The sequence below is a fragment of the Schistocerca nitens genome, chromosome 2, assembly GCF_023898315.1.
Source record: "Schistocerca nitens isolate TAMUIC-IGC-003100 chromosome 2, iqSchNite1.1, whole genome shotgun sequence".
NCBI classification, from domain to species: Eukaryota; Metazoa; Arthropoda; class Insecta; order Orthoptera; family Acrididae; genus Schistocerca; species Schistocerca nitens.
This window is the reverse complement of record NC_064615.1, coordinates 338,140,201-338,274,449: the sequence shown is the minus strand read 5'-3', so window position 1 is coordinate 338,274,449 and position 134,249 is coordinate 338,140,201. Positions and strand designations below refer to the sequence as shown.

The 134,249-nt window shown below is 43.9% G+C and overlaps 1 protein-coding gene across 3 annotated transcripts; it reads left to right on the top strand.

Annotated features, from left to right (window-relative positions):
* The first annotated feature begins 12,632 nt into the window (after nucleotides 1-12,632).
* On the top strand, nucleotides 12,633-128,003 carry LOC126236131 (acyl-CoA Delta-9 desaturase-like). Of its 3 annotated transcripts, none has more exons than XM_049945209.1 (6): nucleotides 12,633-12,664; nucleotides 102,397-102,694; nucleotides 108,912-109,042; nucleotides 115,410-115,615; nucleotides 120,595-120,780; nucleotides 124,843-128,003. In XM_049945209.1, the coding sequence occupies exons 2-6, from the start codon at nucleotides 102,415-102,417 to the stop codon at nucleotides 125,195-125,197; spliced, it is 1,158 nt and encodes a 385-aa protein (XP_049801166.1). In that variant the 5' UTR covers nucleotides 12,633-12,664; nucleotides 102,397-102,414; the 3' UTR covers nucleotides 125,198-128,003. The 3 variants fall into 3 exon arrangements, with proteins under 3 accessions (XP_049801166.1, XP_049801169.1, XP_049801168.1); XM_049945212.1 differs by having other exon boundaries at nucleotides 12,644-12,664; nucleotides 102,402-102,694; XM_049945211.1 differs by lacking the exon at nucleotides 12,633-12,664 and adding an exon at nucleotides 44,126-44,179.
* Nucleotides 128,004-134,249: the final 6,246 nt, after the last annotated feature.

The following is a 134,249-nucleotide window of genomic DNA, read 5'->3' as shown; positions in this document are numbered from 1 at the left end:
GTTTAAGGGTTTGGCTACGGGATAGACTCTGGCAATGGTTCCACATCTGAACTCTGCCCTGATGCCTTGCTGTACCCGTGAGGCCCACATACACAAAATAGTCCAGTGTTTGCAATAGGATAAGTCAGTTCCTCGAACATTATTTCCATGTTATACACATCTTAGTTCTTTAGAATATACACACATACCAAAAAAAGTTTTGCATCACCCCGGTTTCCAGAACTCCTGAAAATTGACGTTGACTGTGGATATTGTATCACAGACACAGTCACTTTGACTGTTCAGAGATGTCACTAAACCCGCCTAAAGATGTAAGCAACCATTCATGAACAGCGCCTAATTAGATGGAGGGGTCCGACAGCCGACCAGTCATTCCACCAGAAAGGAGGTACATGGATCGTGTTGTCTGTAGTTCTATCATGCCTAGACGGTCAATACCGCGGTTCGATCGCGTCCACATTGTTACTTTGTGCCAGGAAGGGCTCTCAACAAGGGAAATGTCCAGGCGTCACGGAGTGAACCAAAGCGATGGTGTTAGAAAATAGAGGAGATACAGAGAGACAGGAGCTGTCGATGACATGCCTCGCTCATTCCGCGCAAGCGTTACTACTCAAGTGGATGACCGCTACCAACGGATTATGGCTCGGAGGAACCCTGACAGCAACGTCACCATGTTGGATAATGCTTTTCGTGCAGCCGCAGGACGTCGTGTTATGACTCAAACTGTGCGCAATATTGGCTGCGTGATGCGCAGCTTCACTCCCGACGTCCATGGCGAGGTCCATCTTTGCAACCACGACACCATGCAGCGCGGTACAGATGGGCCCAACAACAAGCCGAATGAACCGTTCAGGATTGGCATCACGTTCTCTTCACCGATGAGTGTCGCATATGCCGTCAACCAGACAATCGTCGAAGACGTGTTTGGAGGCAACGCGATCAGGCTGAACGCCTTAGACACACTGTCTAGCGAGTGCACCAAGGTGGAGGTTCTCTGATGTTTTTGGGTGGCATTATGTGGGGCCGACGTACGCCACCGGTGGTCATGGAAGGTGCCGTAACGGCTGTACGATACGTGAGACCATCCTCCGACCGATAGTGCAACCTTATCGGCAGCATATTGGCCAGGCATTCGTCTTCATGGAGGACAATTCGCGCACCCATAGTGCATATCTTGTGAATGGTTTTCTTCAGGATAACGACCTCGCTCGACTAGAGTGGCCAGCATTTTCTCAAGACATGAACCCTATCGAACATGTCTGGGATAAATTGAAAAGGGCTGTTTATGGATGACGTGGCCCACCAACCACTCCGAGGGATTACGCCGAATCACTGTTGAGGAGCGGGACAATCTGGACCAACAGTGTCCTGATGAACTTGTGGATAATATGGCACGACGAATACAGGCATGCATCAGTGCAAGAGGACATGCTACTGGGTATTAGAGGTACCGGTGTGTACAGAAATCTGGACCATCACCTCTGAACGTCTCGCTGTATGGTGGTACAACATGCAATATGTGGTTTTCATGAGCAATAAAAAGGGCGGAAATGATGTTTATGCTGATCTCTATTTCAATTTTCTGTACACGTTCCGGAGCTCTCGGAACCGAGGTGATGCAAAACTTTTTTGATGTGTGTAGAAAGCGTCGACAGCTGCAGTTAGTCAGTCACTTGCGACGACATCCTGCCGTACACCACAACATCATCAACAAACAGCCGCAGATTTCTGCTCACCCTGTGCGACAGATCATTAATCAACACAGAAAGTAGCAGCGGTCCTGTCACACTCCTTTGGGCGCTGCTGACAATACCCGCTCCTGATAAACACTTGCCGTCGAGGACAACGTCGTGGATTCTGTTACTTAAGAAGTCTTCAAGACACCCCCACATCTGGAAATCTATCCCTTATTCTAGTGCCTTCTTTAACAGTTTGCATTGGGGTACGGTGTTAAATGCTTTTTGGAAATGTAGCAGTTAGGAATCTGCCAGCAGCCCTTCATCCATGATTCGCAGGATATCATGTGAGAAAAAGGTAAGCTGAGTTTCGCACGTGCGATGCTGTCTAATACATGGCTGCCTCGTGGGCAAAAGATTTTCTTCTCAAGGGCTTTCATTGCATTCGAACTGACGTTATGTTCAAGAATTCTGCAACAAACCGATGTTCAGAATATTAGCTGGTAGCTATGTGGGTCCGTTCTTTTACTCTTCTTACATACACGAGTCACCTGCGCCTTTATCCAGTCGCTTGGGACCATGGGGTGGGCGGAAGATTCGCGATAAATGCTAGCTAAATGTGGGGCCTGTACCGCAGAGTAATCTTTTTAAGACCCAACTACGATACTTGTCAAACTGTGACATCTGGTTTCCTATGCCCATCCCTGAGCGATATGATTTTGTCGCGTCTCTGTTGACCTTGGCGTCAACGGAATGTGAAACGCTATAAACTTCATTTTTTTCTTCGGAAACACTCTATATTTCTGTATATTTTAACGTTACATTGAATAATAATGAAAACACGTTTTGGGTTCGTTGATGACTGCAGCACACAGTTTATGTTTACTTTTATTTAACGTTTATACTTCTCTATGGAAAGAAAAATCATTTGTGAAAAACAAATTTATTAACATGTTTAGAATTTGGGATGTCTTTTCGGAAGGTATTTTTCCTCAATGTAGTCGTGTACAGCAGTGAAACATGAACGGAAAACAGTTCAGACAAGAAAAGGATAGACCCTTTAGAAATGTGGTGCTATGGAAGAATGCTGAAGATTATGTGGGTAGATCGGATAAATAATGAGGAGATATTAAACCAAAATCGGGACAAAAAGAAATTTATGGCAGAACTTGACTAAAAAAAGGAATCTGTTAATGGGATACACCTTTTGGCATCAAGGAATTGTCAATTTGGCAATGGAGCAAAGTGTGGGTGGTAAAACCCGTAGAGGGAAGCTAAGTCTTGCCTATAGTCGTCACATTCAAATAGATGTATGTTGCAGTATTGCAGTACTTATGCAGAGATGAAGAGGCTTGAACGGTATAGACTAACGTGGAGAGTGGCACCAGACCAGTTTTCGGAATGAGGACGACAACAATATAACTTTTTTTTCTCTTTCCTCTTTATCAAAGAAACATGTCAAATTCATCAAAACAAATGTTTTTTTAGGCTATGAAGCTGAACAACCCAAAAATGTCTGAAACACAAGACAATTAAAGACGATCCAGTAGCAGTGGGTCATTGATTTTTTGCATGTCTGTACTCATAACCGTTCCTCCACGAGATCCGATTGGAGAACTTGCTCCGGATGCTAACTTCGCCATGAGCATAGCCATGGACATGCCATAATGCCTTTAATGTCGTCCATTCACATGCCGTTCACCGTCTTCGTGGTTTCTCCGCCTTTAGAGCCAGTTTTCCACCTCTAGTGCAAGAAATAGCGCTAACCTCAATCTGCTGATGACCGGATGTCATTCGGTCGCCAGAGCTTCGTCAGTCTAAAGAAGGGTGCACCACGTTCAGATGAGGATGGCATTTGAAGGTATCTTCTCCTTACACCCCAGTCTACCCCTTACAGTCTAAGGACAAAAATCAGACTTTTCCACTGCTATGTATATTTTGTTCCCCTATATAGGGTAGAGACATGGACTTTAAATAAAAACAAGGAGAAGACGACGGAGGCCTTTGAATTGTGATTTTATAGACGGATACTGAGAATACATTGGACCCAGAGAGTGAAAAACGCAGAAGTTTTGAGATAAAGAACACAACAACTATATTAATCAAGATAGTGCCGAAAGTTGCAATATCTAGGACATATCGTGCATAATACAAATAGATATGATTTGCTACAAAAAATACTTCAAGGGAAAATCAGCAGAAAAAGAGGTCCTGGAAGAAGACGAATATGTTTGACAACCTTAGATGCTGGTTGATTATGTCTTCAACAGAACTGTTCCATGTTGCTAGCAACAAGAGATGAACAGCCATCATGATCGCCAACATCCGAACCGGATAGGCACCGAAAGAAGAAGAAGAAACTGTGGGACATGGGTGTTCGGAAAACCGGTTTGTTCGGATAATCGAGTTGTATACTTTTATTTACCTATAAAAACTACGTTTATTTAAAATAACATGAATATCTTTTATTAGTATTACGTAGGCAAGTACAGTAGAAATGTATGCGTACAGCCTAACAAACCAAAAAAACATGTAATATATGTGCATTTTGTATGAACAGTACATATGTGTAGAAATAAACGGTTAGCCTAAAAGAAACTTAATTTTGGTCTGTCCTAGCACGTCTACCCGCTTACGAGCATGTAGGTCACGCCCTTTTTTCGGAACAGGTAATGTGATAACGGTCGCCTTCATCTTGAACTTCAAACCGTCATAGGGCAGTAGCTAAACATGTAAATGCTTCATAAGCACCAGTAGGCCCAGAAGAAGGCCGCTGCAACCGTGGCCAAAACGTTGGTCTTCTCCAGCAGTAGTTTTGTACAATATGATGCTGTGCCATACCCAGAAAACTTTTATATCGGCTTCAGAAGCAGCTGGTATATTTTCATCTTCATTTTTCTGGAGCACTAGTTGATGAGATGCTGGTGGCGTCAGCTTTATCAGTGACGAGGCATACAGTTTCACATTTGTCGTGTCAGTTCTTTCAGACATGTCTGAAAGAATAGACACCACTTTGATCCTGTAACCACTATGAATCAAGACACAAAGGAACCGGGCACATTAGCTGCCAGTGGCATCGATCTAAATCAATCAGGAAAGCTGAAAATTTGTTCCAGGCCGAGATTCGACCCCGTGTCTCCCAGTTACTTAGCAGGTGTGCTGACAACTGCACCTTTTGGACGCAGTGGTCATCGCAAGTGCGTGGACTGCCTTGGTACGCCTCCTGCAGGCCCAAATTCTCAATTTATCCGTACACTACTAATACAGTGCGTCTTGCCCATTACCCTCATTACTCGCGCCATCTCGCCGATTCCCGTAAGAGCTCGAGCTTGATGAGCATCCGTCCTGAAGGAATCATTGGCCGTCCTCGCCTGACTTACGTATGTGGTATCTGTTCTTTCGGACATGCGAGATGCCACGAGTAAATGAGGCTAATGGGCAAGGGGCATTATATTAGTAGTGCTTGGGTAAGGTGAGAAATTGGACCTTATGGGTAGAGCTCTAGTGTATTCCGTACAGTTGTCATGCCCACTGTGTCCGAATGGCGTCAGTCGTGTTCAGGCACTCGGCCAGTGCACATCGCGCGGTGACGGGCGGTAGCGCGGGCCAGTGTTTACGTCGCGAGCAGTGCTGAGGTGGAGAGTTGAGCAGCGTGTGCGAGCGCTGTTAACGTTTGTTTCTGTACCACTGTTGTAAGTACGATGTCGACAATTAACAGAGCGAACAGCGTTCAGTGTGTTTTCGATCGCGCTGCCTTGCGACCGACGGCGTTTGAAATTCATGAGTGGATTTTTGAGGATTTGAAATTGCCTGAAGATATAGTCGACACGTTCCAGTTGGACTTTGTGCAGTACTCGTTATTTATCAAATTTATTTCGAGTGACACTTATGAGAAATTCGTTGAGGAGCATGCTGGTGTGAGACCATTTCGTCATAATGATGGCAGTATTAGTAATGTCCAAATCGTGCCTTCGGGATACGGAGTGAGAACCGTCAGGGTATTTAATGTGCCACCTGAGTGCCCTAATGACCTGATTGCACGTTCTCTGTCGCTGTACGGCGCTGTTTTGTCAGTTACAAATGAAAAATGGTCGAGTGCATATCGCTACCAAGTTAACAGCGGGGTGCGAAGTGTACGTGTAGACTTAAAAAAGCATATACCTTCGTATGTTACCATTGGCGGCTGTCGCGCACAGGTAATTTACATTGGACAACCCTCTACCTGTTCGATCTGCCATTCAACAGAACATCTGCGGATGAACTGCACACGTCGACGTCCATTTTAACTTCCAGGGGAACGTCCTGCAGACGGTAGTGAAAAGCTTGTTCCGCTATTGAGTGCGGTAGTCGCGGGGACTGTTAGCGAGGCGGATATGCCAGTTCAGGTGGAATGCAGTGTCAAAGACATTCGCGGTAGGACGGACGTCGATTTGGCACCGTCATCGTCACCGGGGCAGTTACCGCTGGATACCAACGTTGCGCCACCTCTGGCACTAAGCCGTGTGAAATACAGGAGCGGGTGCAGATCAGATTGCCTGAACCGCCCCTATCGGTAGAGACTGCAGCAGAAACGAAAAAAGGCCGCCGAAGGAGAAGCAAAGAGGAAAAGTCGGATGATTTGAGACCCGTACACATGTCAGAAAGTGGCAGCGAGATTGAACCTCAATCATCTTGCTCCGTGCGCTGCGAGGACACCGCGAGGCAAGAATGCATTCGTGAACAAACCAAAAACCTGAAGGCACTACTGAGCGCTGAGAGGGAACAGAGCACCGTAACGGCTAAGAGGAAGAGCGAGCAGAGCATCTACATCTACATCTACATCTACATTTATACTCCGCAAGCCACCCAACGGTGTGTGGCGGAGGGCACTTTACGTGCCACTGTCATTACCTCCCTTTCATGTTCCAGTCGCGTATGGTTCGCGGGAAGAATGACTGTCTGAAAGCCTCCGTGCGCGCTCTAATCTCTCTAATTTTACATTCGTGATCTCCTCGGGAGGTATAAGTAGGGGGAAGCAATATATTCGATACCTCATCCAGAAACGCACCCTCTCGAAACCTGGCGAGCAAGCTACACCGCGATGCAGAGCGCTTCTCTTGCAGAGTCTGCCACTTGAGTTTGTTAAACATCTCCGTAACGCTATCACGGTTACCAAATAACACTGTGACGAAACGCGCCGCTCTTCTTTGGATCTTCTCTATCTCCTCCGTCAACCCGATCTGGTACGGATCCCACACTGATGAGCAGCGAGCAGCTGCAGCAGCGCTCCCGCAGGAACTCGCTGACGTCAGTCGCAGCCCCGTGTGGTGGCCAGGCGGATGCGGCCACGCTGACAAGACTCAGCCGGCGGCGGCGGGCAGGGCGGCGCGCGCACCGCGCAGCACCCCGACAGCAATGGGCCGTGGTGGCGGCAGGACGAGGAGATGCAGCAGTAGCTGCTCTCGCGCATGACCATCGCGCTGCGACATTTCCACTCCCTGACCCTTTATTGGTTTTGACATTTCGATTCGTATTCCAGACGTTACCAACGAATTTGGTTCAAAGCCGTCGAGAAGGACGATCCAACACTCAGAGCTCATTGTCCTCTGAACCATCATGTGCGACAGCCAAACCTACAACATTACCACACTTAACGTCAATAGAATTCAAAGTTCGGTGAAACTGTTCGCTAACTGATTTCTTGTATGGTACCAGCGTTGACATTGCCCTCCTACAGGAGGTAGTCACAGTCTGAGAAGTGCCCGGTTACGTTCTTATTGATAACATCAATCTCCAGCATGCTGTAGGCACTGCCATACTTCTGCGCGACGGTATACCCTTTACGGATGTGCAGCGGCTGCCCAGTGGTCGTGGCATTTCTCTTCGAGTGAATGGTGTGCAGATTGTTAACGTGTACGCCCCCTCATGTAGCACTCATAAGAGAGATCGTTCAAAATTTTATAAAAACGAGGTTCCCATTCTTCTTAGCGCTTATCGTGCACATCTCATCCTTGGTGGTGACTTCAATTGTGTGCTTAACGACAGAGACCAAACTCCTAACACGAACAGATGTATCGCACTTGAACATTTAATTCGTGGCATGCGTCTTCACGATACTTGGGAACAACTGCACGGTGAACGGGTAGCGTACACCTTCGTAACCAGTCATTCTGCCAGTCGGCTGGATAGGATCTATGTGTCCGATGCCCTCCAGCGACACACTGTGAACTGTGACATAGCTCCTGTCAACATCTCCGACCATTGTGCATATCAGTGTTACCTTAACCTACAACGCCAGCAAATTTACCGCGGGAAAGGCTACTGGAAATAGAATGTCAGCCTTCTGCAGGATGCCCAGCTTGAAGAGGAGGTGAACATAACGTGGCAACAGCTCCAGCGGCACCGACGTCGTTACGTTAGCGTTCTACAGTGGTGGATTCAGTGTGCTAAGCCTAAATTACGCCTCACCCTCATGAGCTACGCCCGACAAAAAAGCTTCTGGCAGAAACGGACTATTGAATTTTATTATCGCTGTTTGAGAGAACTGTACAGTCGCACTAACAATCCTTCTCGTGATATCGACGTAAAGATCAAACGATATAAAGCGAAAATCACGGCGATACAACGCCAACGAATGCAAGGCATCAACGTGCGAGCCCACCCCAAGGACGTTGCCGCCGAAGAACAGGCCTCTCTCTACCACATCCTGAGAACGACGAAACGGTGTAAAGCCATGTTGATTGAAGCCGTCGTTGATGACGCTGAGAATGCCATCACGAAGCAACGTGACATCATCTCGCACGTCTACGACTATTATAGTCAACTTTACAAGAAGAAGCATGCGGAAGAGTCGATACGCTTATTCATAGGTTCACGTGCTGACATGCAGAAGAAATTACTACATTTCTTCGTCAACGATTGTCGGTGATAGACCGTACGACGCCCAGTGGTGTAGACCTTTTAGACATCATTCAGCCACAAAAACTGAGATATCCACGAGCAAAAAACAACGCTGCAACGTGGATCATGGGCCACACAGCATCGTTTATTATGCAGGATAGGCATGCTACGTTCCTAGACTATTATTCTTACATAGAAATTGAACACTTTAAAATGAGCCAGCATTGTGACTACAGGAGGATATTTGGAAATATGCTGAAAATCATAATTAACGGTTAAATGCTTCAAATACAATATTTCGGATAGCAGAGGTTGCCAGTGACCTGTATGTATGAATCCTATTTGCTTCCTGGGACTTTAGTTCTTGTCGGAATTTTAGGATACTATTCAGATGCTCACCAATGCAGAAGGCATTTTTTTCTGTCCCATTTTCGTTTTAACATTTTCCTTCTCTCGCAGAGCAGCGGAGCAACTTTCCTTCAACAATGAAGTGATAGTCTTTTGTTGCACCATAAAATTGCTGTTTACTACTTGCACAAAAAAAAAAAAAAAAACTGAAGAAGAAGACATTTCATTTCTTATATTGCTCAACGGCAGCCTAGAAATGATATATCTTTGTCCATTCTATTCTTATTACAAATTGGAGCAAATGTTTACTTTCCCTTCCTTATCAAAAATAAAATGAAAAAAAATGTAGCCCGGTGGCACCGCCCGTGTCTCGTGTCAGAACGGCTCAGTCATCAGTTATAACTGTGGTAGGGACCAGCGTGTGCGAGCTTTTTTTTCTGATTATATTTTATGGAGCTGCGAATTTCCAGAAAAAATTCTGTATCGAAATGGAAGAAAACCTTTACACATCAAGTCCTCTTGGTAGCTCGACTCAGTAAGTTGTGTTAAAAAAAAAAAAAAAAAAGAAAAATGGCGCAGTGGTCAGTGCACCTGCCTAGTAAGTGGCAGACATAGGTTCGAATCCTGGTCTGGCACAAATTTTCAACCTTCCCCATTGATTTAAATCAATGATCACTGGCATCTAATGTCTTTAATTCCTTTGAGACTAAGTCTACAGTTTCGCTATTCTGCATGATTGGATTCCTTCGATCTGCATCGTCGACACTGATACATTCTTTAATGTGTTCTTCATCACATTCAAGGCAATTGAGTTTTTTCTGCATATAGAGCTTTTCGGACATATCACTATGTGAACTTTCCACCATACCCACCATTTTATTCCATGTTTATTTATTTATTTATTCTGTACCTTTACATTATCTCATGCTGCTCCGATTACGTAGGACGCTTCTATTAAATCAGTATTTTTTTATTTATTAACAAACTATCGCCACTTCTCTTTTTAACAATAAAGTATATAACAATTCTTTCCTGTAATGCCTTGATCCGTGGGCTGTAATAAGGAGGTTACGGTAGGTGGGAGAACTCGTAATTTTTTTGTAGGGTATCACATGATAGTTGAGTTGTGCGTTGTCAAGGAACGATAACGTTTTTTTTCCCTTTTGCCATTTTTTAAGCTGTGAGCTTTTATAGAACGTATGACAACTTCCATAAAACATACCGTGAGAAGCGCAGAATCCATTCAGGCGAGCATAGGAAATTGGTGGCTACCAGTACCATCAACGCAAGCTAAAGCAGTAGCACGATCCTTACTTATTTAAGAACCAGGTGCTGCTGATTCACCACTTGAAACGGGAGTTTTTTTGACAAAACGTTTCAACTGAGGTCAGTTTCGTCAGCATTATAAACGTTTTCGAGAGTGTGATCTTCTTCCACGATAAGTCCCTTAGTTTTTTTCTCCTGTATTAGAAACTCACGAATGCAGTATTTTGACTTAAAACGCTGTAATCCGGCCGAGACTGCCTTGAAATTCGACGGGCCTCCAAGATTTTCATGAAATTTAACTGCCTTTTTACATAGAATAGGACAAGTGGTTGTGATCTTCTTTGTGTAGGCAACTTGTAAGCACCATCACCTAGATCCTTGTTTGTGACAAGCTTCATAGTTTCACGTTGCCGACCGTTGTGGCCGTGCGGTTCTGGGCGCTACAGTCTGGAGCCGAGCGACCGCTACGGTCGCAGGTTCGAATCCTGCCTCGGGCATGGATGTGTGTGATGTCCTTAGGTTAGTTAGGCTTAATTAGTTCTAAGTTCTAGGCGACTGATGACCTAAGAAGTTAAGTCGCGTAGTGCTCAGAGCCATTTGAACCTTCATAGTTTCACGAGTTTTCGAGTGATGCACATCTTTTATATACATCGACTTACTACCGTTGTACTCATTAGATAACTTGCAGATTCACCTCTCGTATTTATCTCTCACAGAAGGTATAGGATGACCAGATTTCAAAGAGAAAAAACCGGGACACTTCTGTTTACACTTTGTACCTAACTTCATTAGTACATTTACGGTTACATTCATTGTCAGTTATAGTGTTATTTTGAAATCGTTAATAGGCCTATGACGATGCAGCAGCTGCAAAACCCATGGCAAGAATGTGTCTTCAATTTGTGTATTGGAATGGAACATGCAGGTACATTACATACAAAAAAAAAAAAAAAATTCTTTTCTTTAGAAATAAATGAAGACTGATATATACTTTTTATTGTAATAGCGCAGATATATTTTCTGCCATGTTTATTCACTTGTTAGGTATTTAGGTACAATCTGTTAATCCTAAAAAGTGTACCACATTACTAATGAGTAATTATATAGAAAATTTCAGATGTAGTTTGACTATCAACCAATATTCGGTAAGCACTTCTAACACACGCCGCATCACTCACATTCTTCACAATATTAACTTCCATATGGCTGCAGTCCCGTTAGGAGAAATGGTCCTTTATATATCCTTGGATTTTGTTTTTACTTGTCTCGAGACCATGAAGTGGAACGTCGGCAAGTTAGAGGCGGAGGTAGGTAATACCTGCTTTTCTTTTCAACATATCCCTAACTTTTTCTTTAGGCATGAGATGAGTTGAACCGAATGTGGTCAGCCTATAGTGGGTATTATGAAAATATATATTTCTATTACGTTTTACTTCTAGGATACTTGTTTTTCGCAAATATTTAATTAAATGTGGAATATTATTGTCCGCATTTTGTTTCTTGATTAAAAACAGGGACACTTATGTGTCCCGAATGATTTTCTCAGGACACCAGGACATTTGTGTGAAAAACTGGGCCGGTCGGGGTGGCCGAGCGGTTCTAGGCGCTTCAGTCTGGAATCGCGCCACCGCTACTGTCGCAGGTTCGATTCCTGCCTCGGGCATCGATGTGTGTGATGTCCTTAGGTTAGTTAGGTTTAAGTAGTTGTAAGTTATAGGGGACTGATGACCTCAGAAGTTAAGTCCTACAGTGCTCAGAGCCATTTGAACCATTTTTTTAAAATCTGGACTGCCCCGACAACACTGGGACGTCTGGTCAACCTTAGAAAGGACAACACATTTATGTTTATGCACTTTATATCGCAAGTTTACTTGACGCAGAGAAGTTGACACAAGTGATCGTAACAGAGCACAAACCATTACTATTGTCGGCAACTCCGCATTGGTGCGCAGGAGGGGGAGTGGAGAGAGGGGTGAGGGGGAGCAAGACGATAGTTTGGGGAGGACGGTACGCATGAGCGGTTAACAATCGGTTAAACAATCATTCGGTTGACCGACGTTCGGATAATCGACACTGCACTGCACTTTTTTTTCCCAAAAGAAAATTGCAACAAAGTGTAGAATCCCGGTTCCATCATTAGTGGAATAACGTATCGCCAAATGATATAGGGTCAAACTCTTCTTTTCCACTGGAGTCCACCGGCAGGAAAAACATCTCAATGCAAACCGAGCTATGCATCGTTAGGTAACTCTGCCCCAGCTCTGACCGGAAGCGTTCTTGATGCGGCCGATAAGCGCGAAAGCGACGGCCTATTATTTCTGCTCGCCGCTGCAGAGGTGTCACTGTGGGAAAGAGCTCTCGCTACTTGCTGATAATCGGCGACCCGCGACTTGCGCCACGGAGCAGACGACCGGCGCATATAAGGGCGAACGAGCACCAGCTGCCGCTATTGGCTGCGGCATCGGCAACGAGAACGGACTTGGAGCCACGTGCAGGTGGGTTCGCTCAAAACGCGATCTTTCCTTAAGGCTGTGTTGGCCCTCTCACAGGCGCATCGATACGGCGTTGGCCGCTTTTTTAGCCTGGTCTACACGCAACGTTTTGTCGTCAGTTTTGCATTGTCAAGCCAGATTTCTCAAATAGAACGTTACGTGTGGACGTAAGTTTGACAGTCTCGCATGAAATGAATGAAGCTTGACAAAGTCGCAAAACACTCATGTGCTGGAGTTTTGTGTGTATGCGAGATTGCCAACAAGTCAGTGCATTAAGACGCTCAAACTTCAGCTCAGCTACCAGTTTACTCTCACTGACGCTAGAGTGTCCAAATGTTATTTTAGTGCGAAAGAAAATGTCACACTTACGACACTTGAATCATGAAATATTCATTTTCCTTGCCTCTGACATGTAAAATCTTAAGTTTACCATAACCGAATCAAGAAAAACAAGTCATACGCCGCTTTTGTTAATAACTAAGAGGAAGTGGATCCTAAAGAACAAAAGAAGTGGTTCATTAAAAGATCAACTCATCTGGAACATTTGATTGCAAAGAGAGTGCGAAAATAGAAGCGATCCTTCTTTGTGATAATTTTATTTGCTCTCCTATTTGATTGTCGAAGACCAGCATTCGAGAAAATCTTGGTCAAACATAGAACGCCGTTCGTTCTAACGATGAATTTGATGCTTGCGGGAAATATATAGTGCATAAATTAAGTGATATTATAGGGAACCAACATATACTTGTGTGTTGTATGTTAACTGGGGACCTAGATACGACGGAGAGGCTTCATCCCCGCCGCAGCTGCAGTGGTCCTAAACCACACGACGACTACCGCAGTACACCCCTCCGCCGCCCCACACCGAACCCAGGGTTATTGTACGGTTCGGCCCCCGGTGGAAACCTCCCGCCCCCCCCAGAGAACGTCTCACACCAGACGAGTGTAACCCCTATGTTTGTGTGGTAGAGTAATGGTGGTGTACGCGTACGCAGAGAACTTGTTAGGGCAGCAATCACCGACGTAGTGTAGCTGAGGCGGAATAAGGGGAACCAGCCTGCATTCGCCGAGGCAGTTGGAAAACCGCCTAAAAACCATCCACAGACTGGCCGGTTCACCGGACCTCGACACAAGTCCGCCGGGCGGATTCCCGGCGGATTCGTGCCTGGGACCAGGCGCTACTTCCCACTCCGGAAAGCCGTGCGTTAGACCGATCGGCTAACCAGGCGGGCTAACATATACTTGCACGAAAGTTCGTTAGTGATGTAATGTTCTTAAGCTGAACAACTGGAAGCATTAAGGAAAGACTTTACAGTTGTTAAGCGTGTTGGTTGTTCCGGAAGACAGAGTTTAATGCAACAGCTAACAGTCAGAAGCGCCATTACAACACTCGGCATTTCCTTGCATGAACACATCTCATGATTAATGACCATATTCTGATATCCCATCTAAAGCCTATTGCTAACGGCGCATTTTTGAAACTGCTCAGTTTTCTTGTGGCACTAACCTCGGCTATAACATGTACGTTTACTGAAGCTAGAGGATGAACGAGACGCTGACCTCTTGAGATGCATCTTTTTGATTTCTCGGTCAGAATTCCTGTTTGTGCTCTATCTAATGGATCCTGTAGACCATGGGTTGTCAGACGGTTGTAAGTGTACCACTGGCCGTACGCAGGGTCATTTCTAGTATTCCGTGTCCAAGTAAACAAAACACCATTATAAGTAAAATTGTTCTCTTGCGTTACTGTATTTTCAAAGTAACTTAATAGTGAGAAAACTCATTGATGAAAGTATCATTCGTATATTGTTGTGGGTAGATTAGGTGGGTAGATCACGTAACTAATGAGGAGGTATTGAATAGGATTGGGGAGAAGAGAAGTTTGTGGCACAACTTGACTAGAAGAAGGGATCGGTTGGTAGGACATGTCCTGAGGCATCAAGAGATCACAAATTTAGCATTGGAGGGTAGCGTGGAGGGTAAAAATCGTAGAGGGAGACCAAGAGATGAATACACTAAGCGGATTCAGAAGGATGTAGGTTGCGGTAAGTACTGGGAGATGAAGGAGCTTGCACAGGATAGATTAGCATGGAGAGCTGCATCAAACCAGTCTTAGGACTGAAGACCACAACAACAACATTGTTGTTTACCACAGAATGATTACTTTTGACTCTACGGAGGACATAAGAGGGTCGGATTGTACCAACCCAACCCCTGCCTTCATTAGTCGTCGTTGCAATGGCCAGGAACGATTGATCTCGTTTTGACGTTGGCGACATTTTGATCTAGTCTTGTCGTTGGTTACAGTAAAATTTTCGTGCCGCTTTGCAACTGCTGTCAACTTATTTGTTGTTCCGATGAGTGGCGATGCAATAGTCATTATGCAGTGAACAGTTTATTGTTGTTACTGTCACCCTCTTTGGCGTTGCATTAAATGGCGTCGTGAAACGAAGAAAGGTTGCGTCTGGAACCGGAGTGAGCGTATTACAGCGAGCTGATTCTTGACTACAAAAAATGCGACGCGGAGTTTCACTTGAGTGCTTGACTTATACGTGATAGTGTTCTAAGTTAACCGTAAAGTGATTTTTAAGCCTCACACTTCCAGGGATGCAGTTAAAAAACCTAACCCAACACCAAACCGCAAGTATGATGAAATCTACTACAATTTAGCTTTACAGTAAAGACCGGTAAAGAAACCAGTGATACCCAGTTCTCCAATGGACTGTATGCTTATAGACGCCATCAAAGATGTAACCAAACTGAGGTAGTGGCCTTTTCTCATACGAAATCTGCGTTTTGTAACAAATAATCCAAATCAATGGCAAATTTTGTTAACGCTGAAATTAACTTGATAAAAACCTCATACGCGTACATGGCTATTTTTAGAACTGCAGAGGAACGAAAACTTCACACCTACACCTCGAGGTTTGTTCAAAATTGAACAAATAGTAGTGGTACGCCCAACTTTTCAAAAATTTCAAGTGGCACGCAGCAACAGAAAGCCTGGGAACACCTGCTGTAGACCACTTCATTTTCCTTGCTTTATAAATGGCACAGCTAGCAAGGTCATCTCGCTCAATTGTTCTTTTAATTGCAGCCAGACATTGTAGCTTCTTTATTTCTAGTCACTGCAAGGTCGTCCGTATATACCTTCCGAAATTATGTAAGATGTGTTGAAACATTCGGCCATGCTTCATTGTGGAATGCATACCGACGCAGTAGTTATCGTCAAACTACGTAAAACAGAATTCAGTTATCACATCGTGAATGCATAATTATATTGGGACAATCAGATAAACGTCTGGTTTCATTTGGAATAAAGTGCAACACAGTCCTGAAAAGCTTGCAACTCGTAATTTTTCCGCTGAGCTTCAATAGTCAGTAGTCCGTAATGGATCCAGAACGTTACATTTGTCACATTTAAGGGCGTGCGTAACGTACCATGAAACACGCACCAGGCCCATGTCTATTACTCATAAACCAAAGATTAAAAACAATAATTATATTCCTGAACGACAATAAATTCTCTGTGTGTGACCTGTCAAAAAAAAAAAATAATAATAATAATTCAAATGTGTGTGAAATCTTATGGGACTTAACTGCTAAGGTTATCAGTCCCTAAACTTACACACACCCATGCCCGAGGGAGGACTCGAACCTCCGGCGGGACCAGCCGCACAGTCCATGACTGCAGCGCCTGAGACCGCTCGGCTAATCCCGTGCGGCAATGTGACCTGTCAAACCAAAATATTTAGAGATGAAGTTCTCAAACATCCTCGATCCACGACTTAGTCGACAGCGCACAAACTCTTTCATGATGTTTGAACTTTACTCAGCTTCTTTTACGAGGCGCTGGAAACGTAACAAAACGTTATTTACTACGGAAAGGCCTGCGCGTGCACACACTCACACACGACGCATTGGCCACGTCACGGGCTATGCAAAGTGCTTTTTACTTCTTGGAAGCAAATGTATACGTTTGGGAGTCGTAAAGCGTTACGATAGCGGACGGGATGTTTGCCTGTCGGAGCCGGTACAGACCGCAGTTTGAAATGTGGGAGGAACCGCGAAGCTCTTACTGAGTCTTCGCGCGTTGGTTGTAGACAACTGGCAGCAGATATTTACAAATTGACAGAAATTTTTTGTTTGGTAACGAGCCCTTATTGAAATATGCGTCTCTGGTAAATAGGTTTTAAATGCGATGTGGTACACTAGTGCTCGACGGTGGTAAGATAGCGGACTCTCTGAAGTGAGAACGCTAACACCTTGCCCGCCATCCAAATTTAGGTTGTCCGTAATTTCTCTAAATAACGTAATAGCTTTGTCAATGAAGACCAGAGAAGTTCGATTAGGAGAAAGAAGTCGTATAGTCGCAAATTTTTGCACATTGATAGGACGTAGTGCCATGAGTAACATGCTAAAAGTCCTGACCAGTCGGGTGTGAGCGTTGGAGTGGGAAGGGGCCAAGGCGTTTAAAGGTCACAGTGTTATGTTTTTCTTGAAAAACTCGAACATCGCGGCTTCTAGTGAAATTGTTTCCTAGCATAAAATTTAACTACATTAAATACCCTACAGAAACATTCTATTCATTTTTTCTCGAGGAATCAGACAGTGAAGTGCCATAGAAACTGGTACAGGCATGCGCATCCAAATACGCAGATGTGTAAACAGGCCGAATACGGCGCTGCGGTCGGCAACGCCTATATAAGACAACAAAAATCTGGCGCAGTTGTTAGGTACGTTACTGCTGCTACAATGGGAGCTTATCAAGATTTAAGTGAGTTTGAACGTGGTATTATAGTCGACGCACGAGCGGTGGGACACAGCATCTCCGAGGCAGCGATGAAGTGCGGATTTTCTCGTACGGACCATTTCACGAGTGTACAGTGAATATCAGGAATCCGGTAAAACATCAAATCTCCGACACCGCTGCGACAGGAAAAAATTCTGCAAGACCGGGATCAACGACGACTGAAGAGAATCGTTCAACGTGACAGAAGTGCAACCTTCCCCAAAATTGCTGCAGATTTCAATGGTGGTCCACTAACAAATGTCAGCGTTCAAACAATTCAACGAAACATCATCGACATGGGCTTTCGGAGCCGAATGCCCAATCGTGTAGCATTGATGACTGCACGACACAAAGCTTTACGCCTCGCCTGGGCCCGACTACACCGACATGGGACTCTTGGTGACGGGAAACATGTTACCTTGTCAGACAAGTACCGCTCCAAATCCTGTCGAGCAGATGGAAGTGCACGGGTATGGAGCCAACCTCATGAATACATGGACCCTGTATGTCAGCAGGGAACTGTTGAAGCTCGTGGAAGCTCTGTAATGGCGTGGGACGCGTGCAGTTGGAGTGATATGGGACCACTGATGCATCTACATACGACTCTGACAGGTGACACGTACGTAAGTATCCTGTCTCATCATCTGCATCCATTCATGTCCATCGCATTCCGACGGACTTTGGCAATTCCAGCAGGACAATGCGACACTCCACACTTCCAGAGTTGCTACAGAGTGGCTTCAGGAACATTCTTCTTAGTTCAAACACTTCCGCTGGCCGCCAGACTCCCCAGACATGTACATTATTTAGCATATCTGGGATGCCTTGCAACGTGCTGTTCAGAAGAGATCTCTGCCCCTCGTACTTTTGCGGATTTATGGACAGCCCTGTACGATTCATGGTGTCAGTTCCCCCCAGGCCTATTCAGACATTAGTCGAGTTCATTCCATGCCATGTTGAGGCACGTCTGCGTGGTCGCGGGGGCTCTACGCGTTATTAGGCAGGTGTACTAATTTCTTTGGTTCTTCAGTGTAGTTTCCGCATTGCAGGGGATGGAAAAATCACGGATTATTGAAAATATTGTTTCAACGTATTAAATCAATATTTATTTTTTAATGAAGTTGATTAAAGAGCCATATTAAAGGCTATGTTGTGTTGTGCAACTGAGTACAGGTTTGAGGGGCGGGGGGCAGTGGATGGTGGAGGAGCGAGGAAATGTAGGTCACAGGATTACGGTCAGCGCTTTTCTCCTCCATACGTGAACATACACACCCCTTCTGTTAGGAATTTTAATGTGTTGTTCGTGGCATTCCCTCCTACGACCGTACAAAAATTTGTGAGTACTCGATTTCTTCCCCTGATTTTCCTTAGTTGACTGGACTATAAGGTGAACGCCGGGATGCTTCCTTTGAAAGTGCCCGGCTGACTTACATCAGCTGCTACAATGAATTGTAGGCAGCCGAATCTGATACGATAATTGGTGATGTACCTCTGACCACCAGGTGACAGCTATCTAATGGCGCTACGTAAATCTTCTCCCAGTGCCTTCTAAGCAAGACAGTCCATTCGTAAGACGGGACAATTGTGCAGATAGTCCGACGCGTTCGAGTCGAGCCATGATTCATGATCATCATTCGGCAATTCTGGGAGACTGTTAAGCCTAGATGGATTGACCCCGATCCCCCAACGAGTTAACGGAGAACAGTTCATAATAAAAGAACATCATGCCCAGTGGAAACTGAAATTGTTAGGCACACATAATAACGAGTTCTATCTGGGACAGATATGGGGACCTCGGTGGCCACGGGGGTAATTCATCATCACACAGACAGTTCATAGAGACACGTGTCGTTTGTGGATGAAAGTTCGCTTGTCGAAAAACGGTATTTTCGTATGAAAGGCGTTACACTATGCATCGCTGTACACAATGCGACGCCATTCAGATGGTTCAAATGGCTCTGAGCACTATGGGACTTAACATCTGTGGTCATCAGTCCCCTAGAACGTAGAACTACTTAAACCTGACTAACCTAAGGACATCACACACATCCATGCCCGAGGCAGGATTCGAACCTGCGACCGCAGCGGTCACGCGGTTCCAGACTGAAGCGCCTAGTACCGCACGGCCACACCGGCGGCCGACGCCATTCATCAGCATTAAATGCTTCCTGGTCGCGGCATCAGTTCGAAAGAGGCGTTTGAGTTATGATGAACATGGAAACCTATGCGTGGGAAAGTAACTCTTCAGTCCGGCTACTGTTATTCTCCGATAAATGTTGCGGGATGACACAGAATGTTGCAGGGAGTCCACTACTTGTTGTCGGATGACAGGCGCAGATGTGAATGGTTTACAAAGTGCTTGGTGAAAAATACAGCGATCCTCTCTCGTGGTTGTCAGACGTGTCGAAAGAAATCTCGACGACGTTTATGCCTGCACTTACCTTCCCATGCAGTAGATCTAAGACATTGGGGCACTGTGACATCCAAATGCCCCACAAATCTGGATATTACAGATATTATACGACTCGACCAGCTGGCCAAATGGAGGCCCACAATGAAGCTCCATTTCGAATTTTCTAAGGTGCTGATAACGCTGTCTCACACGGGTGAGTCGTATCTCCACGTCGTTCGTGTTGACCACTCAGCGTCTCACACTATGCATGTCCCTTATATACTCTGCCAGGCCTAGTAACACAATAAACCACAACAACATTAATATCCTTTGGTGGCCGTTCTGTGTGACACAGAGGACTGAAACTTTAATCACTTACATAATCGTCGAAGTTACGTTGACATGCGAACATGTCTTCTGCACAGATTACTTTTATTGTTATGCTGTGTATTTGCCACTTCGTGGCGTTTAGGGTAACGAACTATAAAAGCAGAGGTTCTGTGGTTGATGTCTTGCCCCTACTGAGATTTTTTCCTCTCAGCATTTGCGGCTCTATGTTAAATTGTAGCTTCATTTCCATCAGGTCACTTGAGCAGGTTCAGAGATTGGGGGAAGGTTCCAGGTTTGTCATCAAGCATCGTGAAATCATGCGATTTTCAAAGCAACCATTGAGTCAATGGTAACACTTTTTCTGTAAAATGTAAGTCGACAAATATTAATTATTACTAGGTGTCGTAATTTATTACAAAAAATTAAGCTACAGCGTAAAGTTGTTGGGCTTCTAACTTACAAAAGTAGGTCTTGAAAACAAGTTTTAGTATAGATTATGAATGCTTGTGCCTAAAGTAAAGATCATTGGTTTGTAGCAAGCGAGGAAGCCGCATATTCAATCCTAGTTTTCCCATATGCAGGGAAGTGGCTTCAGTGAGCAGAGAATTACGTACATTGCCGGCAACAACTCGTGCAACTGTACCGTTAACCTATTTCTGGTAAGCGGAATGATACACACGCCACACGCGCTTCCACGTGATGTCGAGCACGTCATACTACCGTGGCAATACGCCGAAAACTGCAACACCGTGGTATCGATATGTTTAAGAAGGATGTGAACACTATTGTTGATCTCCACGAAGTTATTCTGAAACATTACTTGCCTACTTTTATATAAGATCCCTTTGTCTCGTTAAATAGGAGTTTGGTGTTGACGTGTTAAACACGTGATGTCGCTGAGGCCATGAGAGATGTGTTTGTCCATGAAAAAATGTCAGTCAACGACTCAATTTGTTCTTACAATTTTAATATCATTTCTAGACAAACAGGCGACCAAAACTTGCAAAACATATGAGCAATGAAGGATCCCCATTAAAAACCGTTATATTTTTATTGCGGGTACTGTTCAAGATCTGATACAATTTTGGTTTTTCAAAATAGCCGTTCGACATATTATTCATACAACTTCACCAGACGAAGAATCGTTACAGTAAAATCTGTGCTACTAGCAAGTGGAATCTCACGAACTGAGGCACTGAGATCGACCCAAAAGATTAAAAAGTTGTTGTTGTGGCCTTCAGTCCGAAGACTGGTTTTATGGAGCTCTCCACGCCAGACTACCTTACACAAGTCTGCCCATGTTTTCATAACTACTTTTAGCTACATACTTTTGAACCTGCGTACAGGTTCATGCCGTGGAATTCCTTTACAATTTTAATCCCCTCCTTCCTTCCCCCCCCCCCCCCCCCCCACACACACACACTTACACACACTTTCCTCCATCATCAAATTAACTATTCGTTGAAAGATTACAGTTGGTAGAGAATAAGACTGGATAATAACACAATAAATCGGGGTGCACATGCAGACGATTTTATTATAATACGTCATAGCACAGAGGATTTGTCAGTTTATGATAAGTTTTTACAGAAATATTCCAAGGAAGATTCTAGATTTTGGTTTGATTTTGTTGTTACGGGGTTTTGAGGTACTCCGATTTACCTCCATGCACACTTCTGTGGTCTCCCCAGAATCCGAATGGACCACTTGCGGTTTTTCAACCGTGGAATTTGACCCAGTGGGGTAATTTGTCTTTGAAGGTGCTGTATCCATGTTGATTTAATTGGACTGGGTTTGTGACTGTAATTGAGGTTTCAGTCTGGTTAAGCTCAGAGTTCCACTTCTGAGTTTTATAGATCAGTCGCCACTAGCATGTGGAACAGACGCTGTTACATACTATTTTCAGTTCAACTTCCGTCTGTGTATTATATATTTACTTCATGAGAATGAGACAGATGGGAAGAGGTAAGTTACTTATATCAACTCTAATCGCCATAACTGTTATTACTTCAATCCCTCTATGAGACGAGACGGTCAGCGCCTCCAAAGTACCGGGGGAGTCTCTTCAACCGAAGCAAATCAACGGCCCGGAATGCCTTTCTTTAGGGCTCCAGAAGTATGGAAATCGCATGGGGAGAAACTGGAACTGTATGGAGGATGTGTAAGGAATTTCCAGCGAAACTTCCGCGCAGTAGTAGAAACATGTCGCTGGGCGCATACGTTACAAGGTTGTCTCGACTACGCTGCAGAAGTTTCGCTGGAAAACCCTTACACATCTCCTGTCTTTTCCCAGGTTATTTCTGTATTTTCGGAGTTCTGAAGAAAGGCATTCGAGCAGGCGATTTGCTTCGGACCAAGAGGTGCATGCCTGGGTACAATCGTGGTTCCGTAGACCACCGCAAAAATTCTACCGTTTTGTCTCCTGCCCGTTCTCATTTGATTTCCCTTACAATACCGTGCAGGAATGTTAAAGGTCACTGGTTGGTCAGATGAACTAGCGTATTCGTACCTACTGCCTATCCGTCTCCTACTAGATGCCTCAAGGAAGTAGTGTCACTACGGCCCCGTCTGTTACATGCTGTCACTGTGTACAGAATCGTAACAATTTATCTCTTTTTCTAGCTTAGTTGCGCCAAGTCCTTATCGAGCCGGCGCTTTTCGGAGGATCTATAACTACGAGTACGGTGCACGAGAATTGTCACCTGACACCAAATCAGGATATTTGAAAGTGGCTACATCTGGAGGGCTCCATTCCAGCCGACAATTCTAGCTTCAAAAAACGATTACGCCTATGGTTTTTATGCAAACAGTTTCCAGTTTCCTAATTTTGTAATTATCACTGAGACCGACTGCCATAGATTGCGTCTTTGGTGACATTCACGGAATTCGTATTCAAGCACAGCAGAGTTCAAATCCCATTCCGACCAGCCTGAGCCGGCCGCTGTGGAGGAGTGGTTCTAGGCACTTCAGTCCGGAACCGCGCTGCTGCTGCGGTCGCAGGTTCGAATCCTGCCTCGGGCATGGATGTGTGTGATGTCGTTATGTTAGTTAGGTTTAAGTAGTTCTAAGTCCAGAGGACTGATGACCTCAGATGTTAAGTACCATAGCGCTTAGAGCCATTTGAAACATTTTGAACCAGCCTGATTCAATTTGTCTGGATATTTCCACAGACGTTTAAGGCAAACGCCTGGAGATTCCTTCCACTTCCATGGCCATTTCGACAACACAGAACGAGAGAGAGAGAGAGAGAGAGAGAGAGAGAGAGACGGAACACTTCTGCTTCCCTTGAGTGCGGTGTTGGACTGGGATGCAGTCTCTACTCCCTTGGCAAATTAAGTGAGCGCATTAACGACCACGATGGAAAGGGGCGAATTAAAATCTCGCCTCGTGTTGGAAATAAAACGCAGAGTACGACTCTCCACAAAATATTTGTGAAATAAATTTCCTGTCTCAAGTATAACAGAGATACCATCATTAGGGGCGTTCAATAAGTAATGGAACTCATTCCTGGTTGAAAAAATGTGGAATTTGTTGCGGGACTTTGTGAAATATTCCCGCTTCAGACCCTGTAGTTTCATGAAGTTCAGATTGGTGGCGATGCTATATGTAGCCCAGAAAATGGCGTCTGTAACGGAGGTGCGTTAAAGCAGAGAGCTGTCAGTAAGTTTCTTTTAGTGGAAGACCAGAGCACCGCAGACATTCATAGGCGCGCAAACGTGTCCGATCTTCCGCGTGCAGGCCGGCCGTACACATCTGTGACTCCTGCAGTGTTGGAACGAGCGGATTCTGACATTTGAGGCGATCGACGAATCACAATCAGAAAGATCCCGCTGCTCAGCTAGAAGTATCTGTTGGCAGTGCTGACATACTCATCCACCTCGTGGAGTACTCAAAGATGTGTGTCCAATGTGTTCCTCGCCACCTAACAGAAGACCATAAAGGGCAACGTAGGACCATCTGTGCGAAATCACTTGTGCGTTTCGACACTGTTCGTGACAAGTTTTCGTCGAACGTCGTTACAGTCGACGGAACATGGTGTTATCCCTCTGAACCGGAAACGAAACAGCATTCCATGGGAATTGCATCACACCACCTATAGTACAAAGAAAAGATCGTTGCTGCACTCTCATCTGCTAAAGTCATGGTAACAGACTTCTGGGACTCTTAAGGGCTTACTCGGTTTGAAATATTCCCTCATGGTGCAATGGTCAACTCTGAAATACACTCCTGGAAATGGAAAAAAGAACACGTTGACACCGGTGTGTCAGACCCACCATACTTGCTCCGGACACTGCGAGAGGGCTGTACAAGCAATGATCACACGCACGGCACAGCGGACACACCAGGAACCGCGGTGTTGGCCGTCGAATGGCGCTAGCTGCGCAGCATTAGTGCACCGCCGCCGTCAGTGTCAGCCAGTTTGCCGTGGCATACGGAGCTCCATCGCAGTCTTTAACACTGGTAGCATGCCGCGACAGCGTGGACGTGAACCGTATGTGCAGTTGACGGACTTTGAGCGAGGGCGTATAGTGGGCATGCGGGAGGCCGGGTGGACGTACCGCCGAATTGCTCAACACGTGGGGCGTGAGGTCTCCACAGTACATCGATGTTGTCGCCAGTGGTCGGCGGAAGGTGCACGTGCCCGTCGACCTGGGACCGGACCGCAGCAACGCACGGATGCACGCCAAGACCGTAGGATCCTACGCAGTGCCGTAGGAGACCGCACCGCCACTTCCCAGCAAATTAGGGACTCTGTTGCTCCTGGGGTATCGGCGAGGACCATTCGCAACCGTCTCCATGAAGCTGGGCTACGGTCCCGCACACCGTTAGGCCGTCTTCCGCTCACGCCCCAACATCGTGCAGCCCGCCTCCAGTGGTGTCGCGACAGGCGTGAATGGAGGGACGAATGGAGACGTGTCGTCTTCAGCGATGAGAGTCGCTTCTGCCTTGGTGCCAATGATGGTCGTATGCGTGTTTGGCGCCGTGCAGGTGAGCGCCACAATCAGGACTGCATACGACCGAGGCACACAGGGCCAACACCCGGCATCATGGTGTGGGGAGCGATCTCCTACACTGGCCGTACACCACTGGTGATCGTCGAGGGGACACTGAATAGTGCACGGTACATCCAAACCGTCATCGAACCCATCGTTCTACCATTCCTAGACCGGCAAGGGAACTTGCTGTTCCAACAGGACAATGCACGTCCGCATGTATCCCGTGCCACCCAACGTGCTCTAGAAGGTGTAAGTCAACTACCCTGGCCAGCAAGATCTCCGGATCTTTCCCCCATTGAGCATGTTTGGGACTGGATGAAGCGTCGTCTCACGCGGTCTGCACGTCCAGCACGAACGCTGGTCCAACTGAGGCGCCAGGTGGAAATGGCATGGCAAGCCGTTCCACAGGACTACATCCAGTATCTCTACGATCGTCTCCATGGGAGAATAGCAGCCTGTATTGCTGCGAAAGGTGGATATACACTGTACTAGTGCCGACATTGTGCATGCTGTGTTGCCTGTGTCTATGTGCCTGTGGTTCTGTCAGTGTGATCATGTGATGTATCTGACCCCAGGAATGTGTCAATAAAGTTTCCCCTTCCTGGGACAATGAATTCACGGTGTTCTTATTTCAATTTCCAGGAGTGTATATTGTGCTACCCTCAGAAAATTAAAGAAACTACTTCAGCGTGTTCATCGCCACAAAAATGCAAACCAGCTTCTCCTTCTCCAGGACAACGCAAGGCTTCACACAAGTCTACTCACGAGACAGGAGCTCACAAAACTTCACTGGACCGTTCTTCCTCGTCCCGGATCTCGCGCCTTCGGATTTCCATCTATTTGGCCCAATGAAGGATGCACTTCGCCGTAAGCAGTGCATGGATGACAGGGAGGTTACTGATGCAGCAAGACGTTGGCTCCGACGTCGACCAGTAGGCTGGTACCACGCGGGCATACTGGCCCTCTTAGTGAGGTAGAATTGGCTGTCGCATTGAACGGAGATTATGTTGAAAATTAGAGTGAGGAATGATATGGTGCCAGAATTATATTTTCACTCTGCAGTGGAGTGTGCGTTGATATGAAACTTCCAGGCAGATTAAAACTGTGTGCTGGACCGAGACTCGAACTCGGGACCTTTGCCTTTCGCGGGCAAGTCCTCTACCATCTGAGCTACCCAATCACGACTCACGTCCCGTCCTCACAGCTTCACTTCTGCCAGTACCTAGTCCCCTACCTTCCAAACCTTACAGAAGCACTTGCCCGCGAAAGGCAAAGGCCCCGAGTTCGAGTCTCGGTCCAACACTCAGTTTTAATCTCCCACGAAGTTTAATAATATGGATAATTGGAGTCTTGAATAAAACCAACTTGCTCTCAGAAAAAATATGTTGCATCTCTTATTGGACCCCCCATGTATCTTTGTAAACACAGTGTGTAAATTCTGAAACTATTGTAAAGGCGCATTGGCAGCCTTGTTACCAGCCAAAAATAAACTACGACTTTTCTACGCAAGTAGATGGGTTCTTAAACGCGCAGCTGTGGCGCACAGACTCACGTTGAAGTGTTACTTTACGCTTTATAGTGGCTATTTTGGCGAAACAAAGACAGTGAAATAAATGGAAAACTTGAAAAATATAATCTGTCTTCGTCTTTTCATAGCACTTCTATTACGTCAGTGTACATTTCGAAATCACAGGGTCGTTATGAAATGATTTTTCTGTACTATTTCAGTAGGCAGGAAATGCGTTATTGTGCTCACTGAATTGCAATTTACCAAGTTGTGGTGGATTATACAAGGAATTACAAAAAATATCTATATATTTTGTTAAAATTCGCGAGAATACTATAAATTATTACAAAAGTCCTTCTGCGATTCTGCTTATATTCCACCACAATTGAAATTCCACTTAACTGCCACAGATACTGGTTTTTGGCAGGTTGACATCACAGTGAAGATGCTTACATAACGTTTAAAGTCCTGATGATGAAGCTGTGAGTTCCGAGACGCCCGTAGACATAGTAAAAGCGCTGTGAAAAGACAATAAATGATTTCGTAAATAAATTTTCCACTGGTATTCTAAGATTTCCCGTTTACCACAACTTACTGTTGCGCAAAACGAATGCTGAAAAAGAACAGAATTCCTATCGGCAAATTACTTTTCGTTGTGGGGACAGAGTGATATGAGTAGCGCCGCTCACACAACACTGAGCACGACGACAGCTTCCTCAATGGCGCGGCCTTGAAGTCACGGGGCAGTACAGGAGCAGCTCATTTAGCGCTACTCTCTCCACTAATGTAGCAAACAGTGCCTGTAATTCCCGTTGCGAGCTAATGAGGTTTCCCCTGTCACCCTTCCTCTGTCACCGCTTGAAATTAACAAAGGAATGTTACATGTATGATTTCTGGTGTGAATCATAGACGATATGTTTCCGGTTGTCCATTCGCTGGGAGACGCCATTTTTATACGTAGTATTTCGATGAACTTTACAGGCTCTCAAGTAAAAGTTTGCAATAACAGAAATAAATGTATTTTTTTCCTTGCACCATACTAAACATTACCCTAACCACTGTATACGATTGTCAAACAACAATTGCACGTTGTGTACATTTGCAACTTTCATCAAAAAAGTTCCAAATTGCACATTTGCTAACACCGTTAATCAAATCTGCTCTTTCAAAGAATTATAAATTATTTATCAATCTGATGCCGTGTAGAAGGGCAATTGTAAACAGAAATACCAGGAGAATCAGCATGCTATCTCAATACCAGGATCACCGAGTTACATCTCGTTCTTACTTGTAGGTTCCAATGTTGAGATTTGAGATCGCTCCTCATATTCGTAAAATATAGACGACCGTAGTACATGGAAGAGCAGTTGTAAATTGAAAACTCTCAAAATCATGAAGAATAAATGGACGTAACATGAACTGTAGAGTAGCACTTGACACGGTAGTTTTTATTACAATGATACTGAGGTGCGGAGGGTTACCAGTAATTACGAAGGTGACAATGGGGCAAGTGGGTAATATGTTCATACTTATGACTGGCACTGAAACGTATGTAGAGGGCTGCACAGCTGTAACTTAGCTAAATCATATTCCGAGTGATCTAACACTAGTGCATATTTCTTTTGGTTGTAGATTTCTGAGTGTTTCACGATTGCTCTACCCAAAAATCTTCCTGCAGGCTCCTGTTCGCTTTTATACATCAGACAGTAGACATTCACCTGTTGTAAAAAACTTTTCCTCTGTGTTGCTTGTCTTCTTCTTCATTCATATTTTTTTAAGAGCTACTGATACAACCTAAGACTATTCGTTCTATTAACGTGTTTAGTCCTTTGTCTTTCCTAAGCTAGGTATGCTCAGTTCGTTCCTAATACACTGCTAGCCACCCAAAATGCAACACCCTGAAGGAAGTGTACAAATCACACGAAATTTTCAGCATGCATTTTCGACAACGAGAGGTGTATATGATTAGCATTTCAGCGCATCACGAGCGCCAGTAGCATCACCTGCAAGTGCTATATAAAGGAGAAACAGAGGGCTGTGTGGACGTACTGGAATAGTTCTTTCGTGGGTTTGTTTTGCGAAGCCTCTTAGAAGACAGCGAGCGTCTTCCGAGCACGTTCCGGAGTTCGACCAAGGAAAAATATTTGCCTCTAACGACTGCGGATTACCCTTCAGAGAAATTGGTGAAAGTGTCGGATGGAACCAAGCACTGTGAATGTGACCTGTAATCGCTGGATGCAGAAGGGAACGACGGGCAGACGAGACCGATTACAGCCACCTCGTTGCACCACAACACCTGATGACAGGCTTATTGTGCGCATGACAGTGATGCTCTGCTGCATCATGGACCGTATCAGAACAAATTCGTTCTGCTGTGCAACAAGCAGTGTCCGCCCGTACCCTTTGACGTCGTTTGCAGCATAGTGGACTGTCCGCAAGACGTCCGTCCATAGCTGCCTTTTAACGCCATAGGCGTTTGTGCCGGCAGTGGTACAATGAACAATGATCATGGACAACGGGATGGAACATTGTTTATACCGTTGTCTCCCGACTCTACCTGAGCCACCACGACGGTCGGATTAGAGTGTGGAGATCCCGTGATAAAAGACTGTTGAACTGTTGCTTTATTCATCTCCATACTGGTCCTGGACCCAGTGTTATGGTTTGGGATGGTGCTGGACCGCCCTAGTACGCACTGCCGGTACACTAACTAGCCAGCGTTACATCTCTGAAGTATTGTAGCCCGTTGTCCTCCCATACTCTGGAGAGTGCCGAAGGTCACATTACAACAGGGTATGCGCGACCATGCGTGGCACGCAACGTTCGTTGCCCATAGGATAGCATTGCCGCCTTGGCCTCCCTATTCTCCCGATCTCTCGCCTACTGAAAACGTCTCGTCGATGACTGCGGAACGACTCGTCAAAATGGTTCAAATGGCGCTAAATATTATGGGACTTAATATCTGAGGTCATCAGTCCCCTAGACGTAGAACTACTTAAACCTATAAACCTAACTAACCTAAGGACATCACACACATCCATGCCCGAGGTAGGATTCGAACCTGCGACCGTAGCAGCGGTGCGGTTCCGGACTGAAGCGCCGAGAACCGCTCGGTCACAGCGGCCGGCACGCCTGGTCAGGGATACAACTGATCAATTGTGTGATCTTTGTATAACGTGCTATCTCCGAGACCAATTTGGCTGTGTTACCTCCGGTCTATCTTGGTGTAGCATTTTGGAATGGTCAGCAGTGTGCCTCCGCTCTGATAAACCTCATTTCTCTGCCTGAGTTCTACTCTCTCATCTTTTCTTTACGAACCGTTACTCAGTTCCACATATTAATGTAGAAACAGCCATGATCTTTGTTTTTGATTCTCCTATTTATTGTCCCACATGCGCTTGGGAATTCCCCTAGTCTGTTATTTACATTTTTGTGCCCAATCATATGTAATGTCACAATTTAACTTGTTCTAATATTTTAATTTCAACTGCAATTTTTTTATTCTTATGGGAAAACGTTCATTATTATACACCATCATTAATAAAACTGCTGCTAATAAATCTGGAGGGAAGAGGAAATACTGCATCAGAGAGGATCTACGAGAAATAATGTACGAAAGACACGCACAACCATCGGAAGTATTCGTGGATTCATCTTTGAGGGACAAACTGTTTATTGGGAACACAATACCCTACCCATTTGCAAGTGTTGATTGAATCGATCTTCCTCTACAAATACTCCTGCTAATGGCTTCCTCTTCTTATATGTTGTATTGCATAAGTGGGAATTTTATACCAAAATGCAATATGAATGCAGAGAATAAAATGATGTACAGCGCGGAATGTATTAGTCATCATGTATGCGATACATGTAGCATTCTCACAGCATACCATGTAGCAGTAAATGCTATCTAATAATTTCTCTAAGCCCACGGAAAATATTTCTCCGACAGCCCTTAAATATAAGGGCTTTAATAACAACATTAAAGGAGTTTGGAGGTATAGTCAGCCATTTTCAGTCACTCTTCAGTCGTTGATAAGTGAGACTTATATCAATAAAATGTATGGCAAGTAATCTAAATAGTAGTCCCCTGCAGTCGTAAGTTGTTGAATATGTAGTTGTGTTGATTACTGCCTTCAGTTTCGCCTTAATCTCTAGACCATCAGCGCAGCTCACAGTAAACGAGGCCTGTCAATAAGGGAACAACTGACAGCCAATCTAAGCTGGAAAGGAGATCTGCTTAGTCTCGTGATGTGAAAACTCGACCTAACAGTCACTCTGAAACTGAGAGCTCGCTGTATTCCCACAATGCATACGTGAGGGGCGTAGAATGTCGATTCCCGAACCTTACATCCAAGTGTCAGGGTAGCTGAATGCCTTTTAGATAAGAGAACAGGAATATTAGAGCAAATGAAAGATCTAGGGTACAGTCTAGTCGTACTCTGGAAGTTCCACGGGTATTTAAAACTGCGTCGAAGACTTGCAATTATTTGATGCAGTCTCATCACAAATTCGAGTGATAACATTGGCGATCCGACAGTGACTGTGTGAACGAGGTCTTGTCTTTCACCTGGTGTCGACAAACCTCGTAATGGCAGCGTGTAAGTCTAATTATAAAAATTTGTGAACTTGGAGAATTTTACATCCTTGTATTGTAATTAATGATAATTTCCGGTATGGGCTAATTTCGGCTTTTATGCTGTTTTCGAGCAGTAATTATTGCCTGGCTGGGTAATAAATCAATGATTTCTGGTGGTGTCGCGATCCATAAGCATGTACCACTGATGAATGGCGTCACATTGTGCTTAGCGGTAAATCGCGTTTATCTACACTACCCGGATGACCACTGCAGGCGACTATGACGGCGACTTGGAGAGAAGTTCCATTCTTCCAATGTTTTGGTGAGGCACAGCGCTGTTACTCCTGGCATCATTGTGACGCGAGCCATCAGTTATGAATTCAGGTCACGTCTAGCAGTGATTGAGGGAGCTCTGACAGCATAACGGGGCGTCACGGACATCCTGCGAACTGACTTGTTACTCCTCATGTGACAGTATCGTGGTGCCATTTTCCAGGCAGGCAATGGTTGTCCACACAAGGCACATATCTCTGTGAAATGTCTGCATGATATTCGGGTGCTCCAGACACTAGCAAGATCCCTGAATATGTCCCTCATTGGACACGTATGGGACCGGTTTGGACGTCAGTCCCTTCCAAGTGCCAGTATCCCGGAACAGTACTTCCGGGTCGGCTTGCCTCAGGAGTGGATGCAGCCGAGTCAGTGCATGCATCCAGGACACAGGACAGATATGGTTCAAGGTCATACCGATAAGTGGACTCATACAGCCCATTTCCTTGTAGATTGGACTCGATATTGTAGTCTCTGAAATAACATCACAGACGCCGGCGACCCGAGAAGTTTCATTTCCTTTCTCCCTAGCCTTCTTCAACTATACATGAAAAGAGAGACAGCATTGGTCGTATATTTTTACTATCGCAAAATCGATTTTCTGTCACTGAGTGACCATCTTCAGTGCTGTATTATATAACAAATTAGTAAGCACTGGTGTCAATAAGCTTACGGCAATCACATAGACTCCTTTCCAGTCTATGTGATTGCCGTAAGCTTATTGACACCAGTGCTTACTAATTTGTTATATAATACAGCACTGAAGATGGTCACTCAGTGACAGAAAATCGATTTTGCGATACTAAAAATATGCTGTCTCTCTTTTCAAGTATACCCATTATCTGGTCGTAGTGCACAGGACACTATGGAGTCGCCAATCAATTCTTCAACTATGGTACTTGCCCGAAATCGTCCGAACGAGAGAATTATCTTCCTTTCACTATAGACCCACACTAATTATTATTTATTTTCCGCATATATTTATAAGATAGGAAATAATTTGAAAATAATTACATTCGATGCTGAAAACTTAATCCAAAAATTTATAAGACCTGTGGAATCTGTCCGAAGACAAGTACATATTAAAATTCGATAATTATACAATCTAGCAAAGGTTGTTCACCATATCTGCGATGTTATGACAACGGAGGTCATCAAAATGTTTCGATTCCTCTTGTTAATCGTTTATTATATATGGTAGAAGAAGCAGAAATATCGGCGAAATTCAAGTAACTGCTTCGTACATAGCCTCCGTTGAGAGCTATCTTGCATTGAGGCATGCCTGTATGCGTCGTGGCATACTATCCACAACTTCAGCAAGGCACAGTTGGTCCAGGTTGTCCCACTCCTCAACGGCGATTCGCCGTAGATCCCTCAGAGCGATTGGCGGGTCACATCATCCATAAACAGCCCTTTCCAATCAATCCCAGGCATGTTCGATAGGGTTCATGTCTGGAGAACATGCTGGCCACTCTAGCCGAGCGATGTCGTTATCCTGAAGGAAGTCATTCACAAGATGTGCACGATGGGGGCGCGAATTTTCGTCCATGAATGCCTCGCCAATATGCTGCCGATGTGGTTGCACTATTGGTCGGAGGATGGCATTCACGTATCGTGCAGCTGTTACAGCCCTTCCCATGACCACCGCGGCCCCACATAATGCCACCCCAAAACATCAGGCAATTTCCACCTTCTGCACCCCCTGTATAGTGGGGTTGCCTCCAAACACGTCTCTGACGATTGTCTGGTTGAAGGCATATGCGACACTCATCGGTGAAAAGAACGTGATGCCAATCCTGAGCAGTCCATTCGGCACGTTGTTGGGCCCAGCTGACATACTGTGCTGCAGGCCCTGTGGAGCATACGCTTTCACAGCAGTGATAAGCCAGTAATATGCTATCACCAAAACGTACATCTCTGTGTTTTACAGAGTTACGCGGAAACCCTCATATGATTGCAAAAGTACTGTAACTCCGTTTCCACCGATGCGGGAACAGCTCAACATAGCGCTACTGTGCCACTCTGCCATCGCATTCAGTGAACTCCTCACACGAGATGCAGATCGGCCAACTCTTCTGACCTCTTCATACTGCTGTGTATCACTACTGTATCGTAGAACTACTACTGCCAGCAAAACTATCCCGAGGCAGCACGCAGCAGTACTGAATGCAAGCTTGAGGGCGAAGAGTAAAGTGAGCAAATGTATTTCCAAACAAGACAAACAGCGTATACCAAAGACATTTACAGCGATACACTGATAATTTCAGTGCAATACAGATACAAAGTTGAACGGAATAAGAAATCAAGCAGAATCCAATGATTCTGTAACGAGACACCAGAGACCATTCTTCCCGTAGACTCAGAAAATTTCCCCGAACAAACTTCTAAATTTTGTTCGTGGTGTTCAGTTTCAGCTTTCATATTGGCTTCAGTGCACTGTCCTGGAAAGAGTAGATGCGTTGCTGATATCTGCAATGACTAAAGTTGGTACCATGATTTTATTCCTGATTTACCGCACTGTACACGGACATCCTGTTTCCGTTCTACCAACAGCTGCCTTACGGCTCAGTCATCCCTGTTTCGTTTGCGGTAACAGAGCTCACTTATGAATTAACCGCAAGCATGCACAAAGATACCTGAAGACTCCAGTCACTGGAATCTTCGTTGGTGGTTTGTCCCATTCACGACGCAAATGATGTTCGGTTTGGAATTAGTGAATATAGCAACGTTCCTCTTAAATGTACATTGAAGCGCCAAAGAGACTGGTCTAGGCATGCGTATTCAAATACAGAGATATGCAAACAGGCAGAATACGGCGCTGCCGTCGGCAACGCCTATATAAGACAACAAATGTCTCGAACAGTTGTTAGGTCGGTTACTGATGCTACAATTGCAGGCTATCAACATTTAAGTGAGTTCGAACATGGCGTTATAGTCCATGGACGAGCGATGGGACACAGCATCTCCGAGGTAGCGATGATCTGGGGATTTTCCCGTACGACCATTTCACGAGTGTACCGTAAATATCAGGAATCCGGTAAAACATAAAATCTCCGACATCGGTGCGACAGGAAAAAAAAAAAATTCTGCAAGACCGGGATCAACGACGACTGAAGAGAATCGTTGAGCGTGACATAAGTGCAACCCGTTCTCAAATTACTGCAGATTTCAATGCTGGGCCATCAACAAGTGTCAGCGTGAGAACCATTCAACGAGATATCATCGACATGGGCTTTCGGAGCCGAAGGCCCACTCGTGTACCATTGATGACTACACGAAACAAAGCTTTACGGCTCGCCTGGGTTCATCAACACCGACATTGGACTGTTAATTACTGGAAACACGTTGCCAGGTCGGACGAGTCTCGTTTCAAATTGTATAGAGCGGATGGATGTGTTCGGGTGTGAATCCATGGAGCCTGCATGTCAGCAAGGGACTGTTCCAGCTGGTTTAGGCTCTGTAATGGTGTGGGGGGTGTGCAGTTGGAGTGATACGGGACCCCTAATACGTCTAGGTACGACTCTGACAGGTGTCACGTACGTAAGCATCGTGTCTGATCACGTGCATCCATTCATGTCCATTGTGTATTCCGAAAGACTTGGGCAATTCCTGCAGGACAATGCGACACTCCACACGTCCAGAATTGCTACGGAGTGGCTCCAGGAACACTCTTCTGAGTTTAAATACTTCCGCTGTCCACCGAACTTCCCATACATGAGGATCTTTCAGCATATCTGGGTTGCCTTGCAACGTGCTATCCAGAAGAGATCTCCACTCCCTCGTATTGCCGGCCGGAGTGGCCTGCGGGTTCTGGGCGCTACAGTCTGGAGCCGAGCGACCGCTACGGTCGCAGGTTCGAATCCTGCCTCGGGCATGGATGTGTGTGATGTCCTTAGGTTAGTTAGGTCTAAGTAGTTCTAAGTTCGAGGCGACTGATGACCTCAGAGGTTAAGTCGCATAGTGCTCAGAGCCATTTGAACCATTTTGAACTCCCTCGTATTGTTACGGATTTATGGACAGCCCTGCAGGATTCATGGTGTTAGTTCCCTCCAGCGCTATTCAGACATTAGTCGAGTCCATGCCACGTCGTGTTGCGGCACATCTGCGTGCTCGCAGGGACCTACACGATATTAGGCAGGTTTACCAGTTTCTTTGGCTCTTCAGTGTATTTATAAATGTTTAGTGCAACGCTGAGAATCGTAGCTCATTGACGTGGTTCAACGGCATAGTGAATTAATTTATATCTGAGAAATGAATTATATGACTAATCGGTACTGTAAGCATTACGCGACGATGACTTGTAGCAATACTTAATTTGGTGTTCCAGTAGAGTCAACATGTTCCACAGAATATTTCACAATCACATTTTATTTTATTACTACAGAAAGGTGTAACGTGCGGTACTTATCAAGCATGTGGTATTAAAATGTTGTCCTGAATGGCATCTACGATTTTAATCAGTGGAACGTAAATCACGAGCTCCGACGTCAGTAGACAAAAATTTAGGCCAAGGACAGTGCTATCGCCATAGCTTTCGTGAAGTGAATAGATTGAGATGATTCACAAAATTTAAATAGGCGTCGATTCGGATGTGAATCAGAGTTTTGCGGATGCCGATGCGGGTAAGGGAATCGCGGATTCGGATCTCATTTATCTTAGCTGCACAGATTTCTTATAATAGGAATAAACTCAAGCGGAATATTACGAAACGATATGAAATGGCGCTAGTAACTGAAATCAGAACTAGTCAATGCAAGGCTTAAGATTTATTGAGAGGGTTCTGGGAAAACGCTCTGCTTCTCTGGTAACCTCATAGAAGCAGCGAGTGTGACCATTTGCGGAGTATTGCTCCAAAGTCTGTTCTCCTCATCGTTTTTACTTGATCACAGATATCTGGCTAATTCAGAGAAGTGTTGGTAGGAACACAATAGGTTCGTACATTTCATACGAATGTCTAACAGTGATATTCAAAAAGAAGATTGTGGGCAACGTTGTTCGCATGCTATCCTGTTGCGTAAATTTCGAGAAATTAGGATAAATACAAGAATTTTATTGTCTCTGTCATATCTATGTCGGTAGAAATTACGAAAATAATATGACAGAGTACCAATGTCGCAACTGACTGACCCGTAGGAACTGTGTTCTTTTTTATTATAATAAATAAACAAAAACCGTCTGAATCACTTCTTTGTTACCGACTACTGGTTTCAGTCTGCGCTACCAGAGCATCTTCAGGAATATTACGAAATTAACTATTCCTTAAGGCTCCAGTGTGCGTCCGATCAACCTCTCCATTAATTAATCGAGTAGTGCGATACTTTTATCTTATCTCCGATTCAGTTCAGTACCTCTCCATTAGTTTTCCGATCTGCCCATCTATTCTTCAGTATTCTTCTGCGGCATTAACTTTTGAAAGCTTCTGTTTTCTTCTTGGTCATGCTGTTCATCGTTTCACTTCCGCATGCGCTACGGTCGCAGGTTCGAATCCTGCCTCGGGCATGGATGTGTGTGATGTTCTTAGGTTAGTTAGGCTTAACTAGTTCTAAGTTCTAGGGGACTAATGACCTCAGCAGTTGAGTCCCATAGTGCTCAGAGCCATTTGAACCATTTGAACTTCCGCATGAGGCTACATTCTAGACAAATATATCCTAACATTTAAATTTATATTAGATGGTAACATATGTCCTTTTTCAGTACAAGTCCTACCGGTCTGTATTTTAAATCCTCTTTGCTTCTGGCGTCTTCAGTTATTTTGTGTGCATATAATTAACAAGTCTCGTGTTCTACTTTTAGTGTCTCACTTCATAATATAATTCCCTACGTATCATCTGGTTTAATGCGAGTACATTCCATTACCCTTATTTTGCTTTCGTTTATGTTCATCTCATAATCTCTTTTTAAGAAAGTATTGATGCTGCTCAACTGAACTTCCAGGTCCTTCGGCACGTCTGGCAGGATTACACTGTCACGATAAACCTTTCACATTCTTCATTCCTTTTGCAATTTCATTAATTATTCATGGTTTGAAAAGTGTAATCTTCTTACTAGAGAAATTTTACTTGCCCAGATCGCAATACACACATACATACACAACTAGTTTCGACAATTTAAATTCCGTCTTTAGATAGCCTACATACATCAGCCATTGTGTCCCTCTAGTAAGAAGATTACGTTTTTCATACTCAGAGACCGCTCTACTGCTGACAATATCAGGAAACAATTTTAGGTTTTCTTAAAATGAACAAATATGAAGAAGCTGCAGCACGCTCCGACAATGTTTCATCTCTTGATGTTTCTCAAATTGGAAACATGTTCCACACAAGAGCGCCATTGACTGAAACCTTCTTGAAACTCACCAAGATGTTCTTAAGTATTACTTTCTGAAACTCTTTGAAGAAGCTCTTGTATGGAATTTGTACTAGTGATATGCCTCTATAGTTATCGATATTTTTATTTTTTGTGTAGTGGAAGGATCAGTGATGGTATCTAACCAGTTCTCCAAATTCATGAGGTATTGCTTTGGGATGTTTATTTTTAGTTCTTCATTAGGGGTAGGTAAGCTCACTGAATAATACAGGGTGTTTAAACTTCATGCTACGCACTTCTAGAGGTTGTAGAGCGGACCTAGCAGATCAGGTTTTACATAGGAATCCATGTCTGGAAACGTCATCCAATGACGCTACAGAGTGTCAAATTTATAGGTGCCGGCGCCTGTAAATGCATGTATATACAGAGCTATTCCGTGGTGATGTTACAAACTTTCTAGGATGATGGAGAAGGATAAATGTATCAATTTGAGTTAAAGGTATCTGTACCGGAAACCAACGTGTCTAAAGTTGTAAGCGAAAACCGTTTTGATACCTCTGACAGTGGAATACATATACCTTTCTTGCTGTGACTGTAGGGTGGGAAACATTCAGAGGCAGTAGTACGGATCAAAACAAGTAAAAATGTCTGGTAAACATGGGCTCTAAAGCGCATAACTCGAGAGTTACGAGCTCTTGTTTAATAGAGGAGATGTGTTTCACAGTAACGAAGAAGACAAAGTGATCATAGATCCTCAGTATGCATTTTGGAGCCCACGTTTACTCGAATTTTTTCTTGTTTTGGCCCATACTACCACCTATAAACGTGGGCCACCCTACAGTATTAGCAGCAACAGTACCAGTACATGTATTCCGCTGAGGTACCAGAACGATTATTTTCGCATACAACTTTTCCTCAAGTTGTACATCATCCTTCTCCATCATCCTAGAAAGTTTTTAACGACATCACGGAATGACCCTGTTTATAAATACATTTACAGGCACCGGCTCCTGTAACTTGGGCGCTCTGTAGCGTTGTTGGATGACGTATCAGGACATGGGTTCCTGTGTAAAACTTGATCTATTAATGCCTCTCTACAACATGTGGAAGTGTGTAACATGATTTGTGAAACACCTTCTATGTTAGTCACTCCTTTAAAAGAGCAGGCTAGTCACTTTGGAGTGCTGTAGATGGTTCAGAGCTGGTACCAGGTGATCATGTGACCATGCACCACAGACGTAAGTCATGGCAGTGAAGTGGTAAGTGCCCAGAGATCGAGATGCCATACAAGTCGGCAACGCGAACCGATAACACAGACATTAGCCATCCGCAACAACTAATGTGAGGCACTCCAGAAGACCACGCCTCCCTCTCAGCACGGCAGCGCCCTCGCATTGAGGTCACTGTAGAGTCGAGCGTAGAGGTGCTCTGCCCCAGTTCGTGACCTCATCTGAAGGAGTCAACATCATAGCGTAGGGCCAGCGAGTAGTTTAAGTTTCTGATGAACTCGTACTTCAGAACATGTTGAACATTGCTCCTCAAGAGAACAGTTTGTTAATTAGAGCATCAAGTGAGGCTTTGCTAGTCCATGGCAGTTTTAAATTATCCAGTGCTCATGTGGCAAAGAGGTGTGCCAAAGTTAAGCAAATCTTTTATTCTTTTAAGTAATATAGTGAACTAATATTTCATGTGTTTAAGTTTGATGAGCCTTCTTCCAGAGCAATCAAAGACTCCACAGTTATGCCCGGATGAAAGTAGTTTCGTCTAGTCACAACAGTATGTATGGGCCATTCATTTGTGTGAAATCAGAGCAGTGAGACAGGACAACGTGGAGATGCGACGGAATGTTAGAAAGGAGCTGTCATGTAGAAAATAACAAGTAAGGAACATGTGGCATCGGGTATCTAGCAAAGGCTGTCGCTCACAGCCGCATACAAAGTTGCAAATCTTCAAGAGGCCAGATGCCACAGTAACTGGACATTAGCTGACTGGTGTAATATAGTGTGTTAAGCTGTGTCACAGTTGTGCCTCTTGTGAAATGACCCAAGTCATCGAAAGCGCCGACAGCCCAGTGAGGGTGTAGATCAGGAAAGAGGTGGTTCAGTGATGTTTTAGCGCTGGTTTTCGTACCAAGTACTGGGCCCGCGAACAAGAGTAAGGATGTTTATATTTACATTTCCCGTGGTCAGAAGTTTCCTTGAATGTAGTTTGACTCTGCAACAAAGTGTGCGCTAATATGAAATTACCTGGCAGATTAAAACTGTGTGCCGGACCGAGACTAGAACTGAACACCTTGGCCTTTTATGGGCAAGAGCTCTATCAGCTGAACTATCCAAGGGCGACTCGCGATCCGTCGTCACAGCTTCACTTCCGCCAGTGCCTCGCCTCCTACCTTCCAGACTTCACAGAAGTTCTCCAGCGAAACTAGCTGGACTATCACTTCTAGAAGATCTCTGCAATATCCATTCTTGCAGGAGTGCTAGTGCTACAAGTTTCGCAAGAGAACATCTGTGAAGTCTGGAAGATGAGGCACTGGCGGAAGTAAAGCTGTGAGGAGGGGTCGTGCTTGGGTAGCACCTGCCCACGAAAGGCAAAGACCCCGAGTTCGAGTCTCGGTCTGGCACACAGTTTTAATCTGCCAGGCAGTTTCAAGTGTTTCCTTTCTTCCACATCTTCTTCATAAGTACGCTGTGGATACTTCTATCTTCGAAGAAAACAACAGTTGTGTTTTTAGGATTACTGGCAAACACCCAGGCACCGCGTAACATCTTGTAAATAGTGTGAGGCTATTAGTAACAGTGGATAAAACGCAGCAATAAACATCTCCCTTGTTGGCATCTCTACAGGACCTGATATTCAGAAAGTGGATTCTGAAGAATATGACATATCCGAAGAAACCTATAAACCTTCTTCCCCGCGGAACTGATACCATTTTTAAGTGTATAGGCCGTGTTAGACGGTGTTAGCGTGTTGTCTCTTACGAGCGATTAGTTTTTGTAGGGTTTGGTTGTGCAGGGTATATAACAGGACATGGAGGCTGCTGCACTGAAAAGTGTGAGGTAGAGAACTTGGGGTCGGAGAAGTCAGCTTAAGGAGATATGGAAGTAAACTTGTCTGCCACTTTGTCTAGCATTCTTGTTTCCCAGCTTATTTACAGCTAACATGCGTAAAACTTTACACTTACTGTGCTGTTTATTTACATATGCGTTCTTTATTTCATGCAAGGAGGACGAGCCTGATTATCAGGAAGTCATGATGCAGGCTTTGTTTACTTTATTTGTCCATACGGTGCCTCTGTTGTACCGTATTTGCGTTGTCTCACGACAGAACATGCTATAAATCAACGACAGACCCATTCATTACTCAGTGTTATTCAGAGACGTACAGTACAGTACGAAGTAGCAGTGCCGGTACAGTATTTCCTGGTCGCTGGATTACAAGCGGAGGTCCCCTTGATTATTTCCTATGGATATAGCTAAAGCCATTTGTGTGCGAGGCCCCAGTGGATACAGAGATGGAATTAGTTTTCAGAATTGCAGCTGCCTGTGATGTACACTACTGGCCATTAAAATTGCTACATCACGAAGATGACGGGCAACAGACGTGAAATTTAACCGACAGGAAGAAAATGCTGTGATATGCAAATGATTAGCTTTTCAGAGCATTCACACAAGGTTGGCGCCGCTGACGACACCTGCAATGTGCTGACATCAGGAAAGTTTCCAACCGGTTTCTCATACACAAACAGCAGTTGACCGGCGTTGCCTGGTAAAACGTTGTTGTGATGCCTCGTGTAAGGAGGAGAAATGCGTACCATCACGTTTCCGACTTTGATAAAGGTCGGATTGTAGCCTTTCGCGATTGCGGTTTATCATATCGCGACATTGCTGCTCGCGTTGGTCGGGATCCAATGACTGTTAGCAGAATATGGAATCGGTGGGTTCAGGAGGGTAATACGGAACGCCGTGCTGGGTCCCAACGGCCTCGTATCACTACCAGTAGAGATGACAGGCATCTTATCCGCATGACTGTAACGGATCGTGCAGCCAGGTCTCGATCCCTGAGTCAACAGATGGGGACGTTTGCAAGACAACAACATCTGCACGAACAGTTCGACGACGTTTGCAGCACCATGGAGTATCAGCTCGGAGACCATGGCTGCGGTTACCCTTGACGCTGCATTACAGACAATAGCGCCTGCGATGGCATACTCAGCGACGAAACTGGGTCCACGAATGGCAAAACGTCGTATTTTCGGATGAATCCAGGTTCTGTTTACAGCCTCATGATGGTCGCATCCGTGTTTGGCGACATCGCGGTGAAAAAATGGTTCAAATGGCTCTGAGCACTATGCGACTTAACTTCTAAGATCATCAGTCGCCTAGAACTTAGAACTAATTAAACCTAACTAACCTAAGGACATCACACACATCCATGCCCGAGGCAGGATTCGAACCTGCGACCGTAGCGGTCGCTCGGTTCCAGACTGTAGCGCCCAGAACCGCACGGCCACTCCGACCGGCTCGACATCGCGGTGAACGCACATTGGAAGTGTGTATTCGTCATCGCCATACTGGCGTATCACCACGCGTGATGGTACGGGGTGCCATTGGTTACACATCTCGGTCGCCTCTTGTTCGCATTGACGGCACTTTGAACACTGGAAGTTACATATAAGTTGTCTTACGACCCGTGGCTCTACCCTTAATTCGATCCCTACGAAATCCTACATTTCAGCACGATAATGCACAACCGCATGTTGCAGGTCCTGTACGGGCCTTTCTGGATACAGAAAATGTTCAACTGCTGCCCTGGCCAGCACATTCTCCAGATCTCTCACCAATAGAAAACGTCTGGTCAATGGTGGCCGAGAAACTGGTTCGTCACAATTCGCCAGTCACTACTCTTGATGAACTGTGGTATCGTGTTGAAGCTGCATGGGCAGCTGTACCTGTACACGCCATCCAAGCTCTGTTTGACTCAATGCCCAGGCGTATCAAGGCCGTTATTACGGCCAGAGGTGGTTGTTCTGGGTACTGATTTCTCAGTATCTATACACCCAAATTGCGTGCAAATGTAATCACATGTCAGTTCTAGTATAACATATTTGTCCAATGAATACTCGTTTATCATCTGCATTTATTCTTGGTGAAGCAATTTTAATGGCCAGTAGTTTAATTTGAACCACACCAGGGATTTTTTTCATGGTGCGTCTGAATCTTGTTCGCCGAAGTCATGCTTGCATTGAGGTCAGTTTCAGCACATTTTGTAAGATGCAGTACAAATGATTTTATTCCTATTATCTTCTTAAGAAAGAAGTCTCAAGAAGAGACTCATAAAATGTCTTGTATGGATTGTTCTTCTATATGGCGCTGAAACACGGACTTTGAGGAAAAAAGACAGAGAAAGGCTGGAGGCTTTTGAGATCTGGACATGGCGGAAGATGGAATGAATAAGTTGGATGGACAGAGTAAAATATGAAGAGGTACTGAGAAGAGTGGGAGAGAAAAGACAGTTACTAGATGTAATAAAAAGAAGAAAAAGAAATTGGATTGGGCATATATTAAAAAAGAATGACGGACTGATAAAAACAGTTTTAGAAGGTTATGTAGAAGGGAACTGAAGCGAGGAAGGAAGAGATTGCAAAAAAATGGCTCTGAGCACTATGGGACTCAACTGCTGTGGTCATAAGTCCCCTAGAACTTAGAACTACTTAAACCTAACTAACCTAAGGACAGCACACAACACCCAGCCATCACGAGGCAGAGAAAATCCCTAACCCCGCCGGGAATCGAACCCGGGAACCCGGGCGTGGGAAGCGAGAACGCTACCGCACGACCACGAGATGCGGGCGAGGAGATTGCAGATACTGGATGACATGATGGACGGTACAACATACAGCAGCCTTAAGAAGGAAGCAATGGATCGCAGAAAATGGAGAGGCAAAGGACCTGCTAATATAGCAGATAGCTGATGATGATGATGATGATCTTCTTAAGGTTCCCTACCTCAAATAGTTCAGTGGAGCAGTCTCTACGCCGTGTTAAACTTTTGCACGCTCTTACGGAAACACCCTGCATAAAGCCGGCGGCTCTCCTCCTCGTGCGAGGATGCAACTGTAAGGGCGGGTTCCTGCGATCAGCTGTAGCGGCCCTGGTGGGGAGTGGAGGTGGTGGGGGCCGTGGCTGCACCTACTGGCGACCCGGCTCGCCGCCGGCGCCTGCACTGTCTCTTGCAACTTCCCCGCAAGAGGACGGCTGTCACACCGCAGCTGCCCCCGCCAAGGTAAGGACACGCCGAGCCTCGTCTACAGCTACGATTTGGCATCCATTCATTTGCTCAACAGTTCTAGAGTTGTACTGGGATGGTTTCGTGGACTTCTGATCAGGCACCTCAAGTAAATTGTTCCTGACTTTTCACGTCGACATGTCATTATTACTACTGCTACTGAGTGTGTTATCCGTAGCTTTACGATATACTGCTGTTGAATTAAATAGTTTTCTTAATAACTAATGTCAGTTGGAACTATCACATAGATAACCGGAGGGAAAGGCAAAGGAAAAACTACGTTTCATTGAGAGGACACTTAGACGCAACAGTTCTACTAAACAGTCTGCCTACACTATGCTTGTTCGTTCTCTGCTAGAATGTTGCTGTGCTGTATGGGATCCTTACCAGACAGGATCGATAGAGGAAGTCGAAGAAGTTCAAAGAAGGGCAACTCGTTTTGTATTAGTGCGAAATAGGGAAATCAGTGTCACAGATATGATAAGCAAGTTGGGATGCTAATGATTAAAACACAGTCGATTTTCATTGCGGCGAGATCTTTTCAATAAATTTGAATCACCAACTTTCTTTTCTGAATGTGAAAATGTTTTATCGTTGCCAATCTATATAAGGAGAAATGATCATCATAATAAAATAAGAGAAATCAGAGCTCGCATGGAAAGATTTAAGTGCTCATTTTTTCCCACGGGCTATTGTAGAGTGGATGGGTAGAGAAATATTCTGAAGGTAGTTCGAAGAACCTTCTACCAGGCACTTACGTGTGAATTGCAGAATAGTCATGTAGATGTAGATGCAGATGGATATAAACAATCTGCTTAAATTGCTAACAATCATTGAAGGAAATTTTATTAATTAAAGGACCTTATTGTGCTTCCTGGTGTTCAGAAGACGGGTCGATTTCATTTTTATGCACGGTACTTCGAAGATCGACCCGACTTGTTCAGGTGCTTGGAGATGTCCAAACTGTGGAATATTGTTGGTGTCGCACCAGTATCAACAATACTTCACTGTCAGTTTGGAGTGCAGGCAGCGAATGCGTACAGTAACCCAGATCGCAGCGTATGAAGAAGGCGACTGGGTCGGTCATCGAAGAATCGTGCAGAAAAATGCAGTCAACGGCTTGGCCGAACACCCGAAATCTCGTATATTTCTGACAAGGCCTGATCTGGGGCGATCTGCAATGCATGGTAACTGGAAAAATCTCCACAAGTCAAGATCGCCAAAAAACCATTTCATTGGATGACTGGTTTCGACAGCGCAATCTTGTCACCATCGGATCTTCTGCTTTTGAATGTTTACAACATATTACCCATCAGTTTTACAATTCGCTTCAGACTGCATCTGTGCACCTCACTACCATGGAGATCACTACACGTCTGCATGTCAAATGTAGTTATGTTTATGTTTGCACATGCCGATGTGTAGCGATCTTCATGGTAGTGACGTGTACAGATCAAATGTGAAGCGACTTTAGCACTGATGGATAATATATTACGAAAATTCAAAAACACAAGACCCGATGATGACAGCAATGATTTTGCATCGAGCTTGGCTTGTTAGGTTTACTTCAGTTACCTGAAATCTCCTCGTTAACCAATCAAGCTAAGGGAACTTGCCCGATCATATAAATGATTACATGTTGAGAGCAGTTCGTGGTCATGTGGTAACGATGTTGACTCTGGATCACGGGGACCCGAGATCGATTCCCGGCAGAGCTGGGGATTTTCTCCGCCCGAGACTGGGTGTGTGGGTTGCCCTCATCATCATTTCATTATCATCGACGCGTAAGTCGCCGAAGTGGCGTCAAACAAAGAGACTTGCAGCAAGTGGCCGAATCACGGAAGGAGACTCCTGACTAATAATTCCGTACGCTCGTCTGAGATCGAGCGAGGTGGAGCAGTGGTTCGCACACTGGACTCGCATTCGGGAGGACGACGGTTCAAACCCATCTCCGACTGTCCTGATTTAGGTTTTTCCTGGTTTCCCTAAATCGTTTCAGGTAAATGCCGCGATGGTTCCTTTGAAAGGGCACGGCCAATTTCCTTCCCAATCCTTCCCTAATCCGAGCTTGTGCTCCGTCTCTAATGACCTAGTTGTCGACGGGACGTTAAACACTAATCTCCTCCTCTCCGCCCGTTTGATTTCTGAATTTACATTTCGGGGAAATGTGTGAACATATCTGTCTTGTAGCCCCTGTTTCGCAATCTTGTCTTCTACTGCAGGCGAAAATAACTGTTTTAAGAAAATTAGATGGACGATAAATAGCATTAAGAAACTACCTTTTACAAAGGCGGTAGAGATCAAAAAGAGCCAGTGCCTTTTCTTTATGGTACCTAAACGTGTTGTCGAAAAGTTCTTGTAGAGTGGAAATACTTTAGGGTTAAAGGAGACCACTCACCGAAAAGCACAAACGTTGAATTGTCGATAGATCCACACACAACAATGAAACGTTGTTAGCTTTCAGAGTTATCATTCGACGACCTAGAGTAAAATACACTAACACACACGGTGTTGGGGCATAGGCGTCTGTTTGCGTGTGTGTGAGCGTGTATGTGTATGTTCGTGTATGTTACTCTACCTCGTGAAAGGATAACTCCGAAAGCTAGCAAGTTGTCCTTTTGTGTGTGCCTATCGACAGCTCCACGCCTCTGCTAGACATCGAAGTCATAGAAATGACAAGGCGATATATTTCGGATGCTTTTTCCCCTCACACAATTCACCATCTGTTGAAAGGAAATGTATGACATTCGGTCCAAAAAAATTTAAATTACAGGATTCCAGGACTTAAGCTGCCTTTAAGACACCTGACAGCCATGAGGGCGACGTGTAGGTCACACGTGTAAGCATGTAATCCTCCTCTGAAGAGTGGCGAGGGGATGTCTTGAGCAGGGTCCGTTCCAAATATGTTCTTCGCGTTAATTCAGACATCAAAGAAGAGTTCAAACAATCTGGCGCTCAAACTTAGCACAGGCGTTTGTTGTGTGACTCAACGATTTGTAAGCCTGTTTCACCCGGAAGCGCTTACGTGAAACTTGAAGACAACTTAATAGCCGTTCTCATCCAGCTCCCTGGTATTTGCACTCTGTCCGTCGAGTGCTAGAACGTAAGTTCAGAACATACGTACAGTGCATGTCTGCAGTTCAAGTGTCATGTACTGGATAGAAGAAATGAATAATAGTAAAAAAGGGCTGCGAAATTCTGTTTAGCGGTTCAAGCTGTTTAGCATTTGTAACCTAAATAATGTGTGGTAATGAGAGCTACTTCAAGAAATGGTTAATGGAAAGGCGTAGACCAGGTCAACTGTACCAAGTCATGACAAGAAATCGAACATTGGTTTACTCACGGAATCATTTCACAGTCCATACAACAAGAAACAATAGAATATCTAAATCAGTGGGACCAGACGAGAATTTAAGATCGCTCCTCCATGTTAGATGCACTATGTATAGCCACATAAAATATTTCAGTCTATAGTATTTTTATTTACTGAAAGACTAAAGGCAGTTATTACTATGAATTCGCCCAGTAGTTGCTCACTCTATGCCACTGTTATCCGTTTCCTACATGTCACTAGGCAGAGTCTAGCTATTTACCAGCATACTTACCCTGGATCTTTTGTTTTAACCCTTATGTCATCCAGTCCAATTCTGAGTTGATGTATTTTTGTTACTTGTTTTAGGCGCAGTTTCTAGAGCCTCGTGCTCTCCCAATACGTAAGAAGTTATATTTTAAATAATGCAGCATTGACGTTGAGATATATACATAAGAGACGAAAAACCTCGTCCTGATCACGTTTGTTTCTTTTTGCAAATGTAACTGATGATTTCCTAGCTCGACGATCTCTGAATTTCATTGTATGTAGAAAATTTATTTGGTGAATAACTGCTCGAATTATAAACGGGCAATCAGATGCATTTTCCGCCCGTAGGCGATTTACTGTTGAGGTTAAATTACAGATCAATCCCGCTAGGCAGTGTTTGAAAGTTTGTTTCGAGCCACTTCAGCTTTCAGCTGCATGCCTGCACAAATTTTAACGTTCCAAGATAATTACAGAAATTTTCGCGTAAGTACGATGACATTGGAAATAATCTGCAAGGAGTTTTTGTATGGATTCCGATACATTCAAGGTCATTCGAAAATTTAACGGGTTACTTTCTCGCTGTCTATTAGTGTGAACATACCTCAAGGAAAACACTATATCTTCCAAGTAAAGCCAGTTCTAATATGTACATTCACAAACAAGCGACGAACGAAAATTTGTAGTAAGACCGGGATTCGAACTCGGGTCATTTTCTCATTAGGTAGATGGGCAAACCATACGCCATCTTGGTACAGTGGCTTCGTATAATTGCACGAATGACCCTAGTATGATTCCCTCCTTATTCCAAACCCCCGTTCATTCCTCAGACCACTCGAACAGAATTGCAAAGGCTCCCCGATTGTACTGGAATAACACCACAGCGTCGAGCGAAACGAGGGATCCTGCCCGAATCTTAGGATTAGATATCTGAGAAATGAGGTCTCTGGAACCATATACTTTCATTTGAACAATTCCAAGACTTAACTACCGACAGTTCCAATTTCGTGTTTAAAACATTCTTTACTTAATCGTAGATGCAACTAATATTCTCTTGAGTTGCATTCAATAATATTCTTTCTAATGCGAAACGAGTTAAATTTCGGAACCCCCTAATGCGCAGTAATACTTTCAATAGACACAGGAGCTCGTAAGCTAAGACACCAGTTCCAAGAACTATGTCAGTTACTGTAACACGCAATCGGAGATTAAATAAGAAGACAGGACAACTATTTGCCTCCGAAAACACGGTCACCTTTCGCTGCTTCGTGCGATATGCAGTATTTCGGTCGAAGCAGTCTTCTGACGTAAGATTAACGTCTGGCCTGTCTACCGTTAAACGCAACAGCTTCAAGGGTTTCGGTAGCGGATTCTTATCTTCGGCAAACTTATGCAGCAGACAGTGAAACACTTACTGACAATTTTGTTCAAAATGACATTGTGGCTAGAAGAATACGGCAATGAATCTTGTTTAAGCAGCACATTTGTTATCCGTCAGTACCAGAAGTACGGATCTTTACGTCGATTTCTGATTGCAGTTTATCTTCAATAAAATCTTCAGGTCTGCCCTGTATGGATATACCCATTGAATCGTGCTCGATTACTGAACCATCTCGGTCAGAAAAATAAGAAATACCACACGGACATTTAAACAAAACGTTTCTCACGCTCAGCCAATTTATGCGCATAATTGAAGTGACGTAGTCCTCTCGTTACGCAGAACGAGAAATCGTGTATGTAAATCACTGATTGAGCCATGTGTGTGTTGTACACGCGTAAAAATAGTTGCTATTTTAACACTTAAAACACCTTTGTTTTAACACTTAAAACACCTTAATAGAAATCACTGCGTTACACCTGTATGACCTGTAAGCGGGAATGTAGTTTACCCATTTCGTCTATACGGGATCTTTGGAGCCCTCGTCCAGCTGAGCTTCACAAGAGAATTGAAGGGAGAGGCAACAAGTAAGAATTTTTTTCTTTCCGGGGAATACATGCAGTATCCTTTATAGATTACAGAATGAATAGGAAATATTGTAGTCTGCAAAAACAATGCATTATGTTGGGTACTGTTTAGTAATAACGGAATTTCAAAGTTGTATGATACAATTTACGAACGCTACATAAATAACATTTTATTAAAAAAACATATCTCTGAATAACTGCAAAAGCAACAAAGCAATTGCAGTCACTCTGTAGCAAAAAATGTGAAAGAAGTGAGGTATGTTCGCATACAACGTCTCGTTGACATAGATATCTGGGAGGGTAAACTGATCGATCGTGCTTGGCTTCCCCTCGACGCGGCTGGAGATGACGAAGGAAACGCCCACGGATTTGGTGAAGCAACCATCCCGGTGTTTATAAGTTACGTAAATCGGGATGATAGATCTGGGATGGATAACTGGATTAGGTCCAGAAGTCTACCATCCCAGAAAACGAATCAAGCGCCATAATAAACGTTAGCATCCTGGACGGCAGTAGACACAATGCGACGATTATGCATGCTGATAACAGCAGACTGAATACATTCGCTTGGTATTTGTGGATATTATCTTCGGAGCGCACTTAACAACAACGAAAACGTTCGTGATCGGACCAAACAAGTGACGAGACGATAACAGTATCACATAATCTCCTCAGTAAATATATGTCCAGGTATCAACTTTCAGTGTCTTGAGTTCCTCACTAGGTGTGCTGTGTGTTCACACACTGAAGATGTAGAAAGGTTTCTCCTCACTCAAATTACCGCGAAAGTGCAAGGCAAATGTAATTTTTCACAATACAGAGTTGAAATGCTTTCTCGTCCAGCCTCAGATGAAACGTAAAAAGAATACTTCGTGGTTCATTTCTAGGCTGTAGTTAATTTTCCTTTCGATTGTTACGTAACCAATATTCGAGACGTCGCAACACAATACCAACTCCTGCATGAAAACCAGGTGAAACTACCTCTTGAAATGACACATGGCTCTGCCACTGACGCACGACGGACGTGAGAAACCCGGTGTACGAGAGAAGAGATAAGGCCAATTTTTGTAACTGCAGAGATGCCTAACGTTACGGAACGTTGAACGAGCTAGCTAGGAGAACGAGGGAGCTTGGGGGACAACTTGTTTTCGTCTTAGACTTCCTTAATTTAGTTTCACTTAATGTTTCAAAATCATTTTGTTAATCGCTGTAAACAAATACAGGATATAAGAAAACACATGAAATTTTCTCGTTGTAATGGACTGTCAAAGATAAGCATAGAAACATGCTACCAGAACGGAGAAGAGCAACAAAATTGAGGGTCAAAGTTTACCTTATTAAAAGTCGACTCTACAGAAAAGAATATCAGTAGAGCCCTTCGCGGATAAGACAAATTAGACTTGTGTGTGCAAGTCGTTTATTCGAATCCATATGTGTTTTATCCTCATCCTCATCAGAATTGTGTCTGGCCGGAATTTTCGTCTGCTGAAGTCGGACTGCGTAATTTATATCCCATCCCAGAGACAGATCATAACAATATATTAATACAACGTGGCGTGTTGTATGTTGGTTACGCTCCGGTAAGTCGCAGGGTTTTCTGTCGTGATAAATGAAATGAATTTTGGGAATTTTTTTGTGGAAGATACAGGAAACACAGAACTCAAATGACGGCATGTTACCAGTTATCGTCACATATTATATATGTTTCAAAGTTAAGTCATGTAGTTAATTTATCAACCGCATGTTATGTTTACGTACGATGCTTCCCAGTGTAATAAGCTTTACAGTGAGTACTTGTAACTGTATTAAACAAGAACGTTGGGCCAGAATGGAATGCACAGAACAAATGAGAAACCGTCGTCGTTGGATTGGAAGGGGAAGGCATATCCCATGGCCAGCGTGATCGCCCGATCACACACCCTGAGACTCTTTCCTCGGAGCTTCGTCAAGACGTTGGTGTGTAAAAGCCTGTAGAAGCGGATGTAGAGCTGCTTGCGAGGATCCAAGCTGCCAGTCTGCTGATAAGGCAGACACCAGTGATCTTTGAGAGAGTACGGCAGAACATCATGCGCCGTTGTCACGCATGCATTGAGACTGGCGGTCGTCACTTCCAACAATTACTATGAGTTGCGTTGTTATGCGATGTGCGCTGAGCATGCCCACAACTCAATAAATATGCCCATTGGTTCCCTATCTCAATACAATTTGTTGTGGACCCACTACAGCCTGTTTCAATTTGACCCAAAAGGTTTGAAACACCATGTAGAGATGGCTTCTATCTCGCTAACGAACTTCAGTAAGCCGTTGGCAGCAGGGTGGATGACAACTGGCGTTCTCCATATACATATCCTTTGGCGTTTTCTACGGAGCATTGTAAGCAGATTACTTATCGAAACGTTTTTTTTTTTATTTTCCTATATTTCCATACTGGAAGGCGCTCATATGTTGTTAACGCGCCAGTTGTCCTCACCAATTTGGAGGTCATGATGCGATATGTAATAACGTCTGTATTACTGTTGCCGACCGGAAGACTTGTGTCATATTTAGTAATCGTACTACTTTGTAGTTCACATTATTGTATGCAACTAAAATACAACTCTGGATTCATGATAAAATTTCCTTTACCTGTTTGAATATACGATATTGCATGTAACCAAGCAGTTTTTCGCGACGAATTTATTGCATAATACGTTGTCGGTGCACTTGTCACGTTAACTATCTACGAAAATTCGAGCTTTCGGCATTACCCACTGTTGTCGTCATAAGAAAAGTCATTGACTGTTTAAGAAGTCATACAGATATTACGGAAGTACCAATGTCCACTACTTTCAGAGATTACATTGGCGCCAAGGATGAAACGTCACTCACAGCCTCTTTATTTGTATAATACAGTACGTAGCATTATTCAGTCACTCCATGTGAGTTTGCAGATGTGTTTCCCACACTTGTAAAGAGAATACTGGGATCATAATTTCCCCTCAAAAATAAATTCTGTCAAAATAAAACAACTAAAGCTGTTGCTATGATTCTCCCTCTTCTGTGGAGTGGAAAAAAGGGCTTGATTTTCTAGCATCCAGGCTCTGCACAGTTACTAATAAACACTCAAATACACATGGCCTTCTGATGCTTGAGTCGCTGTTGCTTAAAGTGTGGGCCACACCACATCTGCATGATTCATTTACTTCATCGGCAGTTGCGTTCCTGAGGAAGACAATGTGACTGTTACCGAAAGCTCGCGTTTTCATACAGAATTAACGCGGCAAGTGCACCGAGAACGGTCTATGCATATAATACCGCATAACTGCTTTCGATAAGGAGATCTGAAGCCACGAATAAATGCCCTCGGATCGCTATCTGGGCAGTACGGTGCTGAGGCTTTTGTAACAAGTGACGCCGTGGGTTGTGGCTGAGTGTGTTTGCTGACAGTCTGCTTCCAGTGCTCCGTCAGCGACGTGTGACGTACGTTTCAGGGACTCAGACAGCGGCGCAGTTCCAGCAGGCTTACTCTCCCTCGACACCCGCCACACACGTCGATAGTGGAAGTATAGCTTCAAGGCGGAAATTGATAATTTTATTGCAACAGTCGTCATTCCAGCTTATCTTCTTATTGCACTTCTCCTATCGCTCCCTTCAAGGATGCATACATGACTTCATGCCAAGGAGCCCGGGTTCGATTCCCGGCTGGGTCGGCGATTTTCTCCGCTCATTTCATCACCAGTGGAAGGCAACGGGAAACCACCACAGGAATCACTTCCCTAGACGCTCATTCGGTGGACCTCTCTGAGGAGGCTTCCCCAATGACAAGACCTGCCGTAAGGCAGAACACAAAGTTTTTTTTTTACATGACTTCAGTAGTGACTCCATTCCCCGTAGGAAGAAACGTTTTCGAAACGTCTAATTAGCTCTATTAAATTCCATTTAATGGTCTATTAAATACATCGTTTAGAATTTTCTGTATCTGCTTTCCAAGTGTTTCTTCTCCAGTCAGCTCTTTATATGGGAACTAGTTTTTTTTTTTTCATTTTTTCTTTTTTTTATATACACTGTTTCATTTAATTTCAGTTTTCACTGTGTTATGCGTAACAGTGACTTGTAGACTTATGATGCACTACACTTTATGTTCGCCATAGATGGTCCACCACGTTTTGTGTCCAAATAATACAGGACTAGGCATCTAACACTGAACGCTAAATCCACTTGAAAATCTAACATTTACATGTAGAGTATCGCGATTTGTGCAATTAAGATTTGGCATCAACAATAAAACAAAAACATACGTTACCTACGACGTGGTAAAAAAGCTTCGGGCACGCATTGTTCATCGTTCTCAGAACGCTAGAAACGCAAATAACACACCACCGTTTAGTACTATTACGGGTTTAAGTTTTAAAGATGTCTGAAACACCGCATATAGATCATTTTCACCATATATCGTGACACATGATGAAAAGTAACACAACAAAGGTTGTACGAATTGGTATGGCATGCTAGCAAAGCTTTATCATATCAAGAGACGTTCGACAGGTACAGAGGGGAGCTTTGAAAAGACCAGTCTACCAAATCCACTTTTTATTATAATGCTAGCCGAGAAAACTTCTGATTCTGAAGTTTTGAAACTGTATACAAAACATGCTATTGTCTAAATTTTTCGTAAAAATCTGTTTTTTCGCGATAGACTAATAATAATGATCTAAGCAATACCAGAATAAAACGTCCTGGTCATAACACTACCTCTACCTAAGCTTTTTTCGGCCGAACACAGATATTTACCATTCGAAAGAATTTACCATATCCAAACACGTTTACTTGAGTGTCACCTCCTTTGTTTCATGTACCAATATCATACTTATCTGCACTATTCTAGGCGACGTGGTTAGTAACTTGCGGGTTGCAGCACAACCACGAAAACTTCGCTGTCAAGAGATCGTTCTCTCTCTGACGTCAGTACCTGATCCCAAACGCAAGTCCTCCACAGCACTTCACAACGGCATCTTTCGACTGTTTCCTATATTGCGCTTTGGGGTTTCGGCACTCTCCAACAGTTCGAAGACTGTCAGAACGATATCTAGGCTTAGTATCTCTTTGACGTTCTTCTTTCACAGTTTCGTTGTGAACATTGCACCAAGGCGCAGTATACTTCTATAAAGTGTCTGTGACGTAATGAACGAACCTACGGTCTCTTCAAACGCCCTATTTCAATTCATTCATTTCTCTCCTTTGACTCCTAACAGAAAATATAATTGTGGTGCTGACTCATTGCGTTAGAGTGTCAGATACAAAGATTGACAAAAACGTGTGTGTGTGTGCATTCTTAAGGGACCAAACTACTCAGGTCATCGGTGCCTAGACTTAAACACTACTTAAAGTAACGTAAACTAACTTATGCTAAGAACAACACACACACACACACACACACATGCCAGAGGGAGGACCCGAACCTCCGGCGAGAGGAGCCACGCAATCCGTAACATGGCGCCTCAAACGTCGCGGCCACTCCGTGCGCCCAAGGATTGGCGTCACCCACTGAACGTCTATTGCTTTATCAGGAAAACGTTTTTATACATTTCACCTGTCAAATCATATCTTACTTTCTTACTTATGACTGATCGACAGAAACTAATAGAAAAAAGTTACAAACACTGTGATGATTAATGAACCGTTTGATTGAGACCTGAGTTAAACATTTTAAATGTTCAGATAAGTAAGACATTTAACAATATCGTACATTTTCCGTGATGGTGTTGACATATCACCATTGGGTTCATGTCAACATGTGACTGTTAAGGTTCACCTGATGTCGCAGAAGCGGGCGTGTAGCTATACAGGGTGTTACAAAAAGGTACGGCCAAACTTTCAGGAAACATTCCTCACACACAAATAAAGAAAAGATGTTATGTGGACATGTGTCCGGAAACGCTTAATTTCCATGTTAGAGCTCATTTTAGTTTCGTCAGTATGTACTGTACTTCCTCGATTCACCACCATGATTTCATATGAGATACTCTACCTGTGCTGCTAAAACATGTGCCTTTACAAGTACGACACAACATGTGGTTCATGCACGATGGAGCTCCTGCACATTTCAGTCGAAGTGTTCGTACGCTTCTCAACAACAGGTTCGGTGACCGATGGATTGGTAGAGGCGGACCAATTCCATGGCCTCCACGCTCTCCTGACCTCAACCCTCTTGACTTTCATTTATGGGGGCATTTGAAAGCTCTTGTCTACGCAACCCCGATACCAAATGTAGAGACTCTTCGTGCTCGTAATGTGGACGGCTGTGATACAATACGCCATTCTTCAGGACTGCATCAGCGCATCAGGGATTCCATGCGACGGAGGGTGGATGCATGTATCCTCGCTAACGGAGGACATTTTGAACATTTCCCGTAACAAAGTGTTTGAAGTCATGCTGGTACGTTCTGTTGCTGTGTGTTTCCATTCCATGATTAATGTAATTTGAGGAGAAGTAATAAAATGATCTCTAACATGGAAAGTAAGCGTTTCCGGACACATGTCCACATAACATATTTTCTATCTTTGTGTGTGAGGAATGTTTCCTGAAAGTTTGGCCGTACCTTTTTGTAACACCCTGTATATCGCTTGTGAAGTCAGGAAAAACCGCAGTCGACGTCGTGTTTTCCTCTGCGTTCAAAATAACAGCACCTGCTTCAGCAGAGGGCTGGCCCAGTAGCTACGGAAGAGTAACAGATGCACTCGAAGCATTCTCAGAAGCGCCGCTGGCCGTGAAACAGTGCGAGCTGGAAAACAACCTAAAGGCTGACGCACTCACCACATGTGTCAAGTGTCTCGTAGGTCTAGTAACTTCAGCAAGTGGTAGCGTTCGCAACTATTCCTTCGTAATGTCACTACTCAATTTTTGGAGCCTGTATTCACCAACACGCTGTTGCCAGTATCAACTGACAAGATAGCTATCACTCAAGCATCTGACGACGAAAGTCATGCCAGTATTGGAAGATTGAAAAGAAAAAACATTAGACGTCAGGTGAAAATTTTATACGTCGACCACGGCCTCTCAGCCCGGATGTTTCAACTGAAGAGAAAGATTAGAGTTTGAAGTTGTTGCATTAGAACAACTGATGATAAACTATAAACCGTGTTGGCAGAAATTGGTTGCGCCGGTATGACACAGAACAATTTACAACGGAATGTGAAGTTATTCGAATAATAGAATAAGTAAACACGTATCAGTCACTTGTTACACGGGCTGTACAAAGACGATACAGCACTAGAGAGTGGATAGATATGTGGCACGTCTCTATGGATGAATGGAAGACGCGGAATTGAGAAGATTTGACAGTAAAATAACGGAGTGGTCATACAGTAAGCATCACTTCCAGTTTTAAACAGCTCCCTCAGAAAATGTTTCCCTTTTAAAGCAAACTCTGAAAGTGTGTGCTTCTGTTCGCCCCTTGCGAGGAAAAAATGTGCAGTTGTTTGCTGAGAGAAAGTTTATCACAGGAGCTACATTAAATTTCATGAAACCTTTCGTATTTGTGTATTCTTGATCTCTGGTAAACTTAAAGGAGAATAGGAATGTTTGTCAATTAAGGTGGAAGAAAGTGGACACTGGCTTTGTTGTAGGAACTATTTAGAGATTCTCTTCAAATGATAATAGGGAAACCAACCAAAACTTAAATCAGGATTTTCCGTGTGTCGCTTTAATCCCGTCGTGCCCTAGTACGAGCCCAGTGCCTCGCTGAGAGCGAAATTTCGCTCGGCAGGTGATTGACGACGCTGGTGAAGAAAGAATCGGAATGATGAGCTGATAGGGAGGTGTGTCATTTGGAGGTTCGTAAAGTTTATACAACAGGAGGATTTTAGACGTCTTTCTTGCTTGAAGTAGTAGGCGACACATATAATGCTGCTGTACTGTACTTCGGGGAAGGTCTTTGAACGTTTTTTAGGTGACAATAAGTGACGTAAGCTAGCTGGATTACGTGCTCCAGAGGGCCTGCTTTTAGCAGGCACGCTTAAATTCAGCTGTTACGCGATGTGTGAGGATTGCGAAATTACATATTCGGTCATATAGAAATGTCGGTAACAGTCACGATATCATCAGGCCAGGGTGTGGATATCTTGGCTTAGATAATAGGGATATTGTTAGTCGGTGAGACGAAGCTAGGCTGGAACTGAAAAAAAAAATGATCGATGAAGTTCACAGCCCGAACTTTTCCCCTTTTAGGTGGGTTTCAGTAATCCTCTCAAGCCTCCAACACTCATCTTCCTCCTCCAACTGGAAGAGCCCGTGCATTACTGTACACACCGAGTAAAATTCAAAGCACACCTCTTTTTAACTTATGAAAAGGCTTTTGAGAGACCTTTTTATACTTTTGAAAGAGTCACGGTCCATTAACGGTCAGCCTGACTTTAAATCAACTTCTTTCAATTTACATGTGAACAAAAGGAATGTTCTCAGCAAGTTACCTGCTAGTTTTAAGTAATGGGGACGAATGTAAAACGTGATGTTGTAGCAGGACTCTGACCATTATTTGATTAGGAGGAGATTTTAATGTGTACCCGAATAACTGGTTCGATCTGTTAAGTTAGTTAACTGCATGCTGCACGGATCATTGCACGACACGTCTTAATGATATAGAACGAGTCATTTTACATTCACATCACAAATTATCCTGTAAATATGGCTATATACCGAAGATTTAAAAGATTTTTAATTATTGTTATTAAATAAGCAGATGTGAGTTGGTAATTCCTGCCCACGACCCTTTTAGACACAACAGTTTTTTCAAATAAACCAGTCACGCATTGTACTCTGATTGATGTAAACATCTGTCCACAGCCTTTCTCTTAACTGTTTGTAAACAATTAGACCGTGATTTCTTTTAGTGCATTGTACATGAGAGAAGAATGTGAGACTTGCTTGGAAGTGCGAATGGAATCCTTTAAGAACAGTGCTAATATACTGATTGCATATAAGTTATTTTAACTGCACTAGTCTCTTTACTTATATAACTTTTGAATACATTACGGGAAAGGCAGTGATCAATGTCTTACAAATATTTACTATTAAAACAGTCTTGATCACGATTTATTTATCAAGGTGACCGGTTTCAACCACTACTGAGGTCATCTTCAGACGATTGAGTAGGAACCTCTTTCTGTTGGAGAGTAGTGATTCTCCAATAGAAAAAGGTTCCTACTCAATGGTCTGAAGATGACCACAGTAGTGGTTGAAACCGGTCACCTTGATAAATAAATCGTGATCAAGACTGTTTTAATAGTAAATCTTTACTTATATGACTAGGGACCGACGATACCACTGTTGATTATACATATACGGACTACTGTCACCATGAGCCAGATATTTATTTCGATAGAGAAAATAATGTCGTGCATGACTGACTCGAAAACTGTGAACAATATGATACAAACGGTCCGCTTTGTCCACTAATTCTATCAACAAGACAGTTATTCGTTAGCTCTACGTAAACATAATGGCGAGTAAGAGTTATTGTTTTTTTTTTCTTTTATTCTCTACTTCAAGGAGTAGAGTGGACTGTTTGACATAAGGCCCACTTAGGAGAGGTGGTTGTTTTCAGCCGGCACCCCAGTGGACTCGAAAAGTGGGGCTCAGTGATCCCAATCAGCAATATTTATGAGCTGCGGTTTCGGCATTCGCCTGACAACCAAAGGAAACCTCCGAAAAACCGTTGTCGGGCTGGGTGGGTGGGGGGGTTGGATCAATTTCATCTCTGGGGGAATGTTATAATATTAGTTGTCTATACGTACGTGTGTGTGTGAGAGAGAGAAAGAGAGAGAGAGAGAGAGAGAGAGACTAAGACATATGCAGTCACACATATTACAGCAATATGAAAGCATCGAAGAGCCTGAGAGAATGTGGAGGCTGTGCACGGTGATGTTCTTGTTATTGACACCTTTAAGCATATTAAAACTTGAAACTATCGTGTAAAAGTAAGAAAACAAGAATTTTCAGCGGAGACGTATGTATAACAATGGAATGCATGATGTACAAAAGAAGTTATTCTTGTGAAACATTTGTTGGCTTCGCCAACTCATAGCCAAACCATCACATTTTATAAGCTAGTGATCTTGCAACGTTACAGCCCATCACCACAACCACAATTTTTTAACCTTTAATGACGAAACACTTTCTTTGGCCTCACAGCCAAACCATCAGCTTCCAACTTAACCTCGGTACCATCCGAGCCGTCATTTGTCAAAGCCGAAAGGCAATGTAGCGAACTTCAGTTTACCAGTTGGTCTTGAAAAATATAAGACTTTATTACATTTTTTTAAGGTCAAATGTTATTGAGATGTACGAAAGTTCATAGCCACTACAGCAGAGAGAGGTAGTGCACGGGTTAACACATTAACTCACATTCAAAATAACAGTGGTTCCAGTCGCATCCAGTTGCCCAGATTTTAGTTTTCCATTCTTTACCAAAATACTTTAAGCCCAGTACCAGGATGGTTTCTTGAAAGCTGTCGACCTATTTTCTCACCCGTCCTTCCCTTATAGGAGTTTGCGTTTCATCTTTAATGATATCAATGTCGACGGGACGTTAACCCGCAGCCTCCCCTTCTGTCTTCCTTTAATACTGATATCTTCGCGTGTAACGAATTTCTTTTATAGTCTTCACCGACGGTACACTGTCATTTCGTCGAGATCACTGCTGTCGAAAATACCACCGAGATCTCCTTAATACGAACGAACATTATCCCTCCTGCGGCCGGAGAGACGTGGGAGTAAACAACAGTCCGTAAGTGTCGCTGGGGAGCGCCGCGTAATGTGGGGCGCAGCGCGCTCAGCAGTTTGTTCACCGAGGCGGCACGTGACAACTGGCTGTCAGCTGGCGGCGCGGCTGCGGCTGCACGTGGCTGGGTCGGCCTGCCCTTCACGAGTGCTGGCGGTAGCATACGAATAGAAATATCTGTGAAACCAGAATTCGGTTGTGCGAACAGAATTTTCATTATCGTGTACTGCCTAGTAAGTGGCTTTACTACGGTACGGCGTTTGATTGCCCATAAGCACGTTAGAGATTTTGAATCTCATTACGTCGCTACTACAAACCTACCGTTATCAAAGATATCATGAATTTTATACTCCCGTTTCATGGGTACCGTAATAATCGTCATTTGATATCTCAAGTGAATCACGTTTAAGGCTTTGAAGTGAAAATCTAAGACCACATCGCTTGTTTGGGGAAAGGGTCACGGCTCAGATTTCGCTATTTCTTTGGTTAGGTGGAGAAAAGGAGTAGCCACTGCTACGTTTTCAATTTTGTACTTCGTTTGATAGATTTTCCGAGTGCCTGTATTAACCCTAGCAATACCAAGGCGGGTGGGGGAGGTGGGGGAGGGGAATTCCCACACAAAAAATTTAAAAAACGATACAATTCGTTAATTGTTGTTACATTTTATTAACAACATACTTTTTAAAGAGATATTGGTATGTGAGTAGAGCCCAGAATATGAAAATACTTTTTAGCACACACTTAGCAATATCAACGCACTTTCAATAACGTCCACTACTGACTTTATGAACACCACAAAAAAAAAAAAAAATTAAAATACGCAAATTTCGTTCATTTTTGTTGACTTTTACTCTCAACATGCTTTTAAAGAGATGCTGATGGGTAAGTAAGGCCCTGACCCTGGAAATTTTGAATACGATCATTGGGAACATTGACGTCTTCTATTGCGACGTAAATTTATGGGTTAAGTTTAAGCGAAAAATTTAAAACTTATGTGAAATGTGTTAGAAAATTCATTAAAACAATAAATATTTTTGAAAAAAATTTAAAATATGATTTAGCTAGTTAACAATATTTTCAAAACGTAAGCATCAGTTACCCGCCTCCCCCCCCCCCCCCCCGTTTCCTTATTACTGCGAGGGTTAATAGATTACGCTGCTGCAGCATTGCAATATGGATTCCTAGAGCGTCAGAGTTATAGCGTTCTGATATACATCGAACTTTGAGCTGTTGATGCAGAAAATTACCGATTTAACACTTTTTGAAGTATTTTAGGGACTACATTCTTTCGTTTTTACTTTCTAGTACCATATATTTAAACGCACATACTCATTCCCCAGGTCATAGGTGCTAGAACCATACTTTCGTATTGTAACTAATGGTTCAAATGGCTCTGAGCACTATGGGACTCAACTGCTGAGGTCATTAGTCCCCTAGAACTTAGAACTAGTTAAACCTAACTAACCTAAGGACATCACAAACATCCATGCCCGAGGCAGGATTCGAACCTGCGACCGTAGCGGTCTTGCGGTTCCAGACTGCAGCGCCTTTAACCGCACGGCCACTTCGGCCGGCAAATGGCTCTGAGCACTATGGGACTCAACTGCTGTGGTCATCAGTCCCCTAGAACTTAGAACTACTTAAACCTAACTAACCTAAGGACATCACACAACACCCAGCCATCACGAGGCAGAGAAAATCCCTGACCCCGCCGGGAATCGAACCCGGGAACCCGGGCGTGGGAAGCGTATTGTAACTACTTTAATTTACGCACATCTGTGTAACTCGGAGCTAATGCCCCATATATATACATTTTATCTGCAGGTGAAAATTGCTCGACAGTGTATATACTCAACGGACTAATTTGCAGAATACTTCCACACTACCGAATTAATGTAGCATTCGCCTCTTAAATATTTTCCCATACAGTCAAATAAATTAGCTCTACGATATTAAGTCTTTATTAAACTATGTCCAGATCATTTTCATCATATAAAATAGCTGTTACTACTATGATACCTTCTAAATGGTACCTTCGTTTACTTATGAAAACTATACTTTCCTCCTTTTATTGCAATATGCATCCCTAACAGCACCATTGCTATTACTAGTAACTAAATGTGTTAGAACAGGTCAAAAAATTGAACACTAATGTTTGGCTCGTGGTGCAAAATGTAAACAAACAGTGTTATACCGAAGTCGTTTGACAATTCTGGTTTGTTGTTGGCGCATGCACAGTACGGTATGCTTACCATAGGGATATTCGTACCCTGTGGATAGTTGCACTGTTTTTCGTTACGACAACTGATCTGCTCCATGTCTCGTTTCGTCTTCTTTAGGTTTAAGTTTTCTATGTCATTTACCTCTCGTGTTACTAACGATACTCTCTATTATCAGCAGTGGTTTGTTGATATGCGTCGTATAGTTACTAGTTCTGACACATAGCTGAAACATGCTTCATCACGAGCTGTTCAAAATCATCATTCTGACATCCAAATATGGGCTTTCTCTAATATTGAATTCATTCATTCATCAAGCCTAAGCAATTGAGATGAGATGAGAGAGTGCTAAGTTTTTGCTCATCTCAGTGTTGAGGCGGCGTCAAAATCCATTTGCCCCCCAAATTTCCTTTCCACCTGTCATCACCGTTGTCAAAGCTAACGGCAATGAAACATCTTTCAAAGGAAGAGAGCAAAGGAAAGAGCACTTATTGGGCTACAGTAAAATGTGCTCATGTACATGACATTTCAGTCTCTCAGTTTTTGGGCGTAATATAAATCAAGCAACTCTGCACCAATCGTGATGACCACCTTGGACAGCTATTAACTTACTTTAAACCAATGAACAGATATAGAACGGAAAAATATTCACAATCGAAACACGTAAACCCATGCACTGAAAAACAAATAAATAGAGTTCCTAATAAGAGATGCATGACAAAATCACTACATGAACATCAACAGACGGTAACTGATCTGAAGTAGTCGGATCGAAGGCTGAAGAAAAATTGAGGACCAGGAGGGTAGTGTTAATGACAAACAAATACGAAAAAACTTATGCACTTTCCATATCTGCTTCTGTTCCGAAAGTTTATATAGATGTACAAAGAATTTGACTTTTTACAAAATTCACTCTTCGTACGAAGCATGTAACAATTTCTGCCAGGCAGATCTATTTTTAGGCTAAGCTCTGCACAATCGCGTAATTCATTAAAGTAGGTGTTAGCCATAAAACCGCTCTGTACCATTACCGCAAGACTTTTTCATACACTACGGAACTAAAATCATATCCACACTGAAACTTCCTGCCAGATTAAAACTGTGTGTCGGACCGAGACTCGAACTCGGGACCTTTGCTTTTCGCGGGCAAGTGCTCTACCAACTAAGCTACCCAAGCACGACTCACGCCCCGTCCTCACAGCTTTAATTCCGTCAGTACCTCGTCTCCTACTTTCTAAACTTCACAGAAGCTCTCCTGCGAACCTTGGGAACTAGCACTCCTGGAAGAAAGGATATTGCGGAGACATGGCTTAGCCACAGCCTGGGGGATGTTTCTAGAATTCATTCTAGAAACATCCCCCAGGCTGTGGCTAAGCCATTGCAGGTCAATACGCTTAACATCGTTCTGCTGCAGAATACAACAAATTTCATTCGGCCAGAAATTCGTCTGTCCACAAATCAACAAGGGTCTAGAACGCATCGCTCATGAAAAACCCAGTCTTCCCTTTTCTCGCAGGACAAATGGCAAACTCCATGTTTGTAGATTTCGGAAAGCGTTTGACACAGTGACCAAATGCAGACTGCTGATGAAGGGTCAAGAATACGGAATAGGCTGTCAGATATGGAAGCAGCTCGAACGCTTCTTAAGTGACGGAATGCAGTGCGTTGACCTGAACGATGAGTGTTCCTCAGAGACAAGGTCATTGTCAGGGGTGCTCAGGGAAGTATAATAGGACCTCTCTACGAACAATGTATGAAGGGCAACAACCAGATTACATATTCATGGATTTCCAGAAAGCATTTGACACAGTGTCCCTCTGCAAACTGTTAATGAAGTCCTAAGCATACGAAATAGGTTCTCAGGTGTGTAAGTGGCTCAAAGACATCTTAAATACCGAAGTGTGATAGGACCGCTCTTGTTTTCTATGTACATAGGCAATCTAAAGGAAAGGATGAGCAGCAGTCTGTGACTGTTTGCTGATGGCGCTGCAGTCAGCAGTAGTGTGTCATCGTTGACTGTGGGACAATGCAGGTTGACTTAGAGAGAATATCTGTTTGGTGTGATGAATGACAGCATTGTCTAAACTTAAAAAAGTGTAAGTTAATGCCGATGAGTAGGCAAGAGCCGGCCGCGGTGGCCGAGCGGTTCTAGGCGCTCAGTCCGGAACCGCGCGACTGCTACGGTCGCAGATTCGAATCCTGCCTCGGGCATGGATGTGTGTGATGTCCTTAGGTTAGTTAGGTTTAAGTAGTTCTAAGTTCTAGGGGACTGATGACCACAGATGTTAAGTCCCATAGTGCTCAGAGCCATTTGAACCATTTGAGTAGGCAAGACACTCCTGTAATGGCTCTGGCTCTGAGCACTGTGGGACTTAACATCTGAAGTCATCAGTCCCCTAGAATTTAGAACCACGTAAACCTAAATAACCTAAGGACATCACACAGATCCATGCCCGAGGCAGGATTCAAACCTGCGACCGTAGCGGTCGCGCAGTTTCAGACTGAAGTGCCTAGAACGGCTCGGCCAACTCCTGTAATGTTCGAATGCAGTATATGTGGTGTCTTGCTTGAGAGAGTCACGTCGATTAGATATCTAAGCGTGACGTTGGAAAGCGATATGAGATTGAAGGAACATGTAAGGTCGGTAGTAGGCAAGGCGAATGGTAGTCTTCTATTTATTGGCAGAATTGTAGGAAAGTATAGCTCATATATAAAGGAGACCGCATGTATAACACTGGTGTGACTCATTCAAGAGTCTTGATCTACTGTTTGGGATCCTCGCCAGGTCGGACTGAAGGAAGACATCGATGCAGTTCAGAGGCGTCCTGCTACATTTGTTACCGATAGCTTCGATAAAGACACGAATGTTAGGGGGGTGCCTCGTGTATTCAAAAACGTCTCCCTGAAGGGACGACGACGTTCTTTTCGCCAAACGTTGTTGAGAAAATTTAGAGAACCGGCATTTTCGGCTAATTGCAGAATGATTCCACTGTCACTGACGTACATTTCGCGTAAGAACCACGACGATAAAATATGAGAAATTAGGACTCATACGGGGGCGTATAGAGAGTCTATTCTCCCTCGGTACATTTGCGAGTGCATGAGGAAAGGTAACGACAGCTGGTGGCTTGTGGAGCATGAACGTAAATCTAGCAGTAGATAGGTATTTGTCGGCAGAAGTAGCAAATCGTCGTCATTCTAACTACTGCCAACCTAAGCAGTCAAACAGTGGGTGGCGATCACTGAGTAATCGTTGCGCTACAGCCTTCATTTAATTAATTTCATAATAGTTATTGCAAATAAGTACGACGTTTGAGGGTGAACCGTAGCGGTTGCGTGGTTCCAGACTGAAGCGCCTAGAACCGCTCGGCCACACCGGCCGGCGAGGGTAAACGTCTATATAACACGCTGTCACGAAACTCAGCTGGACAATGCGGCGCGACAGTGCTGACGGAGTGAATGAAGTTATCTCTCAATTTTTCCGTAGTAAACAATGAGTTGTTGATGATCAATGAAGGATGAATGTAGTTTACTTAGAATATGGTGCACCGTGAAGTGTAAAACCATAGCGAAAGGTGTGGAGAAAATGACCAATATTCGAATGATGAAAACTGAAAATGAAACTGAGGGAACAGAGTAACGGCATTTGAAGATGACTACAGAACTATTCTACTGCTGTCAAGGTAGATTTCGCCTAAGGACCACCAAGCTAAGATAAGAGAAATTAGGGCTCGTTCGGAGGCACAGGGTCAGTCGCTTTTCCCTCGCTCTCTTTGCAAGTGGAACAGGAAAGGAAGTGACCGGTAGTGGTATAAGGTACCCTCCGCTACGCACTTCATAGTGGCTTGCGGAGTATGAATTAAAATGCGCTACCTTCATCTACATCTACGTGATTACTCTGCTATTCTCAATAAAGTGCCTGGCAGAGGGTTGAATGAAGCACCTTCAATCTGTCTCTCTACCGTTCCACTCTCGAATGGCGCGCGGGAAAAACGAGCACTTAAATTTTTCTGTGCGCGCCCTATTTTCTCTTATTTTATAGTGATGATCATTTCTCCGTATGTAGGTGGGTGTCAACAGAATGTTTCCGTAATTGGAGGAGAAAACTGGTGCTTGAAATTTCATGAGAAGACCCCGTCGCAACGAGAAACTGCTTTGTTTTAATGATTGTCACTCCAATTCACGTATCATGTCTGTGGCACCATCTCCCCTATTTCGCTGCCCTTCTTTGAAGTTTTTCGATATCATGCGTCAGTCCCACCTCATGCGGATCCCACACGGCACAGCAATACTCCAGAATAGGGCGGACAAGCGTGGTGTAAGCAGCTCTTTAGTAGACCTGTTGCACCTTCTAAGTGTTCTGCCAATGAATCGCAGTCTTTGGTTTGCTCTTCCCAAAACGTTATCTATGTTATCGTTCCAATTTAGGTTATTTGTAATTGTGATCCCTAAGTATTTAGTTGAATTTACAGCCTACAGATTTGTGTGACTTATCGCGTAATCGAAATTTAGTGGATATCATTTAGTACTTTTCTTTATTCAGGGTCAATTGTCACTTTTCGCACCATTCAAGTATCTTATCTAAATCATTTTGCAATTCGTTTTGATTATCTGATGACTTAACAAGACGGTAAATGACAGTATCATCTGCAAATAATCTAATAGGGCTACTCAGATTGTCTCCTATGTCGTTAATATAGATTAGGAACATTAGAAGGCCTATAACACTTCCTTGGTGAACGCCGGATGTTACTTCTGTTTTACTCGATGACTTTCCGTCTGTTTCTCTGAACTGTGACCTTTCTGTCAGGAAATCACAAATCCAGTCGCACAACTGAGGCGATATTCCGTAAGCACGCAGTTTGGTTAGAAGGCGCTTGTGAGGAACGCCGTCGAAAGCCTTCTGGAAATCTGAAAATCTGCAATATGCAATGATATATCCAGACTCAAATACGCAAACAGAACACAGCATGTTGTTATCAATGGAGAGACGTCTACAGACGTTAAAGTAACCTCTGGCGTGCCACAGGGGAGTGTTATGGGACCATTACTTTTCACAATATATATAAATGACAGTGTCGGAAGTTCCATGCGGCTTTTCGCGGATGATGCTGTAGTATACAGAGTAGTTGCAGCATTAGAAAATTGTAGCGAAATGCAGGAAGATCCGCAGCGGATAGGCACTTGGTGCAGGGAGTGGCAACTGACCCTTAACATAGACAAATGTAATGTATTGCGAATACATAGAAAGAAGGATCCTTTATTGTATGATTACATGATAGCGGAACAAACACCGGTAGCAGTTACTTCTGTAAAATATCTGGGAGTATGCGTCCGGAACGATTTGAAGTGGAATAATCATATAAAATTAATTGTTGGTAAGGCGGGTACCAGGTTGAGATTCATTGGGAGAGTCCTTAGAAAATGTAGTCCATCAACAGAGGAGGTGGCTTACAAAACACTCGTTCGACCTATACTTGAGTATTGCTCATCAGTGTGAGATCCGTACCAGATCGGGTTGACGGAAGAGATAGAGAAGATCCAAAGAAGAGCGGCGCGTTTCGTCACAGGGTTATTTGTTAACCGTGATAGCGTTACGGAGATGTTTAGCAAACTCAAGTGGCAGACTCTGCAAGAGAGGCGCTCTGCATCGCGGTGTAGCTTGCTCGCCAGGTTTCGAGAGGGTGCGTTTTTGGATGAGGTATCGAATATATTGCTTCCCCCTACTTATACCTCCCGAGGAGATCACGAATGTAAAATTAGGGAGATTCGAGCGCGCTCGGAGGCTTTCAGACAGTCGTTCTTCCCGCGAACCATACGCGACCTAAACAGAAAAGGGAGGTAATGACAGTGGCACGTAAAGTGCCCTCCGCCACACACCGTTGGGTGGCTTGCGAAGTATAAATGTAGATGTAGATGTACATTAAAAATTCCAGTAGTTGTACTGACAGTGAAAGTGGATCTAGCCAGTAGCTGCAGTGGCTTCAGCTGCGTTGATGACATGGATCGAAGTCTCCTGTCAATTATTTTCTACGTCGGATATTAAGTTGAAAGAAGTGAGATTGACTATTCCCTAAAGTAATGCATTATATTGAATCCATGGCAACCAGGCGAAAATTAGTTTCAATAGTGACATTGATGGCATAAAATATTTTTATTAGATTGGCAGTGGTTGTAACCATGGATGGTTAATTTTACAGCAGTTAAAGGCGGGCTTTGTTAGTTCTGTGTGGTTTTCTGGCCACGTATAAAGCACAGCAGGCATGGCACATTCATGAGCCTCCTATTCATCAGTTTCAAAAAGTCCCGAGATAAGAGGACATGAAAAGTCCCAAGAAAAAGATCATTGTTCACCGTGTCTATAAGTTGTCCCCAATTAAAAAATAATAAAGAGAACTGTTCAATGATCTGAAGATGGTGATTTAATTTCGCTGAAACTAGTAATCATTATGTACGCTTATGCGGTTTGGGCGAATAAACTTCTGTTATAAGAAGAATAACCGTGGTAAGAAATTTTTAGCTTCATAGGCTTTTGCAGACTACGATGCCCAAGTGGCTCAAACAAATCGCATGAGGGAGAGGGTGGAGTTATACTATGGCATGAGGTAAGAAAACACGTATGTAGTTTAAAAAAACGTATGAGCAGCGATGGTGGTAATATGGAAAAGTAACTTTTTATATATTCTAAACATAATTAAAATATTCATGATACAAAAATAATGTAATTCAGTAACATTTTCTCTGCCTAATATCTTTAGTTTGTGGGCAACTCTGGTGCTGATTTGTGGTAGTATGTAATTACCTTCCCACGGTATATGCGTTATCTTGTTCTTTTAGATAAAAAGAGATTTAAAATTAATGAGCCATAATAACCTCAGAACGAGTTGGGGTTCCATGCTACACAAATATGGTTGCATGACATCGCCCCACAGCACTTTGTCAAGAGATCACCCTAGCACTAGCTAGGAAGGGGAAAGCGCACATAGTTACAGACGATTCATAATTTTGCCCCTCAGACGCAGGGAAGACGAAAGACAAAAATGTGTGTCGATGGTGCACAGCAAGCTGATGTCCAACGTGGGAGCTTGAAAATATCTTGAGGCAGTTATTCTCTTTCGGATCAAATGAATCGGGCGATGTAACGTGTAGTAGGATCCATATCCGGGAAACCCGAGGTTACCTAAGGTCCTCTCTCAACAGGTCGTTACAGATGAAGCAACTATTTCAATAGTTTACAAACAACGGGTGATCTAGTGTAGCATCTCCTGGCAACACCAGAGAATCTAGTATTGCGCAATACGACACTGTTCCATTGAGAATGAGAGAAAGATTAAAAATAAAATATTTTCGCTTACATATGACATCACATTGACATCACACTCATTATCATTGGCAATGGTTTTTCCCGTGCACAGCTGTGGAGAATAATAACACCACCACCTAGAAGACACAAGCGGTATACAGCTTGAACAAAAACTGTTTGAATGTCTCAGATATGCAGTAGCTGCCTAAGTGGACAGACAGAATCTGACCTGAAGGGAAAGACTATAATCTTCCAACTGCAAGAGAAGTGGAATTTTATTTTGTTCAATATGTTCTTCATACTGCACTGTTATTAGACACTAGTCATTCGCAAGTGCCCATCAATTACTTAAAACAACAGGTTTCTTGTAACAATTCTGTGGGAGGTCGGTATTCACAAAGCTTTGCAACAACATAACCGTTGTGTTAAATAATTGGAGTGGCATAGGGTTCGAAACTGGTGGTGGGATAAATTGCCTTTAATGTAACTCAAGCTTTGTTTTTCTAAAGCAGTAAAGGAACTGAGTAATTTTTTTCAGCGTCTCAGGGACTAGATAGAAAAAGTATAAATTACGAGATAAGACCTGAAATGTCTCAAATGGAAAAAAAATTGCTTCCAAATAGTAACTTTGCTAAATGTTTTACAGTGACTTAAATGCGCCAGTTTCGGCGTCAAGTGACTAGGACGGAAAGAGATAGGTTACAGTTTGTCTCGTCGTCACTAGATATGCAGCGATATTTCATAGCAGAAGGATAGGCAATAAATTTTTGTGGTGTTTTGAAGGAAGTACCCAAGTATTCGTGTGATGTGATTTAGGGAACCCGGCGAAAACCAAAATCTCTATTGGTTTGCCGCAATTTTAGCTCCTTTCCTCCCGGAGTGAGGTACACTACCATAATTACACGTTCAGCATTTTCGGTTGTGGTACTGTAAGTTACTTTTAAATTTTGCTGACATTGATGAGACACTTGTAATTTAACTGATAAAAATATATAAAGTTGTTATCAGTGCTCCGCCTTGGTAACAAAATTGGTAACCGACTCCCTAACCGATCATAGGGGTAGGCGTGGCTTCACTAGGGAAATGACGCCAGGGCAATCTTCACACTATTTTTTGATTAATTTTCTTTGTTGCTTAACGTGATTAGTCCTTATTGAGATCAATGCAGCATTATGGAGAAATAAAAGGTAAATATTTCAATAATTTTTATTTGTAGGATAGAATTCAAAACATGGAACGACACAGTCCAAAGCCGTATTGCTTGCAACAGTTATACTATTTATGATTCATTTTTCCCTTACCGATCAATGCAAAGGTTTAACAAACAGAAACAAAAAAGCACAGTGCAATTTACCGTATCATTGCGTTAGCTCGAGTAGTCTCAACACAAACTAGATGTCGAACTGCAGCTGTCTTATCGTGCCGACCCAAGTGTTTCATTTGTTGACTGACTACTACATGGCAGTCCCATTCATTAGAAGGCAAAATAAAATATTGTGCTCATCTAAGGACCCTACTTCAGATACTGTTATACTTGATGACATAAGGTTCATAATCAGAAATAAGTATTCAAAGGCCTCCAAAGACGATCAAATAATTTGTCAGACTTTATGTGTAAGCTCCAAAGACGATCAAACAATTTGTTAGTCTTAACGTGTAAGAATATTATTTGACAGTTTGCAGCTTATGGGCTGCGCAGACCCCTAAGCAGTCAGTTCTTCAGCGCCGCGTTGGAGGCCGTTGCTCAGAGTTCTACATCCAGGTAGGATAGAGATAACTGGTCAACTCGCTCGGCAGAGCTCCAGCGACTCAATCTAGTAAACGAAAGCAAGAAACAACCGTCTCTGTAGTTAGGTCTTATGGAACTGTTACTCGTCATAGCCCAGTCCGAATGTCCTTATGACTTCCATTCATGCCGGCCGCTGGTGGCCGAGCGGTTCTAGGTGCTTCAGTCTGGAACCGCTCGACCGCTACAGTCGCAGGTTCGAATCCTGCCTCGGGCATGGATGTGTGTGATGTCCTTAGGTTGGTTAGGTTTAAGTAGTTCTAAGTTCTAGGGCACTGATGACCTGAGATGTCAAGTCTCATAGTGCTCAGAGCCATTTGAACCATTTTTGAACTTCCATTCATACATCTCCACACGATTCCCATTCCATTTTATTGCCCTTAATTCTGTCCCTTCTGTCCCTCCACCTCCTCCTCCTCCCTGTTCTTCTTCTAATTCCTCCTTCACCCCCCCCTTTATAGTTTTTCTATGCTTATTTTTTTTGTTCACTTTTTCTTCATCCTTCCTTTCCCTCCTCCTTATTTGTTCTCCCATAGTGAAACAGCTCCCTCTCGAAAACGGCACCCAGAGCACGCACCCCAGCTGCCGCTGCGTAGTTACGCCATTGGGCTTATGAAACTAATAAATCTGAAGCACGAATTGTAAACATAATATTACACTTTATACGCTAATAACTGCAGTGTTGCACAGAGAAACACGCAAGTTTTCAAATTAATCATGATATGCTGAGTTATACACAGTAATATAACGAACAGCAGCGTCATCTACTCATCACTTAAAAATAAACAGCTTGCAGGAATACAGTGGCACGAACATTGGACTTGTATTCGAGAGGAAGGATTAAAGTTATAATTCTGGTATTCTGGAGTTTCCCTAGTTTTCTGCTAGTGCATAACTGAATTTTTCGTTAAAACAAGTTTCGAATATTCGCTTCTTACATTCTTCTCCAGCCGGACTGGTGTTGCGTCTCTTGACGTCTACGAGACGTTAACCATCCTTCATTCAAACGATTCGATATTTGCAGGGCCTGTGTTATTCCGAATCACGATGCAATATTCCTTTGACATGCACACATGCTGACACCGGGCCTGAGACTTTCAAGTAAAACGCCTCCACTGTACAGGAATATACATAATGGGTGTGCAAGTACAGTATGCCGACACATGTTTGGCAACATATGAAATTTTTGGTCTGGCAATGAGTCATGCTCGGATATCGTAATGGTAAGGCGACCGCTTGCGATACGCGGGAAATCTGAGTTCGAGTCCCGGTGCGCTACAAATATTCATTGTCGTCACTCCGTTATACAGCTGATGGCTGTCCATAATCGCAACTGCGAATACATTTCACGCATTCCTTCATCTAGTCCAAAACAAAACCCAACAAATTCAGGTTTATGTTCCAGTTTCCTAAACGTAAGCCACAGATTAGGGACCAGTGCTGCCCAAAACACGTGACGCCAGTTCAGGCTTCACGTAATCAAAGAGTTCAGTGAAGTTACCCGCTACCGATTGCGGTGCGCGCCGTCTGTGTGGACAGCACAGTGGGCTGTTCTTGTCCCGAGGGAAGCGTGCAGCACATTCCTGGCCTGCTGACGCCGCCGCAGGCAATGCAGGACTCACGCAGACCGCTGCCCACGCATTTCGCGGCCCTTTCGCAACAACACTCCAGGTGTCTCGGCGTGGGCCACTACTGCTGCAACCTTTCGAAGTGTGGCTTTGTTTGGAAAGTACTTACGTCGATGCGAAGCTTAATTTTGTTGCGTCGAACACTCTTTTCAGTACCTGAAATTTGATACAGCAGATAATAATGTGATTATCTCTAAATGTTTCAATTGAACTGAGAATGTCAGCGTTGTTCTCACGCAGTTCACAACGAGTACTCTTGTTTTAACGAACCCATAATCGTGTCACATGGCACGCAAGGATAGTGACAAAATATACTTCCTGACAAACGAAGTGGAGCATCCAGCAGACAAGATTAGATGTCAATGTAAATGCGTACACGTACACAACCACTGGCAGGTATGTAAATCATTAGAGGAACAATTCTCTGCGACAGGTAGAGCGGCTACCAGACTGCTTTGGTTCAAATGGCTCTGAGCACTATGGGAATTAACATCTGTGGTCATCAGTCCCCTAGAACTTAGAACTACTTAAACCTAACTAACCTAAGAACATCACACACATCCATGCCCGAGGCAGGATTCGAACCTGCGACCGTAGCAGTCGCGCAGCTACGGACTGAAGTGCCTAGAACCACTCGGCCACCGTGGCCGGCCCAGACTGCTTTAGTTTTGTTTATATGTTGTAACCAGGCCTTTCATTGTGTATAAGGGGCATGAACAGCGTCAGGCGTTGAGTGATCGCTGTGGAACACACGGAGTTGCAGCGTTATCGTATGAGACAGCTTTATCAGCACCTGACAGATTTTGGAGGTACGGCATTGTGGTCTCTATTTGGACAGCTGGAAGAATTGTTTGGTATCCAGATTTGTCGGCCATTCACACGTCACAGTGATACTACATTACAGTAAGCGAGGGCAGACGTACTCGTTGTCAAGGTTACGGTCGACCACGTTTGACCACTGTAAGGGAGGTTCGCCGTGCTGCACTGAGCACATGGGTAACTCCGTCACATCTGCATCTGGCTTCTGAGAACAAGCAATGGACTCCCTGCAACATTCTGCGTCATCCGGCACCACTGGCAGCATATTAGAAGCAGCGGGCTGGGGTCTTACCCTCCCATGCGTGTACTGTCAACACCGCAACACATATAACTTCATCTGGATTTGTGTCGTCCCCGGGTAGCAGGGACTGCTGGTGAATGACCTCGCATTGTGTTGAGTTACGAATCACGGTTCTGCACTTTTCCGGATAACCATTGTCGGCGGGTATGGTGAAGATCTGTGACAAGGTCCTAATATTCCAACCTTAGCACACTAGACTCGAATTCGGGTGGACGACGGTTCAAATATCCGTCCATCCGTCCATTTTAAGTTTTCCGTGATTTTCCTAGATCGCGCCAGAAAGATGCTTTGATAATTCCTTTGAAAAGGGCACTGCCGATTTCCTCCCCCATACTTCGTTATCCGAGATTGGGGTCCATCTATAACACCGCGCTGCCGGTTAAACTGTAACCTTACCTCTTTCCTTCATTCTTCCATCCCGCCCCCTCATGCATTACCTCTCATGTGAAAGTATCGTGGTACTATTTTTCAACAGGACAATGCTCGTCTCTCTATAGACTGTCAACATGATGCTAAGATACTCCAGTAGGCAGCACGGCCTCTGATATGTCCCCTGTAAAAAGTGTGTGGGACCAATTCGGAGCCGGCCTCGGTGGCCGAGCGGTTCTAGGCGCTTCAGTCCGGAACCGCGCTGCTGCTACGGTCGCAGGTTCGAATCCTGCCTCGGGCATGGATGTGTGTGATGTCCTTAGGTTAGTTATGTTTAAGTAGTTCTAAGTTCTAGGGGACTGATGACCTCAGATGTTAGCGGAAATCCCATAGTGCTCAGAGCCATTTGAACCATTTTTGAACCAATTCGGACGTCAGCTTCCTTCCAGTGCCAGTATCATCGGTATCAAAGAGTAGTTTGCCTAAGGGAAGAATCCAACGTCAAGGAAGAATACAACGTCATTAAAATGGTCGAAATGGCTCTGTGCACTATGGGACTTAACATCTATGGTCATCAGTCCCCTAGAACGTAGAACTACTTAAACCTAACTAACCTAAGGACATCACACACGTCCATGCCCGAGGCAGGATTCGAACCTGCGACCGTAGCGGTCACGCGGTTCCAGACTGAAGCGTCTAGAACCACACGGCCACACCGGCCGGCCAACGTCATTACGGCATCCTTCCCAACCAAAGCAGTGGATGCATCCAGGGCAGAGGGGGTGCAAAGTCCTACCGATAGGTGGACTCGCAGTGCCAAGTTCTTTGTAAATTTTAGTCAATTTTGTAACCACTGAATTATAATCGCATATCCTCTAAACCCGTGAAGTTTCACTTCGTTCCTGTTTCCCTCTGGGTGCTTCACTTATTCTGTGAGACGGTATATTAATCACCGCTTAAAAGAGCCAAATTGTCGCTTTCGAATGATGTTGACGGTATACAACTGTTACCAGACGGTCACGCGAATCTCCATCGCTGATCTAACTCACTGCAGTGAAATGGTAAGTATATGCTAGTCAGTTTTACGGTATCAGTGCAGTAAGATGGGTCGTGATTATGTGAGAGAATGGCAGAAAGTATGATATTGCCCGATTCGTAAGTATATCAACGCGAACTTTCCAATGTGTCTGCAAGGAATACTGTACCATTTGAAGCCATGCAACACGGCGTAAGTACAGTGGGTGCAAAAAAATACAAACCGACAGGCGTCTTATCAGCAACGATCATTTTCACATCTTGCAGGAAATGGTTGCTGTCAGTGAATGCAGGTCCATCTGAACCACTTTCTCAGTGAACATCACGAAGACTACCGCACAGAGTGGATATTTAGAGTCGGATACCTCGGGAAAGGCCCTTGCTCACATAAACGTATAAAGCTGTAAGTCCTCAATGGGTCAAACAACACGGAAGTGTAATGGGGTCCGATGAGTTGCGATTTTGTCTCTTTTCATATGATTCAAGGCTAGTGTGCACCGACTGCTTACTGGGGCAGACTTCGCATTATGAAGCTGCAATTGCTTTGCTAGGTCGCGATGAAAAGCCTCAAGTTAAAAATCCTGATGATGGAGATTCTGCATACGGAACACGTATCGGGAACAAAAACCTATAAGACCGAAATACAATGTATTCCTGTGCTTCCAATTTTTCATCTTTATATTTTTGCCTATTCTTTCGTGCCTGACAACTATGAGCTTAAAGTTGCACTTTACGCGATCTACTCTCAGTAGATAAGCGTCTTTAATGATTTGGTCGAACGGATTTGTTTTTATAAACCCAATGTTTTGTCTCTGTCTGCAGAGGACGTCTTCAGGCCGAGCGTAGTCTCGATCCGCTGTGCACCGTAGTTCGCTGGTGACGAAAACTGGGCTTTATTACGAAAATCTGTTAGACTATAGCATAACAGCGAGGAAGATTTCAGTAATTGAATCAGCGTGGAACCTCTGTGGGTAGTGAATCGAAGCAACGACCCACCATGAAGATGTCTTCCGCAGACGAGGAGAAAACACAGTGTATCCAGTTGACCCCAAGATAAACGTTAGGAAAATATTAATATCCGTTACAGTTCTGCCAGTGAAAGCTTACACATTTTGTGACGTATGTGAAGCACCTTGTTGAATTGCGACGCTTTCAGGTGTATTTCAACAACTCAGACGTTAAACTTAAAATGTAAATGAATCTAAAATGAAAAATTATCCCATTTGTAACTGTTTTCCAGACTAAACGTCTTCATCTGGAATGTGCAACACCACAGACGGAAACACCAGCTGCAGATAATGCCAAGGAGTGGCAGGAATTTTAATTAATTCCCTGTAATGACTTGATTTCTGCAGTCACGACGCTGCCAGCGTATCCTGTAGGTACGGGAAATGCACTCCAGTACTCGGGGTGGCTTTCCCGCGAGGAGAAAGCACAAGTATTTTTGGAAACCTGGAGGCGCCCTCTTTCCTCAGGCCTGCAGAAAGTGCGATGTTCAGTTCACCTGCTGCTGCCCTCAGCGCGTCATCCACCGCTCGCGTGCCACGAACGTGCCTAATGCTTAATACGCACTTGAGTTTATAGTCGCAAAGGGATACTGGAGGTAACTGCAGGAGGTCATAGACTGCATTTTCTCTGTGTCCGTAGTCTCAGTACTTCGTGAATGAGAACAAAAGATGAAGCTGACGGTATGGTGGGGGCGACTGAAGAATAATATTCTGCACCGATTTCTTTAAATGGTCTGTTGTTATAATGTTTAGTTGTACGGGAAGTTTCGTTCTTTCGTAGTCATGATGAAATCTCGTCGCTGTTACTGTTCGATATGTAGTCGCCATAATTTTATCGTAGTGCATTTCCAGAGAGTTGGTCAGTACTTGCGCTATTCAGAGAAAATTGCCTCCCTTGCTTTTGACTGTTTATCGGGTTTCATATTACTTGCATTTTTTCTACCTTCATTTCATTATATTGGTATGTCGAAACGTCTGATCTGCAATGGGCAGAGCCGGCCGCGGTGGTCTAGCGGTTCTAGGCGCTCAGTCCGGAACCGCGCGACTGCTACGGTCGCAGGTTCGAATCCTGCCTCGGGCATGGATGTGTGTGATGTCCTTAGGTTAGTTAGGTTTAAGTAGTTCTAAGTTCTAGGGGACTGATGACCACAGATGTTTAGTCCCATAGTGCTCAGAGCCATTTGAACCATTTTTTTTGCAATGGGCAGAGTTTCAGTCTCCAGTGCCGTCATGACAAAACAGCACCTCTTCAAAAAAATGGCTCTGAGCACTATGGGACTTAACATCTATGGTCATCAGTCCCCTAGAACTTAGAACTACTTAAACCTAACTAACCTAAGGACATCACACAACACCCAGCCATCAAGAGGCAGAGAAAATCCCTGACCCCGCCGGGAATCGAACCCGGGAACCCGGGCGCGGGAAGTGAGAACGCTACCGCACGACCACGAAATGCGGGCAGCATCTCTTCCTTAAACAACTTGCATCAGTGTATTTTTTCAAAGATTCAGTGTAACTACTGTAAATGGTGACCTCAAACGGTAAATAAAACCAAGTTTCAAAACTAATTGGTTTCAGAATGTGAGGTGACCTTAACTTTCAATTTAGAAATTATTAGCTTTGTCGGTGCTGCCGACCAGTTTTACAAATTTCCATTTACATAGGACAGAACGAAGTGGTGTAGTGGTTATTTGGAAACAGCGAGTTTTAAATCCTCGTTCGTTATATTATGGAGTCCTTATTTCGTTTATCTTATTCGGATAAGAGAATTAATTTTGTGCGACAGGCTGTTTTGAACTTTGTGCATTATAAGCTCGCTGGATGTATGATATCAGCGTGAAAATTAATTAAATAAGTAAATGAAAAGTAGAATAATTCCAGAACGTCACGACCGATTTACTTCCCTCATTGCTCTCCAGCTGAGCTACGGCTAGGTCTCTTGTGATTCAGTGTCCTGTAGATTATGCTGTATCCTCCCTTGTACTTCTCAGAACTTTGCCTCGTAACTTCTTTTCAAATGATTCAACTGGCTCTGAGCACTATGGGACTTAACTTCTGAGGTCATCAGTCCCATAGAACTTAGAACTACTTAAACCTAACTAACCTAAGGACATCACACACGTCCATGCCCGAGGCAGGATTCGAACCTGCGACCGTAGCAGTCGCGCGGTTCCGGACTGAGCGCCTAGAACGACATCACACACATCCATGCCCGAGGCAGGATTCGAACCTGCGACCGTAGCCGTCGCACGGTTCCAGACTGTAGCGCCTGGAACCGCTCGGCCACAACGGCCGGCCAGTTGTTTTCCTCAAAGAAAGTTTGGCCTTGAGATTTTGAAGAATCTGCAGTGTTCGTTTGCCCCACTGTCTAAAAGCGCAGACAGATTCGTAACTGTTGGTTTCTCATTTGAAACGAATAAATCGCTGCACTGGCATCCTAATGTGGCTCCGCCTCACATGAACAGAGCGCCATGTCCATTGCAGGCGATCGAACAATTCCCTGGCGTAGGCAGCATGAGTTTCCTGTTGCGATCTTCTTTATATATGTGTCGTAATATTCTGAAGGGGGAAACGGGCCAGACAATTTGAACAGACCTGTTGAATGTACGCTTCATGTGCATCTCTACTTTCATCCTTGGATTTAAATTACAGTTCATAAATATGGTTTCAATTGCCAGCTGTTTGCGTTATCTGGAATAAATTTTATAATTAACTTACTCTGTAGAGGTAATAACATGGAAGAAAAGTTACGAAAATCTCACTCACACGAACAACTTCACACTTCGTGGATGTGCAGTGCTTCACGCATTTCTCTGAAATTTAAAGTAGGTTCCCCCGAATCGTGGCTTCCATAAATTGTTTAGATAGATGTCGGAATAGTTCCCTTAAAAAGGACTTGGTGGATTTACCTCACCTTCCTTCCAGAATATATGCTTGCACCCGTGTCTAAAGACCTCACCGTCGACGAGACCTTATATCCATATTCTTATTTCTTTTGTATTAGAGTAAAAGAATTTGTTATTATCGGAGAAGGTAACAACTCTTTGAAGAGGTGTTTCGTATCACCGCAACCTTACTTTCAAGATCGTTTCTGGCCCGGGAACGTGTTCTCATGTTGGCAGTCAGTTTCAGTATTTACAAACATCCAACGAATCGCTGAACAAGCACTGAGGTGGTAAGAGCAATGGGTTACCTTTTAATATCGTGTCGACATCCTTTTCCAGGCGTAGTGCAGCATCTCGACGTGGCACGGACCGTCCATAACTGCAAAGTGTTGCCTATGTAGGATCTTGTCCACGAACTGACCTCTCGATTGCGTCCCACAAATTCTCGATGGGACACATGTCGCGGGATCTGGCTGGCCATTGTCCAGAATCTTCATCAAATCAATCGTGGTCCAGTTATATGCTGCATTGTCATTCATAAAAATTTCATCGATGTTTGGGAACATGACGTCTATGAATGGCTACAAATGGTCTCCAAGTAGCCAAACATAACCATTTGCAGTCAATGGTAGGTTCAGTTGGACTAGAGGATCCAGTCCACTCCATGTAAACACAGTCCACACCATTATGGAGATACTACCAGCTTGCACTGTGTCTTGTTGACAACATGGATGGCAATCTGCGCCATACTCGAACCCTGCCATTAGCTCTTAGCAATTGGAATAGGGACTCATCTAACCAGATCAAGGTTTTCCAGTCGTCTAGGGTCCAACCGATATGTTCACTAGCGCAGGAGATACGCAGCAGGCGATGCCGTGCTGTTAGCGAAGGGACTCACGACGGCCGTATGCTGGCATATACCATTAACGCCGAATTTCACCGCTCTGCCCTAAAGGAAATGTTCGTCGTACGTCCCACATTGATTTCCGCGGTTATTTCACGCAGCACTGCCTGTCTGTCACTACTGACAACTCTACGCTGACGCAGCTACTCTCGGTCGTTAAGTGAAGGCCATTGGCTACTGCCCTGTCCGTTGCGAGAGGTAATGCCTGAAATGTGGTATTATAGGCACACTCTTGACACTGTCGATCTCGAAAAATTGAATTCCCAAACGTTTACGAAATGGAATGTCCCATGCTTCTAGTTCCAACTACCATCCCGTATTAGAAGTTTGTTAAATGAATCACTTGAGCGTATATGACAGCTCCGCCAACGTATTGCCCTTTTATACCCTTTGTTCGCGAAACCACCGCCATTTATATTTGTGCGATCGCTATCTCATGACCTCAGTCACCTCATTGTGAAATTTCTGTATCGCCGTCTCTATGCTTAGAGGATTCTCCATTCCATTTGTATACTCAAACGCATTATTAATGGATAATTAGCTGGCGATTTGGAACACATTTCTTTGGGATAGAATCAATGTTAATTCGAATCTGTTATCGCTCTTCTGTTTTTCCAACAAACTCTCACATCTATTCCAGGTAGCAAATTTCTTTCAATTCAGAATAATACAACTCCTTTTTTTTTTAAAAAAAAGTAAATATATCAAGTCAGCACTTGTGCATTTACAACAGTATCATGGAAATCGTGTGATAGGGTCAACGACTCCGCTGTATTTCGCTTATTCCCTGTATGACTAGGCTTCTAGATTGTTTATGCAAGTTTATTAACTAACTTAGTTGTTCACACCTTGCTAAAATCGGTAATGAGCTCAGTCTATACAGAGTGGATCAAAATATCATGGAATAAATATAAAAGTGGCCAAAAATACACATTAGAGGAAAAATATTATTCCCTTTATTATAACTTCCAGTACTCATTCGACACTTACATTTGCTTCATTTTTTAGGGCCTGTTGGTTAGACAACGATGACCATTATCATTACTTCTAACAGTCGTTTATAGATACAACTAGCGATCCCAGAAGTGCTTACAATTGGATAAGCGTCCTAATCTCCATTTCCCACATGTTTTCGTCCACCTCCTCCACCCCCTTGTCTTTATCTACACCTTCTCCTACCCTTCTCTACTTGTCCATCTTGTCCTTACACCTCTCTATGTCTATTTGCTCCCCCACCTCTCCCTCTCTGCCCATCTTCTCTTTTCTTCTCTCTGACCTTGGCCTTTTATGGTTTACATAGCAAACAACAGACTGTTTGTGAACTGAAGCCGCATAAAATGTGTAGGTAAAACAGTTGAGCTCATTGGCAGACTGGTTACAAGAGAGACCTCTCCAGCTGCTGGGTCTGTGAAGGCAGTAGCTTCAATCACAGTATTTTGCATAGTTTTAACGGGTAGGATTACAAAGTATCGGACGCTTCAGATTTTGTTGTATGATTCTAATCATTAGCCGATAAACCATAATTATAACTTCCCTGTGTTCTATTAAAACCACCTGCGACGAAAAAAACAAGTCAGCACATTGTTGTGTATACCATTTATGTTTTACATTATATGAAGTAGAAAGAATATATATCGAGAAACAATTTATTTACTGGTTTAAATGTCCTCCTATCGTAGCTCATACAGACAGCGAGAAACAAAACTTTAACTGCACATATTTACAGGACATTACAGCCCTTTACTTTTCGCAGTCGGTTGTAACAGAAAAACTATACGTTGTTTTTTCAATATATATATATATATATATATATATATATATATATATATATATATATATATATAAAGTATTGCGTAAAAATTTGAAGTAAATCGCTATGCAGTTTGTGTCAGTGGGAACGTTTATTAGAGTATCGTATAAAAATCTGAAGTATATCGAGTAAGAACATTTCCAGACTTTTACTAACAACGTTTCCCCTTTATATATTTTGTATACATTTATTTAACATATATATTCGTATTTAAAATACATATAACTTGTGTTTACTAGAACATTGGGTAAGGATTTGACGCAAATCAGTCACGATGTTTTAGAGATTTTTGCTAGCGACACTTCCCCTTTATATATCTCATATGTATTAATATATCAGTAGCACTAAAGAATAGGTAGCATATATCCGTCCGAACTCTTACTGGAGTGTCGTGCAAAAATCTGAAATAAATCGGTCAAGAACTTATCGAGATTTTTGCAAACGATTTCCCTTTATATATACGGTATACATATCTGTATTAAAAATAGAAAATGTAGCCTATGTCTACGCTAGTGTTTACAGAGCAGCGCGTAAAAATTTCAAGTAAATCGGTCAAGAACTTTCCGGAATTTTGGTAACAATTGTCTTTGTATGGTAGTACAGTAGTACAGTTGAAGCTATTTCCAAAAGCTGTATTTGTTACGAAATCCCATGAAACGATGTGTTCTGGTGTTCAGAATGCGTATTGTCAACACGGATAAAAATGAAGGATACTGAGAAATAGTATATTTAAAAAAGTATCATGAACAAATACATAAATGTTCATGAGTGAAGAGCAGGAAACCGACCAGTAAATCACCCAATATTTGACCTTCCACATGCTACCGCTCCCGCCATTGCTTGCTCATTAGAGTAGAACATTAATATCCATTCAGAATTCATATTATCGATTTCTAACTTCTAGAGCCGTAACTGTCCAAGGTCATCGTCAATAAGCCCTCTATAATCGAAAAGCCATGAAAGAAGGAAGTTCGATAGGATTAGCATCTCTCAACAATGAGATTCTTTCATAGACCGCTCTGATTAGTCTGTAGCAGTGACTAACGACTTTCTGATGTACCCGGATCTCTTCTCCTACTGAGACGTTTTTGTTGTCAGACCTTGTTTTTATCTCTTCTCAAACATCCTGCTGCTGTACTCTTCCACCGATGTACAACTATCAAACAGACTTTTCCTTCTACCTAAAGGAAAAACAGCCTGAATTGTGGCACAGTATGCAAGCGTTGCAATATTTGAATAGTTTAAATGGTAAAGGAGTCATAAGACCGAAACTCGACATTATAAGATAATAAGCAATGGTTACTCTTAGGTCTCAGATAGAGGATTTTGTATGAGAAATGGGTGAGAAAAATATTTTCTAATTATGTAACGCTTAAAATACCTCAGTCAGTGTACTTAGTCAATTAGGATATTAAAAAATTAGACGTCTAATGGATCTAGGGTTCCGCATATAAGTATTACCTCATAGACGCGAAGGTTCATCGTTTAATTCCCGATTCGTTTAAAGACTTTTAATGACTTAAATCGAAATTACTCCTAATATACTTTGAGATTGCAGTTTTCAATACGATTTGGGTTCTTTGTTAGACTGTAAGTTAGGCTGACTGGTTGGGTGTGTCGATTCGCAACTCGGAATAAGAGATCGATGCATAACTTTCTAGTACCGCCATCAGCAGAGCATCGTCATTTGGGTAGATATATCTTAATAACAAAAACGTTAGGTTACGCTAATATGTCAACCTTCGTTTACGTTAACCTGTAAGTTTACCGATTAAGTGATGATATTAATCACAGATAAACTGGTTTATTCCCGTGTGTTGGGGTTGGAGCTAGATGCCACAAAATGTTTCGCTATGGTTATTTGTCGTATATGTATCATTCGTATGGAAGAGCCATGTCAGTTCATTCTCAGCCGTAGCATCTTGAATCGACAGTGCAGTCATTACAGAATGAATACATTCGGATGCGTATTGCAATAAGAAAGCGGACACTGCCTCGTTGACGGAAGCACCTCAACAATTCGCTTGAAGCTAATATTTTCACAATGTACCACTTCTTTCTGTTAACTGACTTTGTCTGTAGTACCGGAAAGCTCGCAAAAATGTTACACATATAGTGGAAATTTCATGGCCTGCACTGTTTTAATTGTGAGATGTATAATTTTACTCTTTAATGTGTTAGTTTTTACGGTCATTCTGCCTTTGAATTCCTGTATTGTTTTAATTGTAAGATGTATAGTTTTATTCTATAATGTGTTAGTTGTTACAGTCATTCTGCGTCTGCATTAAATAATCAGGAGGAGTTCCTTTCAAGAGGTGCGAACTTCTCAAACCGATTTCCGTGCTATTTCTTAGTTTATTTTAAGTTACCTGCTAAAGAACAGCAAAAATATTCCTTTCACAAAATAGGAAACAATATGCCATTCACGACTGTAAGGGAAACAGTAGTGCCCATAAATTTTTGTGACCTCAGTTAGTACAAAAACAAAATAATAAGCGTAAGTGTCATTAATTCGTAGATAAATATGTTCGTGAGTTATGTTTCAGACATAACATTATTGAAAACGATAGAGTATTAGAGACGCGGTATGAAGAATTTTGTCACAGGATGACGATGTAAAACCATGGAAACCACCGGTAATTGAAATATTAAGGCTCAAGACATGAAAGCTTCCGCGTCCACACTGATGAGCATCTACCTTCCGAATTTACCACCTCTGTCCAGAAAGTTCGATGACTGAGTCTATATTCCAAATGGATTGTTGACATACCTGAAACAGCGGCTCCTGTCCTTAGACGTAATCCCCGTGGATGGTAATACACTGCTGGGAACGACTGTACAAGTCCTGGAAACTCTTGGCGTTGTCGTGTTTAGGGATAGCCTTCATTTTGGTCGTAACATTACGATGGAAGATCAAAATGTCCGAAAACCTCTGTTCCTTCAGGGCTGATTTCAATCTGGAGACTAAGAAAAAGTACGGAAGAGACACGCCGGGGGATTAGGGAGGAAGACTGAGTGGCATAACTTCCCTTTTGAGCAGGAACCGCTGCACCAGAAAGGCAGTGTGTGGTCGGTCATTGTCGTGGAGCAGGTTACTGAAGACATACACGGATAATATGTTGCAACAGACATTTCAGGATTTCCACGTCCATCGCGGCATTTAACTCGATGTCTTCAGGGAAGAATTCTTTATGGATGACCTCTCAGAGTCTAAGAATGCCACAAGCATTGTCTTGAGCCGGGATCTCTCCCTGGGCAACTATCTTGCTTTTCCGTAATCCTGGACCCCGAATCCCGCCACTCCGTACTTCGACGCTTGCTTTCGGGGTCGTAACTCAGGTACCAGGTCGCACTGCATTTGTTGCGTTTGTCCCGTGTCAAAGTGTGTGTTCTGAAGGAAAACCTGCGTTTACAAAAAATCCTGGGTCACAAAGAGGTGGGCCGTATCACGACCAATTCCCACTTCTTCCCCACATTCGACTGTCACATGACTATCCTGGAACATAGATTCCTTCTTCTGCAGGTTGTCAGAGGCGCGTGAAGTTGCAAGTGGCCCAGTTCGGGGGTGGGTGTCTTCCATAGTGTCCCTTCCTTCTCTGAAGCGTTTAAGCCATTCATAAACAGACTTGTAAGAGAGAACACGTTCTTCGTAAACTGTTGTCAGCATTTCACGAGTCTCTTTCGTTGGTTTCTCAGGTTTAAATAGAACGGCATATTCGTTTGCAGATCCAATTTACGTTTTGCCCGAACGTACTACACATTAGCTCTACAGTGTGCTATTTACACGACGACAAACACACTCCCAGCACTGCCGCACGGAGACAGAAAAACCTCTGTCCATAAACGAGCACAGATTTAGGAAACATCGCTTGTGCGAGACTCAGCTTGCTCTTTTGTCGTTCGATAGCCTACAAACCTTGGGTATGGGTGGAGGACAAGAAGCACATTCCTTATCCATAGATTTCCGGAGATGGTTCATGTTACTTGAGTGCAGACTGTTGAAGAAGGTTCGAGCATACAGATTAGGTTCCCAGGTATGTGAGTGGCGTGATGACCTTGTAAGTAATAGAACCCATTACGTTGTCCTCGACGGCGATTGTTCATCACTGACAAGTTACAGTCGGTAGTGCCCCAGCGAAGTGTGATAAGAACGTTTTTATTCTCTATTCGTACACATACATGAGCTGACGGACAACAATTTACAGTTGTTTGCTGAAGACGCTGTGGTTACCGACCGAGAAAACCGAGAGTGACTTCGAATCTTTTCTAACTTTGTCTCTTACTCGCAGTTCGGTAAAGGTAGATCAGACTGGAGTTAAACGTGCCGTCTATATCGAGATCATTACAGATGCACTGATAGCTCTTTTGCATAAAAATAGGAAAGCAGTCTTTTCAAGGAGTCACCCCGACATTCGCTCTATACGATTCACGGAAACTACGGTAGGAATAAATATCAGAAGTGTCGGACGGGAAGTAGAGACCTGTTCCTCGATAACAAATCTGCAGCTCACAGCCGCAGTACCACTTCTCTGTCAATCGTTATGTCTTCTTCAGTTTCAGGTAAAAATAAGTATAAGAAGACTGCAGAAAAATAAAAACTTGGAACAGTACATGTACCTCTCAAGCTGATTTCTCTATTGCTTACTTCCTCCTTGCAGTAGCGATTGCAACACCAAGTAGGTAAACCGTGAAAATGTTATTCCAACAACAATTATTTTTTTAGCGTTTAGTTAGGCTACCAGTTTCGAATCCTCAGTAGAGGAATTTTCAGGCCTTGTAGTATGGACCACGGGAAGCATCCAGTCGTACAAGTATAAAACAAGGAACTAATATTTGCGACTGGTTTCCGTAGAAGACTTCAAGAGCAATGTGTGCTCTTCACGTACGTAACAACAAGTGTCAAACGAAATGCCCCCAAACCACCAAACGATTGTTGTTACGTGTACGAAGAGCATACGTTGCTCTTGAAGTCTTCTGCGGAAACAAGACGCAAATATTGGTCCCCTGTTATATACCTGTACTACTGGATGTTTCCGTCGTCAGTGCTACAGGGCCTAAAAATGACTCTATTGAGGAGACGATACACGTAGCTTAAATATAGTAAACAACTATAAAATCGACAGCTCTTGAATACAATTTTTACAATTCGTCGATTAGCTGCTGTCTCACACTCCACAATCGAGATATGGAGCTACGTTTGCCAAGTACGTAGATACGCTGACAGTGTAATGTTGCAACAAGAAGACAGAAGAAATGATTTGAGTGAGCTGAGTGGAGGGACAAGAGAGGGAGGGGGGGGAGAGAGAGAGAGAGACAGAGAGAGAGAGAGAGGGAGGGAGAGAGAGAGAGAGAGAAATGTTCGATCAGCGAACCTCGATGTTCTAATTAACTCGTTAACGAGAAAACTACCGCAATAATAATACGCAAAACTCTAGACGTCTACATCCACATCTACGTGATTATTCTATTATTCACAATAAAGTGCCTGGCAGAGGGTTCAATGAACCATCTTCAAGCTGTCTCTCTACCGTTCCACTCTCGAAAGTCGCGCGAAAAAAATGAGCACTTAAATTTTTCTGTGCGAGCCCTGATTTCTCTTATTCGTGATGATCATTTCTCCCTATGTAGGTGGGTGCCAACAGAATGTTTTCGCAATCGGAGGAGAAAACTGGTGATTGGAATTTCATGAGAAGATCCCGTCGCAACGAAAAACCCCTTTGTTTTAATAATTGCCACTCCAATTCACGTATCATGTTTGTGGCACTATCTCCTCTATTTCGCAATGGTACAAAATGAGCCACCCTTACAATCTTTTGTAGGCAAATAAATTTAACAAACGTAATAGCACCCTCAGTGACGCAGATACCACGAAGTATCACTACCGTTTCCAGAATTTATTTCCCACTGTCGGAGGAGGAAGGAATAAATGGTTGTACGTCTCCTCATGGATCCTAAACTCCCTACTTCCATTGCTGTGATGCCTACGCGACTATAAGGCAGCCGAAAGCAGCATATCCCTCGCTTTCACCCAGCCTTGATGTCTAGGAAATATTAAATTACTTTCGAATGGAAAGTGCATCTCCTTTTCTGAATGTTTCCCATCTCTTCGAATGGCTACTCTCGTGATATCAGTCTATGGATGCCTCAACCTCTTCCGTTATTCTCATTTTGCAGCGAACCCGTAGATTCAGAAATGTTTGAAACGTGGAATTTTAACACAACTTGTCCTATCAGCCGAATCAGTTTTCTTTCAATCTAATATTGCTTACTACACTCAGCTACGAAGCTGGCAGATAATGTAAGTCAAGACGACGGACGTGGATTCGGAAGACAACGTCTTGTGTTCAAATGTATGTGAAATCTTATGGGACTTAACTGCTAAGGTCATCAGTCCCTAAGCTTACACACTACTTAACCTAAATTATCCTAAGGACAAACACACACACCCATGCCCGAGGGAGGACTCGAACCTCCGCCGGCACCAGCCGCACAGTCCATGACTGCAGCGCCTTTGACCGCTCGGCTAATCCCGCGCGGCGACAACGTCTTTATGAAACAAATTTAGCAGTAATTAGCAGGTACTGTTCGCAGATTTATCAGAGTTGCAAGCACTCATATGTGGAGAAAAGCCTAGAACAAAAGATAATGAAGCTGAAAATGTTGAGGTAATTGAGTGCAGTAGATACTATCGTCTGTAAGAATGAATCAGACGATGAAATAAGTGATGAAATTACACCCGTCGAAAAAAAAAATAACATCGCAACATCAAGAATCAGTTGTGTGACATAAAAGAAAGTAGGTAGGCGTTTTTCTATATATGAAAGATGGTATTTATTTAAAATTTCACACTGTTCGCATACGTTTGCCGCTAGTAGCGAAATTATAAGGTTGCAAATCATGTTTGCTTTAAATACACGCTGTAACGGTCGTGAGCGCTAATTACCTTGGGATTGGACGTGGTGAGTTGATATTAGTCAAGAATGCCTTTAAGGCGACAAAGAAGGCATTATCAATACCTTACTGAGTTTGAGGCTCTGAGCACTATGGGACTTAACTTCTCAGGTCATCAGTCCCCTAGAACTTAGAACTACTTAAACCTAACTAACCTAAGGACATCACACACATCCACGCCCTAGGCAGGTCTCGAACCTGCGACCGTAGCAGTCGCGCGGTTCCAGACTGTAGCGCCTAGAACCGCTCGGCCACCCCGGCCGGCTTTACTGAGTTGGTCGTTTAATAGGGCTATGAGAAGCTGGATGTTCCTTCTGCGATTCTGCAGAAAGATATGGCAGGAACGTAGTCACTGTACATTATTGCTGGCAGCGGTCTTCACGAGAATGTAAGGTCGCAAGAAGACCGGGCTACAGACGGCCACGTGGCACTACCGTGACGGAAGACAATCGTGTGCGGTGTACGGCTCTGGCATGTCGTACTGCATCTGCAGCAGCTATCTGCGCTGCATTTGGTATCTCAGTGACACGACGGACTGTTACAAACTGGTTACTTCATGGAAAGTTCTGAGCCAGACGCCCATTAGCGTGCATTCCACTGACCGTCATTTGCGACTTCAGCCGTGTCAAGCGAGAGCTCATTGGATGACGGGGTGGAGGTTTGTTCTATTTTCTGATAAAAGCTGGTTCTGTCTCGGTGCTAGTGATGGCCATGTGTTTGTTAGAAGGAGGCATGTGGACGGCCTGCAGCTAACCTGTCTGCTTGCTAAACACACTGGACTTGCATCAGGAGTTATGGTCTGGGGTGTGACTTCGTATGACAGCAGCACCACTTTCGTGGTTATCCCACGCATCCTAATTAGATCTGTTGTGCTACCATTCATGAAGAGCTTTCCAGGGCGCGTTTTCCAGCAGGATAACGCTCGCCCACATACCGCTGTTTTAACCCAATATCCTCTACAGAGTGTTGACTCGTTGGCTTGGCCTGCTCAATCAACAGATCATTCACTAGTCGAGCACATATGGGACATCATCGCACGACAACTCCAGGGCATCCACAAGTAGAATTAACCGTCACTGTAGTGACCGTCCCCGTGTTGTGGAAATGGAACTTTATCTCACAAATTGACACCCGGCACCTGTAAAACAGAATACATTAATTCACGTTTGCATGCTCATATTCGACATTCTCGCGGTTACGTCCGTTATTAGAGTACTAGAACTTACATTTGCAATGGCTTATCTCTTGCTTATATACTGAAGAACCAAAGAAACTGGTACACTTGCCTAATATCGTGTAGGGCCCCCGCGAGCACGCAGAGGTGCCGCAGCACGACGTAGCATGGAATCGACTAATGTCTGAAGTAATGCTGGAGGGAACTGACACCATGAATCCTGCAGAGCTGTCCATAAATCCGTAAGAGTACGAGGGGGTGGAGATCTCTACTGAACAGCACGTTGCAAGGCATCCCAGATATGCTCAATACTGTTCACATCTGGCGAGTTTGGTGGCCAGCGGAAATGATTAAACTCAGAAGAGTGTTCCTGGAGCCACTCTGTAACAGTTGTGGACGTGGGGGTGTGTCCTGTTGCAATTGCCGAAGTCCGTCAGAATTCACAATGGACATGGATGGAAGCAAGTGACCGGACAGGACGCTTATGTACGTGTCACCTGTCAGAGTCGTATCTAGACGTATCAGGGGTCCCAAATCACTCCAACAACGCATACCCCACACCATTACAGAGACTTCACCAGCTTGAACAGTTTATTGCTAACATGCAGGGGCCATGCATTCATGAGGTTGCCTCCATACCCGTACACGTCCATCCACGCGATACAATCTGAAACGAGACTCGTCCGACCAGGCAACATGTTTCCAGTCATCAAACAATCCAATGTCGGTTTTGCCGGGCTCAGGCGAGCCGTAAAGCTTTGTTTCGTGTAGTCATCAATGGTACGCGACTGGGCCTTGTGCTCCGAAAGCCCATATCGATGATTTTTCGTTGAATGGTTATCACGCTGACTTTTGTTAATGGCCCATCATTGAAATCTTCAGCAATTTGCGCAAGGATTACAGTTCTGTCACATTGAACAATTCTCTTCAGTCGTCCTTGGCCCCGTTTTGCGGCAGCAGCGATATCGGAGATCTGACGTTTTATCGGATTCCTGATACCCACACTAAACTCGTAAAATGGTCGTACGGGAAAATCCCCACTTCATAGCTACCTCGGAGATGCTGTTTCCCATCGCTCTTGCGCCGACGTTTAGACTCACTTAATTTGATAACCTGCCATTGTAGCAGCAGTAACCGATCTAACAACTGCGCCAGACACTTGTGTTATACAGGCGTTTCAGACCTCAGCGCCGTGTTCTGCCTGTTTACATGTCTTTGTATTTGAATACGCATGCCTATGCCAGTTTCTTTGGAGCTTCAATGTATTAACCTGTGATCTTGCAATGTTAATCACCAGACAAATGTATTCCCGAATTTTCATTACTCTACATTAATTATTTTTCTTTTTTTTTTTTTTTTTTTGATGTAGCCATTCCGTCAATATATGTCTATATACCGTTTTTAGTTGCTGCATAACTGAGTTTATTACTGAGCTGCAGCGGTCTTTCATGAGTTTCACCCTAGCGACAAGCACGCCGTCAACCCCTTTCTTAAGGTGCAACTGTTGAGACAGCTAACGGAAGCCTCTAACGGCTTGTCTACACTCGCGGTGGCGAATTGCTCAGTAGTGTACAGCGCGCCGGGTCTTGCTCCTCATCACAAGGGAGGCATGCACGAAACGGCTCACATATATTTCTCATCTTTCACAGAATTGTAGCAGATACTTCGTGTAACAAACGCAGCTCCAGTGTGACGCGCTTCTTAAGCCTAATCGAGGTTCAACATACCGTACGAGAACGCTAGTCGAGCAGCAGCGTTTGCGCAATCGGTTAAGATCCTAGAGTGGGAGTGTGCCAGTACCAAACACTTGTACCGCAACAAAGAAGCGTGTTTCTTCAGAAAGGAGCAATAATAATAACGATAATCGTAGTGGTACGTTTGGGGATAAGTGTGGGGGAGAGCGGGGTAATTTGGCGCGGCGGGTAAAATTACGCACGTCAGTATGTCTTTAACTGTGAGAGCTGGACTTACGTGATCGGTGCTGCCATCTTGTTCTCAGTTATGCAAATAAGCATACAGAACGCGGGAACTGTTACTTTTCAGAAGTCGGCGCAAGAAGCAGGAGTGTGTTTTGGGTCTATTTCTTCTAATAAGTGATCTCTAGTCACTAAGAGGTAAGCCATTTCCCTGTTGTGTTAAACTAGAAGTTTTTGTTGTTATGCCTATCTCTGCACGATTATATAAGTATTATTTGTCTGTAACTATAATTTCGTGTAAGCCATCCGTGTTGGGGTATTTTGAAGCACTGGGACCTAGTTCGTCATTTTACCCTACTTCAGATTCAGACTAATGGAAGTAAGCAGCTAAATGAGATACGTTAACATATATTTAATCAAAGTAGAAATAATGTAGTGCATCATTTATACATGAATGGGTTCGTCTGTTCAGATACCGAGGACGTGGCTCTGAGCACTATGGGACTCAACTTCTGAGGTCATTAGTCCCCTAGAACTTAGAACTAGTTAAACCTAACTAACCTAAGGACATCACACACATCCATGCCCGAGGCAGGATTCGAACCTGCGACCGTAGCAGTCGTACCGAGGACGTACACACCTTAAACAGAGAGAGCTTCTTGGACAGGGTGTGCATTAAAAAAAAAAGTGGTCAGTGCTGTTCTTAATGGAACAGCACGACATAGTAATGAAACATGCAGCTAAATTAAAAAAAAAAACTGAAACATGGACGCGAAAATAACAAATGTGTAACTGAGTGGAAAAACTGTCACAACAGCATAATTATAATAAGGATGCTTCATGTTTGTATAAGTACAGATATATTTTCGACAAATACTGCCTTGCCACTTACAATTGTTCCACTTGTATCTGGTTAGTCACAAGCAGATAATTTTCTTTAATCTCCAGCACTATAAACATGTTCAAAAATGGGTCAAATGTCCCCTAGACGTAGAACTACTTAAACCTAACTAACCTAAGGACATCACACACATCCATGCCCGCAGCAGGATTTGAACCTGCGACCGTAGCAGCAGCGCGGTTCCGGACTGAAGCGCCTAGAACCGCTCGGCCACAACTGCCGGCATAAACATGTACATGAATTTATAAATACTTGAGAACTCGTGTGAAGAATAAATAATCTTCTATTGTGACTGGTAGCGGAAAATTTCTACACCCGATAAGGTACAGCCACGGAGTTCAACAGCATCCACTATGGATAAAATTCACATAATGTAACTTCTATTAGACAGAACATCATCCAGCACAACATACCACAGGCAAAGATCTGTGCGTAGCATGTAGTGAATTCGGCAAAGATAGCGAGAAATGGTACTGGTGTATTTCTGATGCTTTTTGGTGTCTTTCTGAATGCAGTGGGTGAGACAGTCCTGAAAACCATAACTGTAATTCCTGAATTAAGAAGCGTTAGCTGCCTTACAGATATACAAGAGAGCAGTTACTGGATATGCTTATACTCGAGTCTTCTTCTTCATTTTGGGCAGTGTTTTATAAGAAAATCATTATTACTGTTTCGTATCTATTCCATAGTTGTGATTCTTCAGTTTCTCCCGGCGCATTTCTTGCTTGAACAGTCCATATGGACCGGCAGTACACCCGTGGACTATTCCATAGTTAATGAAGCTGATATTTTGGATACTTTTCTTTTCTAAGCTATTTTGTTCAGTGTTTTGTTTAATAAACACAATGTTCAATACATATATTTGTATTATAAGATGTTCATAATGGAATGTACCATTCCTTACGTTAATTTACCCGAGTTACTCACTATGTCGGTAACTTACGTATAAAAGTTTTAAATCTTCTGATTGTCTTTATCGCGTTAATACATTACTTTGCAACTTATTACTAGTTTAGGTTGCTAAACAGCCATCTTTAGATCTATAATAGTATAAAAAAACAGAAAATTGCCTTTAAGTTGAAATGACTTCTAAAATTTTCAAGAACAGTATTATTTCATAAGAAATGAACGTTAAATAGCGAAAATGTATCGCTTCTGTAAGGAATCCGTGTCTACGAGTACAATGCAGGCTAGAATGCAATCGTCTGATAGTGTATCTTCAAACTGTCTAAATAACTGGAAAATACCTGTCAGATCAATGTAAACAATTATCAGTTTTTAAGACACATTATTTAAATAGGAGTTAGAACAGAAATAGAACTGATAAAAACATAGCAAGCTCGCTAATGAGACACGTTTTCAATAAACTGTGAGATACAGCAGTGAATTTACAGAGTACAATTCTTATTCTTTATTATTAAGGTTAGTAGTTGAGGCACTCTCTCACACTGTTGTTGCTGAAAATTGATGCAGAAAGAGCTAACAAGTCCAGAAGGACACCCAGGTAAAGTTTACATTAGAAATTCGGCGAGAAAATCTCATATCGTATATCAACGTTTTCCTTGGTGGAGAACTGCTGTTTCTGGACGGCTATGTGAGAAAAAAAGTTGTATTTCTTTACGCATTTAGTACATCAGCGTAGATATATTTAAATTCGTGAAGTAAATTAGTTGCCATTGTTCAGGGAAGGTAAGGTCAACAGTTTCCGCGGAACTCATTTCAAATTCGGCATCGATGCAGAGCTCACCTGAGGATACGCGTGAGTAATTATGTACAGATTATTTACATATTTTTCTTTGATAATGTCACCAAATTAAAAGCTTCATGTTATCGACAGACTGGTTGGAGTCCAACGAGTGTGCAAAGGAGTCTGCTCTCAACATCCGACGAAGACAGCCAGGAAAGATGTCGAAATATCGTGAAAGAGGAAATGATACTTTGATGCAAACCCCAAAAACATGTCTACTTAAAAGTGACGTGTTTCACTGATACGTGCTAATGAAGGCATGACAGTTGGATTGTCATACCCTATAAGTAGGAGAATTGCGTTCGCACGAGAGTCGATTTGGTAACTTGCGTACCTACTGTGAACAAAACGAGGAATAAAAGTTTCTGTAATATTGTTTTGTGTCCAGCTTTCTACATCGGGAAACAATGAGAGTTACAGGAGCGTGGGAAACATCTTTACAATAGACGGAATATTATTCTACGATCGTGTGCTTATCTGATGGAAAAGTGCTGTGCCTGATAATACAGTTTGGGTGCAGCTGTTTGTTTCACTGCACACGATTAAAACACAACGCCTTAAAGACTCGATTGTTCTCAACCTTTCAACTTTTTATTCTGTTTCTCCGTAATAGTATTACCAGTAGGCTCTTTCCTCTGACTACAGTGCAGAAGCCATTTGAACATACATGATGTAGAATACTAAAAGATCTTAGGTGCACGAATAGACTTCACATAGTCCTGGAAATATATAATATGTTAAAGGCAGAAAGGAAGAGTAGAGTCTACCGTCTCTTTCATTATATGAGGGAGAGTCAAATGAAAACGCGACAGATGGAAATAAACTGTATTATTTCAAAAGAAATCTCCGTAATTGTTAATACCTTTATTCCGCTGTAAGAAAAGGCGGTCGATGCCTTCATTGGAAAGAGTTTACAGTTGCCTACAGAACAATGATTGTATCCAGGCATGCATGTTTACCTCCGAAGCAAATCGAGAGTCACGAATGTCTTTCTTCAGGACTCAAAAAATATGGAAATCGCATGGGGAGAGATCGAAACTGTATAGATGATGTGTAAGAGCGTCCCAGTGAAACTTCTGCGGCGTACTCGAAACAACATTGGCAACTTGTGGGCGGTCGAATTATTTCGGACGAAGAGGTGCACGCCTGTCTTTTCTTCCAGTGCGATAGATGTATTAAAGTTACAGCGACTACCTTTAAAAAAAACTCACTTACTTTTTTGCCATCTGTCTAGGTTTCATTTGACTGCCCCTTATAGATGGAGCACAAGTTAGGACTGCGGGATGCCTGGAGCATGGATGTGTGTGTTGTCCTTAGGTTGGTTAGGTTTAAGTAGTTCTAAGTTCTAGGGGACTGATGACCTCAGATGTTAAGTCCCATAGTGCTCAGAGCCGTTTGAACTTATTGTAGGATTGCGGGAGAATGAGGAAGGAAATTGGCCGTATTAGTTTTAAATAAGTGGTCCTCCCACATCCCTTAAGCTACTTGGTAAAATGGAAATGCCGCGTGGCTAGGGCCTCCCGTCGGGTAGACCGTTCGTCTGGTGCAAGTCTTTCGAGTTGACGCCACTTAGGCGACTTGCGTGTCGATGGGGATGAAATGATGATGAAAGACACACAACACCCAGTCATCACGAGGCAGAGAAAATCCCTGGCCCCGCCGGGAATCGAACCCGGGACCCTTTGCGCGGGATGTGAGAACGCTACCGCAAGACCACGGGCTGCGGACAGCTACTTGGTGAAAACACTGCAAAGTGAAATCTGTATGGCAGGACGACGATTTAGACGACAGTCCTCTCCCAGGAGAGGCTCGTGTTTCAATCACTGCACCATATTGATCAGTACATACGTCTAAATGTAAGCAAATTATTAATATGTATATTATGTCAAACTTAACAACAATATCAGCATTTTTTCTCGGTAGTGAACGCTCGTATGGCATTATTGGCCGCGAGGTCTGATGTTCTTCGTTCTCCAGGTGCAACTCTCTCTATTGGACGCCACTTCGGCGACTTGCTCGTCCGATGAAAATGAGGTTAATGATTGAGACAGCACAAACACTCAGCTCCCTAGCGGAGAAAATGTTCGCCCCGGCCGTGAATCGAACTCGGGGCCCCGCTATCAAGAAGCAGCTACGCAAATCACTTTTTCTTCCATTTTTTTGTTATGATTATCAGCATTTTACCGGGGCGGATGTCACATGATTATCCCTTCAAGTCCATCGTTGAATATTTCACTCAGTTTTTTGTTACAGAGGGCAGCCAGCTCTCTGAACGAACGCAGTGAGCTACCGTATCAGCACCACTACACCCCGCGTTGCTGACCTTTTTTTTTAAGCGGAAAGCGGTTTAATGGCAAGTTGCTAGGCTGTGCATAAAATTTTTGGCCATAAATTAGCATACAATTCTTTCTGTCTATTACCTAACGAATATTTATTACTATGGTGCAGTACAGCGCAAGCATGAAGATCAGCGTAACTCCACTCAATGCCAGTGCTTATACAAAGTAGTAGAAATGTTACATTTGATAATGGATAGTACGTCTAAAACTAGTAGAATTCACTTACTGGACAATACGTCTAAAACTAGTAGAATTCACTTACTTAGCTTGTCCAACAAACTGTGCGATTTTAAGCATAATTCATAAGATAATAGGAAAATATTCGATCTCTGAGTTCACGCCTGCGTGATACGCCTACTGCCAAGTTACATGCTTTCTAATGTTACTTCCAAATTATACGGAATCACAAAGTCAAAACAAAGAAAGGACAACCGCCCCAAAATAGGGCTTCTCTATGCCCTATGTAGCCGATTATAGACTTGAACAGCTGCAGACGTCAGTTACCAGCTTAACAAGTTTAAAATCGAGCTTGCGGTATTTCTGTGTTTCGAGTTAGGCATGCAACACTCATATCTTTCCTTCTCATAGCTAATTCTGAACAAGAGCTGTCAGCTCGAATCAACAAATAGTGTGTCTCTACTGAAGAAACGAAAAGTAATTCGAAACACGAGGTGAATGTCGAAAAATTAAGGAAACACTCCTTGTTTTGCCTGTTTGAACTTAAGCCTGGTGTCAAGTACACCGACAACATTAAAAGTGTACCGAAGCTGCGTAGTAATCGTAATAGCATAACGCTGAACGCCGTCACACGCTATTGCCAGAAAGCGTACCACGTTGCCTTAATTGTAATATATTAAGCCCAGTAGCTGCATCCTTCCATCGAGGTCTCCGAGACGTTATATTTCAACAAGATAATTCCAGACCATGTGTTGGTTGTGCTGCCCTGACCTCTCTCGAAACAGAAGGTGTTCGGCTGTGGTCCCGGCGGGTACGTCCTCCAGATCTCTCAACCACCATAAACATCTGGTTGGGTACTACGGTTGATGAAATCTGGCAAAGGGTTGAAGTGGCATTGAATGTTGGGCCATTATTTGTCATCCAAACGCAATTCGGCCCGATGCCTAGACGGTTGAAAGTTGTTATAGCTGCCAACGTTGACATCTCTCTCTCTCTCTGCTACAAACGGGCCCGGTACACCTCCCAAATCACGTACATATCTAGTCATGTTAGGCCAGTATGCCTGTATTGCACAGCGTTACACTTCCCGAGTACACTTCAGTTAGGTGGTATACCTGGCGTGGTAGAAGGTCAGTGTGTAACATACAGGGTGTTTCAAAAATGACCGGTATATTTGAAACGGCAATAAAAACTAAACGAGCAGCGATAGAAATACACCGTTTGTTGCAATATGCTTGGGACAACAGTACATTTTCAGGCAGACAAACTTTCGAAATTACAGTAGTTACAATTTTCAACAACAGATGGCGCTGCGGTCTGGGAAACTCTATAGTACGATATTTTCCACATATCCACCATGCGTAGCAATAATATGGCGTAGTCTCTGAATGAAATTACCCGAAACCTTTGACAACGTGTCTGGCGGAATGGCTTCACATGCAGATGAGATGTACTGCTTCAGCTGTTCAATTGTTTCTGGATTCTGGCGGTACACCTGGTCTTTCAAGTGTCCCCACAGAAAGAAGTCACAGGGGTTCATGTCTGGCGAATAGGGAGGCCAATCCACGCCGCCTCCTGTATGTTTCGGATAGCCCAAAGCAATCACACGATCATCGACATATTCATTCAGGAAATTAAAGACGTCGGCCGTGCGATGTGGCCGGGCACCATCTTGTATAAACCACGAGGTGTTCGCAGTGTCGTCTAAGGCAGTTTGTACCGCCACAGATTCACGAAGAATGTCCAGATAGCGTGATGCAGTAATCGTTTCGGATCTGAAAAATGGGCCAATGATTCCTTTGGAAGAAATGGCGGCCCAGACCAGTACTTTTTGAGGATGCAGGGACGATGGGACTGCAACATGGGGCTTTTCGGTTCCCCATATGCGCCAGTTCTGTTTATTGACGAAGCCGTCCAGGTAAAAATAAGCTTCGTCAGTAAACCAAATGCTGCCCACATGCATATCGCCGTCATCAATCCTGTGCACTATATCGTTAGCGAATGTCTCTCGTGCAGCAATGGTAGCGGCGCTGAGGGGTTGCCGCGTTTGAATTTTGTATGGATAGAGGTGTAAACTCTGGCGCATGAGACGATACGTGGACGTTGGCGTCATTTGGACCGCAGCTGCAACACGGCGAACGGAAACCCGAGGCCGCTGTTGGATCACCTGCTGCACTAGCTGCGCGTTGCCCTCTGTGGTTGCCGTACGCGGTCGCCCTACCTTTCCAGCACGTTCATCCGTCACGTTCCCAGTCCGTTGAAATTTTTCAAACAGATCCTTTATTGTATCGCTTTTCGGTCCTTTGGTTACATTAAACCTCCGTTGAAAACTTCGTCTTGTTGCAACAACACTGTGTTCTAGGCGGTGGAATTCCAACACCAGAAAAATCCTCTGTTCTAAGGAATAAACCATGTTGTCTACAGCACACTTGCACGTTGTGAACAGCACACGCTTACAGCAGAAAGACGACGTACAGAATGGCGCACCCACAGACTGCGTTGTCTTCTATATCTTTCACATCACTTGCAGCGCCATCTGTTGTTGAAAATTGTAACTACTGTAATTTCGAAAGTTTGTCCGCCTGAAAATGTACTGTTGTCCCAAGCATATTGCAACAAACGGTGTATTTCTATCGCTGCTCGTTTAGTTTTTATTGCCCTTTCAAATATACCGGTCATTTTTGAAACACCCTGTATCATTTCCTAGTCGAACCTGTGCTCATCAGAACCTACTGTCCTGCCTTAATGGCTAATGACTTTCTCGTGACGCTACGTACTTTCCAGCACACGGTAGAAAGAAACGTTATAAAGCTCTGGCAGGAAGAAGCTCGTTGTTACAATGGGCTATAAGCAGGTGCAGGACATGAATAATGGAAAAGCTTGAATTGTATTCATGAGGTTCATTGGCTGCAGGGGCAAAAGTGAGTGATTGGTACCCGCGAAATTATTGAAACAGCCACTAACCTTCGCCTGGCTCAGTCGCAACTAGTAGTCTCGGTGACGCGGAGGGTATATTTTAAGAGTTGATTACATCTACTCAGGAGTGACTGATCCCCAGTGAGCAACAAAGTTGTTTCATCTGGTAAGGTAATCTTTGAAATAGTTCACGAGTGCGTATGCCATGAGATGGCTTGCAGTACCGTTTAGTCTGATTTCCTCGGCGGGTGTTGCAGTTTTGTTTATTTATTTATTTATTGCTTATTTAGCCTGACCTCTCTTACATCTCACCAGCAACAACATGCACAAAAATATTTTATAACAATCACAGTAATTAATAAATACAATAGTTGGCAGTATAATAACAATAATAATAGTAACAATAATAATGGTGATAAAATAATGGAGGAATTCAGAATGGTACATATTCCATATTATATAACAAACTCAGTAACAATAATTTGCATTACTAATAAAAAGTAATAATGGCCAAAAATAATAATAGGAACTGCAATAATAATAATAAAGGCCAAATTACAACACTATAGCACACTCGTCAAACCTGAATGTTTATATGCATCTGAGACAATAGCCAGGAAAGGACTTTCAGACTTGGAAAAGAAAGAAAGGAAATTCCTTACAAAGATTCTTGGGCCCAGAAAAATACCTAATGTATTTACGTTCCGCCTAAGTTCAAATCAAGAACTTTATCAACGATTTTAAAATATCACTACCACAATGAAGAAAAGAAGACTGTCTTCCTATGGAGATATTAAAAGAATGGAATCAGAGAGGCTCGCCAACAAGATTCTTCACTTCCAGGAGAACAGGAAGACACAAGTTCCACGGGTGAAAGAAGTGCACTGGGCTCTAGAAAAATGCGGGATCACGGCAGAAGAAATTGTGAACAGGCAGATCTTTAGGAAAAAGGTTGCGGAGGTGAAGGATTTCTTCGAGGAGAAAACGAGGAAGAACAGAGTATTCTCGGCAGAAGAACGTGCACGAGTGAGCCAACGAATGAAGGAGCACTGGCGAAAGAGGAAGGAAGAGTACTTTAGAAAGTGAGGGATTTTGTCAAACGTAGCCCATAGATTGCTGTAACGAAAATAAATAAGTAATAAAGTAGTGTAGGCATTAAGATTAATCCTGATAAGTTCAGCACTTTTGAAGCCTTTTTTATTATTAGAAAAAGTGGAAAGGTTAAAAAAAAGAGTAGAAGATTGTAATGAAAGCGACAATGGATGCTCGGAAAGAAAAGAATTTCAATACAGAACTCTGTAGACAAGAGGAGGAAGAGCGTTGGGGGAGGGGGCGGCGGAAAGGGGGGGGGGGGGGGGGGAGGGAAGGTTAATGAGAGCGAGCTGCTGAGGAGAAAGCTACTGTGACAGTAGAAGGTCTCTGTCTCTTCGTGTCGGACCTCCTTTTGCCCGGCGTAGTGCAACAACTCGATATGACATGGACTTCTGAAGTTTGAAAGGATATTCTCAAATATTTTGAGGAATATTATTCCACAGTCAGGTTCCTGATACAGAAAATGATTTAGAGAAAGTGACACTGTTGTGGGGCGGTACTCAGCTGTATTCGAACAGGTAAAATTTCGTTCCCTTTCCTATCCTTCCTGGACCTGCTACTTTAATGGCCCGCAGTTTATTGTTAAGGTTGTCTGGAGAGCCAGGTTCGTGACCGGCCGCACTTTGTTGTTGACAGAAAAGCGCTCGCTTCGCGATGGCGCCGAACGTGACGACTCTGACGCTGCTGGGCATGACGGAGACGGATAGTCGGCCGGGGATGCGTGCGCTGGAGAAGCGCTCGCCTCCAGAGGCCGAGCCGGAGAAGCTGCCGCCTCCAGAACCAGAGCCGGAAGAGCTGGAGCTGGATCCTACACCGAACTACGAGTGGCGCATTGTCTGGCGCAACGTCATCGCCTTCGTCTACCTGCACACCGCATCGCTGTACGGGCTCTATCTTGCCATCACCACAGCCAAGCTGCTCACTGTTTTCTGGGGTAAGTGGCGATGCGAGACGTTACGTTATTTTTGCCCGGATACCTCATAAGCAGCCTAGGCGAATGTATACCGCCGCTGACTGAGTGCCAGTCAGCGCGAATATTGTATACCATCACTCGCACAACCTGAAAAAGACTTAAGTAGTTGTGGAAATATGGGTTATCAGTAAAACAGGAAGCCATATCTATAAACCATATATATACCGAGCGAGGTGGCGCAGTGGTTAGACACTGGACTCGCATTCGGGAGGACGACGGTTCAATCCCGCGTCCGGCCATCCTGATTTAGGTTTTCCGTGATTTCCCTAAATCGCTCCAGGCAAATGCCGGGATGGTTCCTTTCAAAGGGCACGGCCGACTTCCTTCCCTAATCCGATGAGACCGATGACCTCGCTGTCTGGTCTCCTTCCCCACACCAACCAACCAACCTATAAACCATATATATATAAACTATACCAAAACACAAATTGTCGTTGGATTTCACTCTCTGTATCGTTTGTGTATGTTCATAACAGTTTGCTTCATTGGAGCAAATCTGTACGCACATCGTCCGTGTATAATGTTCCGAAACTGATTTTATTCCTGGCATATAAGCGACGTCAGCGCTGTAACTACTGTGGCATCTTGAATTAACAATTGTAAACAACGGACGTGCATTGAACCAGTCAGTTACTAGCAGGCAGCGGTAAGCAGTGGACGTTCTGCCGTAGTGTATCACATTGCAATGGAGCAACTTTTCTAACTCAAATGATCAAGATAGTCTTTTGAATGTTTTGAAGAAGAGAAAGTGTCTCGCAAACCTTGACTACAGAACAAAACGACGACGCATGGATGCCTGCCGGAACTTGATTGAAATGCAAAACATAGGCAGTTCTTTTCTGGAAAAATCATCACTGGTGAAGATAATTGGTGTTATCTATAAGAATCTACCATAAAACGACACAAGTGTGTAACATGCCCGGGCGTACTAATGGGTGGGGTACCTTAAACTGTTTCTCGTTTCGACTGTGCGCCCTGTCCACACCACGTACCTGGTAATCCCGCGGCGGTCGTACTGTTCTGCTCCACACTGCTGCTGGCTTTCCTGATATTATCTATCGAAATATGCAAGCGGGTTCAGGGGAGCCACTCAACGTTAAAACAGAGCACTGCTGGACCTCTGGTATAAACAACTATATTCTGAGACGATTAAAGAAAACCACAGGTTGCACTGTTTACATTCTAATCCATAAGTGTTTATCCCAATTAATTGATGGTTAACAGTCCACAAAATCACTCAGAGGAGCATACGTGTAACCGACACGACATGGGTGATTGTTGATGATGCGGAAGCCGAAAGATTGCACGAAAGTTTTTACGCTCGTCATGCATACACAGATTTTTTTTGGTACCAGTCCTCCTTGACACTAGTAACAATAACACCGATTATAGAGTTAATTATTCAGTTCTCAGTTCTCACTTGTACGATTGTGCGCATAACCGTCGCGGCGCGGCTGATTGTTGATAATGCGGAACGCGATGACCGAACGCACGTTCTCACGCTCGTTACAAGACACTGGCACTTGACTGCACTCTTTTATGGTAACTAATTTCTACTGATTCACTTCAGTTCATTCTGGGAGACGGAACACGGCGCGGATGATTGATACTGTACGATACGACACGCAACGAAAGGGTACACAAATACGTTATCAGCAGCACTGCTCATTTTTAAATTACTTCTTGATGCACTTTCCTCTGAATCATTTGCTTATTTTATCACTTTACTGTAATAGCACTCGTAGCAACACTTCAACTTCCATACTAACAATGCCTCTCACATGCAGAGTGCCGGTCGGAGTGGCCGACCGGTTCTAGGCGCTACAGTCTGGAACCGCGCGACCACTATGGTCGCAGGTTCGAATCCTGCCTCGGGCATGGATGTGTGTGATGTCCTTAGGTTAGTTAGGTTTAAGTAATTCTAAGTTCTAGGGGACTGATGACCTCAGAAGTTAAGTCCCATACTGCTCAGAGCCATTTTTGAGAATGCAGAGCTACACACAACACAACAGTTCCGTGTCCCGCCCTCGACTCTGCAGACGCGGCTGCCCGCGAAGATACTCCGCAGCTAAGCCAGCGATATGACAGTACGCTTACAAGTGCAGAAATTAACATTCCAGCCAGTGTAGAACGCTAGTTGAGCAACATCCACGACATCGTCGTATGAACGTTCTTTGCGTTGTACTCAAGTGGGGAACAGCTGAGGCGTTAAAACTAGTGTATTAACTTTTCTCTGATGTTTTTATTAATCCAGTGTCCAAACTTTTGGACTCACGGAGTATGTCTCCTGAATCGTTGAATGTAAACGAGAATAGCCGATTCAATCTTACAGATTTGTTGTGCACTCCATTACACAAACGCTAGTCTTATTTAAGTGCAGTCACCACAGGTGGACAGGCAACAGACGGCTACTTCCGGCAGTGAGTCGCAGATGGGGTGCCGTCGTAAACACGCCCCTTACACAACCAGCTGGGCTGCGCGACGCGTCCGCTCACAGCGATAGCTGACCGGCCTCGCAGAAGCTTTCAGCTGCTGCGCCTTCACGACCAGCAGAAAACTTCGCCTTCATTCGTGAACTATTGCAAAGAATATCGTCAAGTGGAATGTGACCCTCAACGAGTGAAAGAAAGGATGAATACATTCAGCGTTACTGACAACACTGCTATAAATTAAAATAGCAACACCAGGATGGACGGCAAGAAATAAAATTTTATTTACAGTGCGTACAAAGCATAACAGAAAGAATATTTGTTGAAATTATCTAGTTAATGTGCTGGCAACTGTATGGTGGCAGCAAGGGCTCTAACCTGGCTGGCCATCGAATCGAAACCGACAAGGGGACTTAGCCTACTCGTCACCACCTTTTTCGTCCAAATTTATGGTATTCACTGAGGTGACAAAAGTCATGGGATAGCGGTATGTACATATACAGATGGCGGTAGTATCGCGTACAAAACGTATAAAAGGGCACTGCATTGCTGGAGCTGTCATCTGTGCTGAAGCGATTCGCGTGAAAAGGTTTCAAAAAAATGGTTAAAATGGCTCTGAGCACAATGGGACTTAACTTCTGAGGTCATCAGTCCCCTAGAACTTAGAACTACTTAAACCTAACTAACCTAAGGACGTCACACACATCCATGCCCGAGGCAGGATTCGAACCTGCGACCGTAGCGGTCACCCGGTTCCAGACTGTAGCGCCTAGAACCGCTCGTCCACCCCAGCCGGCTGAAAAGGTTTCCGAAGTGATTATGGTCGCACGACAGGTATGAACAGACTTTGAACGCGGAATGGTAGTTGGATATAGACGGATGGGACATTCCATTTCTGAAATGGTTAGGGAATTCAATATTCCGAGATCTTCAGCGTCAAGAGTGTGTCGAGTATACCAAATTTCTGGCATTATCTCTCACCACAGACGAAGCAGTGGCTGACGATGTTCACTTAACGACCGAGAGCAATGGCATCTGCGCAAAGCTTTCAGAGCTATCAGACGAGCAACATAGCAAAATAACCGTAGAAATCAATGTGAAGCGTACGACGAACGTATCCGTTTGGACAGCGTGGCGAGATTTGGCGATAATGGCCTACGGCAGCAGACGGCCGACGCGAGTGCCTTTGCTACGGCACGATATCACCTGCAGCGTCTCTTCTGGGCTCGTGACCATATCGCGTGCACCCTAGACGATTGTAAAAATGCATGGTTTACTGCTGATCTGCGAGATGATGACGATAATGTTTGGTTTGTGGGGCGCTCAACTGAACGATCATCAATACACGTACTAAGTACCCACTGTTACAAAAAAATAGCTCTAAGCACTATGGGACTTAACATCTGAAGTAATCAGTCCCCTACACTTAGAACTACTTAAACTTAACTAACCTAAGGACATCACATAGCCGGCCGGGGTGGCCAAGCGGTTCTAGGCGACCGCTACGGTCGCAGGTTGGAATCCTGCCTCGGGCATGGATGTGTGTGATGTTCTTAGGTTAGTTAGGTTTAAGTAGTTCTAAGTTCTAGGGGACTGATGACCTTAGAAGTTAAGTCCCATAGTGCTCAGAGCCATTTGAACCATTTGATATCACATACATCCATGCCCGAGGCAAGATTCGAACCTGCAACAAACGGAAATTGGTACTCTTGCCACTGTGGTTCGAGATCCTTGTGTTAATGTTTCAAATGCCTCTAAGCTGTATGGGACTTAACATCTGAGGTCATCAGTCCCCTAGAACTTAGAACTACTTAAACCTAACGAACCTAAGGACACCACACACATCCATGCCCAAGGCAGGATTTCAACCTGCGACCGTAGCAGCAGCGCGGTTCCGGACTGAAGCGCCTAGAACCGCTCGGCCACAGTGGCCGGCTTCCTTGAGTTAGTTCGCGTCAAATCGCAAGGGAATCTGGCATGAGCCAGAGTAGCGTTGTTCGTGTTCTGCATCGCCATAAAGATCATCCTTACCATATCAGTCTCCACCAAGAATTAATTGGTACGGGTTGTATACGTCGCATTGAGTTCTGCCGATGGGATCAACTTCAGTTTCAGAGGGATGACACATTTATCAATTTGATTTTATTTACTGACGAGGCTAAATTCACGAACCATGGAAGTGTTAATTTGAATAAGATGTATTATTGGGCAACTGAACATCCGTGGTGGCTGCGGCAAGTTGCAAACCAAAACCCTTGATAGTTGAATCTATGGTGTGGGATTCTGGAGGACAGAATTATAGGCCCCTGTTTCATCGAAGGAAATCTTAACGGTAGGAAGTACACCACATTCGAGCAATAAACATTAGGTCTTCTCCTTTAGGAACAAGTAACAGACTGTGGTATCAACACGATGTGTGTCCGGCATTTTTTTCGCTATGGCTAGAAATGAGTTGCAGAGACAATTCCCAAATCGTTGGATTGGACGCGGAGGAGACGTGTCGTGGCCGGCTCGTTCGCCAGACTTGACGCTTCTGGATTTTTTCTAGTGGGGATTCGTAAAAGACATTGTTTATAAAGACGTTCCAACTACACCTGAAGATATGCAAGAGAGAATTGTCGGAGCATGTGCTCCGAAAAGTGCCGAAGTGATAAGGAATACAACTCAATCCATGATAAGACGATGGTCAACACTTCTAACACCTTCTGTAAATGGACGTTCATGCCTTCTTTGTGACCTTCGTTGACCTTCAAAGGCTTTACCGTTACACATAATTGGATTCGTCTCGATAGCTGGCCGGTGTGGCCGAGCGGTTCTAGGCGCTTCAGTCTGGAACCGCGCGACCGCTACGGTCGCAGGTTCGAATCCTGCCTCGGGCATGGATGTGCGTGCTGTCCTTAGGTTAGTTAGGTTTAAGTAGTTCTAAGTTCTAGGGCACTGATGACCTCAGATGTTAAGTCTTATAGTGCTCAGAGCCATTTGAACCATTTGATTCGTGTCGATAGCCGCTATCAGAAAATAAGTACCAAACTATAGCATCCCATTAAAAAAAAAAAAAACGATGTTAACCTTCATATCTCTGAAGCGAGCCCACCTAACAAAAGAAAAACCAACGTCATATTATGACCCCCGTTGTCCCATGCAACAAATCCCACAAACTTTTCCGCTATTGTCATACTTTCGGAGTTATTCTAAGTGGCAATAGTTAGTGACTGATCCTGTATAAAGATTTTTATTTATGCTTCTCTTCTGAAGTACCTTCCCAACGTCTCACTTTTGCCACATGGCAAAACTTATCTTCAATGGCTAGGTCATACACCCAAGCTGTACCGACCGAGGTGGCCGAGCGTTTCTAGGCGCTACAGCCTGGAACCGCGCGACCGCTACGGTCACAGGTTCGAATCCTGCCTCGGGTATGGATGTGTGTGATGTTCTTAGGTTAGTTAGGTTTAAGTAGTTCTAAGTTCTAGGAGACTCAGAGCCATTTGAACCATTTTGAACCCAAGCTATCTGAAGTCTATGACTTACTCTAGTAATCCATGACCGACATTTATTTTCGATGTAATGGATTCTTCCCCTCTCAGTGTCAATCTTAAATTTTCACTTGGATACTATGCAATTAAATCACTCAAAAAAGTTGTTTTGCAAGTGAGACGATTGCTGCAGGTAATCTTTTTACTTCATCTGACGATAGGAATAAGTGGCTAAAGGGAGTGACGTAATGTGCTTACTGACTTCGCTGTTTTCAGTGTACTTACTGGGCGGGCTGGCGGGCATGGGCGTGACGGCGGGGGCGCACCGGCTGTGGGCCCACCGCTCCTACAAGGCCAAGTGGCCGCTCCGCCTGCTGCTCGTCATCTGCAACACCGTCGCCTTCCAGGTACGTCCCTCCCACAGCTCATCTGTTCTCTTACAAATTGGAAATTTGTGCTAAGTTCCTATGGGACCAAACTGCTAAGGTCATCGGTCCCTAGGCTTACACACTACTTAATCTAACTTACGCTAACGATACCATATACACCTATGTCAGAGGGAGAACTCGAACTCCGACGGCGGTAGCCGCGCCAGCCGTGGCAAGGGGTCCTAGACCACACGGCTACCCCACGCGGCTGTTCTCTTACAGGGTGTTCGGAAAGTTGATACACAGTCACAACATATGTTGGAAACGACGTCCACTGACGGCTATACAAGTCTCGACGCGCTTGATTTTATTCGGAAACAGCTTCTGAAGATCTTATTGTGATATACTTCTCACGTACATAGTTATTTCACTTTTTAAGTCATAAAGCGTTCGTGGAGATTACGATACACTACAGATTTTTCTGCTCCCCAAAGAAAACTGTGCTGGAGTAATATCCAGTAAGCGAGGGGGGGCCATATTTTTTTTGAGATGACACGAACCCTAGAACGCTATTCCAGAAGACCCATAGTATTATTAACCGTGAACGCAGTAGCGTTATGTTGTTGAAATGTGGAGTAGTTTCTTCCATTAGGTAGCTAATGAAATCGTGGATCATTGAAAAATACCGTCCACTGTTCACGGTTTATTCAAAAAATTAAGTTCCAATATTGCGCCGTCTTGATATTGCTACCAGCCGGCCGCGGTGGCCGAGCAGTTCTAGGCGCTTCAGTCCGGAACCGCGCGACTGCTACGGTCCCAGGTTCGAATCCTGCCTCTGGCTTGGGTGTGTGTGATGTCCTTAGGTTAGTTACATTTAAGTAGTTCTAAGTCTAGGGGACTGATGACCTCAGATGTTAAGTCTCATAGTGCTTAGAGCCATTTGAACCATTTGAGCCTTCTTACCAGAACACATCGCGTTCAGTAGCTCTCATCAATTGCACCAAACAGTTAAATGTTACACAACAGAACAACGAAGTAAAGAACAATAGTATATCTACTTAAAACAGTTCTGCGAACTTCTGTTCTGCCAATTTTATTTCTAATCTACATCCGTAGTCCACAGTGCAGTGCACAGAGGCTTTCCGAACACTCTATACAGGGTGTTACAAAAAGGTACGGCCAAACTTTCAGGAAACATTCCTCACACACAAATAAAGAAAATATATTATGTGGGCATGTGTCCGGAAACTCTTAATTTCCGTGTTAGAGTTCATTTTAGTTTCGTCAGTATGTACTTTACTTCCTCGATTCACCGCCAGTTGGCCCAATTGAAGGAAGGTAATGTTGACTTCGGTGGTCGTGTTGACATGCGACTCATTGCTCTACAGTACTAGCATCAAGCACATCAGTACGTAGCATCAACAGGTTAGTGTTCATCACGAACTTGGTTTTGCAGTCAGTGCAATGTTTACAAATGCGGAGTTGGCAGATGCCCATTTGATGTATGGATTAGCACGGGGCAATAACCGTGGCGCAGTACGTTTGTATCGAGACAGATTTCCAGAACGAAGGTGTCCCGACAGGAAGACGTTCGAAGCAATTGATCGGCGTCTTAGGGAGCACGAACATTCCAGCCTATGACTCGCGACTGGTGAAGACCTAGAACGACGAGGACTCCTGCAATGGACGAGGCAATTCTTCGTGCAGTTGACGATAACCCTAATGTCAGCGTCAGAGAAGTTGCTGCTGTACAAGGTAACGTTGACCACGTCGCTGTATGGAGAGTGCTACGGGATATCCAGTTGTTTCCGTACCATGTACAGCGTGTGCAGGCACTATCAGCAGCTGATTGGCCTCCACGGGTACACTTCTGCGAATGGTTCATCCAACAATGTGTCAATCCTCATTTCAGTGCAAATGTTCTCTTTACGGATGAGGCTTCATTCCAACGTGATCAAATTGTAAATGTGTGGGCTGACGAGAATCCGCACGCAATTGTGCAATCACGTCATCAACACAGATTTTCTGTGAACGTTTGGGTAGGCATTGTTGGTGATGTCTTGATTGGGCCCCATGTTCTTCCACCTACGCTCAATGGAGCACGTTATCATGATTTCATACGGGATACTCTACCTGTGCTTCTAGAACATGTGCCTTTACAAGAACGACACAACATGTGGTTCATGCACTTTGGAGCTCCTGCACATTTCAGTCGAAGTGTTCGTACGCTTCTCAACAACAGATTCGGTGACCGATGGATTGGTAGAGGCGGACCAATTCCATGGCCTCCACGCTCTCCTGACCTCAACCCTCTTGACTTTCATTTATGGGGGCATTTGAAAGCTCTTGTCTACGCAACCCCATTACCAAATGTAGAGACTCTTCGTGCTCGTATTGTGATACAATACGCCATTCTCCAGGGCTGCATCAGCGCATCAGGGATTCCATGCGACGGAGGGTGGTTGCATGTATCCTCGCTAACAGAGGACATTTTGAACATTTCCTGTAACAAAGTGTTTGAAGTCACGCTGGTACGTTCTGTTGCTGTGTGTTTCCATTCCATGATTAATGTGATTTGAAGAGAAGTAATAAAATGTGCTCTAACATGGAAAGTAAGCGTTTCCGGACACATGTCCACATAACATATTTTCTATCTTTGTGTGCGAGGAATGTTTCCTGAAAGTTTGGCTGTACCTTTTTGTAACACCCTGTATACATCTCAACAGCAGTATAGGTTATAATTGGCACACTTTCCACGCCTTGAAGTTAACAAGCTGTCTGATAATTCCAAAAGTGGGTGCCACATTGCGGCCAACATAAAACTGACCCGCAAAATGTTTACAAATCTGACATGAACAAAATTACCCTAGTTAATGAACAGAGGAAATGCTCTTTACAAAACAACCTCGAAATGGCCCCTGTTTACGTCGATAAAGCACTGTACGTGATTTATCAGACTGCGAGAGTTTCGTAGCAGCTCTGTCTTAAGGATTGCAACATTTTCGGTATTCTGCTGTGGCTCTTCCAACCAGTAAGGCGTATTGGAATGCGTTTGGACCTTGAGATTACATTGCTCTTGCTGGTTGTTTTTCCCTCAGCAAACACTTCATGAACTCTTTCCAGGGTTGCTTGCACGCTATGGGCTGATTTTGTCCACACTTTACGAAAATAATTGATATGTCGCCAGATCGGGAACTGAATGAAAAGAAATCAAATAATGAATTAATATATTGGTGGGAGTTCATTTCCAATTCCCAGTTTACCGACTCTCTCTTTCCTAGCTTTTATTCCGTTTTTCTTTGTAAATGTTCAACAGAAGAAAGTCCTGTATTGTAAGACTCCCACATATTTAAGATGGGACGTGTAAGCGATTTGCTAACAGTCTCCTTTGTAGACTGACTGCATTTACCCCTCATCCACAAAATGACACTAAGTCTGCCGCATATATTACCTGTGACTGAGTTTATGTGCTCATATGACTTCGCGGGGTCCGCGGCACACTCGAACCCTACCAGCAGCTCTTACCAGCTAAAATCGGGTCTCATCTGATCAGGCCACGATTTTGCAGTCATCTAGGGTGCACGCGATATGTATGTTGACAGTATCTAAACGTAATAAAAGTAAACATATGCTTACACTTCGTTTATACGAGAAACTCGTTCCAATGCTCCACGGGCTAGTAGGAAACCTGGAGAAGGAAAACTTACACAAAAATACCCGTATGGTTTCGAAACGTGCTATTAGGAAATAAAACATCTGACAGTGAGTGAACTGCCAATGCTTTAGTAGCCATCAACAGTAGCTGCAGTAGCCTGACCTCAGCTATGCTGTCAGAAATATATCAGTAATACTGAATGTATTTTATTCTAATGTTTCTGAAAGTTCACGTGTTGATAGATTTCGGAAAATCCAGACCATGACAGTACTGTCCTTTACACAACACATTAAGAATGGACTGGAACTGTATATTTCTTTGCCTTTCCGAAACGTTTCCTTCTTGGACAGGCAAGTGACACTCACAGGCACGTGGCACGTAAATGATAGTGAGCAATAATGAAAACTGCTCAGTCCAGCGTAAGATGCTCATAAATCTTGGAAACAGATCCTCCACGCTCGTAATATGATAATTTCTAGAATGAAACTTTCACTCTGCAGTGAATGTGTGCAGTTAAGAAACCGAGCGGGATAGCTCAGTGGTTAGCACGCTGGACTCGCATTCGGGAGGACGACGGCTCAAACCCGCATCCGGCCACCCTGATTTAGGTTTTCCGTGATTTCCCTAAATGGCTTAAGGAAAATGGCGGGATGAGTCCTTCGAAAGGGCACGACTGCTTTTCTTCTTCATCCTTCCTAATCCGAGGTTGTGCCCCATCTCTAATGACCTCGTTGTCGATAGAACGCTAAAGATTCATCTCCACCTCCTCCTCCAGTTATGAGGATGAGTTTCAGAGAGATGAGAACTGGGTGCTGAACAGGAAGCTGAAAAAGAAATTTTACATTTTGCGAGAAATGCTAGTAGGAACGAGTGGGTGAGAGGGACGGGCAGAATTGAACTTGTGATAGAGGGACGTCAGCCGCGACTGGATAGCTCACCTGGTAAAAGCCTTGCTCCCAAAAGAAGAGGTTTCGGGTTGGAATCTCGGTCTATCACACAGTTTCAATCGGTCAGGACGTACAAAACAGCCCACAGTCCTCTGAATGATGGTTGATCATTTCTGGAAATAAGCCGCTAGATGGGTGCTAAGCCGTTTCTTTACAATTTCTTTTCTTCTAGGTCTGCTAGTCCAGTAACACGCGGTAGAGCTTCTGTACGGTTTGGAAAGTAGGAAAGAGGTCTTAGTAGGACGGAGAGCGGGTCATGAGTCATGCGTGGATAGCTCAGCCGGTAAGAGCATTGCCCTTGTCAGGCAGAATTCAGGGCCCCAGTCCCATTTCGGCACAAAATTGTACGGTGACACAAAATTTCATGTTGGTTTCTACTTGGTGGTATTATTCATTGAATGAAGTCTCACTCTCCAGAGGAGTTTGCGGCGGTATGAAACTTGCTGGCACGTTACAACTGTCTGCCAGACCGGGATTAAAAATCTGATCCTTCGCCAAAAGTCCCAAGTTGGAGTCTGGTCGGGCACACGTATTAATCTGCCAGGAAGTTTGATATTATTCACTAACTGTTCCTGAAAACCGGTGGAACCACCAACACTGCAAAATTAAAAATTATAGTAGCTAAGATCTCCCTTAATGAAAAAAAGTGTTTCACGTTGATTCGATGGCTCGTAGCATAAAATAGATGGAAATGACTCACATATTACACGAATCACGATTAAGGGCGAAGCAAAATATTCACTATGCAGTCTAACTTAATCTCTTTTGGCCGAATGCTGTATTTAAACACACTATAAATGTTCCAAACGGATTTTCATAGCAAAATTGAAAGAAAACGAACATCAATTAACATCACACGAGAATTTTCGTCTGTATAAACTGATCAGATCTGTCTGTGCGTTGTCGTCTGAATACTGTATCGTCCTCTCGACTACGACTGCACACGGACTGTAACGGTATTAATTATGGTCAGTTTCTCGCTCTCCCGATAGTTAATGACAAGATTCGCACACGAGACTTTCTTCTTCCTCAATCAGCAATTCATCGGTCTTCACGAAGCAATAAGCACCCTGGTTCTGTAAGCCGATCAAATAAAATTCGGTGTCAGTAAACAAAATTGAACCCGGAACCTCTACTTCGCGGTCGTAGGTGCTGTCTGCCCAGCCACAGAGCACTATAGGAGACTTATATCTCATGCGTGTCATGTTGAAACATCCCCTTAGAAAAATTAAGAATGACAATGCTGATAAACCTCTTACGTTATTTGATTTTCAAACAACTGAGCAGAACTGAACTTACTCAGACATTTCTCTCTTTACTTATTCTGATCAACAGTAAACTGACACACAATATATTTTTTTTAGCGCAACGCAATCTGACTTTCAATAATCCCTACAAAAGAATGGCCCTGACTAACACTAACCCATATTGTTGCGAAACAGTCGATCAGAGAAGCCGCATTCTCCGCCATTAAACTGTGTATGCGTTCTCACTTAGAAACCGCAAAGGCTGCTTGGGAATACGACCTGAATTAAAAGTACACATTTTTTTTCACACGAAAAAAATAGTGATGAATTCTTATTCAATAATTTTACTCATTATTTTACACGATTTGGTGAAGGGTGGTCGCGGACCCCTAAGGGGTCCGCGGACCACACGTTGGGAAGCCCTGTCTTAGAAGGTACTTGCTTTTATTTCCTTTGGGACTACGTTTTTGACTGGGCTGTTTAACTGAGCGTCGATCCGGAACTATCTGTGTTAGAGCAACATAAGACGCAGCTGCCATCTGTTTCTCGTGTTTCAGAACCACATCTATGAGTGGGTGCGTGACCACCGGGTGCACCACAAGTTCACGGACACGGATGCGGACCCGCACAACTCGAGTCGCGGCTTCTTCTTCTCGCACATCGGCTGGCTGATGGTCCGCAAGCATCCTGACGTGAGCGAGAAGGGCAAAAAAGTGGATATGTCGGACCTGGAACGGGATCCCCTCGTCATGTGGCAGAAGAGGTATGTAACCCCTGAAGACTCCTTACCTACAAGACTGGTGGCCAAACTACAGTGTTTTACCGGTGTAGAAAACATCAGGTGATGAAATATTTGACGTGTTTACGGGAAGACTGTTCGACGCAGAACAAAATCAAACAACACACTGAAGTTGGTTCATGTTAAGGTACAACATCTACACATATGCTCATAACACCATGAATTTCATTAAGAGACAACGCGCACTTAATACGGAAAAACCAAACACATTAGCACAATTTGTGGCATTCCACTTCTAAGAATTTTTGAACACAGAGTATTGTGCCCTCTGAAGATCGTATCATCAATCTGTGGGGTGGATGTGATAACAGTGAACGGTATCTCGGTCAAGAGATAGGCCCATGTTCAAGGATAGGAAAATATAGCTAATACACGCAGACGACGCCCGAAGGCAGTGTGTGGCAAAAATAATATCGTCAGTCTCCGATTTAGATGTCAAACTGTCTGAGAGTTTCGAAGTGTTTGAGGCGGTTATTATAAGGTTTGTAGTGGCATTAAGGTCACGAGGGGAAACACATCGGACAGAAAAATTATTCATCCTGGGGAGATTACCAAAAAGAGATTTTCACACTGCAGCGGACTGTTCGCTGATAAGAAACTTCCTGGCAGATTAAAACTGTGTGTCGGACTGAGACTCGAACTCGGTACCTGCGCCTTTTGTCGGAAACAGCTCTACCAATTGAGCTACCCAAGCACGACTCACGAGCTCTCCTCACAGCTTCAGTTCAAGGTACGAGACGGGGTACTGGCAGAGATGAAGCTGTGAGAAAGGGTCATCACTCGTGCTTGGGTCGCTCAGTTGGTAGAGCAATTGCCCGCGAAAGGCAAAGGTCCTGCGTTCGAGTCTCGGTCCGGCACACAGTTCTAATCTGCTAGGAAGTTTCAAGTATCATGCTATTATCTTGTAACACAGCTTCTAACTTTAATAATGGCTTCAGCTAGAAAGTCCACTGTCTTTCAGGTATGCCATATACAGCTGAAAACACTCATTGATGATTAGGTCCCGTTATGCTGCCAAATTGCGGTTACGTTTATTCACCTGATGTTCCAAATAATCGCAGACATTTTCTATGGGGTTAAGGTTGGAATTTTAGAGTGACAATCAAGTTACGGTTGAGTGTCAGAATGTAGAATGTCCCTTAAGTACATTAACACAGCTGTTATTTTGGAAGACAGAGTGGCCAAAGGCCACTCATCACGGAGATATGGAGGGAACGGCAACACTTGGTCACAGAGGGTGCTGAAATAAACCCCTGTTCAATTTCATCCTTACCCAAATAAGCCAAAGTCATGGTACGAGAAAAACATCACACAACCACACTCGGCCTCTAATACACCCACCACACATTGCGTTTTGAACACTTCATTGGCATCTTTGCACGCAGTGCCTTGCACCCTTTGAAAAGAGGCGAAATCGTTGCTTTTCGGACCAACCTACACCCCTCTAGTCAGATAATGTGCAGTTTCTGTGTTATTTGGCCAATTGAAGTCGTGCAGCTTTATCTCCAGCCGTAAGGAATAGCGTTTAGCGTGGTACTCAACTCCAGACGCCCACTCCATGCCCTTCACTTCGAAACATTCGTTCGGAAACTGGCTGAGATTATCCTGAATTCGCTGACAGCAGCAACTCCTGTCGAGTCTGAAACAGAGTGTCGTTAATTCCTGTCGCTTGAATCATTTTACGGCGATTGTTGTTACGCAGTGTTACAGGAAGGTTAATTATTTTATTTTAATTATAACCTTCGTTACTTGAGAGGGCCTCCATGAGAACAAAAAAAAGGTTCAAATGGCTCTGAGCACTATGGGACTTAACATCTGTCGTCATCAGTCCCCTAGAACTTAGAACTACTTAAACCTAACTAACCTAAGGACATCACACATCCATGCCCGAGGCAGGATTCGAACCTGCGACCGTAGCAGTCGCGCGGTTCCGGACTGAGCGCCTAGAACGGCATGGCCACCGCGGCCGGCTCTCCACGAGAAACGAGTGTTCGTAGGACAACGAAACATTGTGGAAACATTTGTAAGGACATGCAGGAGAGAAATAACGAATAAACCATTGAAAGAAATACTTTCTATCGCAGCTGTTTTCGAACGTTGGGCCACGAAATAGTCAGGTGTCGTGATACAGCTCGTAGAATAGTCTGCTGTCGCGATACAGCTCGTGCACTGCTTGTAGATTGTACACTGCGTGCAGCATACTCAGCCATGGCAACAGAAACTTCTTCAATAATTTGTGACGCAATTGGCCATCGGCCTCTCCCCGGAGCAATTCCCAAATCCCCTGTAAATTCAATATTCCGAATCATATTCTTCAACCCCCGTCCGGAAAGAGGACCTCTCTCTGTTCCTTTAACGCGTAGATTCTCACGAAGAGGAGCAGCACTGTTGCTTTTGTTTTGATAAAACAGCTTTGCAGGTGCTCATCTTGTCTCGGCCCATGTTGACTGTTGGCAGCTGTGATGCACCCTGATGCTTGTGTTTCAGGCCTACGTCGCCATACCAGTACTGTCGCCTAAAGGCAAGTCATGACACTAACGCTGCTAACAACGCAAGTCCTGCAGCGCACAGTCTGAACATCACTGCTATAGCGTTGGGTACTCATGCAGTAAGCAGTTTTCCGTCTGCACTGGCTCGAGTAGCGGACGTTTAGTTCAAATGGCTCTGAGCACTATGGGACTTAACATCTATGGTCATCAGTCCCCTAGAACTTAGAACTACTTAAACCTAACTAACCTAAGGACATCACACAACACCCAGTCATCACGAGGCAGAGAAAATCCCTGACCCCGCCGGGAATCGAACCCGGGGACCCGGGCGTGGGAAGCGAGAACGCTACCGCACGACCACGAGCTGCGGAAGAAGTTTAGTTTCGAGTGGTATAGTATTCCTTGTAGACAGTTTGGGCTGTACCCGTCGACACAGCAACAAATCGAGCAATTTCATTCATTGGATGAATATAGGCGCGTCGGAACGCTATTTTGATTTTCTGCCATTCTGTAAGCTACCTTACTACGCTGATGCCATACAACTGCCTCACACATACACACCACTTCACTACCACAACGTTTGTCATCAGTGGAAGGTCGCTTGAACACTTGTTACCAGTTTTACACCACTTACACCGCTCCATAGCGACCATTGCTGTATTTCAGGGTGGTAACCAATATTCTGTCCGACGAGCTTACGGTGTCTATCTGGAGCTGCATACAGTTGGTCTCTTTACGTTCGTAGTGCCGTATATCTCCTTCTCGCAACGATATGACAGACGCCGTTAAAAGGAACAGTGGTGACATTCAGCCTTCTTGTCGTCCAGTTTACGAACCAATTCGAGGTATGCATCAACGAGGAGAAAACAGAGGTCTTTTCTTATATGTATAATATCACGGAATGGTAACAATGGTATCAGCGTAATGTTGTGTGCGAGCATCAGCATAGTCATAGGAAGAATACTGTGCGATGTAAGACCAGTTTAGCCGCGAGCGGGTATCGCGCGGCATACCGATGATTACCATGTAAAACACGTGTACATATTTGCAAGTTTTGACTTTTCGAACACCTTTCGTGATGCCTAGAACGTTTCGTATCTCAAACTGTTATATTTCACCCATAATTATGAACGTGTAGTCTCCGTTGACAGATCTTTTCGGGTTGACGGAGACGGAAAGAAGGAAGAAACGTTACAGTTTAGCCTTCCGTCGGCGACGAGTTCGTTGGAGAAGGAAATTTGGCGTGTCTTCTTCAAAGGAACCATCACACCCTTTTTCTTAAACAAGTTAGAAAAAGCACAGTTCAAACCCAGAAACATCGTCGTCCAGAAGATAAATTTCGACAGTTTTTCTCCTTGTGCCGCGCGGGATTAGCCGAGCGGTCTCAGGCGCTGCAGTCGTGGACTCTGCGGCTGGTCCCGGCGGAGGTTCGAGTCCTCCTTCGGGTATGGGTGTGTGTGTTTGTCCTTGGGATAATTTAGGTTAAGTAATGTGTAAACGTAGGGACTGATGACCTTAGCAGTTAAGTCCCATAAGATTTCACACACATTTGAACATTTTTTTTCCTCCTTGTCAACTACAGGCAAAATGTACATATGATATTACACAGATCTATCAGGACTAATCTGGAAAACTTGTAAGAGTGATGCAGGGTAGGTTGTGCTACGAAGTAAACGTTAAGAAAAAATTCGATACTTGGCGCCTTGAAGTTAGCAAATCAGGCCATCACCCGTGCAGATTCAAGCACCCCACCAGAGACGATGTCGCAGAACGTGTTCTTCCTGTGGTTTCCTGTAACGAAACAGGAGAACGATGCAAAAATTGGACATGGGACTCTAGTAGGGGCCGAACCCAACCCAAGGACCGAGCAATCTCGAGCGCTGTGGTCCACGCTATGGCAACAACTGACGCTAATTGAATCTGGCAGCAGAGGAATTTGCGCTTGCAGCGCCCTGATTAGCTAACTTCAGTAACTAACTCGGTAAGGGCGCAACGAATCGAATTTTTTCTTAACAATTATTTCTCAGCACAACCTACCCTACAACACCCTAACAAGCTTTTCAGACTGTTTCTGATCACACTGTATATCACTAAGAGGAAAGTTTTGTTGCCATCAAATCTTGCGTTTCGCCTCGTTAATGTGACTATAGAGATGGTTTCTTTAAGAACTTGTGTTCCATAGTGCTTTATGCCAATTTTGAAAACTATTTATGTATTTCATTAAGCCACGAGCGAAATGCGGCTTTTGTTAAATACATTCTGGAGATATTTTATCCGCACAGAATCAAACCAAGATCTTTTTCTCCTAAACTTACTGTGTACGCAACCTGCACTTGAAATATTATATATTTTACTGCCTAAGATTTTCCCTAATGAAACTGACTTTTTATGGTGATGTAATATCTGCAGCCGAAGGCTGTTTTTTTTATACGACTGTACATTTTCGTGCCGTAGGTGGTACCTCTTCATCATGCCGTTGTTCTGCTTCGTGCTGCCCGCCTGGATCCCGGTGCGTGTGTGGGGCGAGGACCCCTGGGTGTCGTGGCACGTAGCTGCTATCTTCCGCTACACGCTGTCCCTCAACTGCACGTGGCTCGTCAACAGCGCCGCACACATCTGGGGAGTCAAGCCATACGACAGGTAAGACGGAGCAACCCTCTAGCTGTTGCGACTGCCCAAATACTTCGCAGTGCCTAGTTCTGTGATATAAGCAGGATACACTGTTGCAATACAAATCTGAAGTGAGTACCTTTGTAATGTACATTTAATTTTCACCTAAGATTCTAACTTGGACCTCACATCTTCCTCGCGGTTGCAATACAAATCTGAAGTGGGTACCTTTGTAATCCACATTTCATTTCCATCTAAGATTTTAGCTTGGACCCTACATCTTCCTGGCTCACCAGCCACGATCTCCGAATATGCAAAACTCCCAAACTGCTAAAGCTTCCAGACAGATTAAAAATTTGCACCGGAGCTGGAACCTTTCCCGGGAAATATTCTTATTGAGTGAACTACTGATGCACAACTCTCGACCCACCCTAGCCGTTTTACAGTGAAATAGTGATAGGGCACAAATTGCTGTATGGTGACAGGCTTACCCTATAAATTTAGTACGCCTGCCCGCCTTTTTACCGAAAAGTATCGCTGAAACGTATAACCAAGGGCTGTCATATAACCACCATCATTTTTACACTTCAGTAAGCCAGGTGCTCGTACTTCTCGGCAGTTGTTTGTTTATCTGATAGTAATTGCTACATCAAATGCTGTGATCCGTTAGGATATGCTTCTCCAAGCTACTGGGTTTTACGTAAATCAAATGCCTTCTGCAAGTAACGGGAGACGGATAATGGCATGAAATGGCCTCTAGGGTGAAAGCACAGGGGAACTTCGTGTGTTCTAGGACCATCACGGTAGTTGTGAAAGCCATATAGGAATCCGGAAAATTACGGCCAAAAGGTATCTGATAAAGCCACTGTAGGCGCAACTGGCCAGGGGTAGATAAAATCTTTCGAAACAAAAAAGAACTTCGTATCTCGTATTCTAATTGAAAAATAGTTCCGATAAAAATGTAGTGAACGTGAAAATCAACACTGTCATTTATACTCATGTAGCTAGTTTCTGATCTAAGCAATGGCATACATTTCTCGTGTATTTGTGACTTTCTTTTTACGAATAAGGTCTAAGACTGTAGGAAAACAGTATGCTGTTGACTGAATATCGCCTTAGGTCCCGAACTCCATTGTGGCAAAACTGTGGGTAAATGGTTCAGATGGCTCTGAGGACTATGGGACTTAACATCTGAGGTCATAAGTCCCCTAGAACGTAGAACTACTTAAACCTAACTAACCTAAGGACATTACACACATCCATGCCCGAGGCAGAATTCGAACTTGCGACCGTAGCAGTAACGCGGTTCCAGATTGAAGCACCTAGAACCGCTCGGCCACATCGGCCTTATATATGCGAGGCAGCATCCTACGACAGTTCCGGCTCATCGTGGGTGCAATGACGTCAACAGGCATGAGAACCGGGTGCCATATACGAAACTGCTGCTCAGGCCGCCTTGTAAATATCAAGAGTTTTTCTTTGTTTTCATTCGGTGTCCAAAGCCCTACTCCGTGGCCTACTAAATATGCAGTTATTGGATCTGAGCTGCCTCTTTTATCTTAGAATTAAGGGGCAAAAAACGCAAAATTTTCGTGAACAGGTGTACACTATTAGTATGGCACTGGAGCGAGCGCTGGACACAGAGCCGACATTTACATACGAAATCTGTAGGATAACACCATTCATTACACAAAGAAATGTTGGAGACAATTGCATAAGTATCGTAGAAGTAAGGTATACCTTGGTCCACAAATGCCATGGTACTCGTGGTCTATCCTCATTCGTATTTTTTGCAGTGTGATTCCGTTAGCTAACAGTCGCCCAGAGCTCTGAGAGGGAACTTATATCGATTATGTGGCTACCGCCTGTCTGGATACTGTTACTGATACAAACATAGTGAGGGCTGCATAAAACTAATCGTTAGGAGCAGCTCAATCAGCTCACATACCCTGAAGTGCCAAAGAAACTGGTACACCTGCTTAATATCGTGTAGGGCCTCCTCGTGGCATGGACTCGACTAATGTCTAACATAGTGCTGGAGGGAACTGACACCATGAACCCTGCAGGGCAGTCCATAAATTCGTAAGAGTACGAGGGGGTGGAGATCTCTTCTGAACACCACGTTGGAAGGCGTCCCAGATAATCTTGATAATGTTCATGACTGGTGAGTTTGGTAGCCAGCGGAAGTGTTTAAACTCGTTAGTGTGTTCCTGAAGCTACTCTGTAGCAATTCTGGACGTGTGAGGTAACGAATTTTCCTGCTGGAATTGCCCAAGTCCGTCGGAATGCACAATGGATGAAGTTGATCAGACAGGATGCTTACGTACGTGTCACTTCTTATAGTCGTATTTAGACACATCAGGGGTCTCATATTACTCCAAGTGCACACGCCCCACATCACTACAGAGCCTCCAGATGGTTCAAATGGGACTTAGCATATGAAGTCATCAGTCCCCTAGACTTAGAACTACTTAAACCTAACTAATCTAAGGACATGAAACACATCCATGCCCGAGACAGGATTCGGACCTGCGCCCGTAGCAGCAGCGCGGTTCTGGACTGAAGCGCCTAGAACCGCTCGGCCACCGCAGCATGCACAGAGCCTCCACCAGGTTGAAAAGTCCCCTGCTGGTACGCAGGGTCCATGGATTCACGAGGGTGTCTCCATAACTGTACAGTCCATCTGCTCCATACAATTTGAAACGAGAATGTTCCGACCACGCAACGTATTTCCAGTCATCAGCAGTCCAATGTCGGTGTTGACGGGCACAGGAGAGGCGTAAAGCTTTGTGTCGTGTGATCATTGAGGGTTAATAAGTAGGCCTTCGGCTCCGAAAGCCCATATCGATGATGTTTCGTTGAACGGTTCGCACGCTGACACTTGTTGATGGTCCATCGTTGAAATCTGCAGCAATCTGAGAATGGCTTGAACTTCTGCTACATTGAACGATTCTCTTCACTGATCGTTGGTCCCGTTCTTACAGGATGTTTTTCCGGCAGCAGCGATGTCGGAGATTCGATGGTTTACCGGATTCCTGATATTCACGGTACACTCTTGAAGTGGTCGTACGGGAAAATCGCTGCCTTGGAGATGCCGTGTCCCATCGCTCGTACACCGACTATAACACCACGTTCAAACTCACTTACACTTGATAACCTGCCATTGTAGCAGCAGTAAACGATCTAACAATTGCGCCAGACACTTGTTGTCTGTCGGCCAGTGTGGCCGAGCGATTCTAGGCGCTTCAGTCTGGAACCGCGCGACCACTACGGTCGTAGGTTCGAATCCTACCTCGGGCATGGATGTGTGTGATGTCCTTAGGTTAATTAGGTTTAACTAGTTCTAAGTTCTAGGGGACTGATGACGTCTGATGTTAAGTCCCATAGCGCTCAGAGCCATTTGAACCGTTTTTGAACTTGTTGTCTTATACAGGCGCTGCCAACTGCAGCACCACATTCTGCCTGTGTATATATCTCTGTATTTGAATACGTATGCCTATACAAGTTTCTTTGGCGCTTCAGTGTTTATTGCGAACACGCTGCCTAAACCAAAAATCAGAATTTTTAACTCCCTTTTCCCTGTTCAATAGTTCTTATCTTTTTTTAAATTTACTTTCGGTTTGTGCCCATTCAGCTTTCTCAGTACCGTAACTGAAAGACAATACAACAGCTTATTGGGGAAGATTTTCTTGTCAGTCACGATGATATGAATTTAAGTACAACACGACGCCCAGCTTTCGAGGGGAGAAATTCTTCAAACCGGCTAGGAATCGAACCCGGGTCCCTTCGGTTCACAATCTGCCGCGCTGACGGCGCAGCTACCGACGCGAACTGTTCAAGAGTTCGTTTCATATTTTTCCCGCGAATTAGCCGACGAAGGCTTGGGAAGTTTATCTCAGTAGATGTGTCTTGAAAACAATATTTTTTCTGACAGCCCGACACTCAGTAAACCTGTTTCTATCAATTTCTGTCACTAACGGAAGGGGCCAGTGTTGTGATTAATTTAGCCACTGCGTGTGTGGAAACACACAACAAGGTAGGACGGTTCATCGTGGTGCCGCAGACGTGCTAACAGTGGCTGCTCTCCCACAGGAACATGAGCCCAGTGGAGAGCGTCCCGGTGGCAGTGGCGGCGTTCGGCGAGGGCTGGCACAACTACCACCACGTCTTCCCGTGGGACTACAAGGCGGCCGAGCTGGGCAACTACCGGCTCAACTTCACGACGGCGTTCATCGACTTCTTCGCGTGGCTCGGCTGGGCGTACGACCTGAAGACGGTGCCGGAGCGCATGGCGCTGAGCCGCGCGGCGCGCTGCGGCGACGGCAGCCACCCGCGGCTGCAGCGCCGCAAGTCGCACAGCGCGCAGCCCGCCATCTGGGGCTGGGGGGACCCCGACATGCCGACCGAAGAGGTGCGAGACGCCGAAGTCGCGCGGCAAGCGCTCTGAGCCGCCTCCAGAACGCACCGCGACCGCTACGCCGACGTCCCTGCGTGCGGGGGTCTCGTATCGTGTGGTGGGCGAAGAAAGTGTTCGACACGCTTCCCCAGTCTCAAACCAGCTCCCAGATTTTATGGTGTTTTGTTTTGGTGTCAGCTGTCATACGAACGAGTTTATTCTGTGATGCCACGCTCACGTATTACGCTTCCCCCTTTCTTGCAACTTCCCCTGCTTAAGTAAGAAAATTCGTGATAGGTTATTGGGTTTATGTTGACTTGAATTTTAGTGTGGCACTGCACGAATGGGGAATTGGATTTATCCTTTCTGCGCGATTTTCGCTTCTGTTAGCCCTAAGCAGACATTATATTCGCTCCGTTTGTGGCCTGTCTTGTAAACGAACAGGACTGGATTTACATACGGTGGCGGCGGCGTCCTAGAGACTTTTTCCGTGTCTCTCATTCGGTTCTCGATTTTAGACGTTTTTAGTTTTCGTAGCCTTTTTTTTCTTTACAAAATTAGTACTCCACGCTACAAAAAGTGCAATCGGTAACGGAATTACTAAATTAGCTGGAACGGCATTTCTCTTTTCCCTGTTCAATTGTACATTTTTTTTAATTTGCTTTCGGTCTGTGCCCATTCAGCCATTAAAAGACAAAACAACAGCTTATTGGGGACGATTTTCTTGTCAGTTACGACGATATGAATGTAATTAAGCACGACGCTCAGCTTTCGAGCTGAGAAATTCTTCAAACCGGCTAGGAATCGAACCCAGGTCCCTCGGTTCATAATCTGCCGCGTTGATGGCGCAGCTACTGACGCGAACTGTTCAAGAGTTCGTTTCGTATTTTGATCGCGAATTAGCTTCTTCACGGCGCTCATTATCGTGTCAGATAGACTACTTTTATTTAAAAAAAAAAAAAAAGAAGATTATTAGCTAACCCTCGCAACGATGATAAGCGACAGCCAGAACGTTCACCGCTTGTACACAAATTGATGGGAAACACAGCTATACAAATCGACCACCAAAGCAATCAAAATTAGTCGATACGACGCGCAGCTATACTGCAATCGCCGCCAGCGACATTAACAATCACCCTGTAACATAACTGTGAAGCTACCGATTAGCCACAGTGGTGTCTACCGATAGTAAAAGCGTCAGTCGAGATTTTTCAGCGTCCCCTTTCCTGCGACCTAGACTTGGTACTGCCTGACCACAACGTAAATCTGGCTCTGGGCATAGACTTGCTGAGAGCAATCCTACAAATTCAGACTATCGTGGTGCAATTGGTAAAGTCACCGACACGCTGTTTGACAGTATGTCGTACTCCCAAAAATGGTGTTATGAATCAAAAGAGTTGGGCATTCATAACGTGTGTGTAATACGGTTTCTGTTTTTACTTTGCTAATTGATTTTTCTACAAATTTCCAGCATTCTACACAAATTATGAAGTATTTCATTGTTGTGTTGCAACATTCACAGGTCACCTTTTGGTTTAAGTGTGTGTTGCTCTTCTGCGCTCTTAATAATCTTTACACAAACTGCAGCTAGTCACCATTACTCGCTCTGTTTCCTCAAAAAAAGAGTTCCATCAACGATTATCAACAACTCAATTCAATATATCCATTACAATGACATTTCTTATGTCTCCTTGACAGGATACTGATTCAGTTCCTCCCAAAACTCGTACTTATGAGTTAGAAATATTTCAGGGGAATAACAGTGACTGGTGACTTAACGCGAGCAGTTTAAGCGTACAAATCAATTCTCCTAATTCATAAATTAACTTCAAAATTTTCGCCAAGTAATACAGAACATCAGTGGCATTAAGTGCAGGACCTTGTCGCTTACTTCACGTAAACAATAACACATAAAATGTGGTTGCTGAGCCCTTCGAAGTCAGGAGTGACACTGTGTCATTCTAAAATCTCGTTAATGCTAAGGACAATGATTTTTAAAAAAAGCTTTAACTAGTGTCAGACTCTTAGAGAATTATGTGTGTTTGTCATGAAATGTAGTCGTTGATATAGAACATTTGTTAATAATCTTAGTTTGTAGGTTAAGACTTTGACTTATAGTCTTTCATTCATTGTAGCATCGGGTTCTGTAACAACTCGAGTTATTTAGATTCTTAATGCTTAATTTTCTCATCTTCGTATGACAGCTGTTGTACCAAATATCTTCGCCCATCGTGCCAAGTTAACAAATTCTTTTTGAAATTTTCCAGTTGATGTGAAAGAATGTTTAAAATAGCAGTGAAACCGAGATCTTACCATAACATTTCGTCCAGACATGTAAACTGAAACCCAGTCACAGAAATAGTACCTTAATTAGTAAATAGTAACTTAAAGTTATTACATAGCCATTGCGTTCCATGACTGCTGAATGTTTACCTCCGCAACCTGTTGATCATTTCAGATGTGTGAAATGTTTCGTTACACCGTTGAAAATATGTCATGTAGCTACAGTTCTGCACCTTTCTTCAGCTGATAAACGCTTCGCCATACATATATGTAGCTGGCGACTTCCGATAACTACATCGGAGCCAGATTAGTGTGATATGCACATCGTAGTAAGACGCCGTAGTAGACAGCTTTGTTCCCCAGTGGTGGTGGACACACTCCTTAACAATGGAGTAACGGCCCCCGAGACGGCCGCACTAATTTTATTTATTGTTAGTTGTAGTGAGCACTAATATTGCACCTAGAGCCGCGAAACGCTGGCTTCAGGCTCAATTCTATGAATATATTTTTGTATATAAAATGTGTTGTGTGTGTATTAACTTTATTGCCAAATAAAGTTTCCATGTTTTAAGATGTTACGCGGTTTGAATGCTCATCTATGCAAATTACCTTATCTTGTTGAACATTGCCGCGCGGGATTAGCCAAGCGATCTTGGGCGCTGTAGTCATGGACTGCGCGGCTGGTCCCGGCGGAGGTTCGAGTCCTCCCTCGGGCATGGGTGTGTGTGTTTGTCCTTAGGATAATTTAGATTACGTAGTGTGTAAGCTTAGGGACTGATGACCTTAGCACTTAGTCCCATAAGATTTCACACACATTTGAACATTTTTTTCTTGTTGAACATTAATTTGAATCTACATATAAGAGGCAGTCAAATGAAAACGAGGCAGATGGGAAAATAAGTAAAATATTCATTATTTCAAAAGTAATTGCTGTAATTGTTAATAAATTTATCCCACTGTGTGCTAAGATGGTAAACGTCTTAATGAAAAAGTGTTTTCGGTTGCCTACGGACCCATGTTGCCCGCCCACATGTTGCTAAGAGTGTTTGACTGCGCTGCAGGAATTTCGCTATGAACCCCTCACACATCCTCCAATACAATTACGATCCCTCCCGAAGCGATTTCCTTGTTTTTGGAGCCCTGAAAAACACATTCATGGCTTTCGATTTGCTTCGGACGAAGAGGTGCACGCCTTAGTACAACCGAAAACATTTTTCCATGAAAGCATTCACCGTCCTGTCTCATAGTGGGATAAATGCATTAACAGTTACGGCGATCACTTTTGAAATAATGTGCAGTTTACTTATTTTTTCCCATTTGTTCTGCTTACATTTGACTGCCCCTTATCTTTTCTCATGTGCAAATTTCTACTCTTTTACTGTGTATACTGTCACCGGCAGTACGATCTCATTCAAAAGATTATAATACTGTGTAAGTTCATGTCGTGTGACTTTACGCAAGGAAAATAAAATTTAGTCTACAGACGCAGAATGGACGTAGAGAGAAGGAAATCTTGCAAATTCCAATTTCGGAACACATATCGATACACAATCTCTGGTTCGACAAAAGCTTTGTACACAATTCAGCATACCAAAGTAAAACTGAAAACGCCGACTGTGCTGAATATGCTCTCATATATGCTCATGATTTCGATTTGTTGCTATTATAGCCATTATTAGAGTTTCAAATATTATTTGATGAGCGGCAAGGTAGTATCACAGAACAGAAGTAGGAATCTGCACTTTCGTACTGTGTAACACGTCTGCAGGTTTCACTTTCTGCATGTGGCAAGCGGGCTTCCCGTGGGATGTTACGACAACCTACTTTGCATGCCACATATCTTAATCTCACCGGAATGAAAAAAAAAGCTACAATGATAACGATCTTCAACTGATTTCATAAGGAGACAGCTGGTAACTGATCTGAATATTATCGAGACACCAGTTTGTTAAGCCTTGGTTTCAGAATACCAACATGTATTATTTACAGAAGAATGGTCAAATTGATAAAAGCCGACCTCGACCAATATTGACCACTAATTTTCTTCGTAGATAGACTGAACAAAGGCAAACCTACATCTGAAGCGTTTATAGACTTAGAAAAAGTTTTTGACAATGTTGACTGGAATACACTCTTTGAAATTTTGAAGATAGCAGGGATAAAATGACGATGCGTACAAAAACCAGACTAAATTTACAAGAGGCGAAGAACATCAAAACGAAAAAACAGCTGAGAAAAAGAGATGCAGGCTGTTAGCAAATCCGCTGTTATTCAGTCCGTACCATGAGCACGCTGTGAAGGAAACCAAGGAGAGATTAGGAAAGGGAATAATAGTTACGAGAGGTGAAATAGAAACTATGAGATCTAGCAATGACAATATTATTCTGTCAGAGGCGGCAAAGGACTTGGAAGAGCAGTTGAACGGAATTAATAGTGTCTCGAAAACAGGTTGTAATATGATCATCAATAACGTTAAAGCAAGGGTAATGGCATGTAATCAAATTAAATCAGGCGATACCCAGAGAATTAGATTAGGAAAGTAGTATTGCTACCTATTTAGGTAGCAAATAAGTGATTGTGGCCGAAGTAGAGAGCGTATAAAATGCAGACAAGTAATAGAAAGAAATGATCTTCTGTTAAAGATACAGCTGTTAGCATCTGATATGCATTTAAATGTTAGGAAGTATTTGCTGATGATATTTGTAAGTATACGATAAACCGTTCAGACAAGAATGGAAGAGTATTTTGAAATGTGGCGCTATAGAGGAAAGGTGAAGATTAAATGGGAAGATTGAATAAATAATGAGAGGTACTGAATCGAATTGCGGAAAAGAAATAAATTTATAACACAATCTTACTGAAAGAAGGTTTCAGTTGACTGGACGGAGGCATCAGTGGATTGTCCGTGTGGTAATGGAGGCAAGTGAGGAGGGGGAGAGTGTGAAAAATCATAGAGGGAGACCAAGGATTGACTGCATTAAGCAGGCTGAAATGGATGTTAGTTGCAGTAAGTATGCAGAGATTTGCGCAGGACAGACTAGCCTGGAGAGCTGCATCTAACCAGTATTCAGACTGAAAACCGAAACACACACCTTTAATAGTTAACATTCTGCCTAACGGTTATAGCACGAGACATACAGAAAATTCACACAGACAATGGCATCAAGAGACAGTAATAATTACAAGCACAACAAAAAGTAAAAAACCTCATATACTATTTAACGTATGAAATTCATAATATCAGTGTTTGTATTCTTAAACAAAACGAGTGTGCTCAGCCTGGGACTGGTGTATTCCCTGTAAAATTCGTTTATTTCGGAAGTAAGTAATCTGACTGAAGGACTAGATGACTTTCAGCAACATCGAAAATATATTATTTTCAACAGCGACGCCGATCAGCTTTTATTATGACATGTCCTGTTAGAAGAGCACATATTTGTTAAACTGTAAAACTAGACGAAGACTATATAGTTATTAATTTCACTCGTTATAAGGTACTAATCGGTACCCACTTCTAAGCCATTGCAAAACATTTTGATTGTAATGCTGGGAGAACATGTTCTTCATATAATGCGTTATCGCGTAAGCAGCAGCTCACAATTCATTCCGCTGCTCGGACACAGAAACGCGGCACAGCTTTGAAGAAACGTTACAGCACGTCTCATCTACAGCGAACAAGACAATGCGAGCTAACATATAGTTGAATCTTCTCTGCTTCTACCCATTAAGTAGTGCTCAAACCGATAAGAGTAAACAGTACAACACGATCAGAACATAGAAAACAGAGATCTAACGAAAAGTACGTCTCATCCCGACCAGTCACACATTACCACACCTTTTGTTGCTACAAAGCAACCTCGTTGATTACAAGTTACCATCACGATCGTAAGCATAGAGTCTCTTATTACAAATTATCTAAATATCAAAACATGACTTACGTAATAAACACGTCGTATACAATTCTGAGAAAATTTTACACTTATAAATAGTTAACATAGGTACTATTCCTAATTTAAACAATTAATATTTTCGTGGTGTATCACTAGACTAAATATACAAACTAGCGGTCCGCCTGGCTTCACACAGATAGCACTAAGTATCTTCGGCTAGATGACTTGTTTGTAATAAATACATGATATACACAAATGCTCCTTGTAAATCGGTGTATACGTTAGTAAAAATGGTATCAGAATTCCAACAGTAGTTCCTAAGATTAACCTTCACACACAGAAAAAAAAAACAGCGGGGGACTTTAATTTATAATATGTGTAGGGGAATAAAATGTGTATAGATGTATAGATTCTGGTAATAATAATTTCGTGTGGCTCAATGGCCTGGTGTAAATCTTTCTACTGGACTCCCTTTCGGTGACTTGCGTGTCCCTAACCTACACCAATTATCCAACTGGGGAAAGCGGGCCCACAACAGCGTAACGTGGAATCCGTGCCATATGCTGTTTCTGGCAAATCTCCACATCATTGAACATGAATGCCAGATTAAAAGGCTGGATGAAAAATGTGGATCGATTCCACGATCTTTTTGGTCGACCTTTAGCGCTAGACCATCAAGCCCAGCAACTGCAAACCTTTCAGGAAGCCGGTGGTGGATCTTTACAGCCTCCTGGCAGTGGTAGCTCACGCCGGCCTGGCAGTGCAGTATGGTGGCGTTGCACGATTCCAGTGAGTTTTGTCATTCACTCTCAGATGGCAACAGCATCGTTTCGCAGCGGCAGAGGGCTTTAATTCATTACAGTTCAGCCAAATTGAACGAAATATTTGTAAGTTTTATACACACGTCTTCCTCACTAACCAGTCAATCTACATTGCGCAACACACTTCTAAAAGTTTGAAATTTGTCTTAAATATGCCTGCAGCCTCCTTCTGTCATGGTGCAAAAGTGTGGCGCCCTACGACGTGCCGCTCGAGCTCGGCCACGCTCCAGACAACAGGATGTCGGTCGACACATGCGAAAAAGAGGCCACAGCTCAGAAGTTCATGTGAGCTGTAAGGTGGGTTAATCATTTCACATCGGCACTAATCATGTGAGCTGTAAGGTGGGTTAATGATTTCACATCGGCACCAAATTTCCCCACAATTCTGCTCAGTGCCACTGTGAATGTGTCACAGGATGGGAAGGTCGTCGCACCCTGTATCACACTCATTTCACACCTTCTTTTAACGGCTTTGTGGTGGGGATCAGAACTGTGACGCCCAATGTTGAAATAACGCGGTTTTCATACAGGTATTCAAGAATTGATACGGAACCACACCTTGCCCTGGTACGTGGATTGCAACACACTTCGCAGTGCGATGAGCGAGGTTGAACCCTTCTCTATTTAAAGACATCAAGAACCAGCAAGCTCGCTGGTCGTACCCCTTTGGAGGGCAGTGCAACAGTAATTTTTGCTCTGGTATACGGGGTGGAACCACTTGGGACCTCTAGAAAGCATTAAACTGAAGTTGAGCGTGATCCAAAGAGGCAAAGGGTGCTTCTTCTTTCTCATCCATTCTGTTTCGCGCCCTCCTCTGAAGTGATCATGAAGGGGTGTGACATTGTCACTTGCGTGAATAAAATTACAAAGTGTCCCTCTAAGATCCCACAATTTGGCAACGTTCTCTGATCCATCTGTCCGCATTTTTGGTCAACTTTAAAAATTTAAAAATACAGAGTCAGCCCATGAAGGAGTGCTATACACTTGCAGACATGCAATCCCTTGACACCCCTCCGATTCCTCATGCCTGCTAGCAGCCGCAAGAGCAGCTGACAGCTTATTTGCAGTCACTTGGGTCAATCGTCAAGGGCTGTCTCCACACAGGTACATTTTCAAAGTGCTCAACAAATGCGGGAGCATGGCACCGAGGGCGTTGCCGAATGGAGGGCTCTTACAGGGACCCTTTGTCGTTTTATTCATATGCCAGTGTCGCATACGTCTGTAATCGGACCACAGGAGTGAAACAGGGGGCTGCAGAAGGATAAGCACCGTTTGCTGCTACGGATCACGTTCAAATTTTGGCGAATGGTTCTGAATATTCTCTACAGGTACCATATTGTACCCCAAAGCAAAAACTGTTATCGCATTGCACTCTAGCGAGGGCAATCACGTCCATTGAGGTTGCTGGCCCATGATGTTCTTAAGCAGAGATGGGTTGAATCGTCCGCTTGGTGTCATCTGTAGGCGCCCCGGTGGTCCCGTTCGCCTAAGGTGGACTGGAGGTCGAGCGGTGACCTCTCCAGTTGTCAGGATGCTAGGAAATGACTGTGGACGTGTCAGAAACGCCAAAGAAACATTATTAATTCATAACACCTTTATTCCTGCCGAGTACAATGTGGCCCGCATAACACAGGCTGGCTGAGCTTGGTGATATCAACGACCTTCCCCGAGTCCTCGCTGACTCGTAGCGATGACACCAGCTCCGGGTCGCATTAGTCTTGCTAGCGCAGCGTCGCGCGCTGTGAGGTAGCGGAGGAATGTCCTTACTTCGTACTTCGGCCGCACGTGGCTGGTGGGGCCCGGCTGGCCGGCCGGCTCAGCTGCGGACAGCAGGCTGTTGCACGTAGGAGGCTCCGGGTTGGAGTCCCGGCGCTGTCGGCACGAGAGGCGTTCTCGTAGTGCGGAGTGTACTCTATCCCACCCCGTCTTCTTCCCTGCTCCTCCTGGTGGCTCGTCCGCTGTGGACAGGCGGAACGGGCTGCAGTTCCCCAGTGTCGTCGGCTCACCCGGTTGTGACGGCGGATACACAGGGCCTAGGCCCTGCACGATCTCGACGACGGCTCACTGAAGTGGTCAGCATTGGTGGAGAGCGAGTCTGCTGCGATGTCT

Bases quoted from the DNA above. Each gene is read 5' to 3' on its own strand.
- LOC126236131 (XM_049945209.1), top strand. From the start codon at position 102,415: ATGGCGCCGAACGTGACGACTCTGACGCTGCTGGGCATGACGGAGACG. The intron at 102,695-108,911 runs GTAAGTGGCGAT...CGCTGTTTTCAG, and splicing joins GCTGCTCACTGTTTTCTGGG to TGTACTTACTGGGCGGGCTG. The intron at 115,616-120,594 runs GTATGTAACCCC...TTCGTGCCGTAG, and splicing joins CTCGTCATGTGGCAGAAGAG to GTGGTACCTCTTCATCATGC.